Source organism: Vicugna pacos, chromosome 8, assembly GCF_048564905.1.
Source record: "Vicugna pacos chromosome 8, VicPac4, whole genome shotgun sequence".
NCBI lineage: Eukaryota > Metazoa > Chordata > Mammalia > Artiodactyla > Camelidae > Vicugna > Vicugna pacos.
Window position 1 is genome coordinate 38,019,913 of NC_132994.1, and position 144,179 is coordinate 38,164,091.

Genomic DNA, 144,179 nt, shown 5'->3' on the forward strand with positions numbered 1-144,179 from the left:
TGACAAGAAATATTGGACATTTATTTTTACTCAAAATCTTCTAGATGTATACATTGCCTGCTCATACCTTCTCCAGAAGGCTGTATGGATGAGATATAGCCCTGACCAATACCAAGTTTTGTATTGGATTGAATTTTCATTTCTTAGTCATGGTACTTAATACCATATTGGAACGTGTTCTAAGGCAAGTTGTAATCTATTATTTATGTTTAATAAAAACTACTCCTCAGTACGTAACAATTTCACATGTAGGGTACTGCCCCTGCGAACATTCTAAGAACCTGAGGCTGCAGAACCTTTCTGTCGCTCATCTGAGTGTTAGCACTGCGTGCTGCCGGGGCCATTACTAGCCTATCTCCGACTCTGCCCTTTACAGCTTCTACTCTGAGCATGAAATGCTCTCATACTTTCTGTGGCAATCAAATTATGATGTTGGCTTTTCCTTTTTGTTCTCCTCAGCTCTAATATCTTCAGATGATGTCTTATTACCTCTGTTAGTGAGAGTGGTTTAAAACCAGATTTGCTCTCCTTAATGAAGGGAAGCTTTGTCCTGTAGTATTCCTGATAGATTTCTAAAAATAAAGCCTGATACTGTCTTTAGGACACAAGTTAAACCAGCTAGTCTACAATTTCCTGAATCCAGCATCCCCGGGCCTTTATTATTGTTACCTAATTTCAATTCCTCAAGAATTCCTCCTGAATTCCTGACTGCCATCATCTCCTTGGTTTTTAAGTGCTGAGCTAAGAATTTGGCCAATCAGGACTTTTTCAAATGAGTTAACACTAATTTTGTTGGTGACCAGTAAATGTTGATGCTGCAATCTTGTTCAGTCTCTTGTTTTATGAGAAAATGAACCTTGTGCGGGACACAAAGATGGTTTCCACTGCCGGCTTGCAAGAGCTGATACACTTCTGATCCCCTAAAGAGCAGTTTGAAATAAAACCACAGAGAGTACATTGAAAGTAGCTAGCTTGTTTACTTCTCTCACTTAGAGTTAAACTTTTTTTCTTTTTCTTTCTCATCTTTAGTCTAATGGTCCATCACCAGACTGGAGTTAATAGCATGCAGCGTGTTCACCATCATCATCATCCTTCCAGCTGCTCTGTGTCTGCTTTGGGCAAGTTTTCCAGAACAATTCAGTTTTACAAACAAAACAATGAGGTGAGTTTCCACCTCATTGAAATACACTTAAAAAGCTGTGAATTACTTTCCCCCAAAATATTCCCGACTTCCAAATTCACCTGTCATTTAAAAATTACTTTTTCCTCATTTTAACTTTTGTCACTTTTCCTTCTACAAAGATCACTGAGGTTATTAAAAAATAACTCCAGTAGCATGTGTCACTCTACTTCTTTACATCTGCCTTGCCTTTGGTCTCATACGTGATTAAAAGAAAAATCACTTACTTTCAAATATTTGTTTCTTCCCTACGCTGTGAATTTTTCCAGTGTTATTTTAACTAGTTTGCTTACAGTGGGAAATTCGTTTCTAGTGCTCTTTTTTTTTATAGCATATGAACATAGAGTAAAAGACTATGAGGTAGCAAATATCCTAATTAATAGATAATCTCATAAGTTCTTTTTACCAGCATAGAAGCAATCTTCAGACTTACATACATTTTTCATGCTGAAGATGTGTGAGGTGTGGGTCCAAAAACAGAGTGCATTTCTGATGAAAAGAATAACAGAATAACCTCTGAATAAGCTATAGAATACATTAATTTAACAAAAAAAGGCACTGAGGATAACTGTATTCAGAGCCGTGCTAGGTATTGTGGAGACATGATTAACACCAAGTTAGCATTCTAGTTGGAAGAACAAGGCTTTGGTATGGACATTTAAATGGTAACGTAAGATGGTAAGTCAGAGAAGTTACGAGGTAGGACTGGCAAGAGTGGAGTGTGAGGGTCATTGGGTGAGAATGGTCAGAGGTATCGCCGTGAAAGAGTTGACACTAGAGCAGAGTTTTGTGTGATATGACGATCCAAGGCAGAGGGCAAGGAGGGCCTCTTGGGTGGGAGCAGTGGTGGGAGTGCAGTTTGTAGTCAAGGAGCAGATATGGCAGGTCCTAATGAGTACTACTGCCGTCAGCCAGGAGTGGGATCTGATTCTGAAAAGCATTTGGGGCCACATAATGGAGGGCCTTGATTAGAAACCTAAGGAATCTAGGGTTTATCTTTAGAATAATAAGCTATTGGATAAATTATTAATCTCTTTATATAACAGCTTACTGTAAAGTTAGGATAATAATCATTTCTATCGCACAGTTTATTGTGAGATACAATTGAATTAATGCATGTAAAGTCTTTAGAACAGTGCTTGTCATATAATAATCACTGAATCAATGAGAATGATAATGGTTTTAAATTGTTGTTAGTAGCATTATTATTACCAAGCAGGAAAGAACCTTAAGAATATGCTTAATGGCAACCGATCCACTCAGCATTGCCCAGGAAATATTCCTTGGGCAATCATTCCTGAACTTCATCTTTAAATTAATAAATATTCCTTTGTCTATCTTTTTAAGTAAGCAAAGTACATTAAATGAAATGGAAGATCTCTTTTCATCATCCAGCATCAGCCCCCTTTGCCCTAGGTTATTCCTGGGTTCAGTAAATCCTACACCCTTCCCAACAGCACCAATGACACCAACGTAGAATAGTTTTGCTGGATCACACCCAATTTAGTTAAGCAGACAAGGTGTGTTGAGATGCTCTTTTTCCAATCTGCTCTATTATTCTATTTTATATCTTTTCCTTATTTCATCCCTCCACTATGTTTTCTGTTTCAGTGCCAAAAGCCTTGTACATAAAAGTACATTGTGAATGAGATGGGTACAGAGGGACAGTCCCCTGGCCCTTGCATAATGCGTCCCCTCCATCCCTTCAGTCACTTATCCCCTGAGCTCCAATGATGTACACACTGTGCTGGCTCTGGGCATATATCCACTTTCTTTTCTCTTTTCCATCTGCTCCCTTGCTGAATGCCAGGAGAGAAATGAAGAGGAGGAGGAAATGAGAACATCAGAGAGAGAACAAAAAGAGGTTATAACTGGAGGCAGGGGATAGAAAAGCAGGAACCGTGAAGACAAGAGCAAACACGCTTGCAACCAGATCAGTCTTCTGGACTGTACACAGTTCTTTAGAACTTCCTGAAGCAACCATGAAGGGAAAAATAACATTTTAAATTGATGATGATATTAAAAATAATATATTATGTTTATTACAAGACTTAAAATAACTCTACAGCAAAGGCATATGAGAATACCTTAACCAACCAGTGATAGATCAAAGTGGTTTTTCATAGGAGTGTTTCAAATAAAATATATTGTTGTTTAATGGAGTTAATTTTGGTGTCTTTCTCCTGGGAAAGTTTATAATTGTGAACAACTGCCTTTGATCCTTTTAGGTAGATTGTATAGAGGTTTAAATATTCCCTAGTAGTAACTACTAATTTTTTTTGAATTATAAAATATGTTTTTCTGTAAGCTCTTTCTTTCTATTTTAGGGAAAATGTATTACTTTTTAAAAAATTGCTTTGTTCCTAGGGGCTTCCATTTAATTTCACAGTGACACTGCTTGTTAGAAAGAAAGCATCATCACGTATGTGGTAAGAAGAAACACTAACTCTGAATCACAAAAATTATAGCTATAACAAATGTTGTTGTGAATTAGTTGAAAACAGTAGTTGAAATGTTATTAGATATTCATCTTGAGGTTCATTGTACAAAATGTTGACTTGATTAAAAAGGAATTAATTTTGTCGAGCTGGAATTAATTTAGGGAAAAGAAAGGAAAATGAGAGGATAGATTGAGGTGGTTCCCAGTGTTTCTAGGAAGATTTCCTACCCAGTGACAGCGCTCTATGCTCTATTGTACTTTCTTGGGAGACTGTACAGATAGGGTCCTGCTTCACAATGGCATCTTATTTAGCTTAATGGCTTTTTCTGTCACTAAACTTAGTGGCAATGACGTCAAACACATCAATGTCCACAAACTCGCTGAATTCAGAGGATCTTGGCTTAAATGGAACATAATCTACTTTATTAAAGAATAAAACAATTTAAAATTTAATTTTTGCTCTATGAATGACAAGGTGGTGTAACAGAATTTGGGGATTTGGAAGGTGGAGGTTGCATAACCACAGTAGCTGTGGGGTTCCAGGTAGGTTATCTGACTTTTCTGAGATCCTTTTATTCATCAGTAAAATGATAACTATTTCAGAAAGTCACAGTGAGCATTAATGAAACAACAGAACTAAAATGAGAATTGTGGCCTCTGTGGATAATAAGTAATAATCAGTAGTGTGTTGTAGCTGGCCCTTAATAGCTGTCAAGGGCTGATTGATAAGTTGTCAGAAATTTTGAGAGCCAGTTGTTAAACACAGTCGTTATTATTATTATTTTTGAACTTCTCCACCTTGTTTATTTTTAAATTTTTATTTAAAATTTTTTAATTTAATTTTTTTTATATTTTATACGCTTTTAAACATTACTTTCCAGTTGCAGTTATCATAAAATATTGGCTATATTCCCTGTGCTGCACATACATCCCTAACCTATTTTATACCCAATAGTTTGTGTGTCCCACTCCCGCACATCTACACTGCCTCTCCCTTCCCTTTCCCCACTGGTAACCACTAGTTTGTTCTCCTTATCTGAAACACAGTCATTATTTGAAAATAGTATATACTTATTATGATCCTTAGTTGAGTCTTAAAGGGTCAGCAGAGGTTAGCCAGGTAAATGCAGGACAACCAGGGATTCTGGTAAAAGGAAGTAGCCTGAAAAAGGCAGGGCTGTAAGTATTGAGACATGTACTTACACCTTTATTCCTACCTCCTATTTTTTCCCTTCTGGTTTTTGGCCATCTCTGGCAAATGGGTCACGGAGACACATTTCTGGCAACCTGCCAAGACCTCTGCTTCCTGTTGGGGCCACATGTTTGGAGCTTCAGTTCCACTCACAGTGGAATGTGCATCCTGCCACTGCACCGTGACATAAGTAAGACCCAAGCAGCTTTCTTGGAGATACTTGTTAGGCTCAAGAAGAAGCAGAGCAAACAGCAACTTACTTTCACATTTTTCCTCCTATTTTACCTGGAGAGAGATTTTTTGTTATTTCATGGTTTTCTGATGAAAGATGTCTTGGTTGGGAAAATCTTTAGCAGCTCTGAAAGTGTCAGAAACTTTCAAAGAGGAGAGAGAACATGCTTTGAAAGCTGAGTTAAAATCCTTCTCTCTTCTGAATGCCCCTCACAGCCTCGGGTCTGGTCTTTTCAATTTGGCTTTTGAAGTTCTGTTATCTTTCAAGCTTAATTCCTCTTGGAGTGTGACCAACTTACTAGAGAAGCTACGTTTTTCAAAAGGAATATTGAAACCAGAGCATTTCTGTGGGAATATGGATTAGCATTTCTGCACTTTTTCTCTCTGTTAGCACTTGCCCTGCTGAATGGTGCATTCTTGTGCAGACCTGTGGATCCCATGCTATTGTTTCTCAGCCAAATTGACAGGGATAAGCAAAGTGAATACGTTCATCCATCTGCCGATCCTGTTGTGCATGAGTTTAGGTCCAGATGTGTGAGATTTTTGCCTCTCATCGGTCAAGGGTCCTACCACCATTTTCTGAGGTTTTGGGTGTATTAAAAAAAAATTAGACATGTCAAAAAATAAGATATGATAGAGTTTTCCAGGGATGGCAGTCTAATCTCATTCGGAGGTAATGTCACTAGTCTGTGACCTCTTTGCCAACATGAGGCTTGGATCCGATGACCCTCCTTGCACTGCCTGTAATGGGCCCCTACCATAAATACATGTATCTGTGATCATCTGTATTTGGTAGACTCTGAGTGGTATTGTGTTATCAGAAGCTATTTTTCAGCAAATGAACTTTCAAGACTCTTGATATTAAATAAATAAATAAATAAATAAATAAATAAATAAATAAATAAATAAATAAATATTTACTTTTTTTAATTGAAAAAAAAATTTTTATCACTTACTATGGGACGAAGTGTGAATCTGGGGCCTGCATGGGATAGGGAGGTGTCTATGATATAATACCTTTCCCAAAGTTGCTTACAATGAGAAGAAATGCCAAACAAAGACACCATTCTCTTAATTATGCTGCATTTATGAAGACAAAGACAATATCTACATTTTAGAATGGAAAATAAGGGCAGGGCTGCTTATCTGCAGTAGGAGGGGAAGGCACTGACATAACATTTCTTTTGAGTCTCTGGCAGAATTAACTGTGAGATACTGAAATAAGCAGCCCAGTGAGTAGACGTTAAATCATATTATCCATCATTCCCTGACATGTGTAACTCTATTGACAGGTGGATATTCAGGTCAAGATTTTTCATGTATCACAGCTTCTGCCTCCTCATTTGCTGAATTTTCTAAAATCATTCATGCATCAAAGTACATTCCTAAAAGATTTACCTGTGTCTATATGAAGAAACCAATCAACTGAGATACAATTATCAACTAGACTCACAGAATGACGATTTCAATTTGCAGGCACTTCCACCTTTATAGAGTAAAAGTAAGTGGATCATCCATGGTCTGGTTATTTTATTTGGACATACAAAGACTTAATCAAATAATTAGCATTAATCATTCTTTAATTAATATCAATTAATGAATATGTATCTATTAATGTGTAATAATATCTATGTAATAATAACATGTAGTAATCTATTAATATGTAATATATATTAATATGTAGATTGCTGTTATTTTTCAGTGTCCTCTGTGAACTGTCTACTTCTCTTTGAGTTCCCCGTATTGTGTCTACACTTTCCCAGGCTAAGATGCATTAACATGCGAAAGAGGTAGAAGTCAAGTGTAATTAAAAACAATAACAATGACTCTCCTTCTATACCATTCTATACTAAGCTGTTCGTCTTTAATATCATAAAACCCGAAACAATGATATTCAGAGCCTGGTTTAACTATGATGAAAGGGGCAATTAGTTTCTTTTTTGGTCATTGTTTTTGAAATTCACAATTTTAATTCATGCTTAACTAAGCGTAAATTTTAACAGTTTAATAGAGAAAATTTAGAGATCCAAGTTATTGGGAGGTCAGGACTCATATAAATAGAAGTTGACATCTGCTGCCTCACTGTCTTATATTATGAGGTGTTAAAACAAGTGTTTTAAACTGTCATGCTGGTTCCTGGCATGAAAAGATCTTTGTAGTGTAGAGTTTGAAGCTAGCCCTTGGTTCCTAGCATGTTTATCTTACGATTTATTAAAACTATAATGGGCAGACAGGAGTCCAGCAAAAGCCTTCACTATGTCCACTGCTGGGGGATGTGTCTAGCTGTTCGGTATGTTGGCCACTAGAGGTTTTTTAGCATAAAGGACCTTAGACTCTATCAGCAATAAAGTCTCTGTCATGATAACGGAAGAGTCATTCATTCATTCAATCAGCAAGTTTGTTGAACAACTATCATGAGATTCTGAGTTTAGCATGGTGACTATTACCCAGATTTGTCTTCCACTCCAGCCTGGCCTGATGGAGACTGTGGATTCTGAACACAGAGCAGAAAGAGATGCTATCTCCATAGGATAGCTTTGGTACTTCTTAAAAGGGAGTGTAGCAAAAGGATCACCCCAACCCTCTCCACATACACCACACACATCCGCACATACATGGTCATAGGTCACTGGGTTTATGGAAGCTGTGGCAATGCCAGCTGGGGAAGCTATAGAGCACAGTAAGGTTGGCTGTGGTACTGACAGACAGCCACACCTGACAGGTGCCCTGTGGTGCGGGCTGGCTGTGTCAGCAGAGCTGAGGTGCTCTCGAGGGCTCCTGGGGATGCTCTGAGAGCATGCTGCTAGGGCTAGGGCCCACGTGGGGCATGAGCCAGCCAAAGAGACTGCAAAAGAAGTAATTTCACATTGAGAATTATTAAGTTCCTTCTCCAAATATTTCAAAGATATTGTTTGAAGGTGAAATTGGAAAGATTGAAGTAACTTTTTCGAGAACACATAGTAAACAACAATTTCAATAATTTCAAAGACTCCATCCATATTAAGGGTTTGTGTGGCTGAATTCAGCTGGTCAGTCTGTGCGTATAAATGTAGATAATGCTCAGTAATGTCTGCTCCATTTCCAGTCCTTCCCATGAGGTGGCTGTAGGCGTAAAGCCAAGTACTGGGCTTCTCTGTCATGTTTTCAAACACCTTTTGTTTTCAGTGATGTTTCCCAGAGAGAGTTATCAATTCCATGCTCTCCAAGTTTTAAGCTTGGGTGTGTGTACTTACTAATTTCACACAATTAAACATTACTGCCTCAGACACATTAGGTGCAGATAATAAAGCCAAATAAACACTTTGTTCTTAAATTTAATCTTTAAATTTTAAAATGATGACAAATAACTCAGTGTCTCATGATAGGTGTTCAATACACCTTTGTAGATTGAATGAATGAATCACTCATTATTAACTGTAACATTATTATATAATTATTTTTGTTATGAATATTAATTCATTATTATTGTGCTTTTCAAGAAATCTGACACAATTCTTGTTGGAAGACTTGTGCTAATCGAGATAAAAAGTAACACGGTAGTCATGCGGATGTTTCGCCATGGATGTGAGACACTGTTACATAATTGCCGACAACCACACACAAGCACACAGACACAAATGTGTCCCTGCACACAGGCACATAGTGGAGGCATGAATAGGCAGATTTCCTGTGTCAGCACCTTCAGTATTCTTGAATTAGCAAGACATATGTCTTTTTGCCATTGAAACTTAAGACTATATGTAGTGACACTTTAATTAGGCAAATGGTGTTCTTTTATCAAAGCATTTGTTTCCAGATCAGTTGATGTGCTTTTGAAATATTAATTTATTGAGTTTTTCTTTTCTCTATGTGTATTCGCTTTGTTTGGCTGGACTGCAACACCTTTGGAATGTAATTTTTACAAAGTAGCTGTGTAAATTTGAAGGGTAAACGCTAATAATTTTGATTAGCCCCATAATGAACCATTATCATTAGCTTCTTTCAACAGGCTTACACATACAAATATGTCCATCCATATTACATGTGTACTAAGTGTGTATACATTTTAATTTTAATGCTAATTCATATTTTTAGACAGTCTCAATACACATTACTATTCAAGGTTGATTAAGTATAAGACGGTTGAAATGCAGCCAATAAGACAAGATTAGAAAGAGATTAGAAACCAATTTTAATTAGAAAATTGTCACCTCAAATCCTTTTAGGAAGTAGGCAGACGTAAATAATAAATAGAACCATTTAGAGACTTTCCTTGACAAACGGCCCGGGGCTGGGGTTCTGGAGGGCTGTATTCTGGTCATACCTCTAACTGGCTTTCTTAGTGACCTTTAGTAATTGTCTGATAGATCTTTCAGAAACTAGGAGCATATTAGGTGATCAATAAGTGCCTCTGTATTTCATTAAGGTCAGGAGAAAGAATCGCAGATCTTTGTTTTCTGCACAGAATGATTTTTGAGGCCATTTGGAGGAGATTCTGGGACCAATCTAAAACCAGGCTCCTGGCTCTGGTCTTTGGAGTCTTCAGATATTCTGGACCAAGGCTAGATTTTATGGACTTGTAAGGAGACTGGAAATGTTACCTCTTTTCAGTGTGAAAATCATAATGTTAAAGATATTTTTTAATGTCACATAATCTATACCTTGCCATAAACTTAATTGCAATTTACCATTAAACCGTTTTTCTAATGGGCTTCAGTGGAGTTGTCCCAGAAGAAATGAGACTTGCTCTGTGTTTCTCTCACCAGGGAACTGTTTCTTTGAGGGTCATTCTTCCTGCGTTTACTTCTGGGAACTTGCAGGGATGGTACCCTTCAGGACCTCTGTTTGCTCTGTTTGGAAATGCCCTTTGTGACTGATGGCTGTTGCCCCCTCACCCTGTGACCCTGAAGAAGCACAAGCTGATCGAATACACTAGCATTTGGTGAGCGCTCCATTTCCCCTTATTTCTTGCATTTGCTTTTTATTGCTACTGTAATAACTTGACCACAGATTTAGTGGCTTAAACCAACAAAAACTTACTCTCTCACATTTCTGTAGGTTTAAAAGCCCAATACAAGTTTCACTGGGCTAAACTTTAGGTGTTGGCGGGGCAATGTTTCCTTCTGAAGGATCTAGGGGAACTATTCCCTTGCTTTTTCCGGCTTCTAAAAGCTGCCTGCATTCCTTGGCTCATGGCTGCCCCCATCTTCAAAGCCAGCAATGTTGCATCTCTCTTAAGGTCCCCACAGTCTCAACCCATTCTTCCATTATCATCTCTCTGACTATCCTCTTCTTTCTCCCTCTTCTGCTTTTAAGGACCCTGTGATTACACTGGACCTACTTGGATAATCCAGGAAACTCTCCCCATCTCAAAGTCCTTCACTTCTTCACATCTGCAAAGTCCCTTTTTCCATGTAAGGTAATATATTCACAGGTTCCTGAGATTAGGATGTATATATATTTGGAAAGAGGGCATTATTCTGCCTAAAACCTTTCTTATTATCATTATGTTTCTTTAGGAATGGAGGAAAATAATGTTGTTTGGTGAATTATTACTATAATTATTATAATTTTCATCATGATAGAATCAATGTTGAGAGGTGTGGTGGATATTTGCAGAAATGACCACAACAGTTCCCTTTCCTCTAGCCACACTTTCATGTCATCCTCTCCCACTCTGATGCTGGGCTTGGCCACGTATCATAATTCTACCAATGAGAAATAACAAACAGGATGTAAACAGATGCTTGAAAAGTGCTTGCATATTGGGCTATGCCCTCTCTTGCTATTCTCTGACTACCATGAAGGTTCCCAGGCAAATCTACCAAGTGCTAAGACATACGTGGCCCAAGGCACCTTTGTCATTGAGCCAATGGCCAGCATTGGCAAGTAGCAATAATCAATCAGCAGCGCAAGCCACCGATACTTAAGAGAGGTCACCTGAAATCAGCCAGTTACCAGCTCACCTGCGAGAAACCACAGGTGCCTGAGGAAGGCCAGCACTGTGGAGCCAAGCTGGACCAGACCAGAAGGACCGTCCAGATAAGCAACAGAGTCACGAGCTAATTAGGATGTTTTCGGGGTGGTCTGTTATGTAATAAAAGTTAATTAATGAAGGAAGTTGCAATTAAAATGGAAGCCAAAGCCAAGAATAAGGTTGAACTGAAAGAAAATTCCGTTGCAAGGAAATAGTGACAAAGAATATCCCTTAAAGACAAAACCATACACATGAATCTTTGGGAGAGATCCTGTACACAGGAACAGTGAAGTACATTGAGTCTAACTCCTCCTTCCTCTCCACCTTCACGCCGTCAGCTCTGTGACACTCACTGTCACAAAGCATGCTCCAACAATCACTTTCATCTCATGGTACAATGTAATACTGAAAGAGCTTAAACATCCCCTAATCTGATGGTCCTATTTTATTTCATAGAAAGCTCAAGAACCAAGAGATAAATTGACTTGTCCATTTCACATAGATTTAGCTTATATTTTCTTTGTTTTCAGTGTAACAAATATGCTTCCTAAACACTTCTGAAAACACTATGGTACCTTACTTTAAGGAGAATGTTGTGTTCAGTTTCTTCTTATTTCCATGTCTCCCGGTAGAAGTCTCAGGATGGGTGGACCTACAGGGAGAAGCTCAGAGGCAGGGAGAATATGACTCCTCCATGGTCAGCATGCCCAGAGAACTGGCTTTGAAAAGACACCTTTGCCTCAGTCCTGGGAAAAAAATGAGCCAGAGATGAGGAAGATGCCATCAGCTGCAGCAAAGCTACCAACCAGGAAGAGAAGAAGTGAGAGAAGCAAAGAATAAAGAGGGTGGGAAGGAAAACTGTGAGTCTATGGGCACCAATTGTTTGAAAGAAAACTTTCAGAATATTAGTTTCCTTAACTCTTTTTCATTCTTAAACTGTAGCTTCTAAGAATCAGCTGTGCAGGCCCAAGGAGGCAGGTTTGGTCAGGGTAACAGACAGGGGCCCCTCACCCCAGGTGGTGCAGTGTGCCAACCAAAGGTGTGAGCAGCTTTGGTGGGGTTTCCATTCTTATCTTCCACTTTCTCTTACAAATAATCCACTCTCCGGCATTGCTGGATTTCCTAGTCTCCTTCATGCTTTTGCTCTACTGCTTTCCTCATCCTGGAGGGCACTTTCCCTACGTGTTTGCCTGGTGAGATGCAATGATCTTCTTTTGCTTAGTTCAGGTGTCTTCTCACTGAAGCCTGCCTGACTCCTTCAGGCTGAGGTAGTTGCTCCCTGAACTTTGACTTATGAACTTTGACTCACCCGTTCATACTATTAATTCTGCTTGGAGTAGTGACATTGTCATCTGGTGGTGTCAGAAATTTTCACCTTTAAAGAGTTTGTATTAGATCTATTTTGGGGACCTAGTGTTTGATGACTTGCCATGCAGCGATGACAAGCTCTTTCAGACTCTACATCCAGACCCGTAGGTGAGTTTCAGCACGGCCTTACCAAAGAAGCATGCAGTTTTGTGGGTGGCCTTCAAGATTGTTCTCTGGTTTCATTAAAGAAAAGGAAATGCAAAGCAGAGCTGTGTGCATTTAGAAATGCTGAAGGTGAGCCCCCTCTTTGAAATGAGGTTACCAATCTGCTGGAAGAGACTCACCTTCTTAGTGGACTGTTTTTAAAAGGGGATGACATGTGTGTTTAGAAACAATCATTCTTTCACCAAAACACCTGGTAGACAGATATGGTTCACAAATTCAGAAGTGATGGAACTAGTCCAATAAGGTACCAAGCACGCTGCTGCCTCCTTAATGTGATTAAAAGGCTATTGCTTTTCCACTGTGCGGCCTTTAAATAACAGACACTAGTTCTTAGAACACCAGTCAGGTGCTTTCTATGGGAAACGCATATTGCTGTCAGTTCAGTTCTGCCTTTTCAACACCCCAGTCCACTTCTAATATTTATGAAATACCATTCATTCCTTAAAGGTACGATAATATGTAATTGGAAAGAAATCTTTAAAAGCATAAAACATAAAGAAATTCTTTTTGTAAGATGTGTAGTAAGGCATCATTTATTAGGACCGTACCAAACAATCATATGTTGGCTGAAATTGATCCTTGCACTAACTCTAAAAATTGATACTCAGATGCTAGGGAGCCTGAGTAACCTATTTAAGAGGATAGACTGTTTTGAAATACTTGAAGTAACACCAATTTAGGAAAAAAATACGCCAATTAAGAGGCTTTTATTTTGTACATCAGGTGCAATTAGATATTTATTTATCAATACATTGTTAATATAGTTTGGCACTTGGGAATAATTGCAATGGATTTGCTTTAAAATATTCTATGTTTTCACCTTGTTAGCCTGAGTTGCTAAGATTTTGCTATATTTAGTCATTTTTAGGAAGAATGTTTTCAGCAAAGCTTTCTCTTCTGCTTAGACTGTAGACTCTTCTCCTAAGTGGAAAATGGCTGCTGAGTGTGCAAAACCAGTACAAAAGATTTCATCAGGAAGACACTATTTATGATCATTTGAAATGCTCCATCCTTGGGAAATTCTTAAATTAGGCTTATGAAGGCAATCCAGTCCAGCAAACTGCTAACTGCACAAGGCACAAGCTCACTGGCAGAGCTGCAATTTGGACTACACTTGTCCTTGGTTCTTACCTTCACTTAGCAGCACACTCTAGGGTCCCAGGAGTCCTCCAGTGCTCCTGGAGCTTGTCCTCCAGCAGGGCCCTTGTACAGCGTCCCAAGCCAGGCTCTCATGAGGCTCCATCAGCTTTAGTAGAAATTGGGCTGGCAACTGATAACTATTCTTGCTGGTCCATCAACATGAAAGGTACCAAATCTAAGATCAGATGCAATTATTAGCTAAGGACCCCTGATGTCTTAGATGTCCCTCTACTACAGTGCAATTAGTAGGAAAAGTTAGTACCTTCATCAATTGAGGGTTTTTGTTGTTGTTTTTTTTTTAACCTCGATTGATGAAGGTACTAGTTTAGGTATCAATTTAGCAATCCAGTTTGCTAAACTGGATTATCTTCATAAGCCTGATTTGAGAATTTTCCAGGGATGAAGAATTTCAAATGATCATAAATAGTGTGAGGTGATTTCAGGTGAGTAGGTGATGGACTTGGACTCTGGGATATCTGTCTATGGCTTGCATTATCTTTTTTTTCTCTCTGTTCCCTAGTTTCTCTCACTCCCTTGGGACTCTTGCTCATGTTTGCATAATTATAATTGGAATTCCACTTCCAAAATGATGTTGTTTCAGCATTATGATCCAGCAGAAACCATTGCTTAAACAGTTTTTTCTATTTGCAGCTTGAACTGTTTCACAAAGCTGTATGGTGCCACCAGGCCTCCAGAAGAAATGAAAACTTTTCATGTTGTAAAAGGAATAAGTTATTAAAGAGAGCCCTGGTGGATCTATTGTAATGAGCTGTAGATTTCTCTAGAAGTCGGTTGCCTGTTTGATGACAATAGGAAACATTTTCTAAATAACGAGGTTTGAAACTTCCAGTGGGAGTATGCTATTAAGTCATGGGATTTTTCTTTCTCTCTGCCTTGTTCAGTCAGCTGTGGCTGTGGCTGTGGCTGTTGTTGTTGTTTTGTTTTGTTTTTCCCCAGTGTAATGAAACCTGCCTCTAAAAACGTCCTGCTAGGCCAGGCCTCCTGTTTTAGATCTCCGTGAGGAGGTGCCGAGGTTTAAAACAATTCTCGAATTTATTTAACAACTGGAAATAGCAGCACTTTTTTTTTTCTGAATGTGATGAATAAATACTGACTTATGGAGCTAAAAACAACAAATTATAAAAGTTAGCACAAGTCAAATGGAATCTCAGAATAAACTCTGATACCCACTGTTGGTAGCAGCTACAAAGTTGAAGAAAAATTTGGAATATAAAAGGTTATCGCTGAAAAATTTCTATTCATCACTTGTTAAAATTTTTCTGAGTTTAGGAAAAGATTGCCATTTTTCAGTTTTACTGGTGGAATACCTAGGCTGAGTTTTGAAACATCAGTGTTCCAGTGGACAGTTACTGGTATAAAACTGTATTAGCTGTACAGTGGTGGAGGGGGGAAGTGTCTGAAAAGGCAGGAGGGGTGTTCTACAGTGCTGATAATCTGTTTCTTGCTCTGAGTGTTGGTTACCCAGATGTGTTCACTTCGTGAAAATTCACCGAGTTGTTTTTGGTGTACTTATTATTGGTACACTTCTCTATACATGTGATGCTTCAATAAAAAAACTTACAAAAACAGAAACAAAAAAGCAATACTCTAGGAATAGTTATAATAAGATTAACAATGACATGTGATTATGTCCTTGAATGTAGTATTCAAATAGTTTACTCTGATCGTTAGCTGAGAGTGGAAGCATAGGGAACTCCCATACTAGATTCCTTATATTTGATTTCATTCATGACTTAGAGGAGAGTGATTGACACTTAGACCTGAGACTCTCATTGTAGAGCCACTGCACAGTGAGCAAGAAGGTGGCCTGTCAGTGTGTGCTGGGGTCATGCCTGTTCCATGCTGAGAAAACAGCTAATTGAAACAGTAGAGGTGATTAAGGCTGTAGCTTGAAAAGCAACATATACTGACACGGAAGGGGAAAGAGCTATTTACTTAGAAAAGTTCACCATCAAATCACTGGACAGGATGAACAACTCCTAGAGAAAGTCAACACTTAGTACAATCAAAAGGGACTCCATTGTGATTTGCTAGGCACTCTCAGTGTGTGTTGAACAAAACTCCCTCAGACATCTTCCCCTGGATAAGCGACCATGAGTGTGAAAAGTTCATCTTTTTTTCTTTTTTCAGTTGATACCTCTTTCCAAGGTTTTCTGAATTATATTTAAGCATAATACAGGGTATCTGATGTTAGCAAGCACCCGATTTAGCATGAATTGCTCTGGTTGGAAATCTGAGCCATATGTTTATGTTAGTAATAGCAACACTATGCAGTTTGATCATTTCTGAGCAGACTGATACATTTTCATCTTAAAGAGGGAGTTCTGAGAGTTTCCATTCATTTTTGAAGTAGCAGCAGCTTCCAGTACAGAGGCTACACAAGTTTTCTAATCTTATTTTATTTAATTTCTCTACCGGTCTGACTCTGATTAGAGGTTCAAATAAAACTGATTCTTCTATGCCTTGATTATGTTATTTCTTGTCTCTCTCCTGTCACCAAGAACAACTGCAAGTAAGTTAATTGTTACAAAGTTGTAGCAGAGAAGTGCTTGTGCTCTTTGAGGTAGCTATTATACTAGATTTCCAGATGGTTAAGATATTTTAAAAAATATACTCAACCTCACTTCATAGCTACGTTTTCACAAGGGTACAGAAATCCAAAGGAGATGTGCATCTTTCCAAGTTCTCTCCTATGCATATAAACAGCTTCGACTTTGGGAGCCAGCAGGGGGCACGTAAGACAAAATGAGTAAAAAAAAGAAAAAATTGCACATAGAGTTAATTTTAATCCATTCCATTTTTTAAATACCACAATAAATTTAATTTTCACAATAAATTAAATAGCCATATTCAGTTTACAAAATAGAATTACTTAGTGTGAAACCAGTATTTACAACAATATACATTATGTACATGACATTTCTCTTTGTTGACATAGAACATGGAAGTAAAAGGACTTGACTTTCCAACGTGTGATTGACATGCTACGAGTGACACCATGGTCCATACGAGAAACGATAGTGCAAAATCACCACAGGAACTTTGGAACGATGTCAATTTCATGAGCTAAGACATTCTTTTAAATAATAAGAAAATAGTATCTTCTGTTTTCACGGCACCAATTCAGCATCTGAATTAAAGAGCCAGCTTTCCCTTAGAAAAGAATGCATTACCAATTCCTCTACTTCCTGAAGCTTCACAGCCATTGGTACATTTTCACACGTTAATCTTTTGGCTTAAATCTTTGAAAATGGCAGGCGACAAATTCTGACTGAAAGGAAGACTAACTCTTTGAGAACAGCTGAAGTCACTTTCCCCCCAAACCACCACCTCTTCTTTTTGTAAATAGCTTAAAAGATGCAACTATGTAGATAGCAGATCGTTTTTTGTAAATTTTCAATAGAAAAAGAACTGATCTTATATTTGGTCACACACTGCGTATGTACAAGTATACATGAAAAAATGAGTTGGACAGTTGTGTCTAGGAAAAGTGCATATTTTAATCTAGACGAGACATTGTGTGTCTCCAGGCACAACACACAGTGTTGTATGACTTAGTATTTCAGGGCCAGTTCAATGTCCTCCCAGTGATCTGATAAAATTTTTGATTGAAAGGGTGAAAGAATTTGCGCAATTTGGTAATGACAGAGGGGTCCACCTCTGGATGAATGCGCCCCTTGCTGCCCGCCAGGCACTTATTAAAGATAATGTTAAATCGCAAGCAGTAAAACCCTCTGGTAGCATTGAAATATAAATTGTATTGACTTATCCTTGGGGGAAGATTTAGGAACTTCTCCACAAGCTGAAGTTCTGGCAGGGGTTCCGTGATGAGGCGATCTCCATCAACGATGTGAAATTGCTCAATTGGAAAGTATTTCAACCACCTTTCCAGATGTTTGGTGTAGATGCTGGTTCTTACTGCCTTGTACTTTGTGTTTACTTCGCAGGTATTGGGGTCTATGGCCAGCTTCTCAAACTTGTAATAGGTTTTATTCTTCCTCTCCTTCCCCTCTAGCACCTGAGTGTAATCAGAAATAGCTCTTGTGGTTGGCTCCCTGACAATGATCAACAACTTGATGGATGAGTTCATTTTGTAAATCCTTTCCGGAACCTCCTCTGTGATAAAATATGCTGGGCTCTTTTCAATTGTGATTTGCTGAGGGTAGGAAAAAGGCATCTTTTTCCTATACCACTCAATGCCCTTGGCGTAATTCTCATCATTGTCAAAAAAGTGGATTTCTTGAGAGGCTTTGACCACTGCCGGATGGAGGTTCAGCATCTCAAGCAGGGCCCTCGTGCCTCCTTTCCTCACCCCGATGATAATGGCCTTGGGGAGCTGCTGGACCAGGTCATGAAGGCGCACCTGCTCCTTGGAAGTGTTGCCCTTCCGGAACTCGTGCAGCAGGCCACGCTTAAACTGCAGGGCACGCAAGGGGAATTCAGCCTGACCGCGGGCTCCGAATCGGCCTTCGATGGGGCAAATGGGTTGTAGCCTGTAAGCAACATGGAGATGCTTTAAGAAGCTCATTGCGACGAACTTCTCATTTCTCAGGTTCCCCGGTCAGAGTAAGACTTTATATGCATAAATTAAGCCACTGTTCCCCACCTGCTGCAATCCATAATGAACATATGTTTGGGAAATTTTATTTTAAGCAACCCTGTATTAAATGGAGCACACATAATTGATGGGATATTTTTATTAGTGCTCCTTAAAATTTTTATTCACCAAGCACTTAATTGACTACAGTGTGCACTTATGTTCGAAGTACAGAACAGACAAGTGACACCAACCATACTAATAGCTTTTTAACAGCTCACCAGTTAACATCATTTAGAGACCATGAAAGACGGAAGATTACAATCTTCAGCTGGGAGGCTAAAGGGCAGCTAGGAGACCATATCTTTGGGGTTTCATGTGGTATTATTTTCTTGCAGCTCAGCTGCATTCATATAGCTCTGAAAAATCTTTGAGATATAATCTGAAAAGAGGTCCCAGTCTCTGCCCTTGGCTATTTGCGTCATCAGCCTGCAAAATTCCAATCTTGACACTTGCTGAGCTTTTCATTCTTTGAGAATTTCTGCCTCTGGCCTTGGGGACAGCTAGAAGAGTGCATATTTCTTCTGCCTCTCTTTCTCTTTCTTTCTAAAGAGGTTGGGATTAGGTTTTTACTTTGCTAAATGTAGGAACAAACCCAATGCCATCAGCAAGGGCTGTATATCACCTACCACACTTGGGACCAGAAATTAACAAGACCTTGGCAGTACCAGAAACCTCAGGTCCTCACTGCCAAGCCCATTTAAATCAGGGGCTGAAGCTCATGAAAGAAGGAAGATGGAGCCAGAAAGGAGGATTTATTTCCACTTCAACTTTGCCCTAAATAATAAACACCCACTGCTTTTTTCAGAGAGAAAGATGTGGTAACAACACAATAATATAAACTAGAGTGACTATTTAATTTGGCGTGGCCAATTTGTGGGGTTAATAAATTGAGTTTCCTTTTGGGTATAGTCTGGAATAGAATTGAAATTTATTATAATTTCCCTAAGTTTATCTGAGAAGGCATTTTCACTTTCTTGTCAAAGGGTGTAATATTGTCAAAATGCCTGTTAAACAAATCCATCCAAATGAAGATTCCAGTTACCCTAATAACTTGGAGTCTATGCCCCCTTTGTGGCAATGAGGCTGTCTCTTGCTTTTCTCAGGAGATCCCACTGTACCTTTCTTATCTTCTGTAATGTTTATAATTAAAGGGAGAAGAGAAAAACCTCAAGGTGACGCCAAGACATTCTGCAGAACTGAGGAGAAGGGGCTTGGCCTGGATTCTATTTAAACAGCTACCATAATACTTCAGAAAAAGTATAAACATATTTTACTTTTTTTGTGTTTTTTTTCTTAATGGTTTTTAAAAACAACTTGTGCTCAGTGTGGGGAACATGAAAATAAAGGATACTATAAAAATCTAACAGGATTTATCACAGTTAATATTTTAGAGAAACATGAATTTTGTTTTTATAAATTTCTTACTAGGATAAAAATACTAGAGCTCTAAACAGAAGATACAAAAATGGCAACACACACATAGTCAAAGATGTTTTTAATTGTGACACTGATTGGGATGTCACAAATTCATCTTATAGCTCTTCTTGGGTTCTGGTTGAGAGTTAAGCCCTAAGTCCTTAAGGCATCCATTGACTGTGATGGATGGACTTCTCTCCTACCATCTAGAATGATGCTATCCTTGCAAGAACTGAGGAAACAGTGAGTCAAATCCTCTCCTGTAGGACTTGATTCTCACAGAACCCAGCCTGAGAGAGGTTGGAATAGTCTCCGCCCTGTTTGAGCCGGAAAGGACTTTCCCTCCCTCTAGCAAGGGCCGTTTCCCTCCTTTTCTCCTTTCCTGTATCTGCCTTCTACGGTGGAGCTCATTTCCTGCAGAACAATTGCTTTTTGGACTCTCTAATTCAGGATAGGAGGAAATGTATATTGTTTCCACTTCCTGAAGAGTAGGCATAGAGCCCAGACTGAAGACATGAAATTTAGGATTGGAAGGACAGTAGAAGTAAGCGCAGCCTCCCACCCCCAGGGAGCAGGGTCGTCAGTCACAGAAGGACAGGCCTAAGTCAGCATGTGTCAGTTTCAGACAATCTGCTCAAACTCAAGTGAGAGGTTCTGAGAAAGCCCACCACGCAATTCAATTCTTTGTAAAAGCTATGCCATTAGAGATTAGAGAGCAGATTAAAAAAGGAAAGGAGTTATCAACTAACTAATGTGTGAATGATCATTAGATCAATTACTCAATAAAGCAAGTTTAAAGACGCAGTCTAAGGATATGAGGAAGAACTTGATATAAAAGTTCCATTATGGACATAGGACAATGGTACCACCTCAAGGCTTTTCACTAACAATAAGCCCTACTTTAGGGAACTACTTGAAGTCGGTGATAAGCTCCAGGTTTGTACCAGTTCCCATAGTTAGCAGCTTGTGAGTAGAAAGTTTACACTCAGGAATTTTGAATGGAAAAGCATCCAAGGTGTTCATACCACTCAAAATTAACACTGGATGAAGAAAAATAAAGACCATGGTTATATTATTTGTTAAATATCTGTGTGATAAGATCTTTAGATTAGAAAAGAAAAAACTGTAAGGAAGATATTCTCATTTTAATGTGTGGTTGCACTTTCATACAAAATGGGAATTGAATTCATGGAGAACATACTTCAGTGTTTCCAGCCCAAGAATTAATTTTAAAGGGCAAAGAAGGAAGCTTTGCATTTCAGAAATTAACTTCTCTGTCCTTTCCAATTATAAGGCTGTGGGACAGTCCAGAAGTAGTCAGTGAGCAGCTGGCTGACATTGCTGGGGCTTCTGCAGGTCTAGTACCTCTCAACTGTTTGCTTACTTAGAACCAAACCCCAGCTCTGTAAATTTCCTCTCCATGGATTTTCCATTGCTTTCTGGGCAATTACTCTGAGTGACAGCCTCCTTGTCTGGTTTGCTCAGCTCCTGAAACTAGAGCTAATTAACATAGTTAAAATTCCCCGAGCCTGCAGCCGTCTTTACAGGGCAATGGATTCCAAACCTGATGAGCTCCTTTATGAGTTCATACATAATTTTAACTCTCTTGGTAGCACATTTATTGCCCGCTGATAAATTTCAAAATGTAGACATATAAATACATCATCACTATTTTGCTATGGCTAAAGGTCAACAAGCAGATGCACACAGACCACACTGAGTGCTAGTAAATGACATTTTTTACTGTACATGGCTTTATCCCTTCTCTGAAAACAGACATCAACACACACAGAATACAAATGGATCTTGACGAACACCTTGGTTTGGGGAACTTGGATCTCTTTCCTTTAAAGTCAATAAATCAGATTTAATACTGCAGAAGAGTGTGTTTCTTGGGAATTTTGAGGGAGGAAAACAAATGGATCGACTTGAAAATTATGTCCTAAGGAAGTTTAAATCAAGAGATATTTAAAGTCACACTGGCATAAGTATGTGTTTAATCACCTACCTATCCAAGCTCCCAACTCTGGCGACTAGATACAGGAGACTCCCAACAGCAAGGCTTCCCAGCACCAGGAGCTTCTGTCTCAGCCACGCCTGCTGTTTGAATAGCATGGCCCTCCATCAACCTTCAGGACTTCTGCAGCCTGGGAGATGGGGAGAGAAGGGGACTGATCAGCCACTGTCTCTTATTGGTTCTGTTGATTGTCACAAAGCCAAGCAGGGGTGGGAATACAGGTCACACAAAGAACAGATGCCACATCAACCCTGGCAATGTTTACGGTGTGACGGGTATTTAGCCAAACTTACCTTTCTTTTCCTGGCCTGTGTTATTATAAGATCTAATACTAAACTAGAGCGAAGGTACTACCTAGACAGAACTTGCTGGGCAATTGACAAAGTAAATTAAAATGCATATATAATTTTAAAGGCATATATAAATGCATGTATAATATATATATATATATTTGGTTTTGTTGTTAATCATTCAAAGAATACTGATAAAAATGAGCAACTGAGGAACCTGAGGTTTACCAGCAGGGCAACCAGTACACTGAAGGTAGAAATTGAAACCCTGTTCAGTAACTTGTCATTGGGGTATGACAATGACATGTTTTGCTGATATGCTTTTTGTTTTGTCTTGTTATAGTTGTGAATGGAGGAAGGGGGCAAGAGCAAAAGCTATTTCTCTGAGGTTATCAGCGGTAACTCTCAGGACCTCAAATGTTTGAGGACAGTGGCTCTGAGTAACCTGACGTTTCCCTTCAGCTCCTCCTGGATTGGACTGACTGATTCTCAAAACATGCTCAGACTGGATGCCCTTGCTATGTGACCCCCTCCTGGCTCTCAATGAATTTAAATGGGGTTGGTGTTACGAATCTTGCTCTAACATCAAGACAAACGCTCACCTGGAAGTTTTGTACTCTTACACCTGAAATAAGGCCAGCTGAGGAATATAAGGCTTTACTAGTGCTGTTATTAAATTTGGGGGAGAAATGCAGGCTTCCAATTCAGGCTTTCTTATTAAAAATAAATCCAATCCCCTTTTCAAGATAAGATTGTTTGCTTCTCATTGAAACTCAAAATAGTAACCCAAAAAAAGGGACTGCAGCAATGGGTTGTGGTTAGAAACTGTTTTGCTGCAATGGCATCTCCATATTTGCTATGTAAAGATGTTTCTCTGTGCAAAAGGATTATACTGGGATTCATTCATTCATCAAGAAATTACTGAGCACTGACAGCACTTCCAGCTATTCTACCAGGTTTATGAGGGATTCAAAAAAAGATCCTGAAAGAGTTGTTGCCCTTGGAAAATTAATAATGTGATTAGAGAATCATGAAACAACCTGAGAATGCCGCCTAATTCATGATAGCATATGAATACAGGTTGAGGAAAGAAAACGAAGGAAATGGTCAGTAAGTGGGCTCGATGCGAATGCTTTCTTTGTGGCATGTAGTGCACGATTTGGTAAGGAGGCTGTAGGAGGGCATTCCAAAATGGAGAGAGAAGAGCAGCGTTCATCCAACACACAGTCCACAAAGATGGAACGTGTCTAATGCGCTAGATTCTATACTGCATGCCCTGGAGATAGTGGCCAACTTGGGAGGCTGTAGTCTAGTGGAGAAGAAAGAAACTGAACTAGTAAATGTAGGATTCACATACACCCACAAACTATAATAACAAAGGAAAAGTACAGGATGCAATGAGAAAGAATAAAAGGAGGAATCTATTTCAGTCCTTCTTGAAGAAGTGACACGTGGGCTTACAGCTAGAGCATAAGGACTGAGGGCAAGAGGTGGTCAAAGTAGATTTCAGGCAGAGGAACCAGCGTGCACAAAAGTACTGAGGAGGGAACATGCTTGGCTCGTTTGAGAAGTGAAGAAAGGCTGGTGTGGTTGGACACGGGGATTGAGGGGGAGAGAGAAATGGCTAAGAGCAAAAACAAAGAGGAGGCAATGAGAAGGGTCTTTGCAGGGCTGGGTGAGCCTGGAGTTTTGGCTTAGCATGGTTTGCCTTATATGTAGGTGAAATGAGGCAGAGAGAGGGGAGAGAAAATGAGGTTTATTGAGGTCTACTGTGTGACAAGGACATTGTCCAAGTGGTATTTCAGCAAATTGTCAGAAAAATCCTATGAAGCAGATACAGTCATTTCCACTTTATAAACAGGAAGAATGAAATTTAGACAATTTTCTCTAACTTGCCTGTGATCACACACCTGGCAGGTCATATGGAGGCAAAGGCAGTAACTCATGTAGTATGATTCAGGGCTTCGCTGAAATAATCAATCTCCTATCTCTGGGTTGGTACCTGAAATCCTCAGGGCCACATGTCATTAGCACAGGGCTCTGATCCCTGTTGAAATGCAAATACTGCAGCAAGATGCTGAACAGGGTGGCAGAAAGAAAACTGTGTTCCAGTCCCTCAGTCAAAATCTCCCATTAGTATCTCTGTGATCTTGAGGCAGCCACTTAGACTCTCTGAACCTTTCTTTCCCTCCCTGAAGAATGGGAACAATCTCTGATCTTCCAAGTCCATAGGATTGTAGTGAGAGTGAAATAAGGTTTCTATAAGTAACATCACCATACAAAGACTTCTTAATATGCCAGACTAATAAAAGGGATTAAGTGTCATTGTATCTTAGTGTGAATGCATTTAACCTATACTCAAAACAGAATGGGAGAGTTAAAGGTATGGCATGGTTGAAGAGGGCCAGCTACAACTAGGAGAGATGGGAGAAGCAGAAAAGCAAAGGTAAATTGTGCTTGCCCATGGCTTCAATGAGGGTCACCAGCCTCGTCCAGAGGAGCAACCTGGAGGGAGACTGGGGTCATCTGGCCTCCTCTGCTACCTAAACGTAGTACCCACATATCCTATTCAAAACCGTACCATGCAATGCCTTGTCCACTTTTCATCAGCTCACTGACCCTTCTGTCTGCAGCTACAGCTCAGCCATTCTTTAAGGTCTGGGCTATGTCCCAGTTCTTCTAGGAAGGGCTCTCCGGCTGATGCCCTAGTCCACAGTCCCCACCTCCTTCCCTGAATTCTTATGGTTCTTGCTGTCAGAAGCACAGTTAGGATTCCAGTGTTAGGAAGTGTTGGATTAGCGTAAGCTGCTGCCTCTGGTGTGTACCACCCCATCTCCTAGCAGAGGGCTAAGCTTTCTGACTGACTCAGAAGTACAAGAAAGCTAACGGAAAGGTAGTCAGCCCAGAACCTGCCTGCTTTGCTCCACAGGCTAGTGGTTCTCCGTGGTGAGAGCTTGCAGAGCCTTTAGAAACCACACACTCACCCTGACCCTCAAGAGATCCCAACTCAGTAGGTCTGTGTTAATCATTGTCTGTATTCTCACAGTGGAGGGAATGATACACAGAACTCAAAATCATTTTCTCTTGTCTTTTTTCTCTCAGTCACTATGGTCAGAAAATGCTCCTTAATGCCTTCTTGCTTTGTCCTGTCTAGGCATTTAGTGCCTCCCTTATTTCTAGCATTTGGTTGTGTCTCTCCGTGTTCCTTTCCCATGGTTCATACAGTCTGATTAATCTTCCAAAAATAAGTTATCTTGTCCCTCATCTGTCTTTGGTTATTCAGCAGATTGAGTCCAATCTCCTCCCCTTGACAGTCCAAGCCCTTCCTCCTGAGGTCCTAGCCTAGGGAGACAGCTTCCTTTACATTTATCCCTCACAACACCAGCCCCTGGCCTGTCAGGTCGGCCCCTTCCTGGCTCCCAGCCTCCTGCACTCTCATCTCTATGCTTTTGTCGGCTTCCTCAATGGCCTGGAACATTTCCTATGTCTCCTCCTTCAAGACTCCCAGATCCCACTGATAACTTTCTGGGGAGGGTGGTCCTGATGGAGGCAGAATTTGAGGAGAAAAATCCCAACACACTTCCCATTGGTGGGTAGTCATGAGTCAGGTCCCTTGTGTAGACAATGACAGGACCAAAGGGTCATAGCTGGGTTTAGGGATAACACTTGGGAGACATTTACACGTGTGGCATGAGTGAAGTTATGAAGCCGGCTCACAGCTGAACTCTGCTCCAGGTTAGCAGGCAGGAAAAAGAAGCAAAAAGTGACTGAGGATGTGAAGGCTACTGGGAAGCAACCCAAGGTTTAGGAGAATACCACGGCAAAGCTATCAAGTGCTCTTCTGCAATGCACATGTCATCTGGTAAACATCAGTTCATTAAATGGACTGAATATGGGGTCATTGTTTCTCCTACTGCCACTGAAGGTCTTTCTGTCTCGAAGTTTCCAACACTCTCCCTTTTAGATGAGCCCAGTTATCACCATGAAGGTTTTCCTCTGTGGGGCAAGTTGTTCTGCCAGCCCAGCTTCTTTATGTCTGAGATCCCTTAAACACTCCAGCTGGAGTTTTCTCTTTAGGGGAGTCCTTTTTTCTCCAGCCTTTTGTTTGCAGCTGGCCTAGCTCTTTACACTGCCTTCTCTACTTGTGGCAGATCCATTATAGCCTCTAAAGCATCTTTATGCCTACTATGACACTGAGGAAAACTAGAATTTTCTATCTTTATTTGAGATCTCAACTAATATGAACGAGCTGTCCAGGGTGAAGTGCAAAGACCACTGGATTGGGAGTCAAAGACTCTGAGTCACATTTTTGGTTTAGTTTGATAATTGAAACCTTCTGTATTTTGGTATCCTCACCTTTTAAATGGAGATAAACATGTCTGTCTTACAGGGGTGAGTAAGGAGACTTGAGTGAGATACGGTGGGCAGAACTTTATGAACATTTAGGCACTTCACAAAAAATGAAGCAGTTAGTATCTTCAGGAGGGTGATACTTTTGTTCTTGCAGTACATTTTAAAAAGAAGAATAAAATAAATGCAGTTCTCATGAATAGTGTAATTGGATTGTGAAAAATCTAAGTCCATTTTTAATACTTTTAATGGAAATTCCCGTTAAACATTAAAATGCTAACTAATACTATATTTTCTGTGCAGAGCAAGATGTCCCAATTATAGCAAACAAAAAGTTAACATTTATTTTGCTAAGTCGCAATCTCTTGGCATTTTTGAGACGTGAGGAGGCAGAGGCAACAGTTTCTAATGAGGCTCTCTAGGACACAGGAGGTGAACCCTCATTCTATCTTGTAATCACTCAGACTATGTGTTAGGAGACAATATCAGAGTGGTCTCAGCATAGACCTTGCTCAGGAAAAACCAAAGATACTCGATAAATTTAACATACAAGATGTCTCTTTGCTTTTCTGTGACATCATGAGGTGCTTGAGTATCAGCCGCGATGGAGTTCTAAAAGCTGGGAGTTGTAGGTCTTGGTCTAGGACTGTATTATGCCAAAGAGAAGCCATACCATCTAACCCTTATAGACAATGCTGTTAAATTGGGAAGAAGTTTAACTGCTTCTCCAAACCCAGAGTCCCTTCCCTTTAGCTATGCCAACTTTAATGGCTATTTTAATAATCTTCTATCAGTGCAGCCATACTGGTAATAATAATTTATATAAAATTAAAGTTTTTAAAAATTTATGATTTCTTTTTATTAAAATAAAGTTAAAGACCTACAGTGACATTTAAGCCCTCCTTTATCTCCAGTTTTTAATCTCCCAGTGTCTTTTGTTTTGTGTGCCAGGAACAGGACAATTATAGTTTCTCCAGACTATGGAAGCTTTAATAGACACAGTATCTTAGCTGAACAAAGAAGAGTAAATAACAGAATACGTGGCCAGAAATGACAAACTGAAGAAACATCCGACTGTTTCTCTAAAGCAGCAGAAGAAAAGAAAGAAATGATTCCCAAGCTGAAGCAGAGAGATGAGGGAATTCAAAAATAATAACAATACAGATATGTTCAAGTGCTATTCAAAGGCATGTGGACATGGTTACCACAAGCCCTGGTACCCCTAAAAACAGTAACAGAAACAACAGCAGCAAAGTTCATTAAAAACGACTAAACTTATATGGCAGAATCATTGCAAGGAAATCATAAGTGTCTTTTGAGTATTAGCTCATTTATCCTGGGCAACAGCCTTATGGGGTGGACAGAAACCACATTTATTGAGTCCTAGACTCTCTGTTACTTTATTTCACATTTAAAATCTCATGTAATCAAACCTGTGAAGTATATCCATTTTATTTTTTCTAATGGAGACTGAAGATCAGAGAAATGAACAGGTTATTTACCCAAGGGCATGTGGCTGGTAAATGCAGGAGGATTTAAATTCAGAATTATCTGATCCCAAAGAATGTGGTCCCTTGATTGCAATGTCACTCACAGAGCTTTGGATGCTTACATGAGAGGCTTTTTTTTTTTTTAAATTAATTTTTTCTTCCAGTTTTATTGAGATGTAATTGACACACAGCACTGTATAAGTAAGTTTAAGGTGCACAGCATAATGATTTATCTTACATACATCATGAAATGATTACCAAAATATTTAGTGAACATCTATCATCTCATACAGATACAAAATAAAAGAAAAAGATAATTTTTTCCTTATGATGAGAACTCAACAGCTTTCATATATAATGTACAATAGTGTTAATTATATTTATCATGTTGTACATTTCACCCCTAGTACTTATTTATAACTGGACGTTTGTACCATTGACTACCTTCATCCAATTCCTACTCCACCCTCTGCCTCTGGTAACCAGAAATCTGATCTCTTTTCCTATGAGTGTGTTTGATTCTGAAGTCTAATTGACCCACAACACTATGTTGTTCCTAATGCACAATACAGTGATTTGATATTTCTATACATTACAAAATGATCACCACTGGGAGACTCTTAATAAATACTTGTTTATTGGTTGATGAGAGAAGATTTGATGATTGATTGATGGAGAGATTTAACTCCACCTAAATTTTCTTCCATTGAACCTTGAAGTAGGGGATAAGGAGGTGAAAAAAAAAAAGAGTAAAAGAGGCATTTTTGCAGAGGGGCAGAGCAAAGGGACCATTTGAAGGGTTTGACTCTAATAAAAGGAAGGAACTTTTTTATTATTATTTTATTTTAGCAGGGAGGGGAGGTAATTAGGTTTATTTATTTTTAGAGGAGGCACTAGGGATTAAACCCAGGACCTTGTGCATGCTAAGCATGTGCTCTACCACTTGAGCTATACCCTCCCCAGAAGGAAACTATTACTAAGTAATGATAATAATGGTAATGGAAGATAATGTTTTTATACTTTACAAAGTATTTTTCATATTCACTTTACTGTTTATGACTAAAATCAACCAGATTTATGGGAATCCCACTTGTTTCTCCCGTAATTCAACAACTGACTTTCCTTTTTGAAAGATTTTATAGTAGATGATCAAAGTAACATTGGTTTTGACTGCCACTTCAGTCAGATTCTTATGTATTGATCTTCGTAAGATCTTGGTTTATCTATTTATCATTGTCTCACTGTCATAGCGTCTCATCTCACCTCCCTTCACCTCTTCCCCTCAGTATGTCAAGTGAATGGCCCTCCGTCTGCTGTTGGGTTTACCAACCCAGAAACCTTGGAATCCATCTTCCTTGGCTCCACCCCGCCAGTAAAATTCTATCTCCAACGCCTTATTAGGATCTGCCTACCTCTCTGCACTGTCATTTGTGAATACCTTGCTTCAGGCCACACTCTCTTTCTCTTAGATTTTATGGGTTCCTAACTGGTCTCCCTACTGCTAGTTTTGTTTTGCCTCAGTTTACTCTCCATACTGATGACAGAGTGGTCTGACCATGTAGTCTTCAGGCTTAATACTCTTTAATAGGTTCCTTTTATCCATGTGGTTTTAAAAGAACTCTTCCTTCTTCCCACTGCAATTCCTCACTACTACCACCCATCTCCCAGTACCTACATATACAAACTTCAGCACAGAACAATTTGCAGTTCTTTTGAATAGATTGTGCATCAGGGTCTTTCTATATAAGGTTTCCATAGCCTGAAAACAATAACTCTCCTGCCTCATTTATCAGGTCTGGGACACCAATAGATAATACCCCATACAAATGTCCTGCCTGAAAGAACTTCTGTGAACAGTGAATGAGCATATAAGGTAATTAGACCATTGTTTGGCACGTAGTAATACTTCATAAATGTTAGCCACACCTACTAATGCTGACTTCTCCCCTCCTCCCAGACCTTGGATTAATTCTTATTTTCTAGCTTTGAGGCTCCTTGGGAAAGTCTCTTTTGATCACGTAGGACTGGCTTATATGTTCTGTCTATGTGTCAGCACAGCATCCTTTATTTAATTCTATTGAAACCAAACTGTAATTGCCTGTATACTGTGTGCCCCTCTAACTAGAGTGTGACTTCTATGAGATTAAGGACTATGCCTTGTTCATTGTTGTATCACCAGCATTTAGGTCACTGATGCTTAGTAAATAATTGCTGAATAATTGAATCAGTTAGGTGCAATGAACTTTGAATATCCTAAGAGCTATGGTATCTGCTTTAAGTAGGTAATAGTGCTTTATCTTTGTAGAATACTTCACAGGTTTACAAAGTGCTGTGTATACACACACACACAGACACACACACACACACACACACACATATATATAATAACCTCATTAAGGTATAACCTCATTTTCCCCACCTTTTTATTTTGAAAAATTTGAATACCTATATATCCTTCACTTAGATTTACCAATTGTTAAATTTTGCTACATTTGCTTTATCTTCCTCTATGTAGACATATATTATTTTTACAAAACCATTTGAGAATAAGTAGCAGATTATCAACATTTCAGCACGTTAGAAGACCCCCTCCCAAACCCCACAACGTCCTATGATATAAGTGGGGCAGTGGGCAATCTTGAGGCCTAGGGAAGTGAAATCACCTGCTCGAAGCCTCAAACTATTAAATCTGGAGTTGTTAACTTCTAGTTTTGGGCTTTTTACATTGTACAACTCTGTCTCCCTATTAAGTTCATTTAGTGTTGAAACTGTCATAGAGTTTATAGGTAGAAATAGATATATCACTCATTTTCTTTAAACATTTAACTTGTAAATTCTGTTGAGTTGGGTATCAAAAAATGTCTTTGAAAAAGTGGTGGAGAAAATATTCATAGGAGATCTCTTGTCCTGACTCCTATTTTTACCTTTCGTTTCTCAATTCTTTGAAAGGAAGAAAAATGGAAAAAGCTCTTCTTTCTCTATAACGTGGACAGTGGCAGCATCCAATGGTGCCCACCCACTGGAGTGCTGGAGCTGGCTCGTACTCTGCAAGCCACTTGTGAAAGCCATGATTAAAAGCTATATAATGATAATTCGCCATTAAAGGAATTAAAAAACAAAGCCAATAAATATTAAAAACTCATTATTTCCTAATTATCATGCTACATTTGACTATTATCTATGCTCTGGAAGTTAGGTGTGTTGCATTGTACAGCGGAGATACTGCTGTGCCTCTCTTCCCAACCCACACTTAGCGAATTCTCACGGGGAGCTTAAAATTGGCCACAGAGGGAGGATTTATGCAACTGATATTGACAAACACTAGAAAGGCAACCCCCTCCCCAAGAGCAGGTTGTTAAGTATTTGCCAGCACACGACTAATTATGTCCCATTCACTTTTTTTTCTTTTATGTATTCATTAATCAGGTCTTTCCTGAGTGCCCACTGAGTGTGTCGTGTGATGCCAGGAGCTGTCAGGGAAAAGGAGAGAACACCCACCTGTCACTGCTCCTTCCCTTTCTAGCCTCTTCCCTTTCCAAGGAGGCCTGTGCTCATTTCTGAGGCCCCTGTTATCCCTTTCTTTCTGTTTTCATTTTTCTGGGTCTTTCTCCTCAGCTTTCTGTGCCTCCTTCCAGTTTCTCCCACTGACTATGTTCTTTAAAGAACAGAACTTGAAAAGAAAGCATGCAGTGCTGTTATTCCTAGGTAACTTTGATAGTAAAAGAAAAGAACAGCTACGTATCTTAGAAAAATCTTGTTAAATATTAAATAAATCTGTAAAATAATTTATAATTAGTTTGTATGCAAAATGCATTCTTGGGCAGGCTAACATTTTCTTATATTGCAGTATGATTAACATACTTCAAGTCATTCCTCTTTTTATTACCAGAGATACCTCTGTGTTCTGAATCTCAGATCTTCCTTTCAGGGCTACAAGGGCCCTGCCAAATTCTGACCCCAAGATAACCGGGTATGTTACCACTCATCAACAAATACTTACTGAGTGCTTACCATGTGCCAGGCACTGCAGATGCCAGGAATAATGTGGGGAACAGGGGACACAGATCCTGCTTCCTTACTCTTGTCTTGCAGTATTCAAGGTCAACTCTTGATAAAAATGTAAGGAAACTGCATCTTCCCTTAAACACAGAGCCCAGAGCCTCTTAGACCGGCAATGAAGGAAGACTCCTCACAAGCGCAGGGCCTGCTGGATCTCAGCGTCTCATCTCCTGGCCCTGAGACCACCCACTTCCTCTGTGAAGGGTCCTTGCCTCCCACCCAAGTAGCCACAGTGAGACCATTCTTCAAAAGATACTTTAACAAGTTTATTCTCTTCAAAACCCCTTGCAAGTGAAGATTTTATTGGAGATATTTAGACCAGAATTTGCCCAAGGAACAACTTGCGTCCAGACAGGGTTAGCACTTGAGCATGTGACCTGTGCATTTTCATAGGGGCATTTTGCTCAGAAAGTCCCAAGATGCTTGGTTTAATGCTCTGCTGTCACTGTCGTGAAATTGTTAATAATTTCATTTTGCAGTGGGTGGGCCCAACAAATTCCGTGTACAGCCCTGCCGCCAGACCCTCCAGCCTTCAGAGAAGGGATACTTGCGTGTAGGCTGTGGTCTTCACAGTGGAGCCTCCTTTTCCAGCCACTTGGCTTCAAGAGAGACGCTGTCTTAACCCCATCAAGTAGGAACACAATCCTTTACATCTTCTTATAGCGCTAGGATTCCACTCCCCTTTATTTTTCCCTCTCAGTTCTGTGATCTTTCCTGAGGCTCGTCTCTTCCTTGGGTACCCAGCCCAGGGAATGGTGTCTGCCTTCAGAAACATGGTGGCTATCCACAAAGCTTTACTGACCTAAGTACAATTTCTAGAGTGGAGCACGAGCCACACAAGGATAATATGGTCTCCCACACATACCCCACCCCCTACCATCAGCAGAGAGGATCCGCTGCAATAGATAAGTGGGGGGGGGGGAGCGCTGTGAGGTGAAGAGGGCAGCGTCATCATCCCTATCAGGTGGACGAGAAAATGCAGAGACCCGAGGACTACAGAATCTGCTCCTACTGTACTGCAGAAAACTATCTCCCCACCCACTGCTCCTTTTAAAGTAAAACAAAACAGGAAGCTCACACTGTGTTACTCACCTGCTTTGTGACTTTGGATAAATCACTTACCCTCCCTGGTCTTGTTTTTTACTCCCAAGAAACAAAGAGCTTGGAAGGGATGTGTTCTGGGTCTAAACTTCTTTTACACAAAGGGATTATACCAGATTAGCACAAAATGAGTGTTCTTATAATGAGAGATTAATGTATAAGGAAGTAAAGACAATTACAGTGAGGGGAAATCAGTGCCTGGGGTACATCTCAGCTTTTAAGTTCTTATTATCCCCGGGTTTTAAACTGTCTCGGACTCTTTCAAGAAGGCTGCATCACATTCTACTGCCTGGTACCGCGAAAAACAATTCTCTTCAAAGACGTGGAATTTCTTTGAAAAGAAACTGATACTTAAGAAAGATTCCACTGATTAGCTTTCAATTTGCCCTGCTGTCAGGGAGCCTGTAGGAATCACATTTTGAAAAATATTAACCAAGGGCAGCTGAGGAAAACTGTCATAAAGAGTCCGCTTTTCTTCTATTATAATGAGCGCATAACAGCGCTGTAATGAGAAAGAAACGAAGAGGGCTGCAGGAACAAGGGCAGGGAAAGCCGTGTTCTGCACCAGTCAAGTCGAACGCGGAGATAGGGGTGTAGATCAAGAGGGAAATGGACACCATTTGTTAGTAGATTAAGCAGAAAATGTATCAGTCAGGATGCTCATAATTGCTCTATCAAATGGCTAAGGAAGCTATTTAGTTCTTTGTTTCTTCAGTTAGCCATGAAGGGTCAATGTTAGAAATGAAAAGGAATAAAGTTGATAAATTATACAGAACTGTGGAGTTTATTACTGCTCAGGGCTCAGGGCTTTATCCTCCTGGGAGCTATTGCAGGAGCAGCTTTGAGCAAATTTCAAATTTTCAAATGGGTCCTCCATTTCTTCCCCTCATTCAGCTTCTGATATCGTGCCTACATAATTTATCACAGCTACCGTTATTGCGTTAGCTTGAGTAGTCCTCTGGCTCTCTGTCTGCAGGAGGAGACTCATTTTGCATTTGTAATTGCTAAACTTAAAAGGAGCCAGTTCATTCTGTTTCTGTTTTAGGGGTCCCGTTTAGTAGAATGATATCTTAAGGAAAGAGATAGGAACTGAATTTTATTTTGGCGTGGGATCCCAATTGCTCTTAATCGCAGTATCTCATTGGTATATGTAACTAATGTTTATAGAAAAAGGGTGTGTTTTTTTCCCTCCTAAAATTTCTTTTCACTTTGTTAAATAGTTGCTGGAGTTTAGTAAATTTGTCCTGCCAGTAAGTTGAGAGGCAGAATCTTTCCTTCTCTAATCTTGTGTTTATACAGAAAAGTGTGAGTTGGAGAGGTAACAATGATACAGGTAATTAAATTAATATACATGATCCAAACAGATCATTCCAGTAATTTAGGCTCATGCAGTTAAAGAGGTCAAGTTAGCTGGGTAATCTCTCCCCTCTGCTTTATACAGCCAGCCAATTTTACAGTAAAATCAGTTCTACTTGTCACACCCAGAAATAGCTGAGCGTGTTTATTTTAAAATCAAGTATTGTATTAACTACCAGACAGAAAGTCAACTTTTAAATCTAACTCCCTATCTAATTTTGTTTTAGTTGTATATAAAATGAAATGACATATATAAAAAATATCTCAATGCCGCAAATAGATTAAAAGTATGGTGGTATTTTTATCATTAATTTTTATTTGATTGTAGTTCTCATTGTCCTCTCTCTGCAGTGACTTTTCCCTCCCTTTTAACCTCCATAACTCTAAGCTATATATTTCTTTTATAATGTCTGAAGATGATGTTGACTTTAACATTAAACATCTTAAGTGAAGAATTAAACCATTAGTGAATTGATTACACAGAAATGTGACTGTATCATGTTTAAATCACAAAGTTGGGTTCAGAAAATTCAACATGTTTAACATAAAATTTAAGTGAATTTCTATAGGTACAATCTCCTGAAAACTTCAGAGAAAGATTTCCTATTATCCACTTAATGTCATAAAAATACAGTTTTCATAATGCTACTATCTATTTGTATAGCACTTTACAGTTTCTAAAGCTCTAGTTTAGACATTATTTTACTGGATTTTTACAGCCAAGATATGAGGGACACAATAACTATATTATTCTCTATTCTGTAAATGAGGAAGCCAATGCCTGGCTCAGCATGCTCCTAAGTCCACCTAGCTAATGACTGGCAGAGTTCAAAATAGAATCTAGCTGATCTTCAGTGTTTGTGGGAAAATTCATCCTCTTTCTATGAAGATTTGGCATTAATTTTAGTACCAGGTCTAGATACTCACTCATCAGTACCAATCTAATCCTTGGGTGCTATAGGTTTTAAAAGAGTGTGAAGTTGATTTTGTTAAAGAATAGGACCTGGAAGGAAAGAAAGATAGAAAGTAATTTGGAATTAACAAGTGTTAGTATCCTTTGTCTCTCTCTGGTTGGAACATCAGTTCTTCCCAGAAAAAATATCCTAGTAGGATGAGAAGGATGACAATAGATTCATCAAGGGTTAAAACAGGAAATAAGCCAGTTATTTAAATAATTCCTGAGAAGAACAATCATTATGCCAATTAAGAACTTAGAACACTAACTCCAATCACCTCCTCCCAGTTACTGTGTGCATTTTGGGTCAGAATTTTCATTGTAGTTTGACTCTGCAACCCCTCCTAAGTAGACGTTTTTGTTACAACTGTTTTACACAACACTGTTTATTTAGATTTATCTGCATTTATCAATAACATCATTCATTGTTCCTTTTTTATTGGTATCAGCTTTATTGAGATGTAATTCACAATATCATGCAATCTACTCATTAAAAAATATATAACCCAATGGATTTTACTATACTCACAGAATTAGGCAACAATCACCACAATCAGTTTTAGAACACTTTCATCACCCTGAAAAAAAACACTACCCCTTAGCAGTCATCCCCAGGTCTCCATCTCTCCCTTCCCAGCCCTAGGCAACCACTAATCCACTTTCTGTCTCACCATCCCTCCTTACATCTTAGCTCTTCTATTTTTCTTTTTTCTCAAGCAGAATTTCCTCCCATTCAGCAAACAAAAGTTGTGACATTTAAAACCAAAAGCAGAGATATTTTTCTCAGTTTCTCCTCCTCCTCAAAGGGAGAGAGAGGTGGTACTTCTTTCTTTCTTTTAGCTGTTTTCTCCATTAGGATGGTCTAAATCCTGAAGGATTAGTTCGCTGTTGAGTAGTAGTGAGTTGAAACTTAGCTTAAAAGAATAGATTACTAAAATGTCCTTTTCCAAAATTAGATTTTTTTTTAAAGGATTTAAAGATGTTTAGTACTCAGGAAAGACCTCTTAGGGTAGTAATCACCTCTAAAACATAAAGAATGTAGGAGCTAGTGAAGTAGAGTCAGCACTCAGGTGGCAAACAACATCACTGGGACCAGGGAAATGGGCTGAGATATCATGGAACAAAGATGGACACTAGTTAAAGGTGGTCAAGACAGATTTTATTCAGTAATACTACCGCAGCAAGGGAAAGAGGCTTCAGTATAGACCTGAGCTCAACTCTGATCATGTAGAGGTGACTGGGTGCTTTAAAGGGAGAATGAGGAAGTTGGGAGGGGGCTCTAGCAGAGTCAGGAAAGTAGAAAATTACTAAATGTGGGTAATACGGGTTTAGTCACTGTGAAAAAGCCATCCAGGTTCGTTAATTGGTACTTATCTGGAGGAAAACCAAACTTCTTATATCTTCAGGACAGGAGGTAGTTTTGCAAATAGGAGCAAAGCACCCAACTAAACTAGGTCCTCACTCTCCCACAGGGTCCTGAGGCAAGACAGGGAAAGCTGCCTCCCTGGAGTTTTACAATTCCAGGTCCTGAAGGAGACAGTTCTGGGTGGTGGAAGATTTCTATCTCCAAGGGGCAGAAAAGGTTTTATAATGGTAAGTTCTCTCTGCCTCTCTCTTTCTCTCTCCCTCTGTTCCTTCCTTCCTTCCTTCCTGGAACTCACTACAGGAGGGAAGCTCTACATAATTGGTTAATTGAGATCATGCTAACTCCTGGCATGAAAAGTATAATCAGTCAAACAGTTGAGACCTATGTCATCTGCACAATGAACGACCCCAAAACCAGAGCCCTGAGAATCCCCTCCTTGCCCTGGAATATACAGTAACTTACTTCAGGCCCATTTGCATCAGTGGGACATATCCTGGGGAAGATTGGCCTTTTGATCTCACTGTCATGCCAAGATGATCAGGTAATTTCAGGTATCTCTTGGTGTTAGTAGACACATATTATGGGTAGAGAGAAACATTCCCTGCTAGAACTGAAATCGCAGCTCAAGAGGCTAAGGCATTACTAAAAGAAATAATCCCTAGGTTTTGGCTCCCAGAATCCCAACAAAGCGATAATGGTCCAGCATTTGTGTCTCAAGTGATGAAGGGGAAATGAGTACCCTGGGCATAAAATAGATCTTGCACTCAGCCTGGTGACCCAATCGCTGGGGAAAGTAGAGAGAGAGATCCAGTCAGACTTGAAAAGAGTCTTAGCCAGGCTGTGTTGGGAAACTCAGGAAAATTGGATTAAGTTGCCTCTGATTGGTCCCTATACAGTTAGCCTGAAGGGATAAGTTAAAGTGAAGTGCATTTGAACTCATGGATGGTACACCCATTTCCCAAGAATGAGAGAAGGAATATCTTAACCTCCTTGAAGTGGAACAATTCAAATGTGTCCTCCAGGTAGGAGAAATCATGAAAGCTCTCAGGGCATATAGTAACCAGGTGCTTCCCATACCCTCTGAGCTGTCCTTCCACCCCTTCCAGCCAGGAGACTGAGTGCACCTAAAAAACCTGGAAAACTGGCAGCCCACAAGGTCAGCTCACTCCTAAGTGGACCCATTCTGCCCTGAAGTGGCAGGGATCCCTCCGTGGGCACATCACAGCCATGTGAGGAGAGCCCCTGAGCCCCATCCTCTGGAGAGACAACCTGGGGCAATGTACCCTCCTGACTACTCATGTGAACCTCTCTCTGACCTGCAGCTTCTTTTCCAAAAAATAGCAAAAATGTGGCCAGGGAGATTCAGACCATGGCAGTGAGCCTGGACATCAAGGCACACTTGTGCCTACAGGCAAAAGACATAGAGACCTTCATTTTTCCCTTTGTCTCCAAAAGGTTAGAAAAATGGTGGTCACTCAGGGATACAAACAGTTTGGATTGAGGCCTGGGGACAACCAAACACATTGAAAAGCAGCTGGGGAGAAGTCCTACCCCTCTCCCCAGGGTTATGAGAACCCCTCAAATTAGCAGGAACAAGTTACAGAAGATGGATCTTTGCCCCTCAGCACCCGTCAGGAATGACAGCAGGACAAAAGACAGAGGGAGGATTTGTTACAGGCAAAACCTATTAACAATTCTGGGGAATAAAAACAGAATCTGGGTAATAAAATAAAGTCTAACCTTTTTTGTTTCTTTGTGCTTACTCTAGTTTCACTCACTCTTAGGGTGCCCTGCGCAGAGGCGTTGCACCCAGCCGTTCAGACCAGAGTTCCTAAAGCAAAACGCCTGCGCCCAGCGCCGCTCAGGAGCGTGCGCAGAGGCGCTGCGCTCGGCACTGCAGCTCAAGATGGCGGCCGGCCGGAGGCAGAGACGCCGCGCTCCTCTATTGGTAAGTTTTCTAAAGTTTCTTCTTTAAGAGGGAGTTCATGGGTATGCAGGGTTTGGCTGGAATATACAGTAAATTCCACTGAGCTGTCTCAGGCCAGCATTTTAAGGCGGGCTGGGTTCATCCTAGGGACATGGCCTTAGTAGCTAGAAGCTATGCTCGAGACATGGCGTCCCGCTAATGGTAAGTTTTCTAAAGTTTCTGCTTTAAGAGGGAGTTCCTGGTCCTATGTCAGGTTTTGCCCAGAATATACAGTAACTTACTTAAGCAGCATTGCGCTTTCTCCGACCAGCGTTTTAAGGAGGGCCGGGTTCATCCTAGGAACACGGCCTTAGGTAGCTAGACGCCATGCTCGAGTTGCTCGAGTTTGTTTGAGTTTTTTGGTGTTTGTGTGTGGGTTGGACAAAATCGCTTGTGCTGTGTCTGTAATTCTTGTTGATTGTGGCTTTGCCAAGAAAAGAGTTCATACTTATTATTTATAACTTAAATGACTGATTTCTTGAATAGTGTAAGCACATTTGACTGCCCTTTATGATTGGATTACCGCATTGTTTCTTATTTTGTGGTTGACTATTCCTTTGATAACTATGTAAGTTTAAAAAGCTAAAGCTCTAATCTGTTCTTAGAAACAATGATTACTACACACATGTAAACTAAAAAGAAGTGCCGTATATTGTATATATGTATTTACATGCAATATAATGTATATGTGCAGTCAAACTGTAATAATTCCACCTAATAAAACTGAAAAGGGGGAAAAAAAAGGGTTCAGAGGAAGCTGACTAGAGTTCAGTCGAGGGGAGGGTCTTTGTCAGTGCCTACCGTATGGTGGTTAATGGGCCCAGCGTTTAGCACTTGTGTGAATTCCATGTTTGTTTGTTTCTCAGAAATCAGAACCAAAGTTCCAAAATTATCTCAGGTAATCATAAGAAAAGTCATAGTGGTACATACCATCGACTGGGCACTTACTATAAAACCAGTTACTATATCATGTGCTTAACTTACATGATCCCATTTAATGACTCTGTGAAGTTGGTTATTGTCATTGCCCGATGAAAAACTTGCCCAAGTCGTTGAGTCAGGAATCTAATTTATATCTAAGCCTGGGCTCCTGAGAGTGATGTTATTTTAGCTTGGGCCTAATTATCATCTTAGCTTGAATTTTCTGCTGCTTCTTAGACATTTTTATTATTGTATTGTTTAATAAAATGAATGTTTGAAATAGAATTTCCGTTAGTAAGCCTTTAGGTGAAAACTCACTGGGTTTGTTTAAATATGAATATCTTTTTCATGCTTATTTTTATAAGATAGTCTGCTTACTGCATTCAAGGAAAGTGGTTATTTCAGCATATTCTAGTAAATACATTGTACTGCTGTCTTCCGGCTTCCCTTGTTGCTGATTCAAGGTTGACAATCAGGCTAACTGTTGGTCCTTTGAAAGAAATCTCTCTTTTCAGTCTTCGTGCTTTTAGATATGTTTTACTTTGGTGAACTGTAGCTGTTCCATATGTCTCAGTGTAAAAAATCTCATTTATCTTATTTGGGATTTTCTAGGTTTCCTGGTTCTCAGGATTAGTATCTTTCAATAATTTGGGGAATGACTTAGTATTTCCAAATTTATTGAAAGATACTAGTCGTCGTCATCTCAGTAAGTATTCCTCTTTTCCGTTCTCTCTCCAACCTCCTGGAACTGATAAGTATGTTAAACCTCACTCTGTTCTCTATAGCTCTTAACACGTGTTTTATATTTTCTTCCTCTTTGACTCTCTGAACTGCATTCTAGTTTATTTCTTAGGATTGAACTTCCGGTTCACTACCTTCATGGTATCTGCTGGATAGTATGTTCATTGCATTTTAAAGTTCAATGATTACATACTACTTTCCATAATCAAATGTTGTTCAAATATGGCTGGTCCTTTTTTATAGTCTCATACTTTCTGCTCATATTTTCAAGCTTTTGGTAAATTTCATTAAGCATAGTTATTTTACATTCAGTGTCAAAAATTCCATTATCTGAGGTCATTCAGGTTTATCGTTTTACTTGTAATGTCGTATTTCCTTGTTTGTTCTGTGATTCTTCACTGTGGATTGTTCATTTTCTGAGGAAATTTATTTTTTGGTACTCTTTGAAGCCTGGATTTAGGGTGAGACTTCCAGAGGAGTTTTTGCTTTGCCAGTTGCCTGAGGGCACAGTCCTCCCGGATCATGCTTGAGGTTTTTTGGACCACATCTGTAGCATAAATTAGAACACCAAACTCAAGGGACAGCCCATTTGTGTTGATGAATCCTCAGGGAATTTTAGCCATGCCTCACTCTGTGCCAGAATTGATTTCCCTGTGGAATATTAGGGTTTATTTCTAATTTGCTCTTGCAATAACAGTATAGTCCTCTAGAATATTATTTTCATGAATGTGGGTCTCTTATTAGACTCCTTGCACTGACCAATTCCTGTGCTTTTTCTCAAAGCTAAGCCCACATAACCAGCAAAGAAAAAGCTAAGGAATTCTAGGGTTTGGCAGAAGTTCTCAGAGTAATATTCACTTGGGAACTTATTAATCAGTCATGATTCCTCATTTTATTTCATTTTTGGGCTCTGTTGATTCCTTCCTTTTAAACAGCTTCATAGGTACAGTTATACACTTGTAGAGATAGACATGTAGCTTAGTTACTTTGCCATCCATTTTAGTTATTTCAATAGTGACTGTGATACAGGGTGCTTTGACCATACTGCCAGAAATGAAAGTCTTTTATTTTATTCCTTTTCCCTTAGATGCATATAAATTTCTTGTCCACTTATTTAATCAGTCACTCAGCCAGGACAAAATTTGTTCTTTTATAGCCATTTAAAGAAATTTTCTTTGTTTCACCTTGTAAAATGGCAACAGATTCTTTCCATTTACAAGGGAAAACAAAGTGGTTCCACTTGAAGTACTCTGGTGTAATAGTAAGGGCACTGTAGGCAGGGAAGAATTCTTCATTTCTCCCATGACTTTACCCCTGGTGTTCCTCCTATGATTATGTCATACTACAGAGCAAAATGATTTTGAAGATTGTAGTTAAGGTTGCTAATCAGTTGCCCTTAAGGTAAGGAGACCATCCAGGTGGACTTAATCTAATCAGAGGAGTGCTTTAAAAGCAGCAAATTTGCTCCAGCTAGCACAGAAGAGGTGGTTAGAGGGATTCTAAGCCACAGAAGGATTGATGTGCTATTGAGAGCTTAAAAGTGCAAGGACTTGGAGAGCAACTTCTAGGAACTGAGAGTGATCTCTGGCTAGCAGCCAGAAAGAACACAGAGACCTCATTTCCACAACATGGAACTATATTCCGCCAACCACAAGACTGAACTTGGAAGCAGATTCTTTCCCAGAGTGTCCAGATGAGAGCCCAGTCAAACAGGCAGCTTGATTTCAGCTTTGTGAGACTCTCCAGAAAGAATCCAGTTGAGCCCACCTGGACTTCTGACCTGAAGAACTGTGAGCCAATAGATGGGCTGCTGTGTCTGCAGTCATTTGTTTTGCAGCATTAGAAATACAACACAGGCCTATTTCCCCATTATCTATAGCTTTAAGAAAAACAAAAAAGTAGTAGTGATTTTTCTCTGAAACTTTCTTCTCATAGAATACTGAGTGCCAAACAGTGAAAGCTTACCTTCAAGAGACACTGTACCCCTGACAATGCCAGCTTGTGTGCTCGAACTCTGAACAGAGAGGATAATGCAGTTGAGTTTGCTATTGGCAAGAAAAGGTCAATTTAGTGAAAAGTCGAATACTTTTCAGTGAAAAGGCAGAGCATTATATCTGACATGAAGTCCGTACTCCAAGTTATATTGTGCAAGCTACTGTCTTTATATTGCTCTCTCAGAAGCTAACCCTTCTGCATCTTTTTCTCAAGCTGAAGCCGCATTCCCCAAAATTCACTTCTGGAAGTGAGCTTCTCTCCCTGATGGTGTTCCAGGTCTCTGCAGCAAGGTGGAACCCTGTTCCTTAACTAGGTGTTGACCTTCCCTCACCCCAGTTTCTCCTTAATCACCTTTCCAGCTTCATTTCTTATGATATGTCCATAAAGACCCTAAATTTGGCAAATATTTAGCTTCTAAGACATGCCAGATCCTTTGCTAATTTCCTCAAGCCTTTCCTTCCACTCACAACATCCTTTATTTCCACTTGTAGAAATTGTACTTATTCTTCAATATTCAACTCAGATATCACTTCCACCCAGAACATTTTCTAGACTCTTCCAGGCAGAATTGTATATTCCCTCTTTTGTGTTTCCAAAGTATTCAAAACAGGTTTTGCTCTCTGTTGCGTAAATGCCTGCTTTTTCCATGATGTTGCTAAGTTACATTAGAGCGCGCACACACACACACACACACCCCTCCCCGAAGCCTGGCACAGTTCATTAGTGGATGTTTGTGGAATTGGGGTCCAATCTAGTGAGACAAGCAAGATAATCAGGTGATGCAAAAACAGCTCTCCTTTCTCCTTAACTCTATGAATTGGCATATTGCTCATTACTTTCTCCTTCAATTGAATTGTGCAGACTTGGCATTTCTTCCAAACTTCTATAATACATGAGTCAACCGCCGTAGTTCATCCCCAGTTATTTCAAAGCCAGATTATTTTAACAGCATCATCTTCCTGTCTTGTGTCCATAATATCCTCTACATGTCTACATACCAAAACCTCACTCAGCTGCCTAAAAATTGCTTTTACTGAACCACACTCTACTTGAAAGCCCAGTTGTGTCTTTCCATAGGCTAGAGCTGCTCTGTCCAATAAGGTGGTCACTGGTCACTAGCCATTAGCACAACTTTGCCAAAAGTGTTAAATACCTATAGATTTGAAAGATATAGTTATGAAAAATGTAAAATATTTCATTAATAGTGTTTTATATTGATTATATTGATTACATGTTGAAATGAAATGATATATTGCCTATACTGGGTAAAAGGAAATACAGCACAAAAATTAATTCACCTATTTCTTTTTATCTTCTTTAATGAGGCCACTTAAGTCTTAAAATTATGTATGTAGCTTGTATTTTACTCTGTAGACAGTGCTAGCCAAGGGCGTAAAGTCCCAGCACTGGATTTGGCATCATAATTAACATTTAACTGCAATCTCTTTTAACAGCATCATCTCTCATGTCTCACATAAGATGTCCATCATGACCAGTATTTTTTCAAAAACTCTGTTCTTTTTTGGGGGAAGTGGTGAGTGGGGAGGTAATTAGGTTTTTATTTTTATTTTTTTTACAGAGGTACTGGGGATTGAACCCAGGACCTTGTGTATGCTAAGCATGTGCTCTACCACTGAGCTATATCCTACCCTCTCAGAAACTCTGTTCTTATTCTTTTCCTCTGACCAGACTATTTCTCATATGACCTTCTCTTCTTCCATTTTGCTTATCAAAGTCCTATCCCTTCTTCCAGGCTCATGTTAGCTCCGCTGCCTACATGAAACCTTCTCTTGATCCCGTCAGTTGAAAGGAATTTTGTTTTCCTAAAGACAGAGTTCTGATGTGTAATTATTTGTGGATATATTTTGTCTCTTCTATTACATTATAAGCACTTAGAGGATAGGGGCTGTTTAATATATCTGTACATGCCTCCACACATGGCCTAATGACTTCCCTCAGTGACTGTCAGTGTGTGTGGTGCATAAGTGAATGAGGAATGTTATTTAGGAAATAAGTTACAGGTTATATACATGCATATATGTATATATTATTGACATTTTTAATGTATGTATATATACACATTCACAAATACTTCATAACTTAATGACTAGGGAAAGATCAATGTGAAGATTCTCTGAGACTTTGAAGGAGAATAAAGAATGGAAATCTGCAGAGAGAGAAAAAGACTCAGACACTGGAACTGGAAGAGACTGGAGAGAGCATCGTGCTTATTTCCCTGTTCTTACAGGTGCGGGAGCTGTGAATGGAGAGGTAGAGTGATCCCTGTTAGACAGAAGCCATGTGTGACGTATACTGCTGTTATCTCTTGTGCTCAGTGCAGGACCTGACACTCAAGGAATCAGTAAACATTGGTCCAATGAATGAATGAACAATGCAAAGTAAGCACATCTAGTGACCTGAAACTAGATGAGATACCTCCTGACTCGCAGAGGAGTGGGATTTTCTACTCATGTAGAAAGGGGAGGGAAAGCTGGGAAGCAATAGGGAGCTATGTTCAAAATATTCTGATTAGCTGGCTGTTAAATTATCCACTGAACAGTTTTTCTGGCAATGGCATCTAGGCATATATGGATTTACAAGAGTAAATTATATTTTTCCTTCCTATTCAGGTGACCCCCTCCAAGTTAGTTAGCTAAGTTTATTTATCTTGCTGCCCTTTACCTGGGAAAAAGAGAGTGTGTGCTTTCAGTAATTTTCAAAATCACAGTGATAGCTTTCATTGATTCCCCCATTCCTTCTTGCCCTGCTCCCTTTTGTATCCATCGCTTGATATTTTACAGAGCACTAGTCTCACATACATTATACCATAATATCCTCAAAGCAAAGTTATTAGGTGTTATTAGCACCTCCACTTTGAAATGTGGTGCTCAGAGAAGTTGACTAAAACTGGTCAGACATCCAGCTAAGCAGTGTTGGAGCTGTATGTGACTTCTGTATTATTTCCAAACATCATGATTGCTTCCCCATCATTTCCCTTTATCACTTGTAATAACATATACTATGGCTGGCCAAGAGGTATTATTTGTGGCCAATGAACAGAGGGAAACCATTGGTCAACATCATGATCTTTGTCTCACCGGCTAATTTCTTATTCTCCAGAATATTCTCTTCAAAACATAATTTTTGGGGTTTAGTATGTGTGGAAGGAAAATAACCTTTTTCTTAATAATTTTATCCAACATGACAACAGCTAGAACAACTGCTAAATGGCTCCCCCAAACTTCATATTGGGGGTACTCTTGCTTCATTGCTGAAACTCCAGTGATGAGACAGTAATTAACACTTTTGGAGGAAGTCTGTACAGGTGAAGTCTCCCCCACCCCCTGCCCCACCAAAGATTAGGAGATTGGTAAAACCTTAAAGATTTTGAAATACGAGGCCTAGGCTTTAATATATATATATTTTAAGTTGAAAAGAATGCATGCTGTGAGTTTAAACAGAGTAGACAGGTAGAACAAAATTTATAAATCTTAGCTGAGGTTGTTTACACAGGAGATCTATGCATCTTACTCATTTTCCATCTGTGTAACGCCATTTGCTTGTTATTTAGATGTGACTGACACAATTTGACAATCTGGTTTATTAGTATACTTTGCAACTAATTGTATCTAAAGTGCCAACAATATTTTTCCTACCTCTGTCTAAGCAAGGAGACTTATTCTGAAATGATAAATAAATGCCCCCAAAGTTCTCTCCCTCTCCTGTTTTCTTCCTTTCCTGCTCTTACCTTGAACCTACTAAAGAAAACAAAATTTAGAACATCAAGTATTACAGGAAAGCTTGTTGGGCATGCATATTATCGTGGGTATTTGACCCTCCTAGTAAGCTTGAGTAAAATGTCTGCTGTCCCCTTATGTTGCTGGCCTGATTCTGCCCCCTGCCACCACTTCCCTTTTGGGTGTGATGGGTAGACTGAGAAAAGTGCCAATGAAATAAAATGAAGCAATTCCAAAATATGTGGACTTACATTATGACATCCTTGTGTTAAAAATGAGGGTTTCTTAATAGAAAGAACCTATTAAATGAACAAGAAGTAAATCATAATGAAGTCATCTTGCTAATTAACCTGGATGGGACTAACGCTGCTGTAGCTAAAACTCAAACAAACTTCCTTCTTAGGGGAATTTTGTTGAATCAGAATCTCCTATTTCCCCATTGTCCACATGCCTAGCTATTTTGAGAATGTTATATCAAACTTTTCTAGTAAATGTGAACACTGAGTTAGTTAGGAGAAATAAGTGACAAATACTTTCCGTGTGTATGTGGGAAAAATATTACTTTCATTACAGGGGGCCTAATTATAACACTGTTTTCTGTTTTAGTCTTTATTTTTCAATTCCTTGGGGACTGGGCAGTATGTAACACTGAAACAAGTAGTGCTCCAGTGTCTAAGATTTTTCTTGTAGGATTGATAAGTCATGTCTCATTAGGCCCCCTGAGCTAGAGGTGTTAATCTTCACCTTGCTCTTCTAATCTTGAGGTTAAACTTGTGAATCAAGTACTAGAGGGTATTGACTAAGCTGTTTGATTAAAGCCACTGAATCTTCAGATGCCAGTACCATATTTTAGATCCAAATGCGTTTCTCTATCTAAAGGCTTTGATGTGTCTTATTTTAAATATACAAACCCATGGTCTAGAATGACCATCAGAGGAAATCACCATCTTGGCCTTCCCTGACAAAGAAAGTAGAAAACATCTTCGCATTCTTCGTGAATTACCTCTCTTTCTATGACAGATTGTTTTCATGCTAGGTAAGAAGTGATGAGACCAGACCACAGCCACCATAGAAAACTCTTGTCGGTTTCCTGGTAAAGACTTGCAGGACGTTATGCCATGCACGTTTGCTGGCAACGTTCTCTGAGAGGAGTAGGCCCAGTTTCACCATGACATGGCAGATGGTAAAACCATTTACTTCTAAGATCTTACTCAGTTAAAAACACCCTAGAGTTTTCTGTTTGTTTTTCAAAATGGAAATGATTTAATAGGCAAAAAAAAAACAAAAAAACAAAAAAACAAAAAACCCTCCAAAAACCAACCATCAGTGATGAAGAGATAAAAAGCCAGAGTCATCTCTTAGGTCCTCAGTCATACTTTTGTGAAATTAAAGAGCTGGCTAGATAATCTCATAGGTTCTTCCACTGTTAAGATTCACATGCTGTTACTTGAATGTTACCATCCATGCCTCGCTCCAGGAATCCGAGCTGTTATTCAAAAAACAGGGATCTTTGTTACATCCCCCTGCCTCACACCTAGTGGGTGCTCGAGAAATACTCCTTGAGGAATGAATGAAGTGGGCCATGAAATGCATTATAATAGCAAATGCCAGCTAAGTTTATGCTGAGCTCATAAGTGGGAAGACTTTCTTTGTGGAATTCGTAGTATTATTGAGAAAATTAACTTAAATAACTGGAAATTTTGCAGAACACTTGTGATAACTGTCACAAGAAAGAATGAGGCGCACTCTACGGATCACAAAAGCTTAAAGGTCATGCAAATCTCAGGGATGATTTGGTGACCTTTTTGGTTTTGGCAGATGGAAAAATAAAAATAATGATTAAAAACTCAATAAATATGTGTATGTGTGCTAGAAGTCACACATTTCATATATATATGTAATCATATTTAATTCATATAACACCATGAGATTGCTATGATTATCTACATTTTACAGATAAGTGAACTGAGGCTTGGGGAATTTCCATAACGAGTCCAAAGTCACACAGTTAACAAATGGTGGAAGAGGAATTTGAACTCAAGACTGATCGGCTTTAAAGACCATGATCCTCCATGCACGCCTAGGTACCTGGATAAAAAGTACACTGAGTCATGGGAGAACCTGGTCTCAGGCAGAATGCTGTCTCTCGTATCAAGCTGTTCTCTTATCAAGCAGGTGAATATGTACCTACCTGCCTTCTTCACATGCCCATCCCTACAACGTCTGAGAAGATCGTCACATGTGACCTCTCTGTCCTCTGGGATTTTGTTTTCTTGGACGCTTTCTGTCTGCCTTTCTCTGCTTGCCTTAACCCTTGATATTTACATTTGTCCAGGCTGACCAGCCCAGCCTGGCTCTAGGCATTGGTTTTGACTTCTAGGAATGTGATAACCTCAGTGCTCCTTGTGCCCACCTTCTCCCAACCTTCTGGCTCTGCCTTATCTGCTGCCTTCTGAGTTCTGTTATGGGTTCCTTTTCTCTTTCTCCTTTTCTGTTACATACGTAGAATCTGGCTTTCCCCTCATTCTTTATCCGGGCTCTCCATCCTCCAGTATCTATTCACTGTAACTTAGGGCCTGCACGATGATGATGAGGGCATGGACAGTCCAAGTACAATCGGAGCAGAGATGAGGAAACAGAAACAGGCTTGCCAGGTGTGGGGACCAGGGGGAATTACTGGAGAGGAAGAAGATGGTTTGTACGAAAGAACAGGAGTGAGACTGAATGGAAGATGTATTAGGTGACAGATCTTCTAAAGAGCCAGACGTGAATGTGTATAGATGAGCACTACAAACAGAGCAGCAGCACAAATGACTGAAAAAAGAAACTGCTTGTTAAAGGCTGTTTATGTGGAAGAAAAATTCAATCTTGAGTAGGACTGACAGAGTGGGGAGGAAATATTAGCATAAGGACACCAGACAGGGAGCTGATGCTGATTTAACCAGACACGAGGCACTGACAGCTTGCCCTGGAGTACAGGTTGTGTGAATGGAGAGAAAGGGGTGAGTGGAGCAGGTATTTTGAAGGTCATTAGGACTTGGAAAAAGACTGGATATAATATGTGACATTTTAGGATTGCCTCTAGTTTTTAAAAATTCTTGTTTATTTATTTATTTTTTTGGGGGGGAGGGGGGTAGTTCAAGAAGCAGTGCCCAAGGGAAGGATTTAAAGCCACTTCCAGTATTTCACTAAATATTCATATCAAATCAAACCTCATACTAGACAGGGAAGCAACCAGCAACAATCCAATATTTTTATAATGTCATTTAGCGTGAAGTATTTAGATTTTGCTCTTTTATAATTTTGAAACAATGAACTGAGATTTCTCAGGAGCATATGAGACTCTGAAGAACACATTTTTGTTAAAAATGCATAATATAACCTTTCTTGAATGGATGTTGAAGATCAGAAAGAATGGGGCTATTCCTTTTTTTTCCCCTTCTCTGTAGTAGATATTTTCAGGATAAATATTCTAATAATCCTAAGTTAGTGTAATAATTGTCCAAGTTACAGTATAATAGAGTTTCCTTTAATTGACAGTTGGAAGTAAAGATACAGACGTCTCACATTTTGAAACCTTATAAAAAGACTCATGTCAGGGACAGTAAGGGTGGCACCCATCACCCCTGGCTCCTGATGTTCATGCCCTTGCATGAGCCGCTCCCCGGGAGAATGGGTAGGACCTATGACTTGCTACTAACCTCTAGAATATGGCAGAGGTGATGGATATCACTCCTGTGATTTTGTCACATTACAGAAGACTCTGTCTTGTAGTGGGCTTGCTTTAGCGTCTCTGTTTCTGGCTTTGAAGAAGGAAGCTGCCATGGACTCTTAGCTGTGAGAAACTGGATGCAATCAACAACTGTACAAGCAAGGAAGCACATCCTTCCCTCAGCGAGTCTCCAGATGAAAACAGAGCTCTGGCTGACACCTTGGTTGTAGCTTTATGGGATCCTGAGGGGAAGGAACCAACTGAACTGTGCCCAGGCACCTGACCCAGAGGGATGATGAGATAATAAATGTGTGTTGTTTTAAGGGGCTAAGTTTGTGGGAATTTGTTACACAGCTTGGAAGACTAATACAGTTCACTTTTGCTACTTCTCTCTTACTGGCTCTATAGCCCAGTGATTAGTGCCACCCTCTTCCTGGTCACCATGCCAGTCATTCCGGGCTTCTCCCCACCCCTGCTGCCCAACATCTAACATCTAATTAGTCTGCACATTCCATGATACCTGGTTCTCCTTTTCCATGCTTTACACCCTCCAGTGTAGTGAAATTCAGACTATACAATCCATGTCTTTCTTCAGGACTGAAGGCTATGAGGTGCTCACATGAGCTCACTTTCAAAGAGAGGGGGGAGGGCAGTCGTATGGCCAAGGGCAAGGGGTAAGTAACCAAAGAAGACAAAACTGATGGGGTTCTGAGCTGAGGCAGGGTGGTGCCGGGGCTTTGCTCAGACTCCAGTTAATCCCACTGTCGCCCAGACCAGGGCATCAGTGGCCCAGAAATGACCTCACTTTACCACAGAGGGACTTTTACAACTTGCTCTGCCAGCTCTCATTATTTTCTGCTTGGACCAAATATCCATTGTGACTTGGATCTTACTCCCCCTCAAATTCATCCTCTACTGTGTTGCCAGACTCATTTTGTAAATGTCTATCTGACAACATTTTCCACTGGAGTTCAGGATACATTCAACCCCGCTTTGCATAGCTCCCAAAGCCTTGCACAGTCTGGCTGGCCTTGCTGCGCCTCTGGATTCCTCTCCTATGCTCCCACCTCTTACTCCATGGTGATACCAATGATATCAGTTTCAGTGATACCAATAGTTTATAATACGGTTTCCAGGGCAAAGTCATGCTACTGTCATCTCTGTTTTCCTGCTGAAGTTGTTCTTACTGTGAGGAATGCTCTCTTCCGTCATTTCTCAGACTGACTTCATCTCATCCTTTAAGATTCTGTGGAAGTGTTGTAACCCCCAGGGAGCCTTCACTCGCCTATTATGGGGGGCCATTCCAGGCCAGAATAAAAGCTTTTCTGGTTAGAAAAACATCAGAACTACTGCAAATTACTCACTTGATCCAAGGGGATATCACTCTTCAGCCCATCATTAAATCTGCACCATAATTAGAAGTAATGTCAGAAATTTCTAAACATGTTATATGGCTGTCCCAATGATAATGCAGTTTAGGTATAATTTTATATATCCTTCTTGACTAGATGAAAGTATAGTAAAAATGTGCCTCTGTACTATAATAATATTAAAACTAACATCTGTTTGGGTAGATGTGTGTTTTAAAGTTTAATAGAGAAATTTTATGTCCCATGAAAATGTTTTTCATTCAATCTCCAAGTGGTTTCTGAGATGACTGGAAAGGTCACAAGAAGAGAAAGAATAAAGAGATTTTAGCAATTGGGAATTTGTATATACAAACTGGAGATGGGAATTATTATGATTATAGTTTGATGCTGGAAACATATACAACATTTGTAAGAAATGAAAGGAAACCTACTTGGGTTTAGAAACTAAGAAAAAAGTCAGCAAAATATGTTTAGGTACCAAAACTGGTCCAATTATTAGTAAAAGAACTAAGTTTATTCTCTGGTTTGAAAATTTACTAGGAACACAGATGCCACTAGGGGGCTCCCTAATATTCCAAAATTGTTGGGAGACCTGAATATCACAGCAGGGGTAATAGAATAATGAATAAAAATAATGTCATTTAAAGTATATTCCTTAGTAACACTAACATTTGCATGTTTGTAAAGCCTGAAAATGGAACTTTATTATTTTAAGGTTTGCTGGAATTAAAAATGTATTTACTGTAAATAATTTAGGAATGCAAATGTAAATATGCACCTGATAGAGAAAGGCATAATGTGCTTCGCTGAACTCAATTTCTTTGATGTAATAAAAGGGGGAAAAAAGAACTTCATCTAGTTTCCTGACTACTTTTCCTCCTGAGTAATGCAAAGTGAAAGGATTAAAATTTTTATCACCTGAATTATTCTCTCATATCAATAGATCATTATTTATTGATATGAAATATCTCTCAATAGATATAGACATATAGATATATAGAGAATTTTATATTAGATTACTTAACTCTATGCAACAGAATATGCAGAATAAAATTTTTAAATTATAAGTATTAATATATTACCAGTTAAAGGAATCTATGAAAGATATACTTTAGAGAAAGGGTATCTTTTATTATTAGGATATATTTGATTTATTGTTCTGGGGCACAAAAAATGCCAAACTCATTTTAAAACTTTTTCCTGGTAACACTGAATCATATTTATGACACAAACTTTATTACTAGGAAGGGAAATATTGGATATTTAGCATCATTTATACAGTATATTGTGATTCATGTTTGTTTCCACAGACTTTTATATACTTAGAAGCCACAAGCACTGCATTACATTACTTCTTATTTGTTTCTATTCTTCCCAACTGTTGTGGCATGAAAATCTGAAAATTCCACATAGAACTATATCTGGAGTGTATTTTGTACTCTGGAAAATATGTGCCCTTTGAATTGAAGTATTCAGAAATGTTTGGGGGGTGGTAGGTATGGGGGAAGAGGAAGGGGATCCAGGTGTCCCTAGTTTTCCCTCCTTATTCTTTTTCTTTTTATCAGAATACAGTATATATTCTCATTCTTTTTCATTTCCCATCTCAGACTTAATTCTCCACTAAAATTTTAAATATAGATTTTTAAATTACTCTACCACCAGTGAACAAAACAAAGCAGTGACAAAATTTTGTGGGCTGGCAAATAATGTATTATTTTTAGGCTGATATATATGTGTTTTAAAAATTTCTTCGTTACAAACAAAAGATAAATGTATGACTTGTGTACAACATTTACTTGTCTGCCCCTTCCACTAATCTTGGAAAAGCAAGACAGGCTGTGAAAAGAAAGGATGGGAATTAAATATTAACATATGCTTTCTAAAACAGACTTTTACTAAGGAAATGAAAAACATACTAAAACATTCAAGGTAGTAGATAAAGTTATGATCTTTTGCTTAACCTGTAAGTTTGGGGCTATGACAATTCTTGTGCTAAAATGTTTTCCTTGTAACTTAAATAACAATGAAACAGAAACCTACAATTTGGTAACTGAAGTCAAAATCAGAAGATTAGTTAATTTGTTAAATGCATACCTTTAGACAATATATTTGAAAATTCCGGGTGACCATTAAATATGGAAACACAGGCAAATACATAATGATTTATTGCTGTTATATTGCATGTAGATGATAAATTAATATTATCCATGTTTCCAGACTTTATGGCCACTCTCAGGTCATTTTATCTCATTGTCTTAAGTATATATATTTGAAAATGATATTTATATGCCTGAGCATGAGTGAAAGGCCTCTAGGAATTACTTAATGAATGTGTATATTGAACAGCTGAATAAACCACAAGAAGAAAAGAAAAGCATTTTTTTTTCTGAATTCATTTGAGTTGATCCTAGAATGAATAACTACGTAAGTCCATTGGTATGTGTTTTCTTGATTTCAGTGTGAAAAGTGGCTAAATAATTTAATGTCATAGGGATGGGTAGCTCATCTTATACATACGTGTATATACATATGTATGTATATTTGTAGATTTTTTCCTTGAGCAGCTATGAAATTATGCATTGCTGATAACACAATGAACTATAATGCACGGTCTCTCTTTCCTGAGCTTGCTATCCTGCTGGAGGTACTTAATAAACATATATCCAAAGATAAACAACAGTACAAGACAACAATACGAGGAATGGCAGGAGGCAGAACAGTCAAGAATTGGCCTAGAACCACTCTAGGTAAAGATCTCTGGGTCTGCGCTGGGTTTCCAGGCTGTAGGAAGGGCTGCTCTTGTAGTCTCCTTTGGGAAACTCTGGAGAATCAGCCATAAGCTTAGCTTGTTACGCAGACTACAGCTCCAGCGGGCTATGCGTGTTCTGAGAACTACAGAAGAATTTTAACTGTTTTAAGACAGTGGCCCTAAACTGCGAAGTTCTACCTACTTAGATCATTTGTTACTAGCAGAGTAATTAACTGTCTTCTGAAAGCTTTTGCTTACACATTGCTAAATTTTAATACAGGGCATTCAGGACAGAATCATCTCATCATAATAATTCCCATTCCCTTAAGGTCTTTTTCAGATCATTGTTTTTTATTTAATCTTGAGGCAAAGTGTATAGATCATAAAATCTAGAATATCTCAAAGGTCATTGAGTAATCAACAAAAAGCTAATCAATTTGCAATGTGGAGTTTTTATCATGTGTCTGTGCCTAAGGCCAATGAATCAAGCTAAGTGGATTTAGCTCTCTAAGCTACCATGGAGGGAATGACCCTTTCCCTTATCAGTTTATTAGGGATTTCTCTAATCCCAATAGTCGATTCCAAATAACCCACATATATTGGCAGGTGACGACCCCTCTCCTCTTCCATACTAATTTTCCATTCTAATTGTCCAATATTAAAGTCCATGCTTTCCTTACCCCAGCTGAGTCATGAAGTGCAGCCTTACCTAGGCAGCTGAAACCCCTGCAGGTTTGACCCAACGCTGCATGGTTATTATGACTCTTGGCCTTTTCTTAAATTGGTCATCAATATTTACAAGCACTGTGGCCTATGAATAAAGCACAGCTCAGGAAATTAATTCTGAAGAGGGGAAAATGTGGCTGGTTTTCCTACAGGCTGAGGGGAAAGAAAGGCCCCAACTTTGTGGTTCATATCCTAATATATTTCTCTTTTTGTCCTATGGTATGATTATCTTTGAATAGGATTTTTTTGAATAGGATTTTCAAAAAATAAACGTCCTTCTGAAATGATTTATTTTGGAATGCATGGGCTGAAAATTTCTAGCTTAAGCATATGTGTGTGTTTTGACCCATATACAACAGGCCAGTTGGTAGATAGGTGTGCATGGATCTGCACCCTTTCCCCTACACACATCCCTCTTAAATGCAATATTCTCCTTTTCATTTTATTCCTGAATATAGGGACTCTGGGCATTTTCTCCAAGCAGAGATTTCAGATGATGGACTAGCATCCTACCGCACCACAATGAAAGAGGAAAATTTGATGTCTGGACATGTGTAGTCTTGTGGAAAGGAACCTTATTTCACTCATAGACAAGAGCAGTAGTATGGCTAGCAGGATTTCCCCAGAGATGGTCTGATTTAAAAAAAATCAATATCAACTCTTGACACATTTTCATTTACATCAACGCATGGCTTTCAGTCGGGGCACAAATCAATAGGCAGCTTTTAACACTGCCCAACTATTTCTTCCTACCAGGCTTCAGGCAGGCCATTTGCTGTTAACGTACCGTGTTTCTTGGGAAGGAAGTTTAACTGTTTTTCCTGTGACTAATCACAAGAGCCTAAACTGCAGCATTAATCACATGACATTTCTTCATCGCCACTTACAGCCAATTGACTTTTTACTCAGTGAAAGTGTTTGAAGGAGGCGACAGTTGTTCTAAGGAGGTCAAGAGTCAACGGGAAGAAGAAATATTTAGTTCCAAAACATATATAGTATATGCTTCTAAAGTTGACACCATGCCAGACAGTCATTACAAGCCTTATCACTTTGTAGGTAAGGTCTCCCAGACAAGATGGAAAAGAAGATTTGTTTAAAATTAAAGTGCTAGCTGAGAGTCATAGCATTTGGATTGAAAACAATTAATCTGTGCCTTTCTATGAATTAAGTCACATCCAGGGTCATTAGCAATTGGCAAAGTGTTTTTGTTAACTTTTGAAAGTGATTTTTCTTTCTTTTTTTTTTTTTAAGCTGGCATGGAAGTTCAGTAGGTCTGATGCCATGTGAGACTGGCAACCTCTGAGTATTTATTGGTAGTCTCACTTAAATGTAATATTTACTTCATTACTGCAGCTACTCAGATTTCTAAATAATGAATCAAATTCTTACACTATTCAGAAGCCACAAAGAGGTTACTAAGCTGTATAAGCAGAGACTTACAGAAGTTTACAAATATTTATCTAGGATAATTCCAAAGCATAAAAGTAACATGTTTTTAAAATACATGAAAAAATAACCTCCTATATTGTATTGCATTGTATTTATATAATCCACAATCAGCGGTGTTATCTTTCTAGAGTAGTGTTCCCCTAAAAATGGGACTGTGGTAGAATCAGTTTGAGGAATGATGCCTGGAGAGTCTACATCTTGATAATTTTCGGTGTCTATGGGTATATCAAAGGCTCCAAAAATATCATCAGTAAAGAAGACTGTGTATTTACTGTAGCATTTCCTCTACTGCCTAACCATTCTGGTGTATCTGGTGTATTGAACTCCTGGCTTAGAAATACTTGCATATAGCCCATTCTACCTTAGAACTTTGGCATTCTGGAACATAAGCTTGTTCTAGAACTTCTACATTCTGTGCTGAAATTGGAGCAAATCTGTAGATCTGGGGGGGGGGTCCTGTTGCTGTTTGTCTCCCTATCCTCAACCTTTAGAACATAAGGACTGGTGTTCTAGACATTTTGGGCATGATCGTGATGGATCCCGTATGCCGAGGAAAAACCTTGCAGTGATGGAGGAGGGTGCAAACGTGGGTAACTTGAAAGGAAGTAACAAACCTTGATGGCAGGAATTACACCCTAGGAAGCAAGAGTTAGGCATTCTGGTCTGAAGGGATTAATGTGGTCTTTGCTTCCTCTTTTAGAATGTGCAGTTTATTGGATTGGATGATTGTGCCAAAAAGTCACACAATATAGCTTATTTCAAACTCTATCTTTAACATTACACCATGATGCCAACAAGTTGAGCTACAACTAAGACTGTGTAAGACATTTAAAATCTGGCTTCACAAACATGCATTTCAGAAAAGCAGCCCTCCCCCCCACCCCCACATTTTCTGAGCTGCAGAATGCTCCAGTGTTTCCTTCCCCTGCTGAACAGAGGTTGCTGGACCAAGATGGGTTTTTAAAAATCCCAATAAAAATTTTTCTTGGGAGTCCACACTTTGAAAATAAAATTCCAACTCATTTTAAAGTTAAAAAGCAGTACTGCACTTTTTAGGAGGACAGTGATTATATCTGAAAAGGAATTAAAAACAATTGCCAGAAGCTTTCATGGCTTCTGTTTCTGGCTCTGTTCAGTCACAATTACTTGCCTGAATTTTAAGGCACTTCTTTAGCAGTGTTTACTAAAGCATGAAATTAAAAACTTTAAAGAATTATAAGTATGAATTTATTTTAGTATGTATTGCAATTATATAAGAAGCACATCAACCTTTGACTTTGTGAATATTACTTTTAGGATGAGATTTACATAGGCACAAAAGAAAAAAGTGAGTTGATTTATGGAAAAAAAATTAAGTAAATGATAGTATAGGTGGTAGGAGGATATAGGAAAGCTCATGGAAACTGATCGCAAATGGTTCACCTTTGAGAACCACAGCTCCACGGTGTCTAGCTGATTCTGGAAACAGTTAGCAGTTCCTTACTCGTTGATTGACTATATTCTTAATATCTATCTTACCTACTGCTCTAATATCAAAAGCACTCCTACATATTGTGTCCCTTTTGATATTTAAAATGATCCTGAGATCCAAAGGGGAGAAGCATTTGATTTTCATTTTAAAAAAGTTTAACCATAGAGATTTTTATAAGTTATAAAAGTCCTGTGGCAAGCAAGTGACAGAGCTTGGAACTGAACTCAGTTCCTCTGATACCTAGACTGTGTAGTGTAGGGAAAAGATACCAAGACCTAAGGGTCTGTGTCCATTCAGATTTTCAGACAAACAGACACTCCTTGCCTTTCACCTCTGTTGACTAATTAGAGGTTGAAGTTGTGTCCCGAGAGATACAAATCCACCCTCATCACCTTGCTTTCTGAGCATCAGGAAGTGTTTGAATCAGTGGTGCCTGGTGCCTCAAGTCCAGGTCCCTCACAGCCATCTTGCTTTTTGTATTTTCTCCAAATCTATTCAGTTTTGGGGGTTTTAGGACTGGTCCTAATTTCTGAGACTCCTGGACCCTGCAGAGCCCTACACTTAACCTCATCTCAGCAATGACTCTTGGCACCACGTGGGCATGGCTGATTTTACTCTGGCATATCTCTTGATTTTGTTCAGCTATCTGTTAGGCATGAAACATGCATCTGCCAGTCTTGAAAAGTTAATGTAGCTTCCCATAGGCGGACCTGACTTTTTTTTACGTCGCCATAGAAAGTTTTGAAGAACTAGGATGTGGGACCAAAAGCAAATGAGAATACTTTTGGTCCAAGTTACCCAAGGACTAAGGGTATGTCACAAGACTCCTTCAGGTGACTTTGAATATCATCCTCCTTAATTCGGGCTTAATTAAAACCCCAGTTTTTGCCACCCTTTATCCATTCACTTAGAACTTGGACAGATTTTGGAGCAAGTACTTGCACCCTGGGACACCTCTCATCTTCGCAATTGCTAAGAGCACTTTCAAAGCTCCATAGGAAAAAAAAAAAAAGTTTGTGCTAATGACCTCCTAATGGCCTTGTTTATATGGCCTCCCAGTGAAGTGTGAACTACTCTCACAGTGTCAACAGTGGCTCATCAGGTTGAGGCCAATGATTTTGATTTTGAGGTTAATAAAATAATTGTGAATGAAACTTTTGCTGAATAGAGGGAAAAATACATTAGAAAAAAGAAGGCAGCCACTCAAATCTTTAGGGATAGCTTTAGGAAAGTTGAAAAAGAGACAAAATCCCTCAAAAATCCTCCTAAATTTTAAGCCAGAGAAATTTTAGTAAAATTTTAGCTGAAGTGTGTTTAGCCAGGATCCTACTCTAGGTTACCACACAGTAGAATGGTATTATATCGTGTTGTGAGGTCTGACTTTTAACCTCTTTGAGGGATTAGTAATTAGTCCATTTGCTCTATTTTATACAAAGGGCAGCATAATTTTACCATTTGAGATGGTCAAAATTTATTTTGTTGTATCTTTGCTTCTGTGATATAATACTGATGGTATGTTTTATTTATACTCATTTGATCAAGAGATGGAACCACGATAACATATTACCCCTGGTGGTGAAATACTATTGTCGGCTTAGAAATAATTTTCAAGAGTTAAATTTGATGAAGAGTGTGAACTCCTTGTTCTTTTGGTTGCTATCGTCCTGATTTTCCTTGATGAACTCTATAAGTATGCTGTAATAACTAGCCAACCAGGTTTTAACATGAATAGCTCAGGCAGTTTTCTATGTCAGCAAATGTTTCTATGCAATACTGCACATGACTCTTTCCTTATCTGGATATACCTCATGCAAAACAATTAGAATATTTTGAGAAAATATTCTTTTCTGTCCCACAAAACTATCTTGGTGAGGTCAAATTAGCACTGTGTAGAAGATTCAGATTCATGAAATGGGCTGCACACGTGTTCTTTTATAAATGGACTTGACTCCTTATGGCATTAGCAAAATTTACATTGATTAACCACTGAGCTGTAATGTTGCTTTCGATCTGAACTGAACAAATCAATTTTACTTAACAGTAAGTTTTCTTGACTTTGGGGTGTTTAGGGTAAGTAGATATCATATTGCCTGTGGGAAAACACTACATTTGTAATTAAGCTAAGAAGGTAATTTCATGAGAAGAAGAAAACAGGGCAAATTTTAAGGATAATGGGATTCCCAGAAATGCAAGAACTCTCCCTACTTGAATGGAACAAATTACATTATCATCCATCATATGACTAATGTAAAAGTAGCCATCGCTCTGTTAAAACAGACTTATTGAATGAAATGATAAAATACCATCATTTGGGAAAGGGATAACAAATTAAGAAATACTATTAAGGACCCTGTGTGTCATTTCAAAAATTTTCTCCTAGAAGAAATAAAAGCAAGAATAAACAAATGGGACCTAATGAAACTTACAAGCTTCTGCAGAGCAAAGGAAACCAGAAATAAAACAAGAAGAAAACCTACGGAATGGGAGAAAATTTTTGCAAGTGAAACCGACAAAGGCTTGATCTCCAAAATATATAAGCAGCTCATACGACTCAATAAGAAAAAAATAAACAACCCAATCCAAAAATGGGCAGAAGACCTAAACAAGCAACTCTCCAAGGAAGACATACAAATGATCAAAAGGCACATGAAAAAATGTTCAATATCACTAATTATCAGAGAAATGCAAATCAAAACTACAATGAGGTATCACCTCACACCAGTCAGAATGGCCGTCATTCAAAAATCCAAAAATGACAAATGCTGGAGAGGCTGTGGAGAAAGGGGAACCCTCCTACACTGCTGGTGGGAATGCAGTTTGGTGCAGCCACTATGGAAAACAGTGTGGAGATTCCTCAAAAGACTAGGAATAGACTTACCATATGACCCAGGAATCCCACTCCTGGGCTTGTACCCAGAAGAAAATCTACTTCAGGATGACACCTGTACCCCAATGTTCATAGCAGCACTATTTACAATAGCCAAAACATGGAAACAACCTAAATGTCCATCAACAGGTGACTGGATAAAGAAGAGGTGGTATATTTATACAATGGAATACTACTCAGCCATAAAAACCGACAACATAATGCCATTTGCAGCAACATGGATGCTCCTAGAGAATGTCATTCTAAGCGAAGTAAGCCAGAAAGAGAAAGAAAAATACCATATGAGATCGCTCATATGTGGAATCTAAAAAACAAAAACAAACAAAAACAAAGCATAAATACAGGACAGAAATAGACTCATGGACAGAGAATACAGACTTGTGGTTACCGGTGGGGTAGGGTAGAGGGTGGGAAGGGATAGACGGGGATTTCAAAATTGTAGAATAGATAAACAAGATTACACTGTATAGCACAGGGAAATAAAAAACAAAAAACAAAAAACAAAGGGCAGATTCAAACAGTTGCTAATTAGGGAAGAGGTAGAGTGCAGAAGTAAAGGAAGAGCAGTCAAGAAACAGTAGTGCACAGCAATGCTTTTGAGTTTTCCTGTGGGCACTAAGGCCCCCTCCCTGGTGGAGGATGGTAACTTCAGGCTGAGGACAAGATTGCTGGAGCATCTCCTTGTTACCTCACTGCCAACCAGTCAGAAGAAAGTCTGTGCACAGTAGAGAATAACAAAGACTCTGACTGCCCCCTCAAATGATTTTCCCTTTAAAACTTCCATGGTCCAGTAGAATTGCAGAGTTCGTTTTTGGACATGTGTCTCCCTTCTCGCCAGGTTGCTGGCCTCCTGAATAAAGCAACTTTTCCGTTCCAACTAAAAAAAAAAAGGACCCTGTGTTGAGTTGGTATTCCTTAAATGTTCCTTCAGCTGAATAAACAACAACAAAAGACTTACATAAAGGACGCTCACTCTTCCCCACTCATTGTATGTTCTATTTATATTTTTCTATAAATAACATTACAGAGTAAAACTATATATAATAGATATGTGTCCACATTTTTCAACATATCACCTAGAACTACCTCTTTTATGCAGTACATCAAAATGATACCTGGGTCTGTGACAGCTGCAGGTAAAGTGACTGCCCAGAGGTGGTGTCCAAATAATGTGGAAGAATATTTAGGATGGAATTGAAACTTCCCTTTTGACAAAAATTCCTTGCTAGTTGGAGTTGAAATTTATACTTAAATGTAACTGAAGCTTATACATGAATTTAATTGTTCACAGTAATTATGAAATGTCAGGTACAATGTAAAAGTTGAAAATGAAGACAAGGTTCTGACAAAGTACACAATCATCTATTCCTAGAAAATAATTGAGGAAAAACGACTTGAACATTATTTCTGTTGGGAAAAGTTACCAAGTAAGATATAAATTCTATAAAGTTATTTTTTTTTTTACCAAATCTTAATCTCTGTTATTGGTGTTAAAATTAAAAGACTAGCAGATGGCATATTTAAAAAATTCCATTAGGCACATCTCAGAAATTGTACAAAGTGACTTCTGTCAGAAATTATATTGAGAAGTAATGGGAAGCAAACATAGGTTATAATCTTCCCCAATGCTCAAATTACTGACTAAAATTGACTAAGAAATTAAGAAGGAAACACCATATTTTTCCTGGACGTTTTTTCTTCCCATGTGTTTCAATCCCTGCCTCTTTGAGTAGAAAAATAGAAAAACATTAAAAATACACATCATGACCAAGTGAGATTTGTCCCAAGAATGAAAGATTGGCTTAACATTTGAAAATCAAATAATGTAACTCACATAATAATAGACTGAAAAAGAAAAAAAAACATATTATCACCTCAATAGATGGCATAAAAGCATTTGACAAAATCCAATGTACATTTCTGATAAAAACTCTTAGCAAATAAGGAACTGAAGGGAGTTTTCTCAACCGGATAAAGTTTATCTATGAAAAACCTTCAGCGAACATCCACACTTAATGATTAAAGATTTAATGCTTTGCTCCTAAAATTGAGAACAACACAAGGGTTTGTGTTCTCACCATTTCTTTTCATCATTGTATAGGAAGTTCTAGCCGTTCCAATAAGGCAAGAAAAGAAAAGACGGGTAGATGTAAAAGTGTCCTTTTTCACAGATGACATGATTATGTATGGAGAAAGGTTAATAGGATTTATACAAATGCTACTAGAATAAATGAACTCTGTGAGGTTGTAGAGTACAAGTTTAATTTATAAAAATTCATTGTGTTTCTATATACTAGCAATGATCAATATAAAATTCAGTGCCATTATAATAGCATAAACATACAGAATATTTAGAAAATAAACTTGACAAAAGAAATGTAATTCTGTATACCAAAGGTTATAAAACATTGCGGAGAGAAATTAAAGAAGACTCAATAATAAATGCAGAGCAAACCTTCCCGGGTTGGAAAACCCAATATTGTGAAGCTGCCAATTCTCCTTAAATTGATTTATAAATTCAATGTAATCCTAATAAAAATCCTGGTGTGCTTTTTTCCCTTGTACAAATTTCCTAAGGGATTCTAAAATTCATATGGAAGTTCACAATGCTGATAAAAATCAAAGCAAATTTAAAAAAAAGTCAAAGTTGGCAGATTAGTATTACCCTAGTTCAAGACCTGTTACAGAGCTATATTAATTCAGTGTGACATTGGTGTAAGGATGGGCAAATAGATCAGTGTAACAGAAAAGAGTCCAGAAATAAACCCACACAAACATGGACTTTGCTTTTTGACAAAGGCACAAAGCAATGTAGTGAGGAAATGATCATCTTTTCAACAAGTAGTGCTGGAACAAACATGTGAAAAAGAACTTGGATTCATATTCTGCACGAATATTAACTTAAAGTGGATCACAGACCTAAGGTACAACCTGAAATTATAAAATTTATAGAAGAAAACATAGAAGAAAATCTTGGGGTTCCCATATAAAACTCCAGAAAATGCATTCTAATCTATGGTGACAGAAAGCACATCACTGTTTGCCTGGAGGAGGGAGGAGCAGCAAAATGGGATGGTTAGGAGGGGATAGATACATAGGTAAATGGATATGTAGGAAAGTATAGATTGATAGAGAGAGAGATAGATGGTCAGTCTGGGTCTAATCAGGAGAGGGAAAGAACATAATAGTTCAAATAAAGAAAGTTTAATACACCAAAGTATTGACTATGCCAGGAGACTGGATTAACAAGGGACTGGCTAGTAGAAGGTAATGAGAACACTATAGGAATAACATATAGAGAAGCAGCTATCACCTTGGAAGCAGAGACAGAGCATCTGCGTAAAAGCCCCAGTGCCACCTCCTTTCCTCTCAAGGTTAAGACACAGACCTGGTTGGAGAGGGTACAGCTTTGGCTCACTGGATTACAAAGCAGCTTCTGTGGTGCAGCACTGGTGCAACTTGATTGAGATCCATCCTCTAGGGTGCCAGGGGGAGCTGTTCCTGGGAAATGTCTCACTGGAGGCTCTCGGCTGGCTATGAAAGTGCCTGAGGGGGTGCTGTGGGAAGCTTCTGTGAGGCTGGCTGCTGGGCACTGCAGAAGCCCGGCCCTGGAGAAGCAGCACATGCTGCAGAAGCCTGCCCAGAGCATGCAACAGAACCCGGAAGTGAACCCCTTTCCTTCTATTACCTCTCCAGCATCTTCTGCTGACACAGGGCCATTTTCACAGAGCAGGCAAAAAGGATGCTTTTGCAGGTGAGAGGCAATAAATCAGTAACTCGAACAAAGGGATTACAAAGAAGCATGAGGAAGTTTTTTGGTGGGTGATGGATATGTTCATTATCTGGATTGTGGTGACAATTTCAAAGGTATAGACATACATTGAAACATCAAATTGGATGCTTGAAATATATGCAGTTTATTGTATGTCAATTATACTTGATTAAAGCTGTTAAAAGATGTATACCCCATCCTTCTACTTCTCTCTTAAAAGAACCAATCCTTGCATCTATTAGAAGTTTCAGTGGAAGGTGGTATGTATGTATGCATGCATGCATGAATGTATGTATGTATTACTTTTTCACACGAAGAGACAAAATTGCTGACCTTTAAGGGCTCCTTACTCAAAATGAAACCCTCTAGAGGCTCTGCTTCTCGATTCACTTTAATTCCAGTCCTGGGGCTAATTTTGACTGAGAACGCTCACCTCCACCTGCCTGTCCAATGGGACCAGGGATTAGATAAAACTTCCTTGCAAAAATCCAGGGCCAGCCTTAACTGAGACCCGGCTTGCATGGCCACTGACTGTCCCGTGTAGCACAGCTCTCCTCCCCCGACACCTTTCTTAGCCGGGTCTTCTTGATTTTTGGTTTGATTGGATATCCCTGGACCTCATAGCTCCCCTCTCTCTGAGGATGGTGTTCAAAGCTGCTGCTTATTCAAAGATTTAGACAATATACTAGGTTACAGCAGTGTGTGCTACCTTTGCAGTCTTAGACAGTACCGCCCTTCTCATTACCCATGGCCTCCTGTATGTTAAAGAGCAATCTTGCATTAATTTAATTGCACATAGTGACTACTGTATGCAGGTATTAGTTATTAAAGCTACAACAATGAGCAATACAGACACTCTTTGCCTTCATGGAGCTTACAGTTTAGTAGAAACTACAGAAAGCATAAGCAAAAATCTCTCTCAATGTGCCATGTCCTTCCTCAAGCCAGAATTACTATCAGCTTCTTGAGGGCAGGGACGCGGAAGCGGTGCACTACATTGACACCATTTACATGTGCACACGTGTATGTGTAGAACATTCACCCGTCCAGATGCCCTCTTGCTAGATAAGTGCTTACTGGAGAGTTGGGTTGTTTTTCTCTTAGTCTACTTTAAATTGATCTGTCTAAAAGTAATTCAGATTGTTTATGAAATATGTATTCATACATATTTCATATGTATATAGAGTCTATACGTTGTTTTATTTCCCTGCCCCGTCACCATTGCCATCACTAAGTAAATCTCCAGCTGGTGGCTGGGATGGGTGGGGTGGGGAGCTGAGGCATGCATCAGTTATTCATTCAATCAATCAATAAAACATGCCTTTGAGCCTGACTCTGTGCCCAGGGCCAGGCTGGTTCTGTAGGAATGTGGTTTAATTTGTTAAATTAATTTGTTAAATTGTTAGATGCTAAAACTAGTCAACAGAGACCATTTGGCTTGAGAACAGTGGTACTAAACCCCAGGCCAAAAGTCAGAGATGAGCAGTGTCAGGGTCTCAGGGTCAAAGAAATCTCTGTGGAAAAGCTGGGCTTCACAGGATATTTAGAAAATTAAAAAGTTACAAGACAGAAGAAAGGATGGATATTACAGTACCAAAAAATGGCATGAGGTGGAATGAGACACGTGAGGCCATTAGAAGTGTGGAAATAATCACATGAATTTTTAAAAACTGCAACTTGTATTTGCATATTCCATAATACAGTGGCATCTGTTGTTTTGGCAATATATTTGAAAGATATATGGTGGACTAGTTTTTAACTAGTTAAAACAGCCAAACATTTAGTTTCTAAATTCTCTCAAAAGGCATAAGACAAATCCTTATTTTCTAATATCATTGCAATAATTACATTAATTAATTATTGACCTCAGAACACATAATGTACCATTCCATTTATTCTCTAATTTTATTCAGTAGATTTCTCCTCTAACTCATATTCACTCCCAAATTAGAACATGCAGACCTGGCCTCTCATTTTCAGTAAGCTGTCATTTTATAATGCTGTAGGAAAAAGTATATTCATAGACCTGGAAGAAAATAATGATATTTCAATAATGCGACATAGAAACTGTGCACTCCTTAGACAATTTTGTGCTGGTTTCGATAGAGCAGAACTAATTTGATGCTTTCTGGGCATGGTACACTAGAGAGAAATCTTTCAATGAACGCTGCAATGAGATGACCCATATTTGTATTGCAAAATAAAGCATGAAGCAGTTTTAAGTTCAAAATAGAAACATCCTTAGCAAATTAGACACAAAATGTTCCCTAGGTATAGAGGAAGGCATCCCAAATAACACTGCCACACTTTAGTGGAAACAATTACACATGATTTCCCAAGTCATTTGCTAGTCCCTAAATAGAATGGCTATCTTCCTCACACAGAGCAGCTGTGCTCTGGGTTCTGCTTCCCTGGGTGACAGAAATCCCTGTCCATGTGCTGCTCTCCTCATCCTCACCCAACTGAGGCTGGAGGAAGGGCCTCCTCCTGGCAAGTCCAGGCACCAGGGACATGTGAAACTTTTCAAAATGGATAAACTGCACTTATTCTTTTAAAAAAATAAGCATACTGGAACCTTACTATCTCCTTGGGGTCAGTACTAGATATCTGATTTATTTGAGAGGAAAATGACTTGTTATTCGTTTCTTTGGGTCCTTCAGTTTCAAAACTCATAAACCTTGTCATTTCTAATAACCCCGCATCTCTGAGATCCCATTTTAAAATCTCCTGCCCTCTGACCACCACCTCCCATTCTTCCGACTTACTGATTCCAGTCCTCCCACTCCAGAAATTTCCCGACCCCACTGAGATCCACTGTTCCTGGGTATTACTAGTTTGCCTTCTTCTAACCGGCCTTTTCATACCTTCACTCTCTACTTACAGTTTGGATTCTGTGGTTCGGCTCTGTAACCATTCCTTGAAAACACCATTAGGTTTCTTACTCCCTTTTTTTTCTTCATTGTATGTCACCTATCAAAACTCCAACCATGGTGTATGTTATGGACTGAGTAGTGTCCCCTCACATAAATTCATATGTTGAAGCCCTAACCTCTAATGTGACTATATTTGGAGATAGGGCCTATAAGGAGGCAATTAAGGTTAAATGAGGTCATAAGGGTGGGGCTCTTATACCACAGAATTAGTGTCCTTACAAGAAGAGACATCACAGCTCCCTCCCCACCGTCTCTCTTCTTCTCTCTCAATCTGACATGTGAGAACACAGTGAGAAGGCAGCTGTCTGCAAGTCAGGAGGAGAGTTCTCACCAAAACCAACCATGCTGGCACCCTGATCTCAGATTTCCAGCTTCCAGAACTGTGAGAAAATATGTTTAAGCCACTCAGTCTATGATACGTTGTTATGGCAGCCAGAGCAGACTGACACAGTGCTAGGCAGAATAATGGATCCCCAAAGATGTCTACAACCTGGTCCCTGAAACTGTGAATATGTTAGGTTATGTGTCAAAGGGGAACTAAAGTTGCAGATGCAATTAGCAGACCTTGAGATGGGGGATTGTCCTGCATATTCTGGGTGGGCCCAGAGTCACCACATGGGAGCAGAGGGGGAGGAGAGGGCTGGCAGCAAGAGAACTCGACCAGCCAGTTGCAAGCTTTGAAGATAGAAGAAATGCACTCTAGAAGCTGGAAAAGGCAAAGAAATGGATTCTTCCCTAGAGCCTCCAGAAGGAATGCAGTCCTGCTGACATCTCAGGTTTAGCCCAATGAGTCCCATTTTTGAATTCTGACTTCTCGCAATATAAGATAATGACTTCGTGTTGTTTAAAGCTGTTAAGTTCGCAGTATGTTATAGCAGCAATAGCAAACGAATGCCCATGGTGAAACCTGACTATCTGCTTGCTCTCTGCCAGTGCTCACAGAGCTAATCGTGAGAAAAATCACACAACTCTGCTAACTGGTCTCCCGTCAGATATGACCACATACCAGAATTAACCTCTTGACCTTTCCAGACAATCTTAGCATGTTTTTTTTTTATACATTCACTTTCTCCCTTTCTAAGATGATTATTTCATACCTTTTCTTTCCTCAAGTCTCCAATACTGCTTTTTTTTCAACTTATTCTTAGCTTTTGCCTGTTTCTTCACAGAAAAAAATGATTATGCATGGGAAATACAGCATCTCCCCACCATTTCCCTAATCTGCTTCCACTGCTACATAGGTGTTCTGTCTTCCACACGTACTGGATGAACTGTCCATGTGCCATTTGAAAGTCAGTCTCTTCCACTGAGGCCCAGAACCCTTCCATCTTAACTTTTCCAGGCCCTCCCTAATGGCAGTGGCATTTACTCAGTAGTTCAGGCAAAACATGTAGAAGTCTTAATTCCACCTTTTCTCCCATGTGCCACATTCAAATGTACAGGTAACTTCCATATGTCCTGAGTCAGTGCCTTCTCTCATTTTCACAGCTAAGGCCTAGTCCAGTTCCCCTTCATCCCTCCCCTAGATGGAGTCAAAAACCTCCCTGACTTCACTTTCCACTAGTCTATAGCCTTTGGGAGCTTTTTTCTAAAGTGAAGTTAGATTTAACTCTCTCTCCACTTACCATCTTCAAAAATCTCTCCACTGCAATCAGTGAAAATTCCAGACTCTACCACAGGCGACAAAAGTCTCCATAATTGGACACCTACCTACTTTTCCATCACGTCTTCTACAATTCTTCCCTTCATTTATTTTAGTTATGCTGACCTTCTTTCTCCTTTCTCACAAATTAAGCAAGTTTGTTTCTACCTCAGGGCCTTTACATTTGCTTCTGCTTGAATTGATCTTCTTTCACTTCATTGGATGGCTGTCTTCTCACTGATGTCTCAATTCAAATGTTGTCTCTTTTAAGAAGGTTTCAATGACCCTATCCAAACAATCCTGAAGTTGTCCTGTTACATGACTCATAAAAAACTTTCTTCATAACATGTATCCGTATCCAGACTCTCCTTCATTCCTTTATTCACTTATTGCCTGTGTGGTCCCATCAGAATATGTGCAAGGCATATATTCTGTCAATGAATTTTTATAACTAACTCTTACATACTAAATTCCACTCCAGAGTTAACTTGGTTGAAGCAAGATTTGGGCAAGCCAAAGTCTTTTTCACATGATCACTTCCTTGTCCCTGGAAGTACGAAAATGGCATTCCTGTAACTTGTGACAGTTCTGGGCAAAGTTGACAACATCAGAAATCAGGGTGAGCAGCAGCAGCTTCCCCCTTTGTCTTGTTTCTGCGTAGATTCTGTGACAGGACCACTGACTGTAACAAGTATCTCAGGTGAGTGGCTTATCCCCCGCTGCGGGCACTTGTATTTTAAGCGTTGTTCTGCCATTGCCGTGATGGTCTCTGGGCTGTCTCTGCATGTTTTGCTTATGTGTTGGTTTGATTTCTCAGATTAGAATGGGATAATCTTGGTGGTGGAAACAATTCATAGTTCTTTAAATCACTACAGCACCAAGAATGGAGCCGGTTCTCTATGGGTAGTTTGATTTGTTGATGGATTCTCAGTGGAGTCAGGAATGTTACTTACCTGACCGGGGCCTTCCTTTCCTCCAAGCCTAACAACATACTCCGCATTCTACCTTATCCATCATGCTAGTATGTTAGCCACAAGCAGGGGAATAATCATTCCCATTTCTGATGTACAGAATAGAATGTCACTGAAGTTTCCTTAATGGCAATGGCATAAACTCTTAAAAAAGAGCTTTTCAACAGAGGCTAAGCTGTTGAAGATGCAGTGAAACTCCATAACAAAGTGATCACCCACAGCCTGGGCTGCAAAAACAGGAACATTGTATAGCTTCGATATGTCATTTGGCATTCTATGAAGTCACACATTTTCCCACTTAGAAAAATGCTCTTTTAAAATCTGATTATGCGAAGGTAGTAAGTCTGTTTTGTTGCTATATGTGTATTTTTCTGATTGGTACAGTATTCATGTTTTGATTTTTCTTTTTCTTGACTAAATTAATCATAGTATAATATATAAATGAAGTGATTAATATTATTAAGAAGCTGGAAAAAACTTTGAGGTAAAACCTAAAGTTAAAACTATAGCAGATAGTTTAAAAAAAATTCTTTTGACCAGTTGTTTTGTTGTAATTTAGACTCTGCCATAGGAAAATCTACTCCTTTCATGTTAAAAGATTATGTGAAAACAAAGGCCATTCATTCATTCATTCATTCAACAAATCATCTTTGCTATTACCCTTGGACGCTTTATAAACAAGGACATTGTCTACATAATCTCCAGTTAGCCACAGTGCCTGTCCCAAAGTCAAATGCATAAATGCTGTGTCTCATGCGAAATCTCAACAATCACCCATTAACAAACTATGAAGTTCAACAACCTGCCTAAGGATTTTATGCCTTCTCAAATATTTCTCCCTTACATGAAAAATATATGAAAATAACACATGAATGTTAGAGTGGCTGATGGTGGTTGAAGAGCGTATTCATTTCCCCAAAGATAATACTTTATTTAAGACCCTGATTTTCTAAGTAGACTGGAAAAGTCACTTGTAGGCACATTCAGAACAAGGGGATGAAATGTGTTTAAGTGTGTATATCATGAAGCTGGCAGTCTTAGAACTTCTTGGTGAATCACACTATTCTCTTAGAAAGTGTCTCTATTAGCAGGGTCTATTTCTGCTGTTAAGAAAAGAGTAATATCATCATTACAGCAATGATGCGATGTTAACCTTTTAGGGGAGGGGGAAGTGAGGCTCAGACACCAGGATGAAACCCACTGGCTCTAAAACCCTGTTCTTTCCCTTATAGTACAATCTCTCTACAAATACAAAAGCATAGTGGAACTGGTTGTGATCTTTCCCCACATTATTTCAAAAGTTCAAAGAGATGCTGAATCAAATCAGAAGTAGAACTATTTGAAGGAAGTCAGCTCTCCTTTTGCTTTTTTGTGTGAAATTCTGTTTAGCATTGAAGCAGGCTTCTGTGATGGAAGGTGGTAAATGATAGATGGGGTTCAATAGAGTTCTGTGGTGAAGGGTAAGTATTTTAGTGTGTCCGTGACCTGATCCAAAGGCTATTTCTAGCAGTTTGTCATTTAGTATAGAGAAGGTTAGTGAGGTCATGTTGATACATGATCTTTTATGCTCTGAACTTACCGCTGCAGTTGAACCAGCCCTACAATTCTTATTATCAATGAGCAGTTATCTTTTGATACTAAAGAATGAAATGAAACAACTCCGTTGCTTTATTCTCTAAACTAAAACATAAAGAAACATCAACGCTTGAAGTTTGAAGTATTTAGCTAGAGAAATTTGGAACATCTTTATTTTTACCCATAGAAGTAAAAATAGCTTTAGTATTCTCAGAAGAAAACCAAGTAAGATCACATGGATGGAACTGTGGGTGAGAAGTGTCTAGATGCTCACATCACTATGATAAATATTTAGTTCTAGTAGAGAATGAGATTACCTTAAAAAAGATTCTAGCATCCTAGCACACATTCCAAAAGGAACAAGATTCTCTAAAGAAAGAAAATGCCAAAGAGACAGGAAGGCACTGTGGGATGGGAAAATAATGTCAGCCTAGGAATTAGGAAACCTGTGTTCTAGTTTCTAGTTTGTCCATGTATGAGCTAATGATATGCAGCAAAGACCATAACCTCTCTCCTTCCCTGGTCATTTCTTGTTTGGATATTACTAGCAATCTCTGAATGTTTCCCAGCTGACAGACCTACCAGATCCCCAAATCCGTCTGTACCACAGAACTTTCTGATTTGGTCAGATTAATCAGTGGCTCCAACAGCATTAAGAATAAAGTTAAAATTTCTTAGCAGGCCATACCAGGTGTTTCAAGGCCAGTGCTTGCTTACCTCTATAGCCCATCTCTGTCCACATGCCTCCTTCCCCTTCATTCTGCTTTGCAGAGCAACATAAATTTCTGTTCTAATATCCAGAACCCCATTTCCTCCACCCCGACCCAACTCCCACTTCATGAGGTTAAGTAATGGCTTAATTCACCTTAATGGCTACCTCTGCCAAGAAGTTTTCTTGACCTTTCCTTCTGGGTTTGGTACCACCCTTTGTTTTCTTGTTTTCTCCTCCTCCCTCCAACTATTAGACTCAAACTTCTTGGTAAATAGCAGTGAACGAATGCACGATGAATGAATGGGGATCAACTCTCCTTATTTTTGTTATTTTGGTGGGAGTAGATGGAATTGAATTATTGGCTAATACCATCATTAAGAAATCAAGTCATCATTTTTACTGGGAATTAAAAATATCTTCCTCTCCCCATTCTGGCTGAATGCTCTGGTGGAGAATAACTGATTGATTAACTGAATTAATTTTAGTTCATTAGAATATTAAAATTAATCTTGAGGAAACGGTTAGTTCCTTTTACTTTCTAAGCAAAAGACCCTTGAACTTGGTTTTAAATAAGTTCCTTTCTGCTTGCTCTTTAATCAGTTCCCTCCTTTCCTACCATATTTTGATCATGGTTTATAGCTGGGTGTCACCTATCTCTGTCAAAAAATGCAGAGGCAGCCTGGAACAATGGAATAAAAGATTACTCCATGGAGAATCAGAAAATGTGGGTTTGAGTTTGTCGTTTTTAGTGTGGTGACTTAGGGCAACAGACTGAATCTTTTTGGCTTCAGTCTCCGCTTCTGTAACTTAGGATGATGCCTGTTTCACAGAGTGGTAAGGTAAAGCTCAAATAAGATTATATGTGCTGTGAAAGCATTTTGCAAACAGCTAAATGCTAAATAAATATGTCATTACTCTAAGCTGAAAGCATAATATTATTTATAATTTAACTTTTTCCTAGAGATACTTTACTAGGCCAAAAAGGACTAATTTGAATTTTATCTCCTCTGCCAAGTGGCTAGGATAGAAACCAGAAAAATGCCTAAAGAAAGGAGCAAATCCGTGCATTCAGCAGCCCAGATGTAATCCACAACACAGATCCCTGACTCTGTCTAATTGGGAATTTAGGAAGTGACGTCTCCGCCCTGTGGAGCCATCCCTGGACTCAGACGTTTCTCTCTCTGGCCAGACAGTCACCTCGAGGAGGGAACTGTAGGCAACAGTGGGAACTCAGAGCACATCAAATGTCTCTGCAGTGTCTCATATTCTGAAAATACCTTTGCAATCAATTCTGTATATTATGCCTCACAAGGACCTAGAGAAGTATGTTAATATTATCCTAGGACCAGAAAAGGAAGACAGCTAGCAATTAAGTGATTTGCCTCAGGTCATAGAGGGAATTAATGTGGATATTAACATTCACAGGGCTTTCTCTCTGTGACAAGGAGAACTCTTTTATTCCTCTGGCTGTGGGTTTTCTGTATTATGATCAGACTTACTGATCTTCAAGGCAGGTGACCTTTAGGTACTAATGAGGGTCTAAGGGGGCAAATACACACTTCTTGCTGACTTAGCCATTCCCATATGTCAAAGGAGGTAGGCACAATTTTCAGTGGAAAAAACAACCTAGAGAAAGAAGTTGATCTATAGTTAGGCAGGACATACAAAGAAAAGAAAAGAGGGTAAATCTGTGCTTTTTCTTATGAGTCTGATGTTCTTTCTAGTAGACTAGTGATTCTCAAAGAGTTGATTTCTTAAGGATGGGAGTTAACTGCATTAAAAACAATCTGTATATAAATAAAAAAGCAATTGTGTGGGGTTATTACCACTATTTTACCATTATCTTGACTACTTGTTCCCACTTTTCTGCTCAAGAGTATATGGTTAATGAATTATGTGAACTTGAAATTTTAAAATATGGAAGTAAATACGAGCTCCCACAGGTGGGACAAGATACATGATCAGGATTAATTGGTAGAAAGATATGTCTTAGGCATTAATTTCTTTACCAGTTATTTCTAGTTCTTCTTTTAGACAGGTGGTAGGAGGGTACTGCCCCATTCGTTTTTAAGACAGGCATGGCATAGGGATCACCCTGGCCATTGAAATACAAGTAGAAATGGCACATATCACTTCTAGGTGAAAGCTTTAAGAGCCAGCGTGAGATGTGTTGCAGATCTTTTTCTCTCTGCCACAGCATCTGGTGTCTGACTATGTTCCGGGTACTACCTGGACTGTTTGCCTGATACTAAACGAGGCCAAATGAAACAGAGAAGCACCAACTCATGGTGAATATGCAGCCTGAGAGAGAGAAAAAAATTTAAATAACCAGTTAGGTTTGTGGGTTGTTTGTCACCAAAGCATAATATATACCATCCTAACTGATACAGTTTACGTTGTTCAAAGGGAATAGATGCTCTAAAGGGACTAAGATGTTAGCACAGCATATGCAAAGGTACACAGTGAATGGATGTTCACGCACCTAAAGGGAAAAGTAGAATGCAGAGTCTCGAGGGAAGACAGATGAAGTAGTAGAGAAGTGACCTCATCCGGATGTATCAGTCAAATGCCTTCCCAACACAGAAGGTAAAACTGGCATGGTGGTCAGGCCGCTCCTGGGAGACTTCATCCATTTCATATATGTCAAAAATTTTGTTCTGCAGGGAGCTCATAAATAAACCCACACACCTACAGTCAATTAATCTGCAACAAAGGAAGCAAGAATACACAATGGAGAAAAGACAGCCTCTTCAACAAGTGATGCTGGGAAAGCTGGACAGCCACATGTAAACCAAGGAAGTTAGAAAATTCCCTCCCACCATACAAGAATAAACTCAATATGGCTTAAAGACCTAAATGTAAGGCATGAAACCATAAAACTAGAAGAGAACAGAGGCAAAACACTCTGGCATAAATTATAGCAATATCTTCTTGGATCTGTCATCTAAGGCAAAAGAAATAAAAGCAAAAATTAACAAATGGGACCTAATTAAACTTAAAAGCTTTTACACAGCAAAGGAAAACATCAACAAAACAAAACCATAGCCTACAGAGTGGGAGAAAATATTTGCAAATGATGCAACCAGCAAAGGGTTAATATCCAAAATATACAAACAGCTCATACAACTCAGTATCAGAAAACCAAATAATTGAATCAAAGAATCGGCAGAAGACTTGAATAGACATTTTTCCAAAGAAGACATACAGATGGCTAACAGACATGTGAAAAGATGCTCAACATTGCTAATCATTAGAGAAATGCAAATCAAAAGTATAATGTATCATCTCACACCTGTCAGAATGGCTATCATCAAAAAGTCTACAAATAACACATGTTGGCAAGGATGTAGAGAAAAGGGAACCCTTATAGACTATTGATGGGCATGTAAATTGGTGTAGCCACTATGGAAAAGTCTAGAGGTTCCTTAAAAAACTAAAAGCAGAACTACCATATGATCCAGCAATTCTACTCCTGGGAGTATATCTGAAAAAAATGAAAACATTAATTTAAAAAGGTACATACATCCCAGTGTTCATAGCAGCACTATTTACAGTAGTCAAGACATGGAAGCAACCCAAGTGCCCATCAAACAGATGATTGAATTAAGTATACAAACACACACACACACACACACACACACAGACAGGAATATTACTCAGCCACAAAAAGAATGAAACATTGCCATTTGTAGCAATGTGAATGAATCCAGAGAATATAATGCTTAGTGAAATAAAGTCACACAGAGAAAGACAAGTATTGCACAATATCACTCATATGTGGAATCTAAAATATAATACAAATGAATCTAAATACAAAACATACTCAGATATGAAAAGCAAACTTATGGTTACCAAAGATGGGGGGAGAGACAAATTAGGGGTTTGGGATTAAGAAGTACAAACTACTATACATAAAATAGATATGCAACAAGGATTTACTGTATAGCACAGGGAATTATACTCTATATCTTGTAATAACCTATAATGGAATATAATCTGCAAAAATCTGAATCACTATGCTGTATACCTGAAACTAACACAATATTGTAAATCAACTATACCTTAATAAAAATTTTTGTTCTGATAAAATGGAAGAATCTGACAAAATCTTGACTTACCCAGAAAATAAAGTGATCTTCCAAAAGCAACATCCTGGTTTTTCAGAAGCTGGAGAGGCAGTGAGAAGATATGCAAATTAAATTCGCTCAATAAGGAAGAATTGTTTAATGTTAAGGAAGTAATGGAAAACACGGGAGATTAGATAGCAATGAAAATAGGAAATACTGGACATAAAAATGTACTCCAGCTTTTAGTGAAAATAGAAAAGATTTAAGGAAGTACATTTGTGATAAAATCATAAAATTTAAAAGGGATTGGAAATCTGGCAATATCTAGTATATTGTATCAGAGTAAGGTCACAAGTAATCCTGAGTAGGAACCCTCAGTCCTTGCAGGATACTGTATTGCTCCATTAATTTATTCAACAAATGTTTATTAAGCAACTACTAGGAGATAGGAATTGTGCTAAAGCATTGGGGGTCCAAAGAGAATATAGTTCATGCCCTCAAGGAGCTTACAATATAGTGAAGCAAAAAGATAATAAACAAATACGTCCTCAGCTAGTGTTTATTAAATATTTAGTATTTGTTGGTGATTATGACAGGGACTTTAGATAATTTTCCCCCTAATTTTTACAAGCCTGCTGCATAGGGGTTATTGTCTTTCTTTTAAACAGGAGACACTGAGGCTCAGGGAGATAAAGTAATTTGGCCATACATTCATGCAATAAACAATAACTGACTAACCTGGGGCTTGAAATCAACTTTCTGTGACTTCAGTATCTATGTTCTGCCAACCATATCTTGATGCCTTTCACATCTAACCCTAAAATTATGTGATAGCTTTTTTTACATTTTTGAAATGTTAGTTTTACACATGTTTTTGTGTGTATGTGCTTTAAATGGACAATGGATTCCTCCCACAGAGAAAAAACTACCTTTTGATGGGATTACATTTTAGTCTTTTTTTTTTTTTTTTTTTTTTGGTTTGACTGGATGATGATTTTAGAAACTGATGGGACACTAAAGATTTATAAGGCATATTTTGAGAATCTTTCTAGTAAGTCACATGCAAAACACTAGGTTGCTTTTCAGGAAAGAGTTTTGAAATCAAATTTAATACAGGAAAAGGGATACTGAGGTGAAATAAAATTTCTAAAAAGATAAGCAATGATCAAAATGGCTTTATAAATTTATAGCTGAGGGTAGAAATTTTCTTTTCCAAGCATTTAGTTCTTTTCCTTCAGAACCTGAATTCCAAGAATTAAACAGGGAGGTTTCTCACATTTTTTTTTTCAGAAGTCCTAGTAATGTATACCTATAATTGGAGGAAAATTTGGCGTCTGAGACTGCAGCTCACCATTTACTACAAGCCAAACAACTAAATTGATTTTAGCATTCTGGAAGAAAAATTGCTCCTTTGGTGCTGAATTGCTTCCCTATGAGTGTTGAGCCAAATATTAATGCAGATTTGAAAGGAAACAGAAAGCATTCAAACTCTAATGTACCTTGGGCTTATAAATCGGAATTCAGTCACTTTAAATCAAGTTGGATTTCTTGAAGCAAAACTACTCATATTATTTTTGTATTACTGCTCAGACCAACAGTTTATATACCACGTAACAGTGTTCTACGTTCTTCAGCTACAGCAGAAATGGAAACATCTATGCCGGAGGCCTCTGGGGTAATGCTCACTCCAGAGAACACAGCGACACCAGAGCGTCAGCCCATTTCTTAGGACGTATAAAGGCATGAGACATTCCACTCAGATTCCATTTTTTTGTACATCAGGGCAACAATTTACTGCTGTTATCTCTTTGTCATTTTTATTGCTTTATTTAAAAAGTAATACAGTGTTCATTACAGAAAAATTAGGAGTTCCAGGTAAGCAAAAAAAAAAAAAAAAGAGTCCAATTACTGAACAAAAACTATTGGTAACATCTTGGCTTTTATCTTTCTAAACTCTTTTCTTTATAAAGAAATTAAATTTTATTTGTATAAAAATGCAGTACTAGGTATTTATTCCCTTATTTATTACTTTATTTTGTCACTTAATAACATGGTGAAAGAATATTTACCAATCATTTTACATAGCTATATAGTATTAGTGCATGGTTATCCCATATTTTTAAAATTTATTTATTTGGGGGGAGTAATTAGGTTTATTTATTTATGTTTTGAGGAGGTACTGGGAATTGGACCCAAGACCTTGTGCATGCTAAGCATGCGCTGTATCACTTGAGCTATACCCTCCCCCTCCCATGTTTTTTTATACCAACCACTGTATTTGAATATTTAGATTGTCTCCAATATTTGGTTATTATAGTATCATTCCTTAAAGATATTTGCAATGATCTTTGGGAAAAAATCGAATATTTATTTTAAAAAAATCATTATTATTTGTTTATTGATCTGACATTTGTTTATTTTTAGCAAACGTTAAAAATAACATTTTGAAGGTGGTGACCAAGAAGTTAGTATTGAACTTAGTTCTTGACAGCTCATCCTACCTCCTACCCATTGCAAGTCTTGGGGCCCAGCCTGGGGGCTGCATGCCCGGGCTTGCTGCTTTCTTCTTCCTTGCTTCCCTTCTTCACGGGACTCAGGTTGAGTTCTTCCCTGGCCTTGCCCAGACACCAGCCCCGTCCCTGGGGATGAGCCCAGTTTGTGCAAAGCTGAATGAGAGGTCCAGCTGGGATCCTTTGCCACTCTGCTAGGCCAGCCTTGCTACTGACGGTTTCCAGAAAGTCTGATCAGCACTCAGAGTCATGTCTTGACTGTCTGGAGTCCTCCGGAATCACCTTGGCAGGATTCATGCCATCCTCCAAATTTGACCTTTGGGTTGTGCTTAAATATTTCACACAAACATTATTTCATCCAAGCATTCTCTCATCCATCACACATTTTAATGAACCCCTGCTCTTTGGGAGACTGTCTAAGGGTCTGGGGATATAGCTGTGAACAACAGAATCCTCCACCTTTATAAAAGGGGTCTGTGGTTCAGAATTCCTGAGGAATTCTAAGGAGAGAGCCAGCAAGAGCGAGAGCAAGAGAGAAAGCATGCATTTATTGCATCTGGTTGGAAAATCTCTGAAACTCATTTTCAGTACAGTGGTAGATAATGTTTAGTTTGGAATGAATGTGACATTAGATATTTTTAATGTCTTTAGCCCTGTGTGCTTTTTTTCCATGGTTTTCCCTTTTAAACTCATGATAATCTTTGTTAATATAAGCTTAGAAGAAAATAAATCACCTAGGATAGATATTTAAAATAAACTTTTGTTAACATATGTTACAAATATACTACCATACATACGCTCAGCTGGGCCTCCAGGCCTCTACCACCTACTCATCTCCCACCTTTGGAGGAGTGTGTGTTGAACAGCAAAGTGTGGGGCACAGAAGTATGGAAACAGGGATAACTCATGGGTCATAATATCATCATCATTTACACAGGACTGTAACATCTAATTCACCAAACTCTCAATCTGCGGGTATCTAATTTTAGAATTTGAATTATCAAGCAGGTGAAAACAACTTTTCCCTATTTCAGTGTCAAGTGTATGCATACAGCATGTATTTAGTTATTTATTTACACTGCCCAGACTCACAATTGTAGATTGAAAGAGATCTCAGAAATATTCTAGCACAAGACTTTCATCGTAGAGACGAGAAAACTGAGCCAAGGTAAATGGCTTGAGGTTCCTTCATTGCAGAAGTTTGAATAACCCAAAGCTATTAAAAGTGTGTCTAAAAACAGTGAACAGAGCAAGATCTATACCCACGAGAAAAATTTTTCAAGAAGCGTCAAGTAAACAAAAAGAAAAATTAATTAATAGTTGTTCAATAAAATCAAATCTAAATTCTTTAGCCTGACATTCAAGGCTTACTTTTTGTTTCTAAATAACACAAGTTCTCCTCTCCAGCTAAATCAATTTTTGAGCACAATTAACATTTTTACCCCAAGCATGTAGCTATGTTGTACCATTGGGCCTGCTAATCCATGGCCTTGACCTTCTCCACGCCTAGCTCAGAAAACCAGCCCTCACATTCTCCAGAGAAATGGGTCTTTCCTTAGTTATGGATGCTTACACACAATTTGTAAGCATTTACTTGCAAATACAAAATGTTCCTTTTTAAATAACTCTTTGCATTTGTTGGTATTTGGTGTCTTCAAAATGTTTTTGTTTTTGTTTTTATTTGGTTGCTTCACACAAGATTTTACCACCCTGTGAATGTTGTAGGATGCACCAGGGAGAATCTGTTACTGCTCTCTGGATTTCCTTTTCCCAAGCATTACAAAAGGATACCAGCTGCCTCCCTTCTTATCTTTACCGTGGTTACCAGCACATCCACTCTTTAAGGTGGAGGTCAAAGCTGGCAGTGCCCATAGTAGCTCTCTTTCACTAGAAGGGAATCTGCCACAGAAAGCCTCCTCCCCTGGCTTCAGGTTGCCTCTGGAAAGCTCTCTGAACTCCCTAGCTTTGATTTTTCCAATCACTGTCCCTGCTTTTTCATCCAGCTTTTACTGTGATTGACTTTGCCAGTGTGGATCTAATACTTTAGACTCCATCCTTCTCCATGGTGACTGTGCTTCTAGGGCTGACCACACCTGACAGCCTCAGCCTGGAGACTCAACGCAGGTCACAACTGCCACCAACCTAGAGGGAAGGAGAAACCTGAAGTGCAGGCAACACCAAGGGTGCAGCTTGGGCCAGGCTGAAAGCCCCCAGTGTAGCATCATCAATTTCTTTCATGTCTCCCAGTCTATAGTCCTTATTCTACAAGAGCTTCAAGTAACATACCCACTCCCTGTGCCCACACATGTTTGAGACTAAAAGAAGATGTAGTTTTTTTTTTCCCCTACATAGTACACTGATAAGTAGATTTAGGTAAATGAATTTCTAAAACGTTCCAGCTTATCTTTTTCTACTACTATGGCTCAGCAGTTTGGTAACCAGATCTATTAAAAATCAGCTCCCCCTTCTCCTTTTTTTATTAGCTGATGAAAAATAAACCCTGATAATTTGGGGGTGGGTGGGAATAGCACAAAGGATTTAACTTTATTTTCCTTTCTTGGTATATTTGAGACAATATAATTGAAATGTGCTTCTTCTTTCAGAAGATAAAGGGACCATATTATTAACAATCAACTACTGATTTTCAGATTTTCATTGTTTGGGGTCCTTTGGCAAGTTTCCCTCCAGCAAACTGCTTGATGGTAGTAAGGAAAATGTCCTATGAAAAGAGCAAGTAAGATGCAGTATTTCAAAGCTTGGTCTACAGAGTGATTCTAGCTCTGTGGCAATAAGCACTTTACTGGGGTGGCTAATTGTACTAGAAATTTCTTAAGAGAGGCAGCCAGGATATAAGTTTGTGTATCTTAGATTGGCATTAAACTGGGGAAAGTAGATAAAATGTAATTGATTTTTCTCTGGAAGATGTGATATTCTACTGAAATATGAAACATGTAATATGGTCAATAAATTGAATGATTGTATTTTCCTTTTTTAAAATACAAAGCAGTGCTGCAGTTGATATACCTTTAGAAAGAATTAGTATTTTAGCTTTTCTAGCATCACATGTCAAGAGCAATCTAACAGTCCCCTCTCAACTGAGAATAGTACATACAATCTGGAAATTCTATGTCTTTCAATAAAAATTCCCTTACTAATGCATACAGCTTTAAAAGTGCATCTCTAAAGGTCATTTAAAAATGCTTCAAGTATTCTGAGAAAATTAGCTATAGAATTTAGGGCAATATGTCAAAAATAGTTTTAAACATATAAAACTTGACTTTGGTTCAGCAAAAAAGCATCACTGAATTCCAGAAAACTAGCTTTCTACCATTTCACGAACGTTGTTAAATATTTAGCAAGATCAAAGGCCCTCTCCTTCTGGCATCATCTACCTCAAAGGCGATTCTTAAGAAACTGACCATTAGGTAGAATTTTATTCCAGTAACGGAGCCTTATACCACGTATTCCTATTTAAGGCTCTAACACAATAAACGGCATAAGCAGGACCCTAAATTGAACTCCTTGTGATTAATCGATTCCCACAGTGCGGAGAGAGTACTTAGTGGATGCCAGGCTGGACTGACGGCACGGCCTCAAATACATCAACTTGATGATTACCTTGGCTGGCCTTTCCTGCTGACTCTTGTCAACACATGATGGCCCACTTGGCATTGTTTGACTCGCTCTAAAATGCAGAAATAGGCAAATTACCCAGATCTCTTTTGAAGTAAAATATATGCAGCATGGAAGCTGACAGGCACCGTTACAAGGAACTAGGAAAAAAAGTCCTCGGAGACGGCTCAGAAAAATACCTATAGGAGGCCATTAAAACAACAAAGCTCTGAGGTAAAATTCTACCCAAGAAGCTTTAATCAAAGAACAGCTTGAATCTTACGTTCTTGTTCTTTCTTCACCACGATTAATATCATCAGTTCCTTAGGGCACTCAGGAAGAAACAACATTTCAAAAACACTCCCTGGATACACCAAGAAAAAAGTGCCAAATACATATTCTGCACAAGCAAAGAATTGAGTGTAGAGGGAGACGTTGAAAAAAAGATTAAGAGGAAAAGAAAACAGAGGGGCCTTTATAAGTTTTTCAGAGAGTCATTCATTAGTAGTAATTCAGGTCAGCCCCAGACAAACATAGGCAAAATGTTCAATTTTACTCCTTTCTCCAGCTACTATCTCTCACGTTAGGTCTTGGTAGAAGAGGGTCTGGTGAGGGCAGACTACTACAGCATTAAAAGCACCGTGTCTGCAGCCAGGCAGACTACGGCCTGAAAAACAGATTTTTCCAGTCACTTGCTGTGTCAGTTTGGGGAAGTCACTTAAGCATTCTGGGCCCAGTTCATTCATCTATCATAGGAGGATGATAATACCCACCTCCCAGGATTATTCTGAGTTCAGTGAGGTATCGAATGAATGCAGAAGACTAGCAAAGACTCAGGGATGTGGTACAGGTTAAATGAATGGCAGTTGTTTTTATTGCTATGAACTGATTTCTACCTGGTGAACATGATATAAAAGTAACTCATCTCTAAGGCATTCCATTTTAAGAAGGGCTTCTAGAGAACTGAAGAACTCTCAGGAATCAAAGATGTCAGTTTGCTTACAGAATTTCAGACACCCTGATGGGCTGGTGGGTAAGTTAATGTTTGTCATGGGAGACTTCCTTGTGTCCTTCAAATAAATGGACTGGCAGCTGTGAGCACCGAACCCGGGTAAGAATTGGGTTCAGATGACAGTTCTGCCACTTGCCAAGTGTGTGACCTTGGGCACATCACTACTTAGTCCTTCATGGTGTAGGTTTTCTCTTTGGTAAGATGAGGCTGATGATAAATCACAAGGTCAGTATGAGGGTTACTTGACACAAGGCATGGAAATAGGTGCTGTCAGTAGTCAGTGCTCTAGACCTCTAAATTATTACCATGGTCCACTCTCTGAAGAATGGAACATGCCCTAAGAGTGACAGAGAGGTCTTACCACTGAGAGACACATAATAATCTGACTGGCTAACAATATGCCAGAGAAAGAAAGGGGGAAAAATCAAAAAAAGAAAGAAAAAGAAAGAGGAGGGGAGGAAGGAAGGAAAGAAGAGAAAAACAAATATTCCTGCATTCATTTGTCTAGCAGAGTTTGAGAACCACCAAAATTATCTAGGGAAACAACTATAGATATAAGCAAGTAAATGGGTAAATCTCAAAGCGTTATGTTAACTGAAAGAAGCCAGGCTCACAAGTGTACAGAGGCAGATGAACAGATAACATATTGCAATATATACATATAATGAAATATCATTCAGTCATAAAAAAGGCTATTCTGACACATGCTACAGCTTTGCTTAACCTAGAGGATGTTACACTGAGTCAAATAAGCCAGACACAAAAGAGCAAATATGATATGGCTCCACTTCTATGAGGTACCTAGACTAGTTAAATTTATAAAGACAAAGTGGAATGGTGGTTTCCAGGACTAGAGAGAGGGGAGAATGAGGAATTAGTGTTTAATGGGTACAGAGTTTCAGCTGGGGAAGATGAGAAAGTTCTGGAGGTGGATGGTGGTGATGGCTGCACAATACTCTGAATGTGTTTAATGCCACAGACCTGTACACTTAAAAACAGTTAAAATAGGAAGGTTTATGTCATGTGTGTTTTACCATGGCAAAAAACCAAAAAGAAGCCAGGCACAAATAGCACAGATAATATGACTCAGTTTGTGGAAGCTTCTAGAACAGACAAACCTGATCCAGTGACAGAGAGAGATCAATGGTCCTAAAGATGCAGGAGATGGCTTCCTGGGGTGAAGGAGATGTCTTGTGTCTTGAATGAGGTAGTGGATATGGGAAATATTAATTTTCTTTTTCTTTTTTTATTTTTGAGGGGGAGATATTAAGATTGATTTATTTATATTTAAAGGAGGCACTGGGGATTGAACCCAGGACCTTGTGCATGCTAAGCATGCACTCTACCACTTGAGCTATACCCTCCCCTAGGAAACATACATTTTCAAAACTGTATACCTAATATGGGTTCATTTTATGAGATGTAAACTGTACTTCATTGTGATGGTTAATTTTATGTGTCATCTTGGCTAGGCTACGGTACCTAGTTGTTTGCTCAAATACGTTGTGAAACTATTTTCAGTTGTGATTAACATTCAGATCAGTAGACTTTGAGTAAAGCAGATTACCCAATACTGTGGGTGGGCCTCTTGCAATCGTTGAAGGCTTGAAGAGAAAAGACTGAAGTTCCCAGAAAAGGAAGGACTTCTGCCTCCAGTCTGCCTTTTGACTGAAGGCTGCAATATCAGCTCTCGTTGGAATGTCCAGCCTGCCCTGCAGGCTTCAGACGTGCCAATCCCCACAACTATGGGAGCCAATTCCTTAAAATAAAGCTCTCTCTATACACGCATGCCTCCTATCGGTTCTGTTTCTCTGGAGAACCCTGACTAATCCACCCATAAAGCTGATTTAAAAAGAAGAAAAAATTACCTAGGATTCTGTGCGTGAAAATAGATTCTTAAGCTCCACCCTGGACTTGCTGAATCTGACAGAATCTCTAGGAATAAGACCTGAGCCTCCATGTAATTTTGCTTTGTTTTGTTGTTTCTTTTTTTTTTTTTTTAAATTGAAGTGTAGTTGATGTACAATATTGTATAAGTTACAGGTGTACAATACAGTGATTCACAATTTTTAAGATATACTCCATTTACAGTTATAAAATATTTGCTATATTCCCTGTGTTGTACAATATATCCTTGTAGCTTATTGTATTTTAACATTTTTATTGTTTTAATATAATTTTTGATTTTTTAAATTTATAATGTATTAGTGTCTGGTGTTCAGCATAGTGATTCAGTTACACACACACACACACACACACATATTCTTTTTCATTACAGGTTACTGCAAGCTACTGAATATAATACAGCTTATTTTATAGTAAGCCTTGTAGCTTATTTCATATCTAATAGTTTGTACCTCTTAATTCCCTACGTGTATGTGGCCCCTCCCCCTCCCCTCTCCCCACGGGCAGCCAACCGCTAGTTTGCTCTCAGTATCTGTGAATCTGCTTTGTTGTTGTTGTTGTTATGTTCACTATTTTATTGTATTTGAGCCTGTGTTGTTTTGAAAAGCTCTTCCAGGTGATTCTGATACAAACCCCTGGTTGAGCGCTGGAAATACTTGTCAGTCACATCTTCATATAGCTAAATAACATTTAAAGACTTTTTAAACACATTAAGTTTTATGTGCATGCCTTTTTATCCCATCTTTCTTAGTATTTTATATAAATAGTAAAACATTTTTAAAAGGAGGCAAAATTGTAACTCTCTTTACCCCCCAAAATGTGGTAGAGGAACATAGTGCAACTATATGAATACTTTGAATTTTGGTCATCACTTATCTAATCAGCAGTGATCAAGTGTTTATAATATGTCAGGCACTATTCAGAGGACTGCAGATATATGTAGAGATGAACAAGCCAGACCAGATCCCTGCCTGCACAGAGCTTACACTCTAGTAAGAAGGACCTTAAAGAGAAGCCAATTATGCCTAGGCCCTGTTTACAGGTTTTCCTGAAAAAACAAAAAGTGCTCCATAGGCAACATACGAGACTTAACAGGAGATTAAAAAACAGCAAGAAACAAAGCTGTAGATCACAACTTGTATTTTTATCATACAGTTTAACTGGGAGTACCGGACTAAGGCTTTAGCAGCACCCTGGAGTGATTAATACCACTGCTGAGAGTAGAAAGTACGGGAAAATAGAGTGAGCAATTAGCTCCAGTCCAATGTGAGTATCAGTGAGTGAATCCGGGCTCTTTGTGGCTCCCCAGCATTGCTCTTTCAGCCCTTGGTTGCTACAAATATTAGGTAGTCACGTTATGTTCTGCAGTGAAGAAAAATTGCTGCTAAGGCCTTGTCATTTTAGAAAAGGCTGCTGAGAATTTCTTTTTGTCTGAAATGAGCAAGGCCAACTCCAGGAAAAGGAAAAGCCAAGTTTCTGGCTTGATTCTTTGTCCATTCATCATACATTTATTAAACTGAGATTGTAATAGTATGTACCACGTAGATTTTGCAAGGGCAAATGAGAATATAAATCCCTTAGCACAATGTCTTGTCATAGCAAGCTCTTGGTAAATGTTAGCTATCATCATTGGTATATTGGTCTCATTACTGGCCAGGCACTCCTCCAGGAGCTGGGGATGCAGACAATTGCGACAATTCCCCCTGCAACAAGAATCTTAATGTCTCTGAGGGGAGAGGGACATCACACACGTGAAGCGTTCTAATTGGTATTGTGAGGATCAGCAGTGTCCCTGAAAAGGAGATCTCTGGTGAGGAGGGAAGGGAGGAGGGAGAGTCAGGTGAGCCTCGCAGGAGGACGTTTTGCCAGTGTTGGCTTTTGATGTAATTGCAATTGTGTGAAGGCAGTTTCAGGAAAAAATATTTTCTGCCACCTGTGTAAAAAGTGTTTGTGATAACATTGATTACCAAAGATTTTGTGTGAAACTCAAGCCAAGAGGGTCATTTTCACTGATGCTATTAAAGGCTCACAGTATTAGGTTTGATGTCTGGGCTGTGATAGAATTAAAGCTGATTGTAAAATGTGGTATTTTGAGACAGAGAAGAGAGACAAGTTTGGGCTGCAAAGAACATCTAGAAATCACATAGTCCACACTCTTATTCTACTGATGAAAAATCGAGGTGCACATAAGGTTCAGTCTCAATGGAACAAGGTATACAGGTAAAGATCCACACCTGTTTTCTCTGTGCTATCCAATACGGTAGCCACTAGTCATATATGGCTATTTAAATTTAAAATGATCATGATTTCTTAATCCTCTACTAGTATTTTGCCCCTCCCTCCTTCCCTCTCCCCATTGGCAACCACTATATCTATGTCTGTTTTGTTATATGGTCGTTCCTTTTATTTTTTAGATTCCACAAAAAAGTGATAGCAGAGTATTTGTCTTTCTCTGACTTATTTCACTAAGCATAATATTCTCTAGGTCTATCCACATTGTCACAAATGGTACAATTTCATTCTTTTGTGGCTGAGTAATATTCCATGGCGTGTATGTGTGTGTGTATCACATCTTTATCATTCATCTGTTGATGTACATTTAGGTTGCTTCCATATCTTGACTATTGTAAATAGCATTGCTATGAACATTGGCATGCATGTATCTTTTCAAGTTAGTGTTTTTATTTTCTTTGGATATATACCCAGCAGTGGAATTGCTGGATCATATGAGACATACAAACTACTATGTATAAAATAAATAAGCAACAAGGATGTATGTACAGCACAGGAAAATATAGTCACTATTTTGTAATAACTTTAAATGGTTAATAGTCTATAAAAATATTGGATCACTGTGTTATACACCTGAAACTAATACTATTGTAAATGAATGACACTTCAATAAAAAATATGATAAAATAATCATGATCATTTAAAATTAAGAATTCATTTCCTCAGAAGAACTGGGGACATTTCAAGTCCTCAGTGTGACCAGTAGCTACCGTGTCACACGTATAGATTTTCATCATCCTAAAGCGTTCTTTTGGACAGCCCTGTGTTGGTTTTATGCAGAGAGAGAGGAAAGTAACTTGTAGTCACTATTAAAAGCATATCACAATGAATAGATAGCTTATTTCACATTATGACCAAATTTTCCAAATGTACTTCTAAAATTACCTATGTAGTTTGTAGCCTATGGAAAAGTCTACCTCAGCATACAAACGTTTCACAGGAAAAATTGGATTGGTATCATCATAGAATGCATAGCTTTACAGATGCATTAAAGTTGCGTGCATAATTTTGGAAATGGGGTGGAAACCACCTTAACGTTCCAATTGTCATACATTTCAGAAGCAATCTAATGCAAATATCTACTACATAGATTATCAAAGAGTAGAAGGAGGTAAGGCAATATAAGTAGACCATACTTGAGGAGAGAATCCCTAAAATAGGAAACAAAGTAGCAAATATGTTTCATTTTTAGAATATTGCAAAAGTAAACTTTAAAAGTTAGTGACTTTTCCTATACATGTAGGAAGTAAAATAGTGTAAAGCATTCTCCTTCTTTTGACAATAAATTTTCAAATATAAAATGTGTACAATCAGCTCTTAAAAGATGTGTTTTAAAAGAATATGTCGTATGGAGGGAAAATGGTCTTAAACTTCCTAGGGACCACAGGTTTTATATAATGATTAGAAACTGGGAGTGGGGTGGGGAATAATTTGAAATTTAAAAGAGAATTTTTAAAAGTCAGGAATCTGACTTTTTAAAGACTTGAATATTCTATTTTAAGATTCGCTCTATAGCTGCCAACTATCTTTATCTAATTCAATTTCTTTTCATATACGTACATATATATATATATATATATATATATATATATATATATATAATGAACTCTGTGTAAGTGAAATCCATGTGTAAGTAAAATTTCATATATAAGCGAAATTCATGTATTTCACTTCTGCAAAACTGCTTACTCTTTGCCAGGTTTCTCTCTATGTTTCTCTTACTGACTAGTACAGCTCCCTACCAGTGCTCCCCATCAGCTTTGGCTCTAATCCTGTGGGCATCCAGTATTCCAGTGTGCCCTTTCACTGATGCCAAGGGTGTGACTGCAGTGTGCCTTCCATTTGGAAATTCCTCTCCCCTTACCATGTAGCATGTTTTTCCCTTCAGCTTAATTTTTCTATATTTTAATTTATAAATATTTTGGATCTTTATCTTATTTGCACCCTACACTTTAAATTTCCTTTTGCATACTAATGATTGACTTTTTTCAGTAATTCTCATAGTTTATCTCCCCTTGTAAAGGTTGTCAAACACCTGTCCACTAGTGCCAAAAGAGAAAATGAGAAAAATAAGGACCATGAAATGACCACATACGTGCATAGTATGGTATAGACAGCTGATTTGTAACCAGTACACATGCTTGATTTTATGAATTCCCAGGAAAACCTCGCAAAAATACTCTTCATTTTATCACTTATTCCTACAATAAAATCAAATTTATTGGCAAATGTGACCTTTGTTTTCACACACCTAACACATTGGTTTTTGATACCAATGTATACACAGTGTTTACTGTTAAGTTTGCCACATCTTCTTATGCTGTGTAAATGCTGGAAATGAGTAAAGATCACCCTCTTGTTCTCATAGCAGTCAGCTAGCAGGGTAGTTAGAAAGACAGCTATTTAAAATTCAGCCAAATACCAGCAGGCAGGCATTTTCCAATGATGTGCTAGTGGTCACAAACAGAGCATTTTCCGTGTTGTCCACCTATAATATAAGAGCAACAGGAAGCAGAGAGGTTTCCAGGGCCTGAAGCAATGGAGATGGCTGGCCTGATTTAAACAAAAGTTTTGGCCAGGTCCTTGGAGAAATGGTGGATTTGTAAATAGTTTCAGGGGCAGTAAATATTAAATAGAGCCTGCACCGAAGTATGTGTGTGTGCCTGCTGTGGATCAAGGCTGGGTGTGCCTGCTGTGGTTCAAGGCAGGCTGACTGGTGGACCGTTGGGCCCTTGTCCCATTCGCCACCTGCGGCCCAGGCTCCCTCTCAGGCCAGGCTGAATTTGGAGGACTGGACTTTGGACTTTCTTCTGTAAGCTTTTCAGGGCTAGGTAGACTGCACCTTAGGTGACACTCTCACTGTGCTCTTACCCACATTATGCCTTTGTCAGCCTAACCTCCAACCAGCCCTCTAATTTCATGTCTCTCCCCTGAGCCCTTCCATTGTGCTTGATCCCCTATGGGCCTCATCCTCCTCTACACTCCCCCATTTCTTCCCCGCGTTTCTCAGCCCCTTCTCCAGCTTCCTCTAGCCTTGGCATCCAGACCTGCTCCTTCTGGACTGTTCTTCCCATACAGACTCCATCATTTCCCATTCTGTCTTCTGCCCATCAGGGCATGACAATAAGCCTGGTCTCCACTGCCGCATCTCTTCCTCCGTCTTACTCCCTCAGAGTCAGCTTCTCTGAACCTCCCCAAGCTCTGAGCCTACGGGCTGCAGATTCTACCTTGGGGTTCTAGATGTGGAGGGAACTTGAGAGCGTCTCCAGCCCTCAGATGACCCTGCTGTTCATCCGAGGGCACTGAGGCAAAGGGAGGGGATGAGGCTGTTTGCAGAGGATAGTCCTTGCTCCTCTGTCCTATCGTGTGTCTGCGTGTGTATGTGTAACCACAGCTGCATTTTAACTAGATTTTTGTCCATGTGGTAGTGTTTTTTTATTTATCCCAAGAAAATGATTCCAATGGTAGAAATTTCAGGCTGAGAAGAGGGGAGTGGGTATCTTAATAGGCCACCAGAAAAGATATTTTAGAGCATTTAGGTCAGTTAACATTTATTGAGTGCTTGTGGTGTATTGGACACTGTTTTAAGCACCAAAGATACAAGATAAACAAAGTACTTTGAGGAGCTCAATTCTAATGGAGTCAAGAGTTACATACATAGATAGTTATACACACTGTGATGAATGCAGCATTGGAGATCATGCAGGACATTTCAGTGGCACAGAGGAAATGACTCTGCTTGGCCTAGGGTGAGATGCTCAGGGAGGTGATCGTGAGATGAACCTCAAGGATGCAAAGGAATCCATGAAGTTGAAGGAAGCACAGAGAGAGGCCAGGCCAGGCAGGGGAAATAAGACGAAGATGTGAGACATACCATGCAGAGGAGAGAAATTTAAAACAATTCAAGTTTGAAGATTCAGTGAGTCAAGAAACTGTCACACCTTGAAGCTAGGGGCTGGGCAGAGACCTGCACATGCTGGGTTGACATGCACCACTGACCGGAAATAGCAGCCATCTACTGTGTGCCAGGCACTGCGAGAGGAAATTTACACGTAGGACTGCGTGGAACCATCACAACCCCATGAGGCTGGTATTATTATTACTATCTGCTTACAGGCAAAGGCCCCGAGGCCAGGAGAGGTTAAATAACTTGCCCAAGGTGCATTGCTGGCCTGAGTCCAAGGTCTGACCCAAGGGGGACAAACACTGTATCACTTAGCCATCTCTTTCCCTTTCACGTATAGGGCTGTATGGTTGGAACTCAGTTTGGGAGGCCCAGAAGTAGGAGGCAGGCCCAGGAGGGAGTCGTTCCCAGGTAGGCAGAGTCTGTTGCTTACAGCTGCATGGAGGGCAGGATTTGCGAAGAAGAAGGTCTTTGCTGCAGCTCTGATCCTAGCTCAGTGGTCCTCGGCCCTGGCTGCACAGTGGACTCAAAGAAATACCTACCTGGGCCTTACCACAGAGATTCTCATTTAACTAGGGACTGAGCATTAGTTTTGAGGGCTCCTCAGGTGATTGTACTAGATGGACAGGCTGTGGGAAACCACTGCTTCTACACAGGATCTGCCCGGGCCCGGGGTACGTCCCCCTGCATTATATGTCTTGTACACATTTCCCTTTCTCCCGATTCTCTGTCTATCTTTCTTTTCCTCTAGCAGTCCAAATTTTTGTGTCTGTTCAGATGCCCTTTAAGCCCACATCACAGTCACAGCTTATCACCCTGACAGCTGTGCTTACACTCCAGGTGAGTTATCCAGGTGCAAAGGCACCAGAGACACATGGGCTGGGCAGGGTGAGAAAGTTCAGAAACCCTTTGGGGGAGGGATCACGTCTGTGTGTGACTTCAGCGACAGACTAGCCTTCTGTGTAAGTGACTGGGGAATCAGGGTGGGAGGGCTGGGAGAGGTAAGACCTAACCTGGGGAAGGGGAAAGACCAGGGACCAGGCTGTCTTTCTTGAGAGCCCCTGCAGGAACTTCTCATTCCTCCTGTGCAGTGGCTGCAAATGTGCCCCGCACCCCTCCTTTCCTTCCATTATTCACAGGACTACAGATTTCTAGATTAGATTGTGACTCTGATGCTAACCAGGGAGAAAAACCTATGCATTCATTTCATTTTTTTCCCCAGATGTCATAAAAGTTAAGCCAGGTGAGAAAATAAATGGGTGAGCTGGGGTCAGAGGCAGGATGACCATAGCACCCTCCAGGCAGGGAAAAACACAGAAATGGTTAGGATGCTAAGGGCAGAAAGCAGCAGGGTGCTGTTAATGAGGTAATGAACACCAATAATCCACAGAGCCTGAGCTGTCCCAACCTGGCGGATGCAGCAAACCCAGCCTGCTCTCACCTCCTGTTGTTTGCTTTCTTTCTCTTTTCTGTTCTCCCTTCCCTTCCCTTCCTTTCCTTTCCTTTTCTTCTTTATATTTTTTTATTGAACATTCTAAGCAATCGGCACATCTGCCTTCCTTTCAGACACTTGACTTGGTCCTGCTCTTCCCCTTCCTGGAACAATCTTCCCCAGATCTCCCAGGGATTCACTCCTTTATCTTCTCCATGTCTATTCAAATGCCTCTTTCTCCATGAAGACTTCCCTGGACACCTTATTTATTACTGGAGCCAAGACTGTATCCCCCTTCTCTGCTTCGTTTTTCTCCATATCACTCTTTATACCAAAAGCTGGATATTTTTTCTTTGCTAAATTTCTAGCGTCTAGAATAGAGACTGACACACAGTAGGTACTCAGCACAGACTGGTTGAATGAATGAATGAATCCTGCCTTGTGTTATGACTGTCAGAGTAGCGGTCTGCGTAGCTCATCAGACTATAAACCTCTAAGGACAGGAACTGTGCATTATCCCCCTCAAGTCTCTCACGATATCTCCTACACAAAAGTTCTCACGTGTTGATATAATGAATTGGGCGTTAATTGGAAATCCTTCAGCTTCTGAAGGAGCCAGTCTGTTTGGCTACTGTGATGCGCTATCCCTATTTTATGGTTTTGGCACTGACTCACTTGAGAGTACAATGCAAGGAATTTATGGCAATTTAAAAGCTTTGTTTAGTTCAAGAGGAGGTCACTGTAGACAATTCCTCATTTTATTTGCATAATCCAAGTGCTTAAAATCAGTCTGGGCAGCTTCAGGGAGTAAGGCATGGGGGCATTTTTCATATTGAGTTCTACATCTTTCTTCAGTTTAGTGCTTTTAATTATAAAAGTTATGAAAATGATATTTATGGAGTGCCAAAAGTCCTGGTGTTTTTATAAAGAATTACTTTTGGAGAGAACATCACTCTTCAATATTTTGCCTTCTTAATCTTATTCACTCGGAGAAGATAATGTATTCTGCTGAGGAACTATCACCGAGGTATTCTTTCTCCTCAATAGGTATGCGAATGTGAGACTATAATATGTCATAGCAATCCCATTTCAATGACTTTTTGGATAATGGCAGTATCCAAAGTAGAAACCTGAGAATGATCTCTTCTCGAGCAGGGTGTCTGGAAAAGATATTTTCTCCCTTAATGAAATCAATTCCCATTTCTCCCTCTCTTCTCAAATATCCCATTTACAGTTTCAACGTGCAAAAGTAATAGTGTGCTGGCTTTAACTCTTGGATTGTCATTGCATATGAGAAAGCCACTTATTTTTGTTAAAGTGATAAGAGAAATACACACCTATGGGTGTTACAGAGACAAGATCCTCTGTAGTTCTAGATTAAAAATGTTTAGTGTCTCCTTGCTGGGGAGCTAACACCTGGGTTTTCGATCTGGTGTTACTTCATAAGTTATCTGCTAAATTGTTACAGTAAACAAATATTAAGCTGGTCATACAAAACAGTGGCGGGAAATGATAAGGCTTTTTCCAGGTGCCCATTCAAAATCCCCGAGTTCTGTCTCTCCTGTGGTCCGAGTGGATGCCCGAAGGGAAGGAGAAGTGTGAGGCACGTCCCTTGGTCCCAGCTGCTGCTGAGGCAGGCACTGTTGGCACGCCACTCTGACTCTGCTCCTCTGCTGGACTTCTTCCTTCGTCTGCCTTTATATTTGAGTCTTTCATTCCTATTTCATCTCCCCTACGTTTTCCATTTCCTGCTGCTAATGTCCCCCTTTGGCATCCAACACTGTGTCCCTACTGGTGGTATTGACTAAAAAGAGAGTTGGATCTCTGAGAGAAAAGGCATTTTTAGACTTCCTTACTAGCCCCAAATAGTAAGGACAGAGCACAGATGCACTTAGCTACCATTTATTCAATTTTGCCTACGGGCCAGATACTGTGCTGGAGGCTCTAAAAACTTTAGATCTAATCTTAAAAATAGCACTAGCACTTTAGAAATGAGAATATGGAGGCTCTGAGAGCTGAGAACCTTGCCTAAAGTCACAACACTAGGAAGTGGCAGTAGCAGAAAAAACATCCACCTCTGAGGTCTAACCCCATTTTTTTGGTCCACATGGATACCTTTGGTTTCAGCTACTGAGTTGATCTTAAAAAAAAATAATCTCTTCACAAATTCACTTTTCAGATTTCCTTTCTTCTCCAGAAAAGGTGACTTGTATAGTATTCAGCAGTTAGAAGCAAGGTATTTGAGTTAATAAGATCTTGTCTGTAATGGCGGTTAGAGTCACCGCTGCTTAAAATGATGGAGTTTGGGGGAGGGCAGAAGGTCTCGACATTAGGAGAGGTCCGGTCAAACGTAAAAGCAGAAGCCAGAGTTAGGAGGAGCTGGGCTGGAGTGAGCAGGAAGCCACTTAGAAACACCTTACATGTACTTCAGCTTCTTTTTTAGCAGCCATCCAGGTTAGGGGGTCAAATGGCTGAAATACCTCCCTTCCCCATCCTTTGGGACCAGCCCATCTGTGTGGCTCTTCAGGGAGCAGCCAGAGTAGGAGCTTAAGGGAAATGGCTCTGCAGCTCCACCCTTGGGCTGAAGAGCCAGGCCGGGTGTACCACGGAGATGGCAGTGGTGGTGGTGGTGGGGCTCTGTCAGGATCAGCACACGTGGGTCCCAAACGAGCGTCTCTGCACTGCTGTCCGGTCTTCTCCCCGCTGTTCTTTCAGAAGCATTTCTTTTGTCTTTGCCGCAGTTTCCAACTATCGCTGAGCTTTGGTGTTGAACAGTGAGACGATCTGGGATGCATTAATATAACCACTAAATTTTAGCTACTCTCAGGCAAATGTGGGTGATTGGAGCAGGTTGGAAAAGCAGTCGGAAAAGTCCACGATGAACTCAGAATTTAAAAACTCATCCCAATAGCATGGGGGACAAAAGGGGAAACGTGGGCGAAAGGCAGAGTAGGCCTCTGTAGACAACTTCATCTTCTGGGTAATCCCACACAAGTAATGCCATTTATCTTTGAGTCTGCTCTATGTGGGAAAATACAAAAGGTGCCTAATAAACTGAAGTTGAATTCAGAATGAAAAAATACAGCAAGCCTCCTATCCTTCTAAAGATTCCCACACTACTGTTTGTTTAATATGACTTGGATTCCCAATTCCATGCTAGGCTTTGGCTTGTGGAACTTGGAGCTTTTGCAGATTCTGTATGCAGCTCTTTTAACTGCCATTTATGTGTCATCTTCAACTTGTGAGGCAACATGCAGTATTAGTAAGAACACTGCTGGGAGTCCAGAGACCAACTGGGTTTTGATTACACTGACATTAAGTGGTAGTGACAGAATTAGAATCCACATTCGCTTCTAAAGCCCCAAAATGTCCCAATGGCTCATTGATGCATTCACTGAACAGCTACCAAGTGCCAGGTATCTGATATGTGAACGTGGAAATCATTTCACCTTTCTGGATTTTCATTTGTGTTTTAGTAAAATGTGGGAATAGACAAGACAAGAGTTTTCCAAGTGACCGATACAAACCACTGGTTATGCTAGAGATGACTCAAAGTTACACACAGACATGGCCTTAAATAACGCTGAACTACCTGGGGAAAGACTTATTTCCTTCTAATTTCTTTTTTAATCCTCCTATTTATTCAAGTCTCAGTTCAATGCTACAATGTCTTGAATATATCTCTCAATTTCAGATATGCACCACAAGAAAAATTGACTATGAGTTTCAAAGGATTTTGGCCGTATTAGGCTAGAATTTAATAACATTACTTTGTTTTGTCTGTATTTTATATGGTTAACTTCAATTTATGGAATGTGTAGGGATTTTCCATTTAAAATAATGATGTAAAATTCCTTTTATAATAAATATATTTAATATAAAAATTTTATTTAAATGATGTATTAAATGTAAAAGTGATGGGTGAATCTGGCTGAAATGAAGGTGATGTGTGACTGGCTAGAATTTGAGGCACATTAGATATTTGAGATGAATTGGAAAACCTCTAAGGTCTTCCCATGCTCACTTGTTATAGTGTGCTAAGATTCGTTTGAAAAAAATAATGAAGATTTAAAAGGCATTGGACATTGCTGATTTTATTCTCCTCTCACCGTGGCTTAGTACCTTACACAGGGCACTAGTATCACTTTCAGATCTGCTGCTCCAAGGGCACAGGGATAGAGGAGCCTCAAGGGGGCTTCTCTGGGTTTGAGCCACCAGGGAGAAGTATGACACATGAAAAAATGGCAAGTTCGCTATTTTCCAAATGGGAAGCAGATGAGAGTTTTGGAACCAGGCAGCTCTTTGCAGTTACTAGCTGTGTGATTTTCGAGTGAGTTATTTAATGTCTCTGTTTCAATTTCCTTATATGTAAAATGGAGAAAAATACCCACAAGGTTATTATAATGATTAAATAAGACAGGATGAGCAAATTAAGTAATAGATGGTAGCTATTATTTTTGTTCATATGAGGACCAAAATGGGATTTTGAAAATACAGACTATATATGAGTCTAATATATGAGGGACAAGGAATTGGGCACCCGGCTTCACTACCTCATTAAAAGGTTCTCATTGACTTGACCACTGGAAACCTGCATCTCTTTCTGCCTCCTCAACCTCAGTGAATCCCCATTTAACCAGCAGCCACGGACAGAAACCTGGGATCATTCCTAATTTCTTCCCTTTTCTCCTTTTTCACTCAAGGATCAAAATGTACTCACAGCACTGCCATGGATGGCTAAAAACAGCCCAGTGTATTAACTGAACATTTTTATCATGTAAATATAGATACTAAACTTGTTCTGCAGCATATCAGTAAATCAGGGATGAAGAAGTTATTTTTCAGATCTCAAAATTCCATGTAATATTTATAGCCTTTGAATATATTTAAAGCTAAGCATACCAGGGATAAAAAAAGTTCCGTAAGGGGAGAAATAAATAAGCTAAATGTGTGCAGTATATCTGTCCTGCGAGGCCCAAGCAAGCTTCACACAGGGCTGAGAATTCGTGAGTGAGCTGTGTTTCCCTGGTTGTTCTTTTTAACTATAAAGGAAGGTGATAAATTATAAATGTGCTCGAGCCACCCAAGTCTGACAGTTTTAATTTTCATTTTAATAATATGTACAATACCAAATGCATGAAACTCGGTTGGAATATGTCAAGGCAGCGGAGGATATTTGGAAGGTGAGGCTGAGAAGGTGAGTTTGACCTTCCTGTCTGTTCGCTCCCATCCCGTAGTCACTGGTGAGGGACGGACGGTGTTCTCAGCGCCTTGTCACTCTGCCACCTCCGAGCTCTGAGTCGATGGTTCATCTGCTGCTTTGTACACAGGCTTGCCATGCTAATGACTGCCGGAATATTCAGTTGGCTCTTGGATCCTCACGTTATCTGAATAAAAAGACTACTTCCCTGCTTCATTTGTTATCCCACTTTTTCCCTCCATTTTCTACCATCAGTCTGTAATATGCATGATAGTTCCTGGTTTCCACACTGTCTCTTCTTTCTCTCTCGCAAAACGATGCCCTGCCCTTTAATGTCTTTGTACTGCCTTTTTTTCTCCTTCCTTCTCTTTCTTCTTTTCTTTCTTTTCCTTTTTTCTTTTCTTCCTTTCTCTTGCTTAAGTTCTCCAACATGGAACATCACAGTCTGGTTATTCCAAAGGTGATAATGTCCCACCTTTGTACGGAATCCTCAGAAGAGGACATGAGGAACACACCACTTGTAGACACTACAACTGCAGTTAGGACTTAAAAAAACCAAGACAGTCTCAGGTTGGGAAACCAATGAAAGGAATTAGTAAAATAGGGTAACATCAGGAGAGGAATGCATGCCATCAACCTTCTTTCTCCTTCTTGTTCCTTAAAAACCCATTTCATGTGGATGCTCTGAATGTGGTCATGAGTCAGGCACATGTGTCATGGGAGATGAGGCTGGCAGGTAGGGAGGAGGGTGCAGTGACTGAGAGGGGGGTGAGGGTGATGCAAAGCTTGTGAGCCAAACAGAACTTAAATATGGCAATTTTTGAAAAATGTTTGTCAAGGTGAATAATTATATCATTAAGAAGTATGGTAATCTTTTTGCCCTTATAGGTAAAAATCACAGTATAGTAAATGCCATTATAGGAAAGTGTTCTGTTTAATAAAACTATCTCAAAGTTTCAAAAGAGGGACTAAAATAACATCATTTAATTGGTCCAGCCTTATAAACTCTATGTGAGGCACAATCCTGTGTCAGGCTTTCCTATACATCTGTCTATTTATGCGGGATGAGGAGGGGGAATGGACCAGGGCTGCGTAGAATGGTATCGTTTCCTTTGGACTATTTTTAGGTAAAACTTACTCTCCCACCTCCCTATTTCGAATCTGGGATGTATCACACCTCCTGAAATTACATGTAAACAAGTGCAACATACATAGAAATGTTCATTTTTATCATTTACTCAAAGGTAGTCTTGAATGAATTAAAGCACTGCTCAAAATCTTGATGATTCTGCACCATCCAGTACCAAGAAGGGACATGCTCAAAGTGCAGCTCCCCTTTGCTGGTTAGAGGAACACGTTAGCAGATGAGAAATGACCCTGTTCGTGCCAGGAGGATGCCTGGTACTCTAGGCCTAGTGTTACTTCTAGATCCGTGTCCTGTGGAGTTCGTAGTAACCTGCACTCTTACTCACGCACAGATCTAGATGTCTTGGATAATCTATGTCCACACAACTGTAAACATAAAGCACCATCAAGCTCCACCAGGCTCTGGTCTCACATAGGACAAAATGATGGTTGTTAGTGTTGGCCTTCTTAAAGTTTTATAAGACAGGCAATCTCATAAGCAAACGTATGGAGACCCAACCGTCCTTTTGATTAAGTGCATCAAAGTTAAGTGTTTACTTCATGTGTTAGAAATTATACAAGCACCCTTTACAGAGTAGAGAATATGGGGAAAGCTGTTGCTATTAGACCTTACTATGGAGGCATGGAGGAGAAAGCCTTATTTCATTTTTATTCAGGAGAGGTTTTTGTAAAGAATATAGGGGGCCTTATAAGGTTTTTGGGTATGGTGCAAGGAGGTGAGGGGGACTTTACATTCTATAAGGAACAATGTATATTTTAAAAAAGACCCAGAGAAGGAGGTAATACCCCAGTGTAGGAGATGTATTCAGCAATTATAATCAAACCCTGAAAGAAAGCATTGTCATTTGTGGTCAGACTTAAATAATTCCTTATAAGCATACAGAAAAAAAATAGCCAGGAGGGACAGTCAAGGTGTCTTCTACATTACAAAACTTGTGGTTTGGACATTTTGAAATGTATTTATATTGTTCTTGAAAGTGGGAATTCTAGTGTAACTAGGAAGAAAAACATCTTAATGTTCTTTCATCTCACATTTTTTTTCCTGCTTGTTTAAACCATGAATAAAAAAATCAGAAAACACGTATTCTCTTATTCCTGTAAATTTTAAATAGTCATTTTTCAAGTCATTCAAATGAATGCTAATTCTGATCTAATCAGACACCTAAGACCGTTGATGAAGAGGTACAGGACTTACAAACTAGTCTGTGTTGAGTCAGGATTTGGGGCTTTTTTTTTGGGGGGGGGCAGCATGACTTGATCCACAGAATGGCTATCTGAAACCATGTAATAAAATTCTTTGCTGTCATAGGGTTCTACTGTATTGGCTTCAAGATCAAATGTCAGTGTTCTTTGATCTTTGTTGCTCAGATGTTCTCATTACGTGGAACAGAATCCAGCAGGTGTTTGATTGTTTATCCGGTGAAGGGGAAGGTGAGCTGGGATTAAACTATTATGACGTAGCTTTGTTTTAGCCCTGCTGAGTCTCACTGAATTTGGAATAATTGTGTTGCCGCAATAGCAATCTTGCTAAGTACAATAGGACACGGAAAAGCTTGGCTCAGAAACTAATGGACTGCAGCTACCATCTGTGGGATTGAAACTAAATGCCTCTAAAAGAAATACTCATAAATGTAACTAGCCATCTTGCTGATTAGCTTTCTGGTGGACAGGATTCCAGTGGCCTAAATGAACCAGTATAACCTCTTTCTGGAAGCCAGTAAGTAGATGAATAACCATTTGCTTCTGAATAAGCATTTGCCCAATAAATTCCAGCACAGTCAAAGCCCCTTTGAAAGAAGACGCTTATAATCAAATTATATAAAATGTAGAAAATTATATCAACATTTCTCAAACCGTAAATTAAAGCAGAAAAACATAAGTTCTTGTGCCAGCGTTTATAAGGTGGTTCTTTTCCAATTCAACAACATTCAGATCTACTCGTGTCCTAATCTGTCTTGAGTTCATTGTAAACTGGCAAGTTCACATTTACATTCCTTGATTTATTGAAGAGAACATTTTAGTCTCAATTCTCAATGTTAGTAAACATTTCTTTTTCGATTTTTAAAGAAAAAGGATCTTTGCAAGGGCACAATTGTGCTTCTCAGTGTCCTTACATATGCACAGCATACACCACTCTTAAGCTTCATGAACTATCATAAGCACGCGTACATTCTTAATTTTTTTTACTTTTGACTCCAGAATTTTAGGTCTTGGGGGACATCATTCTTCACTAAAATCCAGTTAGAGGTGAAATTTTACACAATTAAGAATAGTTCTGTAACTCCATGAGCTAAGCAAGAACTGGTTTTTCTAAAGAAGAATTTGAAACTCCCAAAAAACTGGAAGTTTACTTTTTTCATCTTCTCAGAATTTCATCTTGCAGCCCAAGGAAATCCAGAGGCTAGAGGGGATTTTGCTGAGAGCTTGTCAGATGAGAGGGGTTAACAGTGGTTCCATTCTCTGCTTCTGTACACTTTCTTCCCGTGGTCCCTCCTCTGAAATGCAGGTGCCTGCCCCTCTACCAGTCAGAGCCCATCTCAGTGGGGAGAGGTGGAGCGTCTTAGTCAGCATCACGTAGCTTTTTTGCTGCGGGGGAGCTTTGGCCTATGTTTGGATTGTGATTCCAAAGCTTCTGCCTTGTTTTGACTTATTGGATCTCAGGTTTGTTACCTGAACCTGTCTGAAAACCTGGTTAATAATTTCTACACTTTTTAGCTTACCCTCATGTTAGTCCTAGTCCCCTCCAACCCACCCCGTCCCTTATTGACTCTACAAGGAGTTGAAGTCTTGCCTCTGACCCAGCCAATGACTGAGGCCCTTCACACTTGCTTGAATATCCCCAGCTGCTCTATTTAACTTGTCCATCAAAACATCCCTTTATTGCATGACATCTGTGTTAGTGGTAACATGATGACTGCTCTCCTACTGAGTGGCCTTGTCTTTTAGTCTAGAATTCCTCAGACTACTTACAGCTGGTATGTATCCTCTTGTATGTTCTGGTGGGGGTGTGCCAGGCCCCATCGCCTCGAGTCTGCCCTGCTCCAGTACAGCTAACTGAATAATGTTCAGCAATCCCCATTAAGTGACAATAGGTTGGAATATTTACATGTTCATTGGAATTCTGTTACCCTTCCTAATTTCCCCATTATTATCTCTTTCTATATCTTCATTGATATACTCTTCCTTCCCACCTATTGAAAGAGTCTGGCCCCTCCTAATGGCAGGGATTGCCTGGTGCTCATCTTCGTCTTCATATTCTCCACTGGGCAGACTCCCACCACACCATATTGATGGAGAGATCAAGCTGTGGCCCTGGACCTCACAGTCTGTGTTACCTCACTCTAGGTAACTCTCCTGTGCTCAGAGGGGTAGTATAATAAAATTATGAGGCTAGGACAAAAATGTAATTTTCATTTCTGTTTCTTCTATTTCAAGTTCCTAGGACCTTCTTTTTGCCTTTGTTTTTCTTCCGTCAGATCAAGGACTCACCTGGAATCAGCCATAATCACTTTTTTAAATAGTTACTACCTCATACTTAAAACAGTCCTGCAGGCTGGGCATCATCAGGCCTGTTTTGCCCATGAAAAAGCTAAAATTCAGAAAGGTCAAGATTATTTTGCCTTCAGCTCTTTGCTGTTCAGGTCCCTTGATGTGGGCGACAGTAAGCAGGGAAGAATTACCTGGGAGACCCAAGAGGACTCAGAGGTTCAGAGGGGAGCACAGAGGATCACAGGGAGCTTTAGTGCCTGGGCCAGGCAAGCGGGCAGAAGCAGAAGCAAATCCAGTTGTTGGAGATTTGGTACTTGGACTTCAATCTATTAATAAATGGGCAGGTGGAGAGGGGGACAGAGATGGAAGAAATGTGTGTGAAAGGCTGTGTCTGGAATGGTCCGTCTCTTGGCCAGCTCTGACCTTCCACAGTGGGACCAGAGAAACCTGTGCTACTTACTGCTGCCGGCCCCAGGGGAGGGGAGGGGAGGGGAGTGGCAGCTCGCTTATTTTCTGATCCTGGCTCTTCTTGGTTTCAGGACAAATTATCCAACTAGAACTACTTATAACTAAAAGGAAACAAAAAAGAGGAGCAAACTGGTGAAACCTGGATTGGACATATTAAAGCAGTATTTGTTGTAAATGTGATTTGCTTACTAGATGTGACTAAAGTCCTTAGTGGCATATAGGGCCTGACAAGGTCAGACCATCCTGCCTCATTACTGGGATTTAGTAGCTCGCCAGCCATTCTCCATTCTCCATTCCCCAACCTATTCACTCTGGCTACCTGGCCTCCTGGCCTGGGGACGGGCAGAGGTAGGGATGGCACGTCCTGCCTCAGGTGTTTGCTGGTCAGGCTTCCTCCTCCTGAGATGCTCTGCACCAGGCCGTGGGCAGGATTTGCTCCCTGTGGCTTCTGTCAAACTTCAGCTCACCTGAAAATCTTCCCTGACTGCCTTCTGTGAGAACACGGCCCTCCTCCTCCCATCCTCTTGGCACTCCCTTTCTCCTAACTGCCTTCTCTTTCCCCGCTGTCCTGGTTGTATTTGTTTACTGTCTGCCGCCCTCACCCCCGCCCCCCACTCCCACCTGGAATGTCAGCGCCAGAAGGGCAGGCCGTCTGCCATCTGGTCTGTACACCGCCTTTAACCCAGCGCATGGGAGAGCCCGACATAAGCCGTAGATGCTCAGTAAGTTTTTGTTGAACAAGTTAATGCTAGTTGTTTGTGGAGCAGTCTCTTTCATACTTAACATGAATGTGTTTGACTTTGATTATATATTTTCTTCAGTTATGATATTAAATTTTGATAATGACTGCTTTATCTCATGACTTAATAAAATATCTCTTCTCTACCAGTTTTAAGTGGCCCACAGAGGTAAACAATAGGATATAAATACATATAAAGAATAAAGGATAAAAGAACCGGGCAATAAAGAAGCCTGGGGTAGACGTAGAAGACAATATTAGTCTTCTGTTAATCAAGCAAATGGACTCTATTCAAAACTTGGAAAAAAATCCAAAAGCTAAAAAAGCCAAAAACCAAAAAAAAACCAAAACCCAAACCAGAAAACAAGCACACACCACCCCCTCCTTTAGTTCCATTATGCCATCAAAAATCTGGGTTTGAATTCAGCTCTTGTTCTTTATTAGTTGTATATACTTGGGCAAATGACTTAATTTCTCAGGTTCTGACTTTCTCTTTCTGTAAAATGAATGTAATTATAGTGTTGACCTCATGGCTCTGCAGGAGAGAAAACGAGAACAGAGTGTTCAGTCCGCAGAGGGTTGGAAGGCAAGGGTGAGGGCTGCCCCGGAGGGCTCGCCACAGACCATGCCAACCGCTCACAGAACAGCCGGCTCCTTAGCTTCACCCTCACGCGACAAAGCGCCGGTGTGAGAGCGCCGTGTCCATGAAAGGACCCAGTGTACCATCCACCTAAGTGACCTTACGTATCTTTAAAAGGAAAGTTCCCCAAACACGGTCTTTTCCAATCTCCTTTCAACACGAATCTCACACATTAAACTGAGCTCGGGCTTGGTCTGAAATGTGAGGATGAACGTGCCCTCCGTTTACTGACGAATTGGAAGAGCGGCTTTCACATAGCGTTCCTACAACCTCCCAGATGAATTTGCCCCACTTTACCCTGGTGCCCCAACAGGAACTGCCAGTGGAGATGAATGAGCTGGTCTGGCTGGACGATACTGTAAATAACAGCCACCAGGGAAAAAACAATCCAGAGGAAAATTATTTTACAACAGTGGAACAGGGCAGGGAAAACAGAACTTGCTTCTCCTGCTTATGATTTATAACATGTCCCCTCTCAACTTACAATAATGAATCACTGATTTTTCCTCCAAGGAGTTTCTGAGTTGGACTCTGCATATATGTACATGCAAGGACAGGGACTTTCCTTCCAGTTGGAATTCCTCTGTGCTGTGCTTCCACATCCTGTTCTTTCCAACATTAACAACAGCAACAAAATCTCCAAAAGGAATTTCTCTAAAGGAAATTTCTCTATCCCCATTTCCATTTCTTCAGAATTCTCAGCTGAGTTACGTCAAGATACACGTTTCTAAAAATTGGATTAGGATGTAAAATTCATATTCATCTAAAGAACATTCTTATGGTTCAAAGAGACATGTCAAACCAAGGATGAAAACCCAACAAGGAAAAAGAAAACATGATCAAAGTGGTATGTATTTTGTGGTGGTTGTATTTTGTAGTTTTTGTATTTACGTTTTAAAATGTGTATTCAATAGATCTGAAAGTAACTATCTGATGAATAGATTTAGGTAACGTGCTATTTAGTAATCACATTTACCTGGAATTTCGTCAAATCTTATAAGTTATGCTTCCATTTATTATTTGTACCTCCACTTGCTTAAAGCCAGCCTCTTCTTGACAAAGTTTCCACAAACCTTGTTGCCAAATCTGGTGGCACTTCTCAGTATCCAGCTGATTTCACCCCTTGGCTGCATCTGCCACCACTGACCATTCATTCTTTTCTTCTAAACACATTTTGTCCCACTGGCCATCATGAGAACCACACTCTTCACATTTTACTACCACCTCTGTGGCTGTTCCTTTTCAGGGTCCTTTGAGGTTCCTCTTCTGCCTACATCTTAACTATAGCTTTCTCTCAGGACTCTGTTCTAACCTCTGTCTTTTTAATCTAAATTCTGCTTAAGTAACCTGTTGCATGTCCACAGCTGCTGCAATTATCATGTTATTTACATCTTCATCTAAGATTTCTATCCTGAACTCAAAGCTATTTATTTAACACTTACTAGTCTTCTGCACTTAGATAACACAGGAACTTCAAACTTAACATGCCCCAGTGGAATGTGTCCATCTTCCCGCTCCACCTTCTCTTCCTTCTGTTTTCTGTCCTTCAGTGACTACTACGACCATCCATCATTGTCCACGCTAGGTCTACGGGGGCCAGCCTAGATTTCTAAATGAGATAGTTTTGATCCCTCTTCCCCCTGTTGTCACTACTGAGACCTGAATCCAGACCACTGTTACCCTCTACTCTTTTAACTGTTCAAACCTCCTAATTGGTCTTCCTGTGTCCTGTCTTGTTCCCACCTAACCCATTCCTCACTCTGCTCCAACAATGGTCTTTGTGATCAATATTCTCACATTTAAAACCACTCAATTGTTTCTTATTACTCTCAGGATAAAGTCCCAAGTCTAGTCAATAAGGCCTTACCTTATTGGCCCTCCTTTTTAGCCTGTTTAGCCTTATCTCTTTCTTCTTGACATATTTCCTTTTCTTTTCCCCAAAACTAACCTGCTAAGCATCAGTCTTTCTGAAACTCTTCCAGTTCACTCATGCTGTTTCCTCTGCCTGGTATGCTCTTGCTCTCTCGTACATCCTGTACCTCTCCTTCGGCTCGTTAACTTTATGCATCCATCAGTTGTTAGTGTTAGGACTGCTTCTGTGCAATCCATAGTGTCTGGACTTCCCCTTCACACCTAGTTCCATTGCACATTAACTGCATGAGGACTTGCAAGCCATGTCAGCTTTTTGTGTCTGGGAGCAGCGTCTGGACTGTTTTTGGTGGAATAGTCATGTCTTATGTAGTGCATAGTAAGTACTCAATACATATTTGTGGAAGAATTAATAAAAAGAAGAAAATCTGGCTGTTGGGTTTTGATTGACTTTATAGCATATCTGTCTCTACAAAGTATGAGCAGTGGAATCTTCACTATTTTTGGACAGAAGTTGGAAAAATACCCATTTTAATATTAAAAAGACAATATGGCCACCCCACGTTTATTGGGTATCATGTGCAGGCACTGTGTGAAGTGCTTCATATGTTCTCTGTCATTTCTTCTCACAGTGATCCATAAGGTAGGGACTGTTATTTCTCCACATTACAGATGAAGAAAAGAAGGCTAAGAGAAATTAATAATCTGGCCAAAGTTAGTTTGCCAAATCAGGATTGTATGCAACCCTCAAAGCCCCGCCCCCAAACCCATCCAACAAAATGAATAAATACATTCAACAAAAATGTACTGAATACTTGTTTTGTGTAAAATACCACAAGAGATCTATATACGCAATCCCTGATTTACTCCAGTGAAAATAACCAGGAACACTGAAGGGAGGGACTGTTTTGCATTTCGCTGGTTATTACCATCAGCTTGGCAAAAAATGTTCTGTGTTACATGCAAGAATATGATTGGGCAAGCCAGAAAACCTTCCAGCTCTCCGCATCAGTTACTGTAATTTCATTATTTATCATAAAATGTGAATGCTCAGGTTCATTAACAGTCAAATCCAGATGCAAATGCAAATAGAGAAATATAATGGAAAACCAAATAGCAGACTCTCATTATCTGCCTTTTGTTGAAAGCTATGCCAGTGCTCTCCACTGTAAACAAGTACTGAATTACAGAATTCTTGGCCTGAAAAAAAAACCCTGGAAATTATTCACTCCAATTCTCCCCAAGTATTTTGAAGCTTGAGGTCCAAAGGAAAATAACTAGTAAGTGTAAGAGATCACCAGGACTCTGGAAACCTGGCTGGCAGTCTCTGGGAAAACTGGACCTATACCTGTCCCGAGACCGAGCTATTCTGCTCCTAGGAATATATCCAACAGAAATGCTTTCCTTTTTCACCAAGTGATATATATGCTAATATTCACACAAGCCTTTTTTTTTTTTGCAATAACCCCAAACTGTAATCAATCAAGTGATCATCAATAGTAGACTGAGTAACTGAAATATAGAATATTTGAACAAAGGAAAATACCATGTGGCGATGATGATAAAGTGCACCACATGGATGAATGTCAAAGACATTACACTGAGAAAAGATGTCATAATTTTATCATGATTTTGTTTATATAAAGTTCAAAAAACAGCCTAATGTAATCTAAGATATCATAAGTCAGAAGAATGGTTACCGTTGGGGGAGGGGGCTGGTGATAGCTGGAAGGGGACGTGGGTGTTTGTTGGAATGTTGATGATTTTTGTCTTATGATTTGAGTGTTGGTTACACAGTTTTGTCCACTTGGTGACCACGCACTGAACCGTATATTTATGCATTCATTTTCCTGTACGTATGCTATAATTCAATAAAAATCCACCCCCCCGACAATAAAGAAACTTTGGCACTCCCATTATCAGACTGTGCATTATCAAGAAATTCTCTGGTACAATCAAAAGAAACTTACGGAAAGTTGTAAATCTTAATTCTGCTAAAACTAACATTTGCTTCAGTCATATCAACAAAAATAAATACTTCAGTATTGAAAATGTTTGCTAAAGAAACAAATGCGTTTGATGAGAAAACAAAAACCCCCCCACTATTTCCTCTGGCCAGCATTTGTGGCATTGGAGGTAGCAAATGCAAAGCTTCCGAAGTGTTACTGAATTTGTTTACATGCTCAGTTTATGCAAGATTCAGTTTTGTGGAGTTGTATTTTTTTTAAACTGTAGGGATAAAAATAATTGTAACAGAAATAAAAAGACTGAATATTTAAAATGTTGCACTGTGTCCCAACTTGACACATGTAGCTGGCATTGAAAAAATATTTGCTATAGGAATAAAAATATAGTACACTAAGCACTCTTCAGAATACATCTAATCAATTTTTGTCACATAGAGGTAGAATGAGTATTTTTTTTAATACTTGGTAAATAGAAAATCATTTATATTTCTTCACTAATTTAGTAGACAATAATAGAGAACAATGACTGAAAAAATAAATCTCTATCAACGTGCTAATTATTAATATTATTTACAATATACCTGTAAATGATAGAACATCACTAAATGATTCATGAAGCAACAAATCATTTATGGTAAATAAGTTTTTTATTAAAGAAAAACTTGAGAGTTGTTAGGACCTTAGAAAAATGAGTAACACCCTCCCAGCTCCCCCTCCACTATATTTAGAGAAAAAATTGGGACAGAAGTATTACTCTCCCTGAAGTTATCATATATTAAATTGGTGTCAGGAAAACCTTGGAAAATATTAGCTTTCAGGGAAAAACACTTACAATTTATATTTTCTACTTTTAAGTAATATATTCTTACTATGACTCTCAAATCTGTCTAAACTACCATTAATATTTTAAAAGAAAGTTCTCTACATCTTACCAAACAGAAATAAATAATACCTGACAACAGCATTAGGGAACATAAACATAAAATTACCTGTTATTAAAAACTGAGCACATTTTTCTCAAAGAAATATATTACTCAGCTGTAAAACAGTATGTTTGCCATTCACACTGTTTCAACATTATGGTTCAATCTTCTAAAAAGCTGACATGGAAAATAATGGCATAATAAACTAATTCATCATAATGTGCAAAAGAAACCGCTGGAATAAATTGTAATAACCTTTCAAAAACTAGCAGCTTTTAAAAGTATTAATTTCTACTCCAGATAATTGGAAAGGACACCTGGGTGGGTAGGCAATATTTTTTATGGGATTGCTCTGTCAGGAGCTCAGATTGTCTCTGGACTCAGCAATGATCATTTAGCACTAAATGACAGTGAATCTCGCAAATAGGTCTTCCTAGATGGTGTTTGCCATAAATTACCAAACTCAGCTCCCCTCAAGGTCAGCCACACGAGAGGGCAGGTATCAAACGGCCTTCGCCGAGACCTAGAGTGGTCCTCGGGTTTCTCATAAATGGACAATAGTTGTGTTGGCTGCCATAAAATCAACTTAATGGACTGACAACATAAATTACCGTCAAACTTTGAAAACATTCGTCCCTAGAAAACAGCTGAAGAATGCTTTTATAGCAAAGCTGGGGAAAATGGATAACAATATGTTTTGCTGTATACTGGATCATAAATATTCTTAACAATGTTAAGTGGGGAATGAATTAATATTAAAGCCACAATATGTTTTACTTGATGCACTAAAAACAGCATCTAAGTAATAATAAAATGACACTTGCTTTTTGAATTAACTGATACACACACACACACACACACACACACACACACACACACATATCATGGCAATGCAGTGGAGTGTGGGTGTGTGTGTTCGTTCTAGGGAAGAAGGTTGCATTTGGCACTAGATATTTTTACTAAACCTAAACAACTAAAAAGAATATTGATTTCTTTCTAGTCTTATTTTATCTATGTAGTCCACTGGACCCATAGGAAAGATAGATTCTTCTGCTCTCACACTACCTTGGATAAATCATTTGGATTCACTTCCTGTATGGTGTAGTTTTTCCATCTATAAAGTAAAATCATTATTATACAAAGACATTTGAAGACAATGGCATTAAGCCTTGGGGGAAGGCACCAAACAAATAAATAAATTTGGCAAGTTCCCAAATTACTAGAGAATCATCAATAATTTGTGAAAATATTGTTCTCTAGACAATCAATTCCCTGTTTGAGAAATCAGTTTGGTAGAAAATATAACAGTTAAATAAATTGGAATTTCAGAGGTGAATTAAGCATCATTGTTTGGCTGGATTTCCTTTACTCATCTAATTTCGGGGCCATTCTGTAACTATGGCTAGTGCTGCTACTACTACTGCTGCTGCTGCTGCTACCATTACTACAATGCACAGAATTATTCTCTTGGGCATTTTTATAATAGTATTTATTATCTCTTGGGAAGCAGGACTTCACTGTAGATTTTGCTAAGAGAAATGCTGTATTGAGTAAAAGCAAGATCTTTCTTGAATCCGGTGACATCTCAGACCATGAATACTGTATGTAACATCCAGTGAACTCTACACACTTTATTAAAGTTCCCAAAGAGAATTTAAAGTTAATCTATTTTGTGTCTTTCTTTCCCGCATCTAGGCATCACCGCCTCTCCTGTCTCTCTTTGCACTGTCTCTTGCATTTATTTCTTTCCTTCTAGTCCCATTGTCACTTCTGTCCAGAACTCATCACCTTAGACCTGAATTATTGCAGCAGTTTCTTTGCTCCTGTTCTTTTTCTACCAATCCATCCTCTCTAGTCCTGCCAAATTCATCTCTTTTAAAGCACTATTTTAATTATGTCATTCCCCTGCTCAAAATTTTTCAGTGACTCCCTATCACCAGGAGGCCAAAGGCCAGAGTCTTTAGATAGAATTGAAGCCTTTGGGTATCTGGCCTCACTTCCTTTTCCAGTCTCATCCTTTTCAGTTCCCCTGCACAAACCTTCAGAATAACAAATATACTTGCACCCGGCCACTTCCACTGCAAGCACCTGCCTGGCCAGTGCCATCTACCCTCTCCGCCTAGCCAGTTACCTTCCTTCTGAGAGGCTGTTTTCACCACTTCACCCTACAGTCAGCATCTCCAGCTGTGAAATTGGAGCATTCATTTTTTGGTGTTTAACATGACTTATTTCACTGTTGCAGTATTACTTAACTTCAGTCTTCGTTGCCTTTTCTCCCTAATTAATTTGTAAAGCTCTTCAAGGGCAGGGGTGTTTAAGTTATTATTATTTGCCAATCTCCCTAGCACAAAGTTATGAAAATAGTTGACAATCAATAGACATTTGTTTAGTGGATGAATGCACAGTGCTGCTCTAGGCTTCTTGTAAGACTAGGATGAAAGCCATTCAGTCATGTTTGTAACTTGTAGTATTCCAGAACGGCAACTTATGTAAATGAGGCAGTTTTCCCGAGTTTAATACATGTTTTACATCTTAAATTCTTCGTGAAATTCTAGATTATAAAATACAAGCTGAGCACTTGAGATATTTAATGTAAAATCTGACTTTAATGCAAACATGAGCACCATTAGAATAAACACAAACTAGTGCATATTCATTGAATTAGTACTAATTTTCTGGAATTTCCTTGCTAACAGAAAGCTCAATAACTTCTAAACAAAACTAAAATCATTCTAAGAATAAATTTAGGGAAAAAAGGATAAGTATGCAGCAGTCCAAAATCTAAAACATTAATCAGATGTATATTTTAGCTTATACTACTCTATAGAGAGAACATGAATTTTGGAACTTGGCAAGACCTAAGTTGGCAACTCAGTTCTGCTACTTACCAGGTGTGCCATCTTGAGTCAGTAACTTAATATCTTGAATCTTAAATTTCTCACAGGGAAAATGGGAATATTAATACCCAATTCATTTAAAATAAAAGGCATCCAAATTAGAAAGGAAGAAGTAAAAGTGTCACTGTTTACAGATGACATGGTAGTAGATATAGAAAATCCTAAAGATGCTACCAAAAAACTATTAGGACTAATAAGTGAATTCAGTAAAGTGACAGGATACAAAAGTAATATACAGAAGTCTGTTCCATTTATATACACTATCAATAAACTATCAGAAAGAGAAATAAAGAAAATAATCCCATTTATTATTACATCAAAAAGCACAAAATCCTAAGAATAAATCTAACCAAAGATGTAAAGACTTGTACTCTGAAAAGTATAAAAAAAAATGGTGGAAGAAGTTGAAGATGACACAAATAGATATACCATACTCATGATTTGGAAGAATTAATATTGCTAAAATGACCATACCGCAAGGCAATCTACAGATTCAGTGCAATCCTTATCAAAGTACTAAAGGCATTTTTCACAGAACTAGAACAAGTAATCCCCAAATTTGTATGGAAACACAACAGACTCCAAATAGTCAACGCAATCTTGAGAAAGAAAAACAAAGCTGGAAGTACTGTGGTCCCTAAACTCAAACTATGCTACAAAGCTACAGCAATCAAAACAGTGTGGTACTGGCACAAAAACAGATGCATACATCAATGGAACGGAATAGAGAACCCATAAATAAATTCTTACTTATATGGTCAGTTAATCTGTGACAAAGAGGCAAGAATATGCAATGGGGAAAAGACAGCCTCTTCAATAAATGCATTGGGAGAACTAAACAGCTGCATGCAAACAAATCAAATTGGATTACTTTCTCACATCATATAAAAAAATAAAGTCAAAATAGATTAAAGGATTAAATGTAAGACCCCAAACCATAATACTCCATGAAAAAAACATAGGCAATACACTCTTTGACATCAGTCTTAGAAAGTGTTTTTTTTGTTAATCTTTCTCCTCAGGCAAGGTCAACAAAAGCAAAAATAAACAAATGGACTACATCAAACTAAAAAGCTTTTGCGTAGCAAAGGAAACTATCAACAAAATGAAGAGGAAGCCTGTTGAATGACAGAAGATATTTTTAAATGATATATCTGATAAGAGGTTAATATTCAAAATATATAAAGAACTCATAAATTCAATATCAAACAAACAAGAACCTGATTTAGAAATGTGCAGAAGAACTGAATAGACGTTTTTCCAGAGAAGACATACAGATGGCCAACAAATATATTAAAAGATGGTCAAAATCACTAATCATCAGAAATGCAAATTAAAACCACTGAAATGCCACCTCACACCTTTCAGAATGGCTATTACCAAAAAGGCAACAAATAATGTGTTGGTGAGGATGTGAAGAAAAAGAAACTGTCATATACTGTTGGTGGGAATGTAAATCAGTGCAGCCACTATGGAAAACAGCATGGAGGTTTCTCAAAAAATTAAAAACAGAACTGCCATATGATCCAGCAATTTCACTTCTGGGTATTTACCCAAAGAAGACAAAAATATGAACTCAAAAGAATATATGCACACCAATATTCATGGCAGCATTATTTACAATGGCCAAATATGGAAGCAACTTAAGTGTCCTTTGATAGATAAATAGACAAAGAAAATGTGGTGTGTATACGTGCAACAACAGGGATGGACCTAGAGGGTATTACGCTAAGTGAAGTAAATCGGACAGATAAAATAAATAAACTATGGGGATATAATATCCACTTAATTTGAAAAACCTGAGATGATTGAATCCTTATTAGAATAATGAATTTAAAGATCCTCGGGCATCTAGCCCAGTACCTGGCACATTAATAAATGGTAGCTATTATTGTTGGTTTATTTTCAGAATTTTTCTTTTTCACTCATCACATCCTATCTGTTATGGAGGTGATTGGCTTCCCTAATAGTGAAAGAGCATGAGTACAGGAGTCTAAAAGATTCGGGCTTGAATTGTGGCACTACCATATACTAGTTATTAAACTTTCTGAACCTTAATGTTATGAAGATATGTGAGGAAGACAAAATCTCCTTGCAGGGACATCCTGAAGACTGAGAACGATCTATTTTCAAGTGTCTAGCATAAACCAGACCACCTGTGAATGGCAGATAATATAATTCCTCTGAGATGGGTACCATCCTACTATATGTCAGGAACCCATGTTCATGAATATTTTTTATGTGATAGAGGTAGGAACATTTTTCTCTATTATATTCCAGCACTTTTCAGAAAAGTATAATTTGGTATTATAAAAATTGTTCTCAGAAATAATATTCATATAGTGACAGAGTTTACAAAATAGTTCTATAATTTAGGACAAGACCCTAAAAGTATTCCGCAAATTAGCCATTTTTTGCTGTATTAGTGCAATCATTATTTTTGCAACCCATTCTACCATCCAGATACTTAATACCTAACAATGATGCCTAACTGCAAATGTTACAGAGGCTATTTCAAAAAAGTTAAACGTGCTGTTGTCATAGGCCTATATTTTTAGAAATACTTGACCATTGAAATTGGCCAGATGAATCTGAGTAACTGATGATAGATCTTCCATGTCAGCAGTAATCGTGGAACTAGAGGCCTCTTCTAGGCAGGCTTTCCCAAAAGACACGAACGTGGTTGGCTAATTTCTCTTTGACACCTTGAATACTGTTCAAAGTATCAAGCTAGGTTACCAATACTCATTCAGGTTAAAATACAATTTTAAAAAACCTGCTAAGTGGTTTCTGTAACTTATCATGTAAACAAAAGAATGGGAAAAAAGTGGGTGACTTTCTTAAATCTAAATACATGCGTTAGATCATATGCTGAGATTAAAGACTTATCTGAATTCAGTAAGAATGCAATTAAATGCTCAGAAATGGAAAGCACCTTACAGTTTTAAGAAACAGCTGTTTTTACTATCATAACAACTAAAGCACATGCTTAATAACTCATCAAATACAATTACATCCCTTCAACATCTACAAGGTCAAAACCAGACATCAGGCACAACTTGAAGTGCCATTAATTCCTCTGAAAAACTTCCCAAGAGATTGTTTCAAGAAGCAGCAGGCTCTTACACAGTACTGAATACAGTTCCCCGTGCTATACAGTAGGGCCTTGTTGTTTATCTGCATTATGTATAGTAGTATCTGCAAACCCTGAATTCCCTGTAATAGCCTATAATGAAAAAGAATATGAAAAGGAATCTATACATGTATGACTGAATCACTGTGCTGTATACCAGAAATTAACACACTGTAAACTAACTATAAATCAGTAAAATAAATAAATAAATACATTTTTATAAAGAAGCAGCAGGCTGAATCCCACTGTAGGCCTGTAGGGTGTTTCAGGTACTTTGGAAGCTGGACACGTACTTTTTGAACAATGTATTGAAGGACAGTTACTCTTACTCCTCTGAATGAGTAGCTGGCCATACAGCGGTTCCTTTTACAAGGTACATGGTTTCATATACAGCAGTCCTGATTTCCAATGCCTTGTTCTATGTCTAGTCCTTGGTTTAGTGATTACGGCCATTATACCTACATTCAAGAACATATTATAACATATTATAAGGGTAAGAGCCACCTAGTGACTGATAACTGAACAGCATTCGGTCAGCATCATAACTAGAGCCATCTTTTCTAGATCTGCTCCCAGAGTCCCTGTGCAGGCATGGTGGTTCTTTGTGTTTGGTCTTGGCTTCCTCTCAATGCTTCCACCTTCCTTCCCATTGCCTGCTAAGAATTTCAAACTGCTTGAGGCTTTCTTAACTGTGTCAACGTTTCTATTTACCAGACATACACCTATAATAGTACGTTTATAAAGTCAATCATAATCTCAGAGCCATCTTACAAATAAAATATTTTGATCCTCACAACAATGTCACGGGCAATGAGGATACAGAGACAGGAAGAGGTTCTATGATATGCCTGAGTCACTTGAAGTTAGTGTCAAAACATAGTAACCGCCTCCTAACTCTGAATCAAGCCCTTATGTCATACCCATTACTGCCTCATCATTTGCTTGGTTGATTAGACTTGTGTTGGAAATTCTCACCAGCTGTGTGGTTTTTAAAATATGTTAGTTAAACTCTGAATTTTAGCTTCCTTGTTGGTAGAAGGGGAATAACAATACCTATTTCCTGGGGTTAATTTGAGAATTCAATGAAATGATGTATGTAAATTAAAAAACCTAGAATAAGGTAAGCAGTCAAAAATGTTACCCCTCCCAGTCCCCTCTCTAGGTCTACAGAGGATCTCTGAAGTTACTCTGTAATTCAGAGGTGGGCCAGAAGAGCAGAAAATATTTAAGAATCAGTAGAGTGACAAAATTTAATTTACCCTAAGATTTATCAGTCATCTACTACATCCCAGCACAGTGGGAAGTGCGACAGCACAAGTGGAATAGCAGCAGCCAAGGAATTTTGGCAGCGGGAACAAGACTTGTCAATGATTTCCTGGAAAACAAAGAGATTCCAGGAGGGGCTAGCTCTGCCAAGTTTAACAGAGCTCTTTGTAAATTCTTCAAAAATAATTTCAAATAGAATAACACAATTTTGAAACTGATAAATCTTATAGTTTACTCTTAAATAGCACATCCCACCAACCCCCAAAGTGTTATTTTTATCAACAGTGATACTGTATTCAACTGACACTATTACACAGGGTGAGGGAGGGACCATGGAAGGCCAGTCTCTAAAGCAACTTAGAAGTGAGACGTTAGAATCCTATTAGATGTTTCTGCTTTGTTTCCATTACTTGAATCACCTAGATTGTAAAATATCCTAGGGTAGGAATAGCCAATTGTCGTCATCTCCATCTTTCTCCTTCAGTGCCTGGAAACACAAATATTTGTTGCGATGTATTTGGTTTAAATTGTAAGAATAGAGGAGAACAAATTCCATTATTATCAATATGAACTAGTCACCAGGGAACCGTGTGAAGCAGTGTGGGAAGTGGAACAGCTCAGGGTTTAGGTCAGACACTTTGTTGCTCATTCTGCCTCTTCTCAGGATTTTGGGCAGTAACCTGACCTCTCAGGGCCACAAGGTTGCATTGTTTAGAATGGGAATGATGCCATCGATCTTCTAGTATTATTGAGAAAATCAAATGAGATGAACAATTATTAGACATACAGTAATAAATAAATAATGATTTCTGAATGTTTGATATGTATTGGGCACTATTCTATGCTCTTTTTATTTATTAGCTCATTGAAACTTTACAACTTAAGGAGATGGTTGTATTATTATTATTGGAGATGAGAAAATTAAGACATAGAAAGTTTTTTTTTCTTTTTTTAAATCTTGCCAAGTTCAAGCAGCTAGTAATCGGTTGAGCAGGAACTGAAATTCAGGCAGTCTAGCTCCAGAGTCCGTGTTCTCAACCACTTCCCTTCGTTGCCTCGCTCCCTCATAGTAGCTTGTTACATGCCCATTTCCCCTGTCCTGGACTTCTGTATACAAACATGCAGCAGATCCTGCCTCTCCAGAAATAACCAGCTACACTGGGGAAACAGGACGGATACATGAAGAAAGACACAGCAATACACGATACAAGTTGTCAAATGCCAGAGGAGAAGTAGGATGCAAAGTTCTACAGACATTCGGAAGGGAGAAAATACCTGGGATGGGGAATCAGCAAGATGTAATGTTGGTACAACTGGACTCAGGACTCGGAGGGAAAACAGAACTAAAACCAGCAAAGAGAATTGGGGAATGTTATTTCAGATAATGAGACGGCAAGGACAAAGGCTTTCAGTGTTCAGGAAACAAGGCTCAGTGTCAGTGAGGAAGAAGGGTTCTATATGTAAACACTGAGACTAGAGTTAGGAGGAAGTTTAAAGTCATTTTGTAGGATGTTCTTTTGATTTTTTGTTTTTAGGGGATAGGTAATTAGCTTCATTTATTTTAATGGAGGTTCTGGGGGTTGAACCCTGGACCTGGATCATACTAAGAATGTGCTCTACCACTGAGGTATACCCTCCCTGCCCTCTGCAGAATGTTCTAAAAGCCCAGAGACGGGGGAGGACCTCCTGCTGGAGAGCCACCCTGCATCTTGGAGTGGCTCTGCGCATATGCACACACATCCAGGTCCTGCCAAGGAGTGCTTTCAAAAGGCTGATGAGACGGCAGGTGTGTCACAGGGGTGGGGAGTTAGATAAGGGATTGCAAGAGCACACAGAAGTCTTCAGGACACATACCTACATTCAGACACTTCCCAGTTACTCCAGCGGTGATTATCTGATTGGTGGATAGTCCATGGCCTTTCCACACCTACCACTGTCCCTTTGGCTTGCTCCCTGCTCTGTTAGCACCTAGGGGTAGAGACAGAGGCAAAGTGGTTTTCCAATTAGTCTTTTTTATTTTTTTTCTCTGCTCCTTAGTAGCTGTGTTTAAAAATTTGTGGGGAAAAAAGCATGTATGATCAGAACATTTCTTTCTTTCTTTTCTTTTACTAGTACTTCCTGTCCCTTTATTAAACAATTTGCTGATGAAGAGCAGAGCTCACATTTAAGCTTAACCTTGGAATATGTGATTGCTAATTTTCTTTGGTCAGAGATGGATTTGTAAATTGAGGGCTATCCACCTGTACTTTCAGGTAATGTTCTCGTTCCTGATCTGGCTGCTGAGGTTTTTAGGTTGAGTGTGGTTAAAAGTACTCTCCTTAAAAACGCTATATATTGTGTATCTCAACTGACTTTTTACAACCATTTGATGATTATCCATCAATCATTCTTACCTTTGCTACCACTTGAATATATTAAGCAATTGCTGCTTCTTCCTAAATTGAGTATAGATTACCAGGAGACCTGAGAAATTTTCTAGCTGCAGCATACACGTCTGGCTCTAAAACTGAAAGTGTTGTATTGGAAGAGATGAAACAGAGAAAGTGATGAGGGAAATGAAACAGATTGCAATGAAACAGATTTGCAATGGCAATCTCTTTGTTTAAAAGTAACATTTCATTGTGATTTCAGGCTATTGTTAAGAATGTATATGAAATCTAAATAGACCGTAGAAGCCCAGCTCTAATACATCATTATCACTAATATATATTTGATAATAATAGACATAGAGATTATTCTAGTCCAAAATAGCCAGAATATTCTTCATTTACTTGGGTCCATTGGATGAAAATATATTTAGAGTGCAAAGTAAAGACACACACACACACAATCTCTTTCAAGAAATGGAAAGACCTTGAAAGTGTATACACCTGGCTAATAGCCAGCTACCAAATCTATTGTATTTCTTCTGATTAACCCACTTTCATACGTTATTTCTAGTTTTTCACTGAATCCTTTCAATGCTCCCCTCACAATCCCGATATTGCCCAAAGAGTTCTAGAGAAACCAGAGAATGAGTAGAAAAAAGTTCATTCAGTTATTGCAGGACATGGCACACGCCAACAGTGTGCTCTTTTAGCCAGAAAACTGGCTCCATTGATTGTGAGAACTTCTCGGCTTGTTCACAGGCATGCTGAGACCTCAGTATAAAATAAAACAAAACAAAGTTGCAACTACTCTGCTTCTCAATTTGTTTGACAAACTAGAATTATTTCTGAAGTTCCCAAATAAACATAAATCATTATAATTATGAATAATTAAAATGATAAACTCAAGAGGGCACTCAACATTCATTACACTGTAGAACTCGTCCCCAAAGGGTAATACCTTCAATTAGTTCAGTTTTTACAACAGAAGAAAAATGTGACAAGCAGTAATTGCATGTCTTTAGTACAAGAAACAAAACAACTGAACTTGCCTTTAAATCACCCTCTCGGCCAGCAGAGGCCCTGCTCTCTTTTATATTCTTAACATTTGTGCTAATTCCAGGACACAGAAAAGCAATAGATAACAGAAAATACACTGCCTTCAAAGATGTACGTAGATGCACTTCAGCTTTATCAGTGATTCTAATTCAGGAGGTTAAAGTAGAAGGTAATATATAGCAATAAATGGTTTTAAAGGAGAATCTTTTAAAAGATATTTATAAAATGTGTCAATATATTTATTCACTCAATTTACAAACATTTATTAAGCACTTACCATGTGTCAGTGTAAATGTGCTAAATGATAGTTACATTGTACAATAAGAACTAGCCAATGCAGAGAAAAGGGAACATTAGTAAACTGTTGGTGGGAATGTAAACCCAAGCAGCCATTATGGAAAATAGTATGGAGGTTCCTCAAAAAACTAAAAACAGAAGTACCATATGATCCAGCAACTCCACTCCTGGATATATATCTGAAGAAAATAGAAATGCTAGTTCGAAGAGATATCTGCACCCTAATGTTTATAGCAGCACTAACTGACAATAGCAAGGTATGGAAGCAACCTAAGTGTTTATCAGCAGACAACGGGCTAAAGAAGGTGTATATATATATACACACACACATATATATATGTATATGTATATATACACACATACACACACACATATACACACACACACGTATACATACATGTATACATATATAAATAAATATTGCTCAACCATAAAAAAGAAAATGAAATTTTGCCTTTTACAACAACATGGATGGACCTGGAGGGCATTATGCTTAGTGAAATAAAGTCAGACAGAGAAAGACAAATACTGTATGATATCATTTATATGTGGAATCTAAAAAATAAAACAAATGAATACAACAAAACAGAAATAGACTCACAGATACAGAGAACAAATTAGCGGTTACCAGTGGAGAGAGGGATGGTGAGAGGGTAAGATAGGTGTAAGGCATTAAGAGGTATAAACTACTATGTATAAAATAAATAAGACACAATGGTATATTGTACAGTGCAGAGAATATGGCCAATATTTTATGGTAACTTTAAATAGAGTATGAGCTATAAAAATATTGAATCACTGTGTTGTATGCCTGAAACTAATATAATGTTGTAAATCAACTATACTTTAATAAAAAAATACAGACATAAGAAAAAGAACTAGCCAGTGATTTCTTTAAACAAACACAAAGTTTTATATACAAATTTGAATATACCAATATATTTGTAAATTCTTACAAATAGAAAAGTTGATGTATAAATATTTATAAAATGAAGCTGTTCAAAGTGTAATTCCTCATTATTCTTGAAATTGCAATATAGCATTTTAATTAAAAAATTAAATCACAAAATTATTTAAACCCCAGAGTTTCCTCTATAAAAATCATAAATTTGTTTTTACAAAATATGTCCATTTTGTTGTGCAGTAATAAATGCTATTACAATTGTTAGGATTTTTCTTAGGCATTTATAGAACTAAATATAAGTCAAGTTGAAAATAGTTTAGCAAGTAGTAGCTACAGTTTTATATGTATGTAGCTATTTTTGCTCTGATTCAATATCAAATTGGCAACCATGACCCAAGAAAGGGTTATCTTTTATTAGCAGCCACTTTGGGGAGATACATTTTGTCTTTCATTTAAGTAGAGGAAAGAATTCACTAGAAATGTGGTACAAGTGGTTTCAGAGTGATAAATATCAAATTAACAATTCCACTTTTAATGATTAGTTGCCCGAGTCTTGCATTTAATTAAAATGGTTATTTTAAATGCTTATATTTAATTTAAAGATAATTAGCTAAACCTCAAAGTTACTACCTCATCCATTTTAAAATTAATTATTTTATAAAATAGCTCAAAAAGTACTGTAAGATTTTAATATTAAAATAAATCACAATCAGTTTGCATCTTTTGTTGGTTTCAGTTGTGAACCCAGAGTGAGCCATTTATATTAGGTATGAATGACTGTGGGGTCTTTGGCATGACTAACATGTAGTAGAATCAAATATTAACATACCATTGATGTATACTTTATACATATGATATATACTTTAACCTCATAGGCAAAAGTGGTCTATAGATAGGATATGATTATTTAAACTTTGAAAGGGATCTAAATTTTATAAATTAATTTTGGCCTTAATACATTTAGGAGGAACCATTTTTAGCAGATGATTTGTAAGTATGTAACAATCAGTTTAACAAAACTTCCTTTGTGTCAGTCTGATAATGTAACCAGAAAGTGTTTTTTCAAGGAAACATTCTTATTTTAACTTCTATTTAAATGAACAACATGGTCTACATATACATATGAACCAAAAGAGAGTGGAGGGTAATGCAGAAAAATTATTCCAGGTCTACAGAAGAAGAGGATATTCTAAAACACTCACAATAGCCATGTGGAGTGGGTTTCCTGGTACAGTGAGAAACTGCATCCTTGAATATCCTACGGTCCTTGGTTTGCTTGGTGGGCAAAACTGCTAAACTATGCATATATATTTATATTTAATGATATTACTATTACTTATTATATCCTGAAAACATATTGGGCACTAAACTAAATGCCTAATGGGGGTGATATTATTAGGCCCATTTTACAGATGAACAAAGTGAGGCTTGGGGAGGCTAAGACACTTGTCCAGGGTCACATAATTTAGTAAGTCATGGAGGCAGGATGTGAAGCTTCATTTCCTGTCCCCAGCTCTCCATCAGAGGTTCAAGGAAGCCATTCTCAATTGTGAGATGCTTACAATCACCACCACTACCACAGCAAAATACTTCCCCCTTGCAATGATAGGGTGAGTTAATTAAAAGGTGAAGGTAACACATTTGGCTTGGTTATTCATAATCCAGATCTGTTGCTCCCAATATTAGTATCTTCCCATATCAATGTATGCAGAATTTTCTAACATTTTATTAAAACCTGGGCCTTCTCTCTGATGAACACTTACAGTTGGGGGAATCGTTCCTACCATTCTCTACCATTATCTCAAACTGTTTGCACCCTCCCCCTCCCCATCTTATAGGAATTTTGATTCAGGGCAAGCTATAAAATCTGACTCAGCTTACACATCAAGTGAAGTAGAATATTTCTCTTCTGTTCACACTAGTACAATTATGTGGCATTCCAGGATGCCTTCAAGCTATATTGTATCTCAATTACCTCAACTGCCATCTGCTTCCGTTTCTTTCAGCCCCTTTTCCCTGGTTCCCTAAACAATGAATGATGTTACTACTCAAGAGTTAGACTCGGGTGCATTCTCTGCAAAGAATATGGGTAACACATACAAATATCCCTCCTGTCTAGATAAGGCAATATGAGACTGTGATCAAAGCCAATTATCCATTCATTTTCCATTTAACATGTCAACTGTCAACCACTATCTTAACTCTGGACATCCTCTGAAGGTCCAAAGGATTGGAACAGTCACAAAATAATGGTAATAAAGAGGGACTATTTGAAGAACAAGAAGGTACATCTGCTTTTGTTAATCTTGCTAAGGCCTTTAAACACCATCTGCTTTCTGTTCTTTTCTGGCTACCATCTTCCCCTAGGCTAAAAGATTTTTAAATGACTGGGGGAAAAAAAATTGAGAAACTAGTTTGAGATTTTAATTCTGTATTTCATCTACCAGGCAGTGAAAAGCAGTTAGCCACAGCAAGTGTTCCTGATAGATAAAGAGTTGTTGCTTCACGTATAATTACATTGAGTCTAACGGTAGACATAGCCAACCGCATCATCCTCCCACTATTAGAAGTGCTAGTAAGTCTGGAAAGAATCCTTTTTGAGGAGGGTCAGAGCTACTTTCATTTTACTTCAAACCAGGGTTATCATGGAATAAAACTGATCATTCTTTTGGGAGAACAATTTTTGGAATGAAAAAAAAAGTATTAAAGAGTAAATGGAACTGACTGCTGTGACTGGCAGGAAGTTCAGGCATTTTGTGTTCTTTTGTGCTTGCTTTGGAATGTTAAACAGGTCAGGTTCTTTTAAAAAGAAAACATTTTATTCAGAACATTTTCCCATGAAAGCCCTCTTTGACAAAGTGTCATTTTTTGATATATTAGTGCATGTCTGCCCACATTTTATATTCAAAAAAGGCAAACGATGTTTTAACAACTTTTGACAAGCATGGGGAATTAAACTCCCGCAGACTGGACTGTCAGTGTAATGCTATAGACTGTCATATTTCCTGCTTTGTACTTCTCCAAGGTGGAGCCACAACATTTTAAATTATATCAACATCAGGCTGAAAAAGGTGCAGAGAAATTAAAGATGAGTAATTAAAATAGGGAAACTTTAATTCATTAATAAAATATGTTTTAAGCATAGAATTCTGACATTTGTGGAGAAAAAGAGCTACAGACTTAGCATTCCGTGAAATGTAAGTAAGTAGCAGGAGATATGTTGAAGGACTTTCTAGAAAACTAGCCAGGAAATCTCAAGAGATTTAGCTGCTTCTTAATTATACTTACAAGTCACCTACTAGATTATAAATTTCAAAATCAAATTGCCCTTCATGTTTTTGACAATGCAGGCTCTGCCTACGGGCAGCCTCACTTGGATATCAGGTACCTCAGGTCAGCAAAGTGCTCTCTATCCTGTGTCCCTCTGACTGTGACTCTGCAAGATGAGGTCCTGATGGTCCTCCAGTCTCATCTGTCTCCACTCCACCCTGCCTTTGCTCATTCATTCACCCAGAGCTCCTGCCAGTTCATTGGGTATGTCAGGTTCTTGGTCCTCTGCCTAGATCACTCTCCCAATCTGCCTGGTTAATTTCTCCTCCTCTTTTCAACCTCAGCATGGGTGTCACTTCCCTGCCAGTTCTCTCTCTAGGTGTCCTGTAGAACTCAGTAGAACCCAGTCCAAGGCCCTGTCATCTAATGGTGCCATTGTCTCTTTCCTTGCAGGCTGTAAACTCCATGAAGGCTAAGACCATGCCTGTCTTATTTACTGTGAAATCTCTACTGCTTAGACAAGTGCTTGGAATATTCTGGATGCTCTCAGACACTTCGTCAAGTAGACTAGGAGTCATTTGAATGTGTTCATATGTGACCAATGACTTTTTTCCTTTTGGTGATAATACAAACTATTAAATGTACCCACTTTTACCAAGTATATTAACTTCTTGAGTTGGCATGTAGTAATGTTTATGCTCCCATTGATTATTTCATTTAGCCGGAACAAGTTTCACATTTTAGTTCAAGAGCTTTCTCATACCGCCTTTCTCCATAAAGAAAGTGCGAAGTGGGCAATAGACATCGAAGAATGTTAAACTCGGAATGCCATTCTTGAATCTGAGTTTAAGATACAGACTTCTAATGGTAACAACCAGGATAGATGGAAAGGAGTTAGTAAAGATTTATGGAGATTAACGTGTAACATCTAAAGGAGGTAAAGTGAAGTTCTTGCTTTACTTTCACTCTGTTATTATAATCTGATAACTCTTAAGGGGATGCTGCAACTGGGAAGGAAGAAAGAAAATTTGAGACTGATACCCATTAGTGAGTAAGGGAAATGGAGTTGGAGAAGAGAGCATCTTATGAATATTGTTATTAGATAATCAAGAGCTATAATAATCAATATGCTCTTGAAAGACCTTAAATCTAATGAAGCAGATGTGGATAACTAAATTATGATTATGACAAATTCAGGGAATTGGTTCAGAGTTCTTTGCATCTGAAATTCAAATAAGTAATCAAAGTGAAATTGTATTAGCTGACCTCCTTAGATCACCTCTGAAATACAGGAGGCATTTATTAAGAATACCCAAAACAACAGCACGACATAACTGCTTCTGTGTTTCACAAATGCCGTTGGCTGTCGGGGAGGGTGGACGGAGCTGGGTGGGGGAGGGTGGGTACGAGAGGAAGGACACAGAAGGAAGAGCAGGAACAACTTGGAAAAAGATAAGTGGAACTCTTAAAAATTGCCATGGCAGTACTTTTCTTAAGTCAAGATTAAAAATGTGGTTAGCTTATGGAATGCTATCTTCCACAGCAAAAGTAATATAGAAACAATTTTTATTCCCACATAAATTACTTAACAGAGCTGTGACTTGCTTTACAGATTAACACCAGCACGGATGGGCCGTTGTGTATAAAAAAGACTACTTTTTTAGTCTTCGGCCATCAGTATTTCTTCATCTCTTTAGTAAACTCTTATTCCTTATTTTGAAATATATTGAAATAGCTCACCAGGAACACAAACGGAGTTGTTTTCACTGGCTCTCTTCTGGGCCTCCTGGGGCCATTACGTGGAAGATGGCAGAAAATAATTTCAAAAACAGTAATAATGATAAATAAATTAAAGCACAGTGTCTATAGTCCCCACTGAAGAAATACATTTGTTTTCCTGAACTGTATTTTCATCTCAAAGACTGTTCACACCAAACTCACCTCATTCTAAAATGCTGCTTTATAGCAATTTTTTCAAAAGGGTGCTTCAGATTGATTCTGAGGAATTTAAGTTCTTCACGCTGTTTTCTGGCTCTCTGCTTTTTATCGAATCAGTGGAAACAATATGAAAACACCTGTCACAGTTAATTTCAAATGTCTATCATCTACCAAATTATACATAAATGATCTGTGGTTGCAATGTGGTGAATGAGGAACTTTTTCAAGAAAGACCAACAACAGCTGTTGAAAATATAAATGGGTATGTTGCAAGAAAAAGCCACTTGTAGCATTTGCAGAAACTTACAGGGTTTATTTTCACTTTCATCAGAATTGAGAGAACATTTCTGAAAAAACCAGTCTTGCTTTTCATTCACACAGAGTGTTATATATACATGCACACCGCCTACTCCCAGGTATAGACATCATTCAGCTAAACTCCGCAGGGCGGCAGCCTGGAAATGGAGTCTGATGGGCAACAAAGCATTTATTGGATGCCTAATGCGGGTAAATGACAAAAAATCGACATCCTTACCCCACGCCACCCACCAAAACCAAGAAAGGTGTAATTATTGAACATGTACAGGTTTTTTTTTTTTAAAGCACAGAGAAAGGCTCTGGGTTATAAATCTATTTTTATGTCCTGCATACCGATTCTGTTCTGCCATTCATGTTAACTTCCATGCCCATCACTCTCAAGAATGGGTGTGCTCCACGAGGATTCTGTTGTGCAGCCACAGCAGAGAATCCTGCTGGAAAGTCTTCTTCTGCTCTGTGATTTAGTGACAAAGTCCTTCCCATTTCTTGTTTCAGTCACCTGTGTACGTCTACATTTCCCTCACCACCAAGGAGGCTTTTCACCAGGAGTTGAAAGTTATGTCGTATTTTCCTCACCCATCCCCCTTCTGTCCTCTGAACTGGGCTGCAATTCAGCTGTAGTTTGAATACTAAGTATTACAGATTTTCACATTCAGATTCAAGGGAGCAAGTATGGATCAAAATAATGTTTACATTTATTATCTAAAAGAATAACACTTGAAATAGCTGGGCCTTTTGACATGTGGTTGCAATTTTATAGGAAATAAAATGATGTGAAAGGCAAGGGAAAACATACCATTTTATTCTTTTAAACTCAGTGTATTTCAGACTTAAGCCTATGGGAACATAATGACATGGTATTATAATCACTCCAATATTCCTAAAATGTTGACATTTTTAAAGAGTGTATATAATGCTCAGGTGGGGCTCAAATGGATCTAACTGTCTCGGCTGCTGTTCTGTAAAGCAGCATGCTCTACAGTAGCTCAGCTAAGAGCAGCATTATCCAGCCCTCAAAAGGCAATAAAGAGCATTCTTAAATGCACCTTATTTCTAAACTTCGGTGGCACATTATAGCATTCTTTGTCAGCATTTTATTGGTTTCACAAGAATGAAAACAAACACTGGAGTCTTTACTCTGAAATCCAGTTGTAGGATTTATCTTACTAACAAAGGACTTGGTCCTGTGAGAGGTGTTCTAGTTATAAAAGAAGAATTTCTCTTTGTAAGAGCTTATTTGCTGTTTGAAAGGCTGTACTTATTTGGCATTCTTAATTTATAAATGTGCACTAAAGGCAACCAACTTTGTAAAATCATACTTTTCCATGATACAGATGATAAACCAAAAGAAGGAAATTTAATGAGATAAGAATATTTTTCTGTAGCTGGGCAAAACTGGTGCATTTATGCATTTGTATGGGAAGAAAAAAGCCCCAAATTTCGTTTAAACAGGAAAAAAAAATTGGAATACATCCAATTTGCTTTCAGCATTGTTTCTAGTGGTTAATTATTTACCACAATTGCACATGCACTGAAGTTTTGCCAAAACACTTACTCTTACTTTCTCCCATCTTTTATTTCAGCATACAGTGATAGGCAGCTGATACCAGTGCTTCTCTTAGCTGTTTTGAGTTTGAATTGTATATACATGAACGCAGGCTGCCTCAAAATTATAAAAGAAAATAGGGTATATTTCCAAAGCAACTGAAGAACAACCTATTTTGCTACACTGTTACTGCAGAGATGTGCCTTGGAGAGTGGATTTTTAGATGTGAAAAATGGTTTATTAATTGTAACCAAATCCATTACCAGTCAGTCCTGCCTATGGGTGGCAAACACGACAAACAGCATGGTAAATGGCCACCCAAAGAATAAACAAGCACAACAAATAACATGGCGAGTGGCCACCAAACCAAACATCTACTCTGCAATTATTTATGCAGCAGGAGTCCACCCATTTTAGCTTGCCTTCTGAATCAAAAGGAAAGAGGAACAGTGACTGGAAAAGTGAGAACACATATCACCTTCAGACACTAGGAGTTTACCAGACTGTCCTGTACAGATTTCCACAGACGCTAAGCAAAGAGGCTGGCACCTGGAGAGGGCCCCTTTCAGAATGGGATCGTTGTGAAGCTGTAATTTCCCAACTTGTTTTAAGATCTATTTTCCTTTTTGTCAGGCTGGAATTTTTCAGAGACAAGATTCAGGAAAGCAAATAAAACATTACATACGGGACAATGGATGGATCAAGGTAAAATACTTCTTTTTAGGATAAGAAAGCTGCCTGTATATATACATATATGCACATGCGCACACACACACACACACACACACACATACACACCCCAGCCTGTCTTTCTAGAGGGGAGAGATAAGGAGAAGAAAGGCTCTTAGAGAATAAGGGTAATGAGTAGCTTTTTACAAAATGCCATACCAGACAAGAGTCGTTCGTGCATTTTTTAAAAAGAAATGAGCAATATGTACCATGTACGTGACAAGCTATTTGACAGCATACATTCTGCTTCTTTTTACATATATTTAGCCATTCCCAGGGACTGTGTGAGTTGCCCAGAACAAGACCTTTTGGATGTGGGATGTGGCTGGGGACTCAGGAGCCTGCCAACCCCGGGTTCTCATCATTAGACTCATTTACTCTCTAGAATGTAAGCTCCGTGAAGGTAGATTTTGTTCTGTTTTGTTTATGGTTTGCTCACTGATTTATCTCTAGCACCTAAAGCCTGGCCTGGCAGAGAGTGAGTATGCAATAAATATTTGGGATATGAATAAATGAATGTTGACTAGCTCAGACCCAGAGTTCTCTGACTGGCTACTGCATGTAGTTATCAATTCACTGAGATGTTAGCATGTGCCAGACACTGTGCTGGATACTAATGTTGGCCTGAAACAAATAGGCTGCCAGATATTTATTTCTCCTGCAAAGATGGGCTTATTCAGGATCAGCTGAGAATTGTAATCCAGGGTCTGCAACCACAGTGAGCCGTGTGCAAGTACCCTCCTCAGCGATGGAAGGAGAACACTTTTAGAGAGGAGGAAAGGAAGTTGGGATGATGACAGGAAATAAAGAATCCTTGGCTTTTCATTGGCTGAGTCCTTGGTGGGAAAGAGGATTCTATCTTCTTCCTGTTGGGCTCTGCTCTTGTTGCAAGGTGTGAGAACTCCCCCTTCTGGTCTCCCAATTCTACTTACTTGAGGCTTCTGTTTATTTTTTACACTAATCATTTAATCATTTAATTCTCACAATGGCTATGTGATAAATGCATTATTACCTCCATTTTAGGATTAGTTGTGAAGTACCAGAATTAAAATAAGGTAGTTAAGTAACTTACTTAAACTCTTGCAACATGTAGAAGGTAGATAAAGAAGTTATTCCAGTTTAAGCCCAAAGCATCAGGGGTCATACACCTTAGTTGCTAACCTCCTTTCTATCTGTGTGACCTGGAGAACACGGTGAAAGTCATAAAACATGTATTTAAAAAAATTAGTGTTGTCCAAAGTCTGTCAAACCATAGATACCTCCTGATTACCCAAGGGAAGTTTTGTAAGTATCATGTGGCCTAATACAGTTTGCAGTGGTCTTCACATCTATGTGCTGCTTTCCTATATGTAACTTTGAAAATCCCTGTTCTGATTGGACAATGACCAGAGAGTTAAAACAACTCTAAATTACTCCTTGAGATAATCTAAGTATTTCTTGCAACTGTCACAGAAGGATCTGAGAATCAGAAATCATATTCTGACCTAGTTATTACAAAGCATTCTCACTACAGAAAAAAAAGAAACCTATTAGCAGTCTCTCTTTAGTAAAAATAGCCTTATTTTCTGAACTTGTAGTAAGCTGTGATTGGGGTGACAGTGAGTCTTGTGTAAGAATACAAGTACATGGCATCATGACCTGCACCAAAATTCCAAAATGCTGTTGTAGATTTGATAAAACATCAAAAAGTTCTGGCGCAGCAGTGTGAACATCTTGTTTTGACAAAAATAGATCTCCTGACTTAAGAACGTTCTGTCTTCAGGGAACCCCAGGAAGTCTAATTGTGTTTGTGTGTGTGTGTGTGTGTGTGTTATATACACATCTTGAATTGCAAAGCTCCTCTGGAAGGGAGATATTTCTTCATATGTTTCATTAGCATAATTACATTTTAAGATACAACAGTATGTTTTTTAATGTGATTAAAACTATTAAAATATGTGTCCACAGTAAATGCAAAGCCATTATTTAAAACAGAGTGAGAATGTGTGTAAGTCATACATAGTGCAGTATTTATAGGGGAATTTCTTAGATTTTCACATAATCATGAATTTGAAATATAAATTATTTTATAAAGAAGAGATTGATCATACTTAGCTTCCATCAGGTACTAAATTTAGACAATAATGAAAAATTCAAGTAGAAAAGTAATTCTTTTCTGCAATATTTTCTTTCATCACTGAACAAAGAAAATAAAGTTCTGTTGTTGGGCAACACTGTGATAATTAGTTTAGTTTAATTTCAGTTTCTCTAAAAGACCAAGCTACATATTTCTCTATAATTGTAGAGAAGAGTTCTAGATAAGGAACTTGGAGATCTGAGCTCTTGCTTTGGCACTAGCATTAAATAGCTCTGAGACTTCGGGCAGACTCCTGCCCAAAGAGGGTGAGAACACATGAGCTCTGAGGTCCTTCTGTGTCTTCCCAGCCTGTGACTCCAGGCGGTGGTTCATATTACTAAAGCCAAAAGAATTCATCTCCATCAACATATTAGATGGTAAAGGTTATTCCAAGTGAATATTATCCCACATATGGTTACCGTGTCTCACCTTGTTATTAAACAGAATGCTCCAGGTGGCCTCCTGCAGTTAGTCCCTCCAGCCCAACAGAAGCCACATTTGATGGTCCCTTACTCTTCCCTGAAGTTTACTACTTTATAAGGATTGTTTGCCAACTACTTGGGATTGGCACCTACCACACAAAGTGTCAACATTGTCACTCTCTCAGGAAAGATTGACTGGTTCCCCCTGCTACATGAAGCCACAACTCTTTTCATACGGGTTTATACAAGATTAAACAAGAAACTTCCGTGATAGCCTTTAGTAGGTTGGCAGTTAGCTACATGCCTGTGTAATTGTATCATATCTGTCTCCCTCCTTAGGATATAAACTCCAAGACAACCAAGACTGGGCTAGGTTTCTTATTTTTTTCAATTTGGTTTTTTATTTTTTCAAGGAAACAAATGAACATGTCTTAAAGAGACAGTGCTACGGGGCTTATCAGGGAAAACAGCAGCTCCCTGCCCACTCCAGCACCATTTTCAGCTCCCCAGGAGCACTTACTTTCAATTCTTCTAGCTGAATATTATGGCATTTTTGATCATTTTGGTAAATATCGTGCTTATATTACTTTTCCTTGAATTTTTAGTTCAATACTGATTTCCCTCTTAGAAGAGAAGGCTTTATTTAGTTCTCTTTCACTCCCCCACTATACTTACCACACAAACACTTTCTGTCATCTCATTCTCCCAACAGATCAATAGTTATTATTATGACCATCATTAATACATTATTACTACGGGTGCCATTCTCAGCTAAGGCATGTAATATACTACGATTGTGCCCCTTTTTGCACAAATTCTTTCTCCCATAGTTAATAATTATCTTGTTTAGTTTATTTTCAGTAGTTTATAATTCTTTCAATCCTAGCCCTTTCCTAATTGGGAAAATCTGTCAGTACATATAAATACATTAGGTATTCTGTCAATTTCCTTCTTTGGGAGGAATCTCTTCGGAGCCTTCTGCCTGGTTCCATTCTAAACTAGTTGCTGCACAGATGTCATCCTGAAATTCCCAATGCTTTTCCTTAGATTGTATCTTATGTTTTCTGATTCCATAAATCCTAAATATTCTACTTTTTCAGCTTTCTTTCTTCTTTGGTGAAGTACACCCTTCAAAGGCTTCTTGAGAAAGAGTACACATGAGTTAGAATTTTCTGAATCTTGTATATCTGAAATATGACGTTGTCAGGTATGTCTCTCCTCACAAATAATCAAGTGCTAGTTGGCTTAGATTCTAGATCAGAAATACTGTTCCTCCGGGATTCTGAAGGTGCTTATCAGTCACCCAGTATTGCTGTGGAGAGGTCTAATGCTATTTTGATTCTTTATCCAATCTATGAAGGCGGCATTTTTTCTGGAACTAGGATTCTTCTTTGTCCCAAGAGTTGTAAAATTTCCTAATGAACCTACTTTATTTTTATTCACTGTGCTGGGCACTTCATGGCCCCCTCAGTGGAGAAACTCATGTTTAATTCTGAGAGTATTTCTTTGATGATTCTTCCCTTCCATTAAAAAAAAAAATTCTCATACTGGGGAATTCTTATTATTCAGAAGTAGGAGCTTTAAAATTTAAAAATCTTCTCCCACTTTCCATGTCTGTCTTTTTGCTATATTTTCTAGGATAACTTTATCTTCCAAGCCTTTTATTTAGTATTTAAATTTCTGCTATTATAATATTAATTTCCAGGCATATTTTTCTTTTGTTCTCTGGACATCTCTCTTTTCTGTAGCACACTCTTCTGGTTCCACTGAGACGAACTCTTGTCTTCTGTCTCCATATAGTCTCTATTTGCTAAAAGGTATGGCTTTCTGTTTTTGATCTACACATCCAATCAGACGCCTTCCTTAAACATGTGTTGACCCATCATTGTCTACTTAGATTTACTAGCCAGGAGCTTGTGAACCTGCAAGAAATGGGTCAGTTGTGCTCTTTACTCCCGGGGGATCTGGCTAGGCTGTTTCTCCAAGAAATCCCTGATCTTTGTATCCTTTGATTTTTCATTTCTGGATTAATCAAATTCCCCCCAAACCCTTGGAATATCCTTCCTGGAGAATTCTGACTGTCAGGATTCTCTGAGTCCAATGAGGAAGGAGGTTGTGGGTCTCAACACTCCATATATAAACTGTTACTTAAATTCGTTATTTTTAGTGTGGTAGTCCTGTTCTTTCTTCCCCTTGATGTTCTCAAGTCCACTAACTCTGTTTTGACCTAATTATGGAATAAAATGTCAATCTCCCGGCTGTATGGATGAGTGAGGGGATCTGGAGGGTGTTTAGTTGCTCTTGATCAGTCTTCCTGTTATTAAGCTCATGTTTAGTCCCCAGTTCTAGAGGTACAGGCTGTGGTCATTTCTTGAGCATTTGGGGAGTGTTTTGGTAGAAACCGCATTACATGTAGACTTTGCCCACTGCTGGTTTTAAGATTCAGCATCTTGGGGTTTGCTAAACCAGTTTCCATGTCTACATCTGTTCTTTAGCTTAAATGATTTGTTGCTATTGTCTCTTATCCCATGCTTTTGTCCTTATAAGTGTGTGCCTTTCAAAGAATCCTTTTTCAGTCATCTCATTAGGGGCTCAGAACCCTGCTCAGCATGGCATGCTCATCAGAGAGCACAGTGCTTGGCACTTAGAGGGTCCCTAACAACCATCACCATGTGTAAGTCTTTTCATCCTTCTCATGTAGCTAAGTCTCCACCAATTAAGCAAATTCTCTGGATTGGTCCTATGCAAATGTCTCCAAATATTATAAGGTCTTACATATTCTTTGTCATCTTAATTGTAAGGCCATGTGTGGAGCTTTTTTCTCTTAGAACATAGCTATTGTGAAGATACCTTTTTGGAACTAGTGTACCATCTTGACTAGGACTGAATACCAGTCTCCAACAATGACAAAGAACTTCTCTGTGGCTGATATTGCCATCTGTCCTGGTTTCCACTTAACATGCATATTAGTTGTTTGAATAGATTCTTGGATGGTAAGGGTCACTTTATTGCTGACCTTTGAGTATGGGGTCATCTTGAATAACCTCAAACTGCAGCTGTGGCCAAAGAGAAAATGACTTCAACTGTTGACAAATGCTCTTGGTCCAGACTGAATGGTAGCCTAAGAACATTAAATATAGAAAATACGGGACAAAGGAAAAAATAAAGACTCACAAAAGAACCTCACTGCATAGATTCTGACATTTTTTTTTTCCTCTTAAAAGGAAGTGCTTCAAAATGTATATTCCACGTATGTTCTCTCCTTTGCTCCCTTTCCCAAAGTTATTTCAATCACATAGTAGTAATTATTATACAATAAATAGGCACTTAAAATTGATCATTATTGTCACTCAGTCCTGGTTTATTAGCACAGAGTGCTATACATGTGAAAATAGGCTCCTTGTTTTATTAGATACTTAAACAGGTAGCATTCAAACTATATTTATGTATATTGAAATAAATGTGTTATGGGCAGAGGAAGATGTTAATGAGAATCAAACTCTATGAGAATCCACCTTGAGGCAGGTAGTTTCTAGGCTTTGAGAGTGAAACAGTGGATACTGGCTAAGTGGAAGAGACTTTGTCCCCGTACTTGCCGCAGCACTAAGTTAAAAGTGAGGAGCATCTGCAGTGCACAGCCCTCCACCATCAAACACCCAAGCACGCAGTGCATCGCAGTGGCAAAAGCTGGGGCTTCACGGCTGCTCTGGGATGCTTGGTTGGCAGCTATTTTCTGAGAAAAAGCTTGGCTCTGTTCACTGTGGTCCCCGACCCACCTCTTCTTGAGATATCAGAGACCAGAGACCATTTTTGAGGCATTTTTCCTGATTAGACTCCTTAATTTCTGTGAACAAAGTTTAACTCTGTTTTTATTTGGTTGATCAGAAAAGCATGTGTATCCTGACAATACAGGCACTTAAACTTCAGATTCTTCCAAAGGTTGTAACCTTGAACTCTGCTGGCAAATTCTTCCTCAAGGCAAAAAGTGGTAAATCATTTTTGATATCTTAAAGAAACAGATATCTGTTCTTCAAGAGAGAAAATATTTTTCTGGCACTAAATTCAAAATCAAATTTGTTGGGGGGAAGGTAAAACTCAGTGGTAGAGTGCATGCTTAGCATGCATGAGGTCCTGGGTTCAATCCCCAGTACCTCCATTAAAAATAAATAAATATATAAATAAACGTGATTACCTCTCACCCCAAAAAATTAAAAAAGAAAAAAAAATTAAGAAAAAAATCATCAGAGGCAGGAGCGTCTATGAAGAAGGAGTCAAATCAACTATATTTCAATTTAAAAAAATTAAATTTATTTAAAAATTAAGGTCATGTAATCCTTAATAAGAAATCATGTAATGAATATTAAATAACATAATAAATATTATTTGAACAAGGGTTTGAGCTTGGAGAAATGTTTTTACAGGGTTATTTTTGAATCATCTTCAGTGAGTACTGTAACAATTATTAAAGGCACTTTTATTGAGATCCAATGTATGCACATAGGTTTCTAAATAACAATGATGATGACTGCAAATGCTCATAAGGGACTTATCAGGTGCCAGACACTGTTCTAAGTACTTTACGTACACCAACTCATGTAATCCTCCTAGTTACTTTCAGAGATGGACACCAATGATGACCCCATTTTACAGATGAGGAAACTATCTCACAGAGAGGTTACTCCCTTGCCCAACATCACCCTGTTAAGTGGCAAGAACACAAGGCTGGAGCCTGTCTAACTATGGTGCATTCCCTGTTTTTGGCCCATTTTTTAAATTTATATGACCTCTTTCAGCTTGGATTTTTTGAAGTAGTCGTACAATGATAAATTCAAAACTAAACTCTAAGACGAGGGCCTACAACCTCATAATTCTAAAGTATCAATTAAAAGAGCAACACCCAGGAGCAAGGATGACATTCTGTGTTTGAAAATTTAGGAGGTGGCCTGCAGTCTGAGGAGGAGCCACAGATTATTCAGCTAAGATACTTCAGAATTACATAGTTTGGGGAATATTGGTCCTTGTGTCAGCTTTTATCCTAGAGACATAAAGTAAAGGGAAAGAAATCACTCCAATGTCAATGAAACATGTGTGCCACCACAGTCTCTCTTAAAGGAGTGATGTAACATGGTTATAGCATTTTTCTCCATAGTTTCCATAGAAGGTTAGTATTGTCTAAGTTGTTTTTTCTTCCTCTTCCTTTTAAAATTAACTTGAGAGCAGCATGGATGTGGGGTTTTGTTTTTTTTTTTAATTTTTTTCAGATTCTATCATGCTAACATCACAGCAGTCTTTATGGAACCAAGACAAAGTGGTTAATGCCCTGTTTGTCCATTCATGGAATACACTCAGTCAGCAAACTCTGATTAATCATTGATGTGTGGGATGTTGGAGATCAAAGCTCCCTGCTTCTGGATTGAATCAGATTTGGTGGAGAAACACGCATTAAAAAATGATGATAGTTTAATGTAGTAAAGGCTAAAGGAGAAATATACATGAATATAAATAAATAAATACGTGCATATATATATATATAGAGAGAGAGAGTGTGTGTGTGTATGTGTGTGTGCGATGGATGCTTAGAGGAGGGTAAACTGTAACTCTCGTTGGAAAAGTCAGGGAAGTCTTCATAGTTGAAGTGATACTGAATCACATTTTGAAGGATAAGTAGCAAGTCTCAGGTGGACGTGATAAACAAAGGTATCAGGAGTAAAGGGAAGCCCTGTGGGACACAAAGAGCTTGGTGTGTGTTAGGGGACTGCAGTGGCTGGAGTATGAGCACATGTATGAAGTTGTGTCACGTGGAGGCTGAGAAGGCAGACACTGGCACCATTCTGCCAGATTTGAACCCTAGCACTGACCTTGAACAAGTTCCTCATTAACCTCTCTGTACCACAATTTCCTTATTTATATAATACAGAAAATAAAAGTACCTAAACTGTAGGGTTTTGAGGGTTAAATGAAGTGCTGTTGTAAAGCCCTCAGTTTAGTGCTTGGCACATAATAAGCACTCAATAAATGTTAACTATCATTGTCATTACCCCAAAGAGACAGCTAGTTCTTAAGTAATCAATATCACTATTAAGGGTGAAATTTCCTCCATACACTAACAGTAAGTAACTTTAGATTACGCTTATAAGTTCCTTTGTAAGATACTCTCTTCCATAAATCAGAAGGCTATTTCTGGAAGGCAGCTTCCAGCTCAGATGTTCCGAGTGGTGTCTGAATAGCTGCTTCATCTCAGTATTCCAATATTCCAACTTATCAATTCAGTGGATGAATGGGCACAAAAAATACGTGTAAGACACTTGTACTGTCACAAGATACCTTCTGTGCATACTTTAGAAGGAGAAATGTTATTTTCAAGACATACAAATTTTTATCTTTCGAGGAGAGATGAACGATATTGAGAGGACCAAGTCCTCATTTGAGCTTGGTTAACTCGAAATCAGCCCTCTAATTTTAACTGAATTTGACTTAGATAGTTTACCCTTTCATTGACTAAATTTGGGCATTTGAATGGAAGAAAGACTTGAAGAAATTTATTTTCTAAAAGCTGACTCCTAGCTGAATAGTATTAAGTGATTACAATCACTTCAATGGACACCACTGAAAGACACAAGAAAAGCTAGCAGGACATACAGTCTTTACATAAAGATCTCATAACCCACCACTTCCCATGTGAGAGTTTAAGTCATGATTGAGTACAGAGAGCCACTATGGAGTGACTGACTGACACGGACAGGTTTAGGTGGACCTATTCCTCCAGGGCAGAAATTCAGCACTACAGACCAAGTTGCATGGTTAAGAAATCGTTTCTAGTTCCCTAGATCAGATCAGTTTGTTCTTAGGACCTCCTGTGCTTGCCTGTGAGTTAGGGTGGAAGTGGGGTGAACAAAGGAGTATGAAGATCTCTCCCAATCTTTCCCAATCTTTCCCAATCTGTCCTTCCATTGAGTGAGACTTTTGGGAGAGATAAGACAGTACACCCTTTAGGTAACCTTTCTTTTAGCTTATTCTTTCTTTGTTATTTACTCATTACTTTAAAATGGCAACTAAAAAATATACTGCTCAAATTCCAATGACAAAGCTGAAAAATTAGGGAGTTGCTCTTTCGAAAATCTCCCCTCTTACTGGCCTAAAAACTCAAATACTAGCATCTTTCTCAGCACCTTTTAGCCAGACTGGGGCTCCACAAAAAGACACCCCAAATTCCACGGGAATTGAGTATCAGTCTATAAAGTGACAATCACTAGACATGGATTTTAGAACGTGTGGTGAGTATGCTACTCTGGGTATTTTTGAAGTTACTGATTTGCTTAATGGTGTGATGAAAGATACATTTTTTAAAAAAGAGGGCAATTAGTATCATTAGGAAGGAGAGACTAAATTCCTGGCAAATTTGTGAATGAAAAAGAGAGATTAAGCAAGAAATGGGAGAGAACTAATTGGGGGAAAAGGTCCTCTGAAGGACAAAGAAGGAAAGGTGCAAGGCTCTTTTTTTGGCAGTTGGTGCCTTGAAAAGACAAGATAATTTTAGCTGCAGGATGGAGACAGCATGAAGCCCCAGGACTGTAAGCAGCTGGCCAAGAACCAGCCATTTTTGGCTGAAATGAGAGATGACCTCTTTAGTCCAGGGAACAATCAAGGTTAATGGAGAAAGGTAGGGAGTAGCTTTAAGGGGCAATTAGCAACCTCTTTCCTACACAACAGCAAGACTGCTACAGGAGGTGACTGTCAGGCTGTGTGAAGAAATTTGGGATGGCTCTGAAAGTGCACAAAATTCAATGAGCTATTAAGTAAATTAAAGAAATAATTGAGCTTACTTGGAAGCATTCTATACTTATTCTGGACTTTGCTTTGTAAATCACATGGATTTAGAAAGAAATTTAGTAGAAATTAGAGATGAGTGAAAATATTGGCTACTTGGTCAAAGTTCCTGTTTTAAAGAAAACAAATGCATGAATGAGATAATTATGGTTTGTAGACCTAATTCTCCTGATGACCTTTTCCTGAGGACAGCCAAACACCAGCCTGTGACATACACACCCACACCTCCATCTCCCAGGAGCAGCTACCTAGATGCCCAGTGCTCTCCAGCAGTGAACTGGCCTATAAAAGGTTGCTTTTAGAATAACAAACACTTTACAGACTTAAAACATTACATGTGATTTCAAATAGATATCTAAGTGCTTTCAAGATTAGAGCAATTGTCCAGAAATAGAACTGAGGGAATAGTGGTGGGGCAAAAATATTAAAATCATAAAGTATTCATGCCATTATTACCAAAGTAATAAAATGGGAATATAGAATGTTCATATTTTAGCCAAACATATCAATAGGAACATAAACATAGCAATATCATGCACCAAAACTAATGGGGGAAAACAGTAACAAACTAAACATTCAAGTGCACAAATGACTGCAGTTTTGGTGACTGTGGCCACAAAGGATGCAAGTGCAGGATAAGGTATCAGAACAAAATAAACGCACCTACTGTTTCTGGAATTGGTCAGGTCTATATTAGGTCAGCATGGCATTTTCCAGTGTGTGAATTTGTGGAATACTGGTCCTATGAGATACTCCATTAAAAAAAAAGTTCTATGATCAAACATATTTGAGAAATGTTGCAAAACGTTATTTCTCCCTTGAAATTTTATAATGCAAGCAAGCAAATTAAAAATCCTAAGAAGTCCTATAGTAAAGAAATGTTTACCTTTTACACGCAGAGCTCACCGCTGTAAAGACAAATAAAAATTAAAAACAAGAGGCTTAACTTTCCCTGTTGAAAATTAAGGAAGAGACTCCACACCCGCACCTACCTCCTTTTCCCTAGACCATTTACTTTAGAAAATTTATCATTGTAAATACTTTCTCTTGTCCTTAAAGTGTATATACATTTTTTTTGAAAACTAGATAGGACTTTTGTCAGCTTTATGACCCAAGGACCTGGGAGCTATCTTTTTGAAAAGCAAACATCAAGGAAGGCAGCACCCTTATTTCCCAGTTTCTGTGGGAGAGAGGAGCCTAACTTCAGTAGATGCCTTGCTCCAATTCGCAAAGCTACCTCCTGTCCTAAAGATATGAGGTATGTTTCTCCTCTGGATGAAGCCAGTAAGCTAACACAGATGGTCACCTGAGGTACAGGCAAAGTGAGGATAAACTATGTGTGAAAAATGGTGCTGTCAAGTCCTGTTCCTTGAGGACTAGTTACTGCGTCAGTAATGGGTGGTGTCTGCTTGCCCATACAGGGGAGCACAATTTATTTCTGTCTTTGCAGTCTCTCCATGGACAGTGTATGATGTACATCACTTTTTAACTTAATGCTTATTCAATAATAAAAGTTTTCTTTTTCTACTACTTTTGGAGACAGGATTTCTGGGTTGGTAGAAGATTTTGTTTTAATTATTTTTTTCCCAACACCATACTCATCTGAGCCATCACCCCCCACCATCTTTTTATGAACACCAGTGAAAAATGTGCACATTTTGGGAATCACTGGTTTATGGTATTCCATTTATGATTTTATAAAATGACTCCAAATATCTTAAAATCTCAATTACCTTAAGAATGAGAATTAAGAATGTTTGACTGAAAAAGAGACAGAGAACTTAAGATTCTTTAAGCTTCCAAGCACTCTTTTTCATCTGGACTTCCTCATCTGAATCACAGAACACAAAGATGATTTCTCAACTCTTTCAAGGATGCTGCATAATCTATACCATTTTAGATACCCAGGGAGAACAGACTTTATGATGTCTTTAATATATTTTTAAGAGATACATCTTTAAGAGATCTTTAAGACATGAGGGCTTAATTCTCTTGTGAAACTCCACTTGAGAAAGGCTGGCTGATCCCCTTCTCTTAGAGCAGAGCAATCTATATGCTGATGACTTTTCCTTAGACTTCAGATTCATAAAGGCAATTGCTGACTTGACATTTTCACTTAAATGTCTAATAAACATCTCCACTGAATATGTCTAGTACTAAATGTGATCTTTCATCACAATCCTGCTCCTCAAAATATCTCCTGTATCTCAGTTGATGGTAACTCTTCTTCTAGCTGTCAGGTCAGAAAAATCTTGGAGTCATCCTTGACACCTCCTTTTCATCTGTACTAAAAAAAAATCTTGTTGGCTCTACCTTCTAAATATGTCTAGAACTAGCCATTTCTCATTACCCCTACTGCCAACACCCAGGAGTAAGATGCCATCATCTCTTGCCTGTTTATCCCAACAGCTCCTGGCGAGTTATTCTCAGCACAAAAGTCAAACTGGTCCTTTTAACCGTCATCTTTCTGTCATCATCCTGGCACATTCTCATCCTTTCTGTTCAAACTTGCTAGGCACCTCTCACTGTAGAGTCTGTGCAATGACTGTTCCCTCTATTTGGAATATTCTCCCATGTTGTCACATTCCTCACTGCAAGTCTCTACCCAAATGTCACCTTCTTAACAACTCTACTTTAAACATACTACTTAAAATTGCAACCCATTCCCCAATCCTTGGTTCTCCTGATCCCTCTTACTCTGCTGTCCCACCCTCCCCCAGAGTACATATTTCCTTCTAATATATTAGCTTACTATCTTTTATGTTTATTGATCTTTTCTGACTCTCCTCTCCCTCCTCTAAAATATAAATACCAGGAAGATAGGGATCTTTACATTCCACGTGCCCAGAGAGATCCTGGCACACACAAGGTAGGCAATGAATATTTGAACAAATTAAATAAATGGAGGGTGAAATCAGCAGCAGGCAAGATTAAGATTTGATGCATGGGAAAAAAATCCCAATAGTCTGCTTGTCAGGTTCATGTATAGGTTAATGATCAAGGTCACAAAATCCTCTCGCAGGAAGTCATTAGCCTAGAGTAGTTTTCTAAACCGTCTAGCACAGTGAGGGGAAGCTGGCCTGGAGGCAGGTCATGGATCTGACTTTGGTGGATTCAGACAGCTCAATTGTTTTATAAATTATTTTAGAGAACAGAAGAAAGAAAACTTGAGGGCTAGGTTTTCCTTTCAAAGTTGATCTGAGAGTAATCTATTGTCTAGGACCTTGATTAACTCTCCCTAAATGAAAATGAAAACTGGGGTCATATATCCCTACTGCCAAAGTAATGTTGCAAATAATTTAAATTTTTATATTACTTTTAGTCTCACAGGTGGTAAGTTCAATGTCTTAACCAAAAACACTAGGAAGAGTTGAGGTGTGGTTGATTCTCTCACTTTACAATCAGAACTGATGGTTGGTTGGCTAATTGGAAAAGTTGGCTAAGGTGGGAATTATCAATTAATGCACACCTTGTGCATTTCATTTTAACTTAAAGCATATGAATCACCTTTTGAAGGAGACGCACGGTCTTTTCTTTGAGTGTAGGTCTGGTGATTGTTATTCCCTACTTTCTTCCTTGCTAAGTCACACCCACCTTTCATCACCTACAAATTCAATTTCATTTCTTCAAAGTAAAATCTTCAGACACTTGTGAAGAATTTTGAGTGGGGGCTCCTCCTGATACAATTTTTAAATTTAAAGGTTTTGTTGACTATAACTCAATAAAAAATGTTAAAAAATAAAGGTTTTGTACTATAATTTATACTTGTACAATTAGCTTTTTATGATTCTAAAAGTATATTCTGAAGTAATTTCTTGGATAATTTTATATTCTAGGAAGGCATATATTTTAATCTTTATAGCTTTAAATTTTTTCTTTAGTCTTTTACAGTCATCTCGTTCAAGCCAACTTAGATAGAATTTTTTTTTTGCAACTTACCTTTATCAAATCTTTCCAAAGAATTCGACTAAATTTTCAAAGAAACTACTCTTGAATTTCACATTTATATTCCTAAGGTTATTAAATATTCAATTAAAATGCATAACTATACAATACACAAATGCCACAAACAGTTTGGGGGCAAACACTAGTAGTTACTGAGAAATACACAAAACAGCTGGTGGACAGAGAAATGAAAAGTGGCCTGAGAGTACCACACTGGCCATACACCCTCCACATGCCCTGAACCACATCCAGGGTATTTTGTAGAGGACATGGTGAGCACTGGTGTTTGGTTTTTGCAGGCAGTAACCAATTCTCTGACACCAACTAGGTGTCCAACAATTCAATTCAATTTTGACAGTAACTACCCAGAGTTAGCACAGACCACCCACCAACCCCGCTCCAAGTTAAGGACTCAGTTTCACAAGATTGTCCTCACTTCAGATGCTAGTCTCAAGTCCTAGGTCCCTAGGCTACCTACATTTCTGTCACCCTTGGTTATAAATTCAGTCCCCTCACCCTAGGTTCAACATTGACTAGAATCATGCATAGAACTCAAGAAAACACTATGATTATACTTATTGGTTTATTATAAAGGATACAATTTAGGAACGACCAAATGGAAGAGAGGCAAGGGGCAAGGTATAGGTGGTGATGGTGGTGGCAGCACAGAACTTCCCTGCCCTCTCTGGTTGTACCACCCTCCCTGCACATCACTATGTTCAGCAACCCAGAAGCTCTCTTAACCTCATTGTTTCAGGTCTTTAACTGAAGTTTCATACAAAGGCACAGATGATTAAATCGAACTCAATCTCCAGCTCCTCTCCCCTTTCTGGACATTAGGGGTGGGCTGAAAGTTCTAACCTTATAATCACGTGGTTGGTTTTTCTAGGTCCTCCTCCCCCCATGGGTCATTTCAGTAGCAATGAAACATTCCTATCACTCACGAAAT

At 38.8% G+C, this 144,179-nt stretch overlaps 1 protein-coding gene across 2 annotated transcripts; it reads right to left on the reverse strand.

Moving 5' to 3' along the window:
• Positions 1-14,736: 14,736 nt before the first annotated feature.
• Positions 14,737-118,461, reverse strand: HS3ST5 (heparan sulfate-glucosamine 3-sulfotransferase 5). Of its 2 annotated transcripts, none has more exons than XM_006205674.4 (3): positions 118,348-118,461; positions 21,718-21,856; positions 14,737-18,186 (listed from the first exon to the last, which is right to left on the reverse strand). In XM_006205674.4, the coding sequence occupies exons 2-3, from the start codon at positions 21,822-21,824 to the stop codon at positions 17,256-17,258; spliced, it is 1,038 nt and encodes a 345-aa protein (XP_006205736.3). In that variant the 5' UTR covers positions 21,825-21,856; positions 118,348-118,461; the 3' UTR covers positions 14,737-17,255. The 2 variants fall into 2 exon arrangements, with proteins under 2 accessions (XP_006205736.3, XP_072821867.1); XM_072965766.1 differs by lacking the exon at positions 118,348-118,461 and adding an exon at positions 38,434-38,513.
• Positions 118,462-144,179: the final 25,718 nt, after the last annotated feature.

Coding starts and splice junctions, on each gene's coding strand:
- HS3ST5 (XM_006205674.4), bottom strand. CDS start 21,824: ATGCTATTCAAACAGCAGGCGTGGCTGAGACAGAAGCTCCTGGTGCTG. Junction 18,187..21,717: donor AGAGTTGGGAGCTTGGATAG/GTAGGTGATTAA, acceptor TGTTGCTTACAG/GCTACAACCCATTTGCCCCA.